At 42.1% G+C, this 107,671-nt stretch overlaps 2 protein-coding genes and 2 long non-coding RNA genes across 12 annotated transcripts; 2 read left to right on the top strand and 2 right to left on the bottom strand.

Annotated features, from left to right (window-relative positions):
• Window positions 1–30,247: 30,247 nt before the first annotated feature.
• Window positions 30,248–44,473, bottom strand: XRCC2 (X-ray repair cross complementing 2). Of its 7 annotated transcripts, none has more exons than XR_011148929.1 (5): window positions 44,392–44,454; window positions 42,080–42,229; window positions 39,967–40,048; window positions 30,987–34,409; window positions 30,248–30,464 (listed from the first exon to the last, which is right to left on the bottom strand). XR_011148929.1 is itself a non-coding variant. In XM_069006384.1 (5 exons), exons 1-5 carry the CDS (start codon window positions 44,428–44,430, stop codon window positions 30,457–30,459), a joined length of 372 nt encoding a protein of 123 aa, XP_068862485.1. In that variant the 5' UTR covers window positions 44,431–44,454; the 3' UTR covers window positions 30,248–30,456. The 7 variants fall into 7 exon arrangements, 5 of the variants coding, with proteins under 5 accessions (XP_068862485.1, XP_068862484.1, XP_068862481.1 ...); XR_011148930.1 differs by having other exon boundaries at window positions 30,912–34,409; XM_069006384.1 differs by having other exon boundaries at window positions 30,987–31,079.
• Window positions 44,474–50,203: 5,730 nt separating this feature from the next.
• Window positions 50,204–58,354, top strand: LOC138106203 (uncharacterized). 2 transcript variants are annotated; one of them, XR_011148933.1, is made up of 3 exons: window positions 50,204–51,046; window positions 57,243–57,312; window positions 57,867–58,354. It is a non-coding gene; the product is annotated as an uncharacterized lncRNA (long non-coding RNA). The 2 variants fall into 2 exon arrangements; XR_011148932.1 differs by lacking the exon at window positions 50,204–51,046 and adding an exon at window positions 56,721–56,833.
• LOC138106202 (uncharacterized) lies at window positions 51,626–56,656 on the bottom strand. The gene is made up of 2 exons (XR_011148931.1): window positions 56,430–56,656; window positions 51,626–55,951 (listed from the first exon to the last, which is right to left on the bottom strand). It is a non-coding gene; the product is annotated as an uncharacterized lncRNA (long non-coding RNA).
• An 8,609-nt stretch (window positions 58,355–66,963) lies between the features above and the next one.
• On the top strand, window positions 66,964–93,579 carry ACTR3B (actin related protein 3B). 2 transcript variants are annotated; one of them, XM_069006387.1, is made up of 12 exons: window positions 66,964–67,108; window positions 74,502–74,557; window positions 76,359–76,483; window positions 77,414–77,524; window positions 77,883–77,978; window positions 78,133–78,240; window positions 79,502–79,645; window positions 80,237–80,410; window positions 82,876–82,968; window positions 91,430–91,555; window positions 91,954–92,036; window positions 92,628–93,579. In XM_069006387.1, exons 1-12 carry the CDS (start codon window positions 67,065–67,067, stop codon window positions 92,812–92,814), a joined length of 1,347 nt encoding a protein of 448 aa, XP_068862488.1. In that variant the 5' UTR covers window positions 66,964–67,064; the 3' UTR covers window positions 92,815–93,579. The 2 variants fall into 2 exon arrangements, with proteins under 2 accessions (XP_068862488.1, XP_068862487.1); XM_069006386.1 differs by having other exon boundaries at window positions 91,954–92,037; window positions 92,625–92,801.
• The last annotated feature ends 14,092 nt before the right edge of the window (window positions 93,580–107,671 follow it).

Here is a 107,671-nt window from a genome sequence, read left to right on the forward strand (position 1 = left end):
AAGAAGGGCAGCGTTTGGCCTTTGGTTTTTGAAGTTAATTGCAAACAATTAATGGGGACATGTCACATACATGAGCTCCAGACAGAATTCAGTCCTTCACTTCTTTAATAACTAATTTTTTAAACCAATTAGCTACATACCCCTATGGAAACAATAGCTGAGCCTTCACAGCCAGGACTATAGTGAGATTCTAAATTACATATATAATAAAGGTTGTGCATGTGTTTTCTGGCTGAGAACCATGTTATAGTTCAGCCTCAAGCAAAAATTTTCTCCAAGCCATAGCCCCTCAACAAAAACACACTTTTTAATGAAAGTCCTGACACCACCTTAATTACAGTGCAGCAAACATTACCATCATAATCCCATTTCATCCTTAGGCAAGGACAGCATCCCTGGAGGCCTGGCTGCTAGTGACCAGTTTTACAGAAACAACCTTTTCCCTAGTGCATTTTTTAATTTAACCTGTGCTGTGCTGCTCGTGGGGAAGATGCATGTGGAGCTGCTCGTGCTCATCTCCCCACACTCCTTGCAGCCCTCCTGGCATTGCTGGAGGATCAGCCAGCACTGGCCCAGGTGGATCAAGCAGTACCCAGGGATGCCCAGCCTGCAGCCACCTCTTTGGCTTCCCCACACCTTTGCCTGTCTCCTGTGGGAGCCCAGCAGGAGCCAAAGTTCATGTGCAGCACCTTTGTACCACAGCAGTTTCACCCTGACACTTTCCAGCAGCCCCCAGGCTGCCTTTCTCGTTTATCCCAGTGCCCAGAGACAATCCCCTTTTTTTGCTGGCCACCACACTTGAGTAAAATCCTTGCTTTGGATCCAGTAGTGCAGGGGGGAAGGCTCTCCCAGTGGCAGCCCTAATCCAGGTGGCTGAGGACAGAGCTGTTTGGAAAGCAGAGCTGTGCTGTGCCCAGCAGTGATGCGTTCATATGAAGCAGCTGTCAGTGTCTCCAGGCTCTCACAGTGTTTGGGTGGGTAAGTAAAAAGTGATTAATTTCTCATTACCGTGTCAATTCAGCGCATAGATTTTGTGTGGGGACTGCAATAATTGACAGGACAAGTTTGCAAGGCTGCATGAAGCTGGGTTATTTTCCTACCAGAAATTCCTACCAGAATATATATGTACATGTATAAACACAAAGGTATACTTATGGTTCTTACATTTTTTTCTTCTGCCTTCTTAAGTCAAAGTAATAAATCTGTATGATCAAAAGAGTTAGAATAATCAATCTCTCCAAATTGATCTGAAAATCCTAGCTAAAGGCTAGAGGGAAATTAAACATAAGGTTTTTTGTTCTCTCTACAACATTGTCAAGTACAGTACAGTTTTCTATGATGGAACTCCTAGAATTCTTACGTACAGAGTAAAATTATGCAGCTGAGATACTGTCTCTAAAAACAAGCCAAAGCCCTGTGTCTGCTGGGAGGACGTTTCTGTTATCCTGTTCCCTTCTATTTAGGTTCTCATATGGTGTTAATCACCATGGTATCTTACAGCTTTGTAAAAATATAGTGCACCATATGTGATAAATCACTAATATTAAGAATGAAGATGCTGGATAAAAATACGTTTCCCAAATCTAAAGCAGAAGACATGCAGTAATGGACATACCCAGACAAGCAGCCTGAGTAAAAGGAGCATGAACACAAGAGATGGGGTCAGAATCATTCCTTAGGTGATAATATTTCATCCAGTCACTATTAATGAGTGTGAATGGCACACTCATTCCTTTCTTCCCCAACCTGTGCTACAGCTCACTAAAGCAGGGGGACTATGTCCAAGCCATCTTCTGTTCCCTCCTTTGCACTGCAGACCAGTGCCTGCCTTGTAGTGTTCAAGGGCATCAGTCAGAAGAAGATAATTTGCCAAAAACCACAAAGTAAGCTTGTGCATTTGTTGCTAATTAAGTGCACACATAATTACAATCCAAACAAAAAGCAAAATGAGGGACTGTACTTCCATTGGAAAGAATGCACTAGGAGTGGTCCTAAGTTACCCCCCAACTGGTAATCTCAGTTACATATTTTGTAATGTTTTTTTCATTTCCCACTTAGTTCCAGCCAGATCTGTTTTCTATTTATATTGTTAAGTGTCAACACATAAATAATTTTCTCTGTTGTATCCCTCACTACTACATTCTTTTTCTTGATAGAATAGCAGAAGCAATTATATTTATAAATGGAATGCCTGTTTTGCCTAAGTACCACATATAATTCCCTTCTGTAAGAGGGTTTTTATAATTCCTCTAAAAATGTCTTGGCAAGGATCAACCCACCAGTTGGTAGTGTGGATCCAGCCTTTAGGAACAGAACTCGGGATTCTGATCCCTTTGGCCAACAGGCAGGAGGGCACCACAGAAAAAAATGCTCTTGTTTGTTTGAGAGAATGATGCTATTGAATATGTGCAGTTATTAAGTACCCAGAAAGCAAATTCACTGAGAATTGCTTCCCACCTGTGGATTCCTCTGTTCAGCACAGAATTATTTTGGCAACTGAGGAATTCTTCATTGTGGATGGCTGTGGGAAGATATTAATCCTGTTCTTCAAGTAAGATGCATTCACTGATCTACTAGACCTGCTCCACCTCTACTGTTTCATATTGTGAGAGGAAATCAAAGGAATCCTGAGTGAAAGGATGAGTAATCTCAAGTCATTCTTTCTACCTTCTTTTTCAGCAGCTTTCTGCAGACAAGTTCAGGTGTCCCATGCTCAACAGGAGTAGAGCAGAAGGAAATGTGTTGTGAGTTCTGCATTAAGGGAAGTTCAGTTTTCTATCTCTGGGCACTCCTTAAGAAAACCTCAATCATAATCATAGTATGGGGATGGCAGATTCCAGCCATGGACAGTTCACAGCTGCTTCACTGGATGGAAGAGCAAAAGGCCTCCTGGAGCTGATCTGCAGTACAGGAGGAGAAAATCAGGATTTTCTTACTTTCTTGCTGTCTGTATGTGCATGGGTGTTCTTTCATTATAGTTTCTCTAATATTTGCTCTGATTAAAGGTTCTTCCAGGGCACCTACAAAGCAGTGAGCTGTCCTATTCCTACAGATGTGGCAAGCTTGAAGAATGTTGTATTGGAGCATTCAAATCCTGTGTCCTGTGTAGTTTGGGAGCTGAAAATATAGATGTCTGTGTGGGAGAGATGTGGGTGATGTAAGACAGGTCCTTGGCCTTGGTGTAAAGAGTGCCCAAACCTGTGGTGTCTCACAGAGCTTGAGGCACGACCCTGCAGTGTGGTCAGCATTTCCATGGGTACCTCAGCTGCTGGAGCTTCCGTTGCCGAGTTTTCCCTCTTGTATGATCAGCAGAACCAAACACATGCTGCCCCTGGAGCTCAGCCTCTCCCAGTCCGGTATATTCAACACTAATCAGCTTAAACAGAGGAGTTTCACTGCCACATCAGTGACTTGGCAGCCGGCACATTCGTGTCTCCATCCCTGCAGGAAGGGGTCCTGAGCTAGAAAGGCAGCGATGTCACGTCCTCAGCCACTGCAGCGACATCCAGGAGGGCCGTGAGCGCGAGTCCCTGGAGAGCTGGGGCTGCCGTGGCCTACTTTATGCCGATGCTTTGAGCACGCTGGATCCCGCGCCTCCAACAGCGTTGTTCCAGCAGTGTCAGCTACAGAATCCATCAAACTGGGAATGCTCCTGGGTGGTTAGCCCTGGCTCTGTTCCTGTCCTCTTGGTGAGTTTGATTTAGCTCCTTTACAGCTCTGACTCCATAAGCTGCAGCCTCTGAAGCACAGAGAAACCCAAGTCCATTTCCCACTCCCCTGTACATTTATTCAGAGGCCTCTCAGAAGTTTTAGACTGTAGTCTTTCCTTTTCCCTGTGTACCCCCTCTAAGGGTTCATGTTTATTTAAGATTTAACTTTATGAGCAGTTTTCTTTCTCTCAGTATACACAGTTCAGATCTGGTCTGTTCCCTCAGCTTTTGCATTCAGCTGGTTTGACTGATTAAACATCACTGATTTACTGGTATAATTTAGCTTGTCTGGAGGGAAGGAAGATTGATGTTGGCTGAAATAAAATTCTGAGATGCCTATAGAGAATAAAACTCCTAGAGTTTTGGATTGCTGTTTATTCAAAAAAGTGGACAGAACTCTGACTTTAGATTTTTCAGGAATGCCTCCATTATGTCAGAGCTCCTAATTCTTTGAGTCAAGTCATTGTGGTTAGCCAATCTTGTTTTCTGTCTCTGTGGTAAGATTTTACATCCAGAAGGCTAACCTCAATGCTCCCCCATGAAAGCAGACAGGGATGACAAAGCATTTCCTTCTTTGACCTCTGTAGTTGAGTTTGTAGAAAGATGAAATCTATTAAATCAGACCAAACACCAAATCACCTGCATGAAAATGAACGGGTCAAACCCTGTTCCTGTAGCAGTATGTGGAACAAAAATGTACTGAAACATGTTTTTAAAAGTAATTTCTCTTCTAAAACTGGGGTTTTTTCCAAATTCAGACTATGAGTTATAAAATTCTCTCATGCTTGTGAGTTAATGTGATTATGTATCATGTCAGAGTAAACTTGAGGTTATTAAAATTTTCAAATTGTGCATACTTGTCTTGAGTTTTCTGACTTTGTAATGTTTTTTGGGGGAATAATTGTAATATTCTGATTTCTTTATATACCTGCTGGGCTGGATCCCTTCTGCTGTGACAGAGGGGCTACAGACCCTCAGCACCTCCTCTCAGTCAACACAGGGGCTGTGTCTCTCTTTCCAATTAGCAACATAATCATCCATGAACTAAAGAACTCAGTCCCACCCATGAGTCTGAAGCTGGTCTAATGAGGGGAAGATATATAATATCAGCATTATGCCATATAAAAACCTCTGGCTTGAGACCATGAAATTCACTTGTGCACTCTGCTTGTACCCCTGGTGCTGTGCAAAGCAGCTGAAGCGAACTGGCCATTTGGAGCAGGCTTAGCTCCTACTTTAAATCCTAGGATTATCATGATGGAGCAGGAGTTTTCCCTGTGCTGGAGCTGCCTCCTAACTGGCCACTCTGCTGCCCTGCCACTTTCAGATCAGTGACAGATCAGACCAGTGACAGCAGGTCACAGGACCAAGGAACCTGCCACTGACAACCCTTTTCATGTGGTTGGAAGGACTGGTGACTGCACAATTCCCTCAAACTGGAGCATTTCAAACAATAAAAGCATGGTTTGGGAACTGCCTCTGATAGTGGAGGGACAGCTGACCACTTTGTCACTGCTGCCACTTTGGCTTCACTGAAGACTGACCTGAATTCTTGATCTGGCCAGTCTGTTGATCTATAATCATAGTGATCCGTTAATTACTTGGCTTAATTACAGCCAATTTATTATAATGAAAGGTTTAACTATACCTAGCTTTGTAAGTTTCCATGTTATTTTTCACTGAGGTAATTTTCAGGCATAAAAGATCCAGCATGCAATGACTTAAAACAACCCATTCCACAAAGATTGTGGAGTTTTACTGGCAAATACAATATTCTCTGTGCAGGCAGTAAATATCAGAGCCATGAGAAACATCCTGTATTCTTCACACACACACATCACAGGGGACTGGAATCCCTCTCAATGCTGTTTTACCCCTGCACTCATGACCTGGACTTCCATAATTCCTCTTTGCTGTGATATTAGCACCAGGTGTACCATCAGTACACCTACCTTTTCATGTAATCTCTGATAGACACATGCAGTTAGCAAATGGCATCAGGTATTAATGCAGAAGTGACCTTTTAATGTCATGCACAGATACACAAAGAAAGAACTGCCACTGAAAACTTCTGATTAAAGATAAAAGTAGACAGCCTGTAAAAACATTAAGATAAAAAGTAAATCCATTTGCCCTGAGTTTCCCCTGCTATCCTACCTCCTACTCTAAATTGATGTTGTCAGCACTCATGATTTTATCACAGGTCTTGTGATGTTTGATGTTTCACTTACACTCCAGCTACTACAGTTGTGTAATGAGGTTAGAAACTCAGCTTTCCTCTTTCTTTAATTTAAAGTAAGTTTCTAGTCCTAATGGTTAGAGTATAAAGCTTGCAAGTGTGACCCAGGTGCACCCTAACAGCTCAAAAACCAGAAAGCACAGTAAAAGAGCTCCACATTTATCATTTTACAGACGGGCTTGTGATTTTGAGGGTCAAACTGTAGTTCTTGAACATTTGGAGCTGGCAATAGCAGCTTGGAAAAAAAAGTGCTTGAACAAAGTCCCACACCATGTTGCATTTTCCAGGGAGGCATGGCAGTCATTATACCACAGCGATAATTCCCTTTTCAGACATGCACATTTTCCTATTTACTTTATGCACCATCTCAGGGCTCAGCCCCAGCCTGGCTGGTCTGGAGGGGATTGTCCTGGTGTGTAACCATTTGCTTGATGTTGGAGGGCTCGAACTGCTTGTTGTGCTGACACAGAGGAGAGGTTTTGCAGCACTCCTTAGTCCCCACAGACTGGCAGGTTTGTGCATAAAAACCTGTAAAACCAGGAATGTTCTGACTTCCAGTCTAGGAAGTTGATCTGCCTTTCGTTAGGCTCCATCAAGAAACCAGGAATACCCCACCCCTGCCAATCCAGCAACAAAGGGGCAAAGAACCAAACAAATGCAAATATGGAAATACAGTAACATTGAAAACAGCTGGCTTGACTAACACAGTGCCCGAAATGTGCCAAGTGCAGGTTTTGACGTACAGACCAAAAATACTCAGCTGTTGGTTTTGGAGAAACCAAGCTTCCAACAGCAACAACTCAGATTTGAAGGAGGCACCATATTTAAATGGAGTTCCAAATTATCAAAGACTTCACAGTATATCACTGAAAGTATGAATTTTACCTAGAACTGGAGGGATATCCAAAGCAATGATCGGAGTCTGAGTGTGGTGCAGGCACATTGGTCAAAACTCCTCTGCAGTCACAGACTGGTGGTGCCAAACTTCCTTCTGTGCTTGCCCTAAATGATGGTGTAATCCATTCTGGAGGTGACAGAATTACAAATAACAGTGACAAAATCTAATTGCAAAGAAAAGGTGGAAGTCCATGAGACTCAAATTCTACCTGAGTGTACAGAATACCAAGGAAGGTTTTATATTTCACAAATATAAAAGTGTGACAAACTGAAATTGAAGAATATTTTCAAAGAACTAAAGAAGCTCAACTGATCCTACACTGCCCCTGTTATTAATTTCGCCCCGGAATTCAGCAGTAATTTCCATGTGGTAATTTCCATGAGACTGACACTTTGCCTCTGAACTGCTTCCCCTGTAAAAAGCTGAAGAAACCATTATTGACTCTTGAGCCCTTTGCTGAGTGTTTCAGAGGGCACACACATTTCTGTGCATCACAAACCACATTGCTTAGGCCTATGGACTTACATTTTTTTATCTCTAAGTTAAAGCGCTGTGAAAAATCTCTTGTCTTCCAAGTGGTGTATTCTTCAGCTTTAGGGACTTCTAAATAACTTGGAAAAGGATATATAAAGCATCAGAAGGGCCTGTATCTTCCTTATATTAGTTTAGGTGAAAAGGAACTTTCTTTTTAGTGTTTTCCAGCTTCTTTCTAGCTCTATTATCTGTAATTACTTTCAAACATACCCAAATCAGCATCCCTGTACTGAAATGAACAGTCTCTTACTCTCACCTGTGCAGGCCTGTGGTACTGGGATAACAAAGTCAGATGTATTTTTGAAATCTAAAATGAGTAAGGTTTAAAAGATTTTCCCACCTGTATTGTCCCTGCTTCCATGGCACTCTGTGGCAGGACTCCTGCTGCTGTGGCAGGACAATTAAATGCTGGTTGTTGTTTTTTAAATAACAGGAAGTGTGTAAGTTCCTTGTGGTACCTGTGTAGATAAAGCTCTGTTCAAGCCATTGATTTTACTTTGAAACTCCACAACATATGAATTAAAATGCTGGTATTACTGTCCTCTGAGTCTGTCTCCTTTTCTGCCTCACTAAGCATTAATTATTGTGGTCTCGACAGTCTGTTCTGCCCTTTTTCTTCTCTTTCCTCCTCCCCATTCCCCCCTGTCACTCCCTGTGGCTGGGGAGTCTTCCCAGTAAACAATCCTGTCCATCTCCCAATAAAGGGCCATCAGCCAACACATTCTGGGCCTAAATTCATCTCATAAATATTGGTACAGGCTTGAATAAATGCAGTCCTTCAGTTAATGTACTAGATTTCAATGGAATTACATGGGGAATTAATTTTCCTCTGTAGTCTGAAAAACAATAAAATAGCAAAATGTTTAGAATCCATGGCTTGGCTTTCCAAACTGGATGAAGGATGGTTCTGCCCATTACTGAAGACAGTAGCAGACTCCTGATGGTCATGCCTTTTCTATACAAACACATCTTTTAGGCTGTACTGATACAAGGCCTGAAGGATCTCTAGGTGGCAGCTGCCCTGACATCAGCCTGTGGACCTGTCTGTGTAATGTCAGGTATTTCAGTACATGTCTGTAATTCCTGCTACATGTAACAGCACATATTTTGGGATGTTTCTGTCTTTGGATCATAACAAGACTTTTCATTTGTGTAGCACTTTACAAAGAGGTGCCAGCAGCAGCTCCAGGGGTCAATGTGACGAGGGCCAGCAGAATGTGAGCAGCTGGCCTGGTGTGTGCTGCCGTGTGTAGCACTTGTTCACTCCCTGTGCCTTGTGACTTGCTCTGTACCCAAGCAAAAAGCTGAATATCAGGATATTCCAGTACAACTGGATGGGAAGTCACACAAGTAAAGGACTCATGATGAACTTTTCAGCTAAAACTTCATACCTTTTTTTTTTATTCCATTTATTCATCTCCCATCTTTTCTGCCTGCATATTATACACTCCTCTGTTTCTTTACCATCTTTTCCCCTGTTGCTCTGTGCCTTTTTCTTCCCAGATGAAACATCTCTTTTTTTTCCATTGACTGCCCTTTGTAGGTTCTCTCCATATAGCCCATAATTTCTCTCCCTCACCTCCCCCACTCATCCCAACATCTTGGGCAGGAGTGATTGAAGGCATGGAGTCTGAAAGAGCAAACCAGTCTCTAGAGAGAGAAACACTGCAGATCATTATCTTTCTCACTCTGTTAATGGAGAAACAGAAAATATGTGAAGTCAGCTGATAACATAATAAATGTGTAGATGAAAGTCCTTTTGCTGCAAGAAATATCATAAATATAAGGTACCTACAAGTATTTTATCTGAGCCAAGTCCTCCTTGACTCTCAGTATTCCCATTCCAGGTCCATGTATAGCTGATGTCTGTAGGAACACACTGGAAATCCAGATCTCTGCATTAATTAAATGAGTGGGGTTTTAGCATGGAAGGTGCAGGAAAACATTTTTTCTCTCTTCCAGTGTGGTCAGCACACAAATTCCAGTAGTTTTCATGGTTATTGACACCATGATAAAACTCATCTGGCCAAGAGCCTTTTGCTGGCTCTTCATGGATTAGTTAGGTCAGTTCTCACAGTGAAAAGTGTTTGAACTGTAGCTTTACCATTTCAAATCATTTTCTAACTGCTCTCTGAAAATAGAAGAAAAATAAGAATACAATAGTTGAGATCTCTTATAAAATCTTCCTAGAGGAGTCCAAGGATACTCACCATTGGTCTCAATGGAGCTTTCACACATCCTTGAAAGGAATTCATTAAGCTGGAAAAGCTGGCTAGAAACCAGTCTTCCTATAATGTCTTCCATAATTTGCTCCAAGGGACACATTTACAGTCACTCAGCCTTTTTTATAGATCTTGTGCAAGATGAAGGGCTGGGTCACAATTGCAAGACTTTAATGAATAGATGTTTGTTACATGCCACAACCCAAATAATTTTTCAAGCATCTCAGCACTGTGCAGTCTTTTCAGTCTGGACTTCCCCAAGGATATGGGATAGGATGATATCTGCAGCCTCTGCAATCACAGGGAGATAGTGACTGGTTTTGTTCCTTCTTCCACACTGACCCATTGAGGTGCAGAGAAAAAACATTAAGCAACTGCAATTTCTACCCTTGATTTTGTTTCCCAAAGATTTAAAGATTTCAGCTATTTCTCTCCAGGCTTATATGGAAACAGATTACAATAGAAAGGCTCCTCCAATTCACAAAATTTCACTGAAATTTTTAATAGGTATCAGTCATGGCCAGATGTCAGGATAACATTCTGCTTTTCAAAGAGTCCTGAGGTCTTCTTCATGAACTCTGTTTAATTTTATGAGAATTGTCTGTCATTTCCATTCCACCAAATCCTGTCGGTTTTGGGTGTGAAGCTCATCAGAGTTTTAGAATAGGGTGACCTTTGGTTACCAAATACAAATTTAGTCAGAAACTTCTAATCTGAAGGAAGCACAAATTAAGAACTAGCTCCCTTCCTAATTCTCCTTATCTTTCTGGTAAGAAAACTGGGCACATGGAGACCGGACTTCATTGCTGGACATTTTCCACCTGGCCACAAACACTGGAAGTCATGTCTTAGCATGGTAAACCAAGTAGGTGTTGCACAAAGAAACACTGAATGCGTTTGTATATTGCACCAGAACCAGCCTTGAGTCACCATATTGATATACAAAGGATCACATAGTAAACTTTTTATTAACAGCCAGGAATTTCTTTTGAAAATTATTCTTTTTTTGACATGCCTACATATGGGCTGAAGGATGCTGGTACTGTTCTCCTTCTATCAAAATAGGATAGAATGTGTGACTGTGTTCTAGAAAAGTGTTACCTTTTTTAACAGATTTATAATTTTTTAATGTCAGACCACCACAGAGCTTTCAAGCAATAGCTGCTGGCCAAAACTACATTAGGAAAGTGCACGTTATGCTTCATTTCCCTCAAAGAAGGGGAGGTAAATGTAGGCAATCTGGACTGGGAGGGCCAGAGCAGAGGTAAGGACCCTGGCTCCTACTGGGATCTTCCTGGGGCTGCTGCTGGATCGACCCGTGGCAGCTTCAAAGAAAGGTAACAGAACCTTTCCTGGAATTAAAAATCCCTTGCTTTCATGCATGTATCCATATCTAAGAAAAAAATTGTGTTACTGGAGAGCAGTAGCTGTGCCTCAGCTTTCCAGGGCAGCTGTTGGGCTCTGTGCAGACAGACAGAGGCTTCTTCTGCCCCAGCCTCTCAGCAGGAGTGTTGGCTTGGGCACTGAGCCACACTCACACAGCCCTGTGGCTCCTGCACAGGGGCTGGCACGAGGCCGCTTGGCTCGGAGTAGGGGCAGGGTGAGCTCACATCTGTCTGCACCTGTCTGTGCTGACAGAGTTAAAAATGGGGGTGGAAAAAGAAACAGGAGCAAACCTAAGAGGAGCACCTCTGAATTCACCTTGCACTGGCAGCCGGAGTGCTCGAAGTTGGGGGTCCTGGGGTGCAGCCACACATGGCCAGAGCTGCTGGGCTGGATCCTGCCTCTGGAAGAGAAACAGGGAGAGGCTCTGGAGCCTGCTGCTTCCACACTGCCTGCAGGAACTCAGCAGGAACAACAGCTCTTGCAGAGTTACTGCAGGCAGCCCATACACCCATTTCTTCCCAAAATGTCAATACAAAAGTAACAATACAAAATACCAAAGGAGGGGTATTGTATTCTGCTGAATCCCAGCTACTCTGAGAAATGGGAAACACAGTGGGATTTTTGCCTCCTGAAAGGGAGATGGAGACAATATTTGTGTGTGAGGGAAACAATATTTGTGGTGAATTAGCAATGCTGACAGACATACCTGGTACACAGGGCTGGTGGAGGCTGATTTTTCCATCTGCAGGGGAAAGCAGTGCACTGTAAAGCTCAGTGGCATTTTGAAGTACTTGTAAAATCTGTGCAGCATAACCTGAAACTGTTATTAACCAGTTAGTCACAGTGCTGCTAATTGCAAGTCACCTTAGACCAGGGAAGCTGGGTTAAGGAACTGAGCTCAGGAAAAACGACCACTTACTTTAGGCCCCCATTAGTCATTGCTGAAATTAGGAGACTTGACTCCAGCAGGATGAGCCAGGTCACCTTGGTTAGATATTTGGGCTTCACATGCAGAGAGTGAGTCAAAAAGCCAGTCTGCTTTGCTAGGGGAGGGAGGTGTTGGGGGGATGCAGACAGTGCTAAATGCTGTGTTTGCCTTCACTCCCCTCCCTTCCCCTCCCTGAAGGCCCAGTCCTAACCTCAGGACTGCCCTGAATCCCTCTGGGACCTTGTCCCTGGAGGAACTTCTGTTGGGCACTAAACTGACCTGGGCCTACTCTTTAAGAAACAGCCAGTGGCACTGGGCTGAGCAGAGCCTGCAGTGTCCTTTTCCTGCTTCCTGTGGGGTGCACAAACTGCTGTGAAAAAGATGGGCAGAGATTTCACCTCATCACTGTGTTTCTGTTAGCATTTGTCAGTGTTTTCTGAAAGTGCCCTTCCAGTGATCTTTCAAGGTCTTTGTAGGATCTGGCCTAAATCTGGGTTGCAGGAGGGTTTAGGTGGGAGACTGACAAGGGCCCCTCAGGGATCAGGCAATGATGGTGGTTAGGCAGTGTTCTCTTTGGCACTTCTGGAAATAAGGTGTCTAAATTCTGTTCAAATCCCAAGGTTAAGGAGCAGGGATAAACTCTGACTATCCTTCTAAAAAAGCACTCAGTACATGAATTGCTCCTCCTGCCCCCAGACAGCCACATTGTTTGGGTCGGTGGCAGAAAGAAGTTGGGTCAGGTGTTTCTTTTGTGCTCAGTGAAATGATATCTGTGAGCGCAAGGAGCTGGAAGGGATATCTGAGGTCACCAAGTTCAGCCCTTCACTACTGCAGACAAACATGATGTAATCCCTTTCATTACATGGGCAAACTTCCATTCTAAAAGTAGTTTTGCTTGTTTTCCTTTTTTTCTCCACTTGCTTTGCTCTCCTGTCTTCCTGCAGTGAAGTTATGCCCAACCTTACTTTTAGTTTTTGAGCTTGTGTTTACTCCCAGCTAGTTTTCCTATTATACTCTTATATCTAGCCCTTGTCTCCACATTTTTAGTATTTATGGTGAGTGGAAATGGAAGATGATGAAATCCCTAAGACGAGAGTTCAGTATCTCTATTTGTGCTTATTAACTATTCAGCCCACTAGTGCTTGATTAGACAATTTTGAGATACAGGCAAATGATAATTACATTGGTCACAATACATTTAACTGAACATCTGAAGTATCCATTAAAAAGAAAACCCTTCTAGAACAAGAACTTTTATTTTATTAAACTATTTAGAATTTAGTCATATGGCTCTTGAAGATACTTATACCTGAATTATAAAGTAGTTTATTTCACTTAGTGTCACTCTACATTTTACCAGTTGGAAGATCTGCAAAGTGTTTCACAAGGCAGAGATAAGTCCCCTGGAACCTTCCAAATCCTGGGCTCCTTTGCTCTCCCTTTGTCTGAGCACATTCCAGCTACCAGCAATGTCCCAGTCAGCCAGAGCTCCCACCAGCAATCTGGCATCTCTTTGCTCTTCATCTCTGTCACATCGGACTTGGGAGATGGTTTGAAGCCAGTTTTGTAATGGAGGTAGAACAGAAAAGCATAGGCCTGGGAGCAAAATGATGAGGGTAGAAAAATGTTCTCTAAGTGTGTGCAGGTGACTGTGGTTAAAAGGAAGTGTGAACATTTGCTGGCTTGCCTAGCACAACAGAACGTTGCAAGCCACCTTCCCCTGTGATACATTCGAGGCAATTTTATTTTGCTTTTCTTTCCAAGTAAAAATTTAAACTTGTTTTCTAATCAATTTAACACATTGGTCCCTGGGACATTCTGTTCAATGCCTGTAGGGCTGCTTCTTCTTCCCATCCATGCTCAAAGCTTGGCTCTCCCCATCAGCTACAAAATAAAAGAACTTTGATGGGTCTAATCAGCACTACATACATTGATTCACAATAACACAGGACCAGTTGGAATTTGTATCCTTGCACTACCAGCATGTACTGATTCACAGTCACATGAAGCCAATTTGAATTTATATACATGCATCAGCAGCACTGCATGTGTTGGCTCACAAATATAGAAGCAATTTGCAAACACATACATAACCCCAAGTGGCACATGGCCATTTGGATGTCTTGACTCCATTTGGATATCTCAACTACATTTGGATGTCTCAACTTGTAGTTTTTACAGAGTGGTCTCCTCTTTAGCCCAATTCCTTGAGTGGTTACACAGATACACACAGACTTGAGTGCACTGACTGCCTCTGTAAGACGTTCTTCCCCTCTCTGAGGTTTGGCTGCCAGCGCTCCAGGACAGCTCAGATGTGCTGTGGCTGCAACCTGGGAGCAGGCTGCTGGGAAAAGGGTGTGGGAGGAGCTGGGAGAAGTCCCATTGACAGCTGACCCCTTCTCTCCGGAACTGCTCATGCTCCAGCTCCTACCCTGGGTCCATGCCTGAGTGATGCTGCAGCTACATCTGAGCCTGGCCATGTCCCTCACTGATCCTCATCTTGCTGGATTTTGGAGCAGCCTCATTCCACATCCATGGTGCTCCCTGACCCCATGCACAGGGTGGTTCATGTACCTGAAGCCCAGAAAAGTGTTCCCCTTGCCTGTTTTGGGGCAGGGAAGGCACATGCACATCTCCCTCGCATTCAGGATGAGCAGTACTGGGCCTTGTTTCTGAGCAGGCACCTGAGTTCTGTGGTCATGTATCTTTCTATAAATAATCACTTCATCACTCGCAGCTTCTTTTCATCACCTCCTTTCCCTCAGACCGATGACTGTTTTGGGATGGAGAGCTTTTTTCCTCTCTAGCTGGACCGAGGCCATTCAATGGAGTGAGCAGCAGGAGGTACTGAATGAGAGATACTGTTAGCACTGTTTCCACATGCCCAAAGACTGATCTTTATGCAGCTGAGACTACAAGGGATATCCCTTAAAATAAAGGCCAGCTTATTACCCATCTTCTCCAACTCCTGTGGAACTAAATATCCTGAAGTTGAGAGAAGCTGCTGCACAAAGCGTCTTTATAGCTCTCAGTGTGCCTTCTTTGCTGGCTCCAGCTGCCCCTACACTCTGTTTTTCCTCAGTCTTTTCTTCAATATTTTTTCCAGTTGACTTAGTTATTACAGTACATGGACCAGACTGAGGAAAATACACTGAAGGTCGGAGCTGGCAGAGCAGGGAGAGCTGCGAGGGAAGTGCTTTTGCCATCCCATGACATCATCCGTGCGTTAATTGGTCGCATTCCCGCGGATGGGAGGCACTGGCCAGTGTCCTTGGGCTCACTTCCGTGATACAGAACAGAGACAGTGCCTGTCTCCTGCCAGCCTCTTTCATTGCCAGCCTTCTGGCAAAGCTTAGGACATTTATAAAAACAGTACAGTACTTTATTTAGCCTCTAGTGAGAAAAAGTCACTTCACAGCTCCAGTTTAGGCACAAGGCACTAACAAGCAGATTAAAAAAAAATATCCCTTTACATAAAAACATTTCAAATGAATACATGAAAGTTGATTTGTATTCCAGATGACCTCGCAAACCAGGAGATTGAGCTGTGCCTTTTATCTCCAGAGAAATGGGTTCAAATCCTGATTAGCCCATAGAGGAAATTCCATTTAATGGTGTAATTTTGGTGGGCTGAAAAGCTGTTCTCTGCCTAGAACCACCATCTATTATGGCGTGATTGGCAGTCTGTGTTCAAGACAGAACAAGAACTTCACCTCATCTCTACTCCTATTACTTCAGCCTGCCATGAGCTTGCAGTACCCAACCCTCAGCTCCCACAGAGCCTGAGAAAAGAGGGGATTTGTGGCATGAACAGAGTCCCCACAGCTATGCCCGGGCAGGGCAGAGCCTGCCTGCGGCTACTGGGGGCCATGGTGGGCCCAGGAGAATGGAGAGGTGGCACAAGGGAGCCTGAGAAAACAAGGAAGCTGTTGGAGGGAAGTTTCAATGGAAGGAGATGGAGAGTAGGCGAGGAGAGGAAAAAAAAGGAATGAGGATGGACAGGGAAAGAATGCATGGATAAGCAAAGGGTGGGATGAAGGTATGCCCCAAGCTGAAGGCAATAAAGCAGAATGGGTGTAACTCTGTCTAAACAGCAGAAGGAAAAGTTAACTGTGGGAGGGAGTCCCACAGGGTCATGATGTAACCAAATGTTCTCACTATGGCTGGTGGTCCTGGTATAGAAATGCCCTTGGACCTCACAGGATTGTTGTTTTCCCAAGTCTTCATTCTTCAGAGCACAAAACACTATTTTGCAGGGGAGCAGAAAATCTGCAAGATGGATCAGCAGCCAGCTCAGGCCTCCATCATATCTTTGCAAAGAAAAGATTAAGCAAAGAAAGGCTCATCTCCAGTCTAATCAGTGCAGTATTTCCACTTGGTCTGGATGTATTTCTCCTGGCAGTGGGAAAAGCCCATATGGGGTCCTGCCAGCTGTTCTCTGCAGGCAGAGCAAGTGGAGGAAAGCAACAGGAATTTTCACCGTGACACTGGTGAGCTTTATGACCCTGTTCAGTGACGGGCTGTGAGCAGACACAAAACTTGGTCCCTCTGAGGTGGTGCAGGAGTGGATGAGGGCAAGAAGGTGATGGCTATGAAGGTATTGCTGCCACACCAGGACAGCTTTTCAGCCAGACCTCACTGTTCTCTCTGTCCTTTTCTTAACCACCTCGGGCATGAGAACAAGGGATGTGCTTACAGGAGAACTGTTTGGGGTGGTCTTACTCAGGACAACAAAATCTGACTTTAGAAGGGCATTGATAATGAGGGAAAATGTTACAAAGTCAGCCTGATGATGAAGGGCAAGCTACAGCACTCTGGGAGGACAAATACAAGAAGAGGATTTATCAGCTGGGCAGCAGCATCAGGAGGGACTGAGGGTGCAGAGGGGACAAAAGGCTGAGAGTAAGGACAATATCAGGTTTCCTTTCCTGGCTGCAATTCCTCTGGCTGTGAAAGCTGCTGTCCATTACCCTGTTGCTCATCATGTCCTCCCACCTCAGGTTTCAGCTTCTTCGTACCTGTCTATCCTCAGCCTCACCTGGGCCTGTTGAATCAGTGATCAGGAAAGCCCTGATATTTGAATTACTGCCTCTAACCTGGAGCGTTCACCCAGATTGTGTTTGGGGCGATCCCCTGGCAGTTACGCTGCTGACCTGGGAGGGGGAGAGCCTGCAGCTGAGGGGTGGTGATAAGCAGCTGGAGTGGGTGAAAAGAAATAAACTTTTCACCCAGCTCAGCTGCAGGCAGAACAGGATGTGTGACTGCAACCTAAGACATAGGAGATAATTATTCTACTCCACTTGGCACCAGTGAGGCCTCAGCTGGAATAAGTGTCCAGTTTTGGGTACTGCGCTGTAAAGAAAAATGTAGACAAACTGGAGAGAGTCCAGGAGAGAGACATTAGAAATATCAGAGGCATAGAAGGAACAACCTAGGAGGAAATGTTGAAAGGATTGTTTGTTTAGTCTGGGAACAGCAGAGTCTAAAGAAGAGCTGTGATAAAAATCTTGCAATATGTTAAAGTTTATTGTAAGGAGGATGGTGATAAATCTTTCCCCATGCTCACTGCGGGATAGGGAAAGAAGGAACCAGCTTTATTTGCAGCTAATAAAATTTAGGTTTGACACTAGGAAAAACTTTCTAGATAAGAGGGTGATGCAGTAAAGCCAGGCAGGGAGTGGATAGGTCTTGTTAAAATTCACAAGGGTGTTTTATTTTAATAATGAGCATTGAAAGAATAAAGATGTTTCTTCTGGGCTAACGCCTGGGACTGGGTTTCCACACGTTGAGAGTCCAACCATGTGGATGCACTTGCAAGGAACAGCTCTTGGCCTGCAAGCTCCAGAGCAGACACTCTCCTTCATGAGCAGCGTGTACAAACCCCAGCAGCTTGTGACTGATCTCTTTTTCTACATATTCCTGCAATTCAAATAAGCCATTGTGGAATACAAAGATCTGTATAAAATTTTAAAAATGCAGGAATAACCTTTCTCTTATGATTCCATTTCTGGCCCCACTGTATTTTTTCCCTGCAGGTTCATATGCTACATCTCTAATCCTTTGTAGATTTGGTGTGTGTGCACAGCCAGAGATATATACCCGATTGCTGTTAATCCTTTGAGTGTTTTCACATTATACAGCATATGTCCAGGGAAAGTTCTGTCATGTGCTTTAATGATACTCCCCGATCCTCCAGCGACACTCCTGGAAACAGAAAATCACACCATCCTGTTTCCATCCCAGGGAGTTCTCAGGCTGTGAATTGGGTTTTCTTCCACATCGCAGAAGCAAAGAACTTCTGAATATTTTCAGAAGTTCAGTCTGATGTGTTTGCAAACCTAGAAGAGAAATGGAAGGTTGGTCTAGAGGCTAGATATGGAGGAAGGAAGTCAGTACACAAAGGGCCCACACTGGGTCTTTGGACTTGCCTATGACCTCATAGGGGTCAAAATCTGTGGCTGGAGCTGGTCAGAATGTTTTCTTGAGGCTTACGATAGATGTGTCTTTTTGTCATGAAGTAAACTCTACCAGAGAATAAATATATTTGCTACTTTGTAGGTGGTGAGGCACTGGAACAGGTTGCCCAAAGAAGTTGTTGATGCCCCATTCCTGGAACTGTTCATGGCCAGGCTGGATGGAACTTGGAGCACCTGGAAGATGTCCCTGCCCATGACAGGGGAGTTGGAATGAGGTGATCTTTCAGGACCCTCCCAATCCAAGCCTTTCTATGATTCTGTGATTCTAATATTAATTGGTTTGGATTTTAAGTGTAACTTCAGGAATGAGTGCTTTGGATTTTCTGCTGCAGGGTTTTACTTTAGTTGCAAAATCTGTCAGATCTGTTTTACTTTAAATTCCCAGTATATGTGCTTAACCTTCATTGCACCTTGAGGTAATTTATCTGTAAATTAACACTAATCAAGAAACCTGAAGTCATGTGGGATGCTTCTAATATTTTGAAGATAAGTAATATTAAGCCTAAATCACATTTAAAGAGGATATTAATTGAAGTAGTAGAGCAGGACAAATCAGTAAAACAGAACAGTCAAACTGGGTTAAAGTTGCTTTGCTTTCTACAAAAGCAGAAAGCACACATGGGGTATTAATTACCATATTAATTAATATTTTTTACAGTTCTTTGCAGAATATAGGTGTCTACAGCATCTGTTGTGCAGAACCAAGAAATGGTCAGTCTTGTCTATTAAAATAAACTGAGAAGGGAAGCCATATGTCAGGAACCTCCTCTGCTGGGGGCTTGCTGGGTCACAGGAGAACTCCTGGAGATGATTTGAGCCCACAGCTCCATGGGGAGGCTTCCAGCCGCTAACTCTTGGCAGTTTTGCAGGGGATTAGGATAACTGTGCTCCCAGGTCTTCCTGTTAGATCTCCAGCAACATGAAAGGTTTACTGGGATAGAAAGAGAAGACAGGAAAGGGTTGGAGGGAGGAGAGGGAGGACTCATCATCCTTGATGTAGATACTGAACAACTGGACTTCAAAGACTCTGTTAGTCACCCCAGGCTCCACGTACAGTCAGTGGAGAGGAAAAGGAACTCAAGAAAGATATTTGTCTCAAGACAGGAAATGCCTGTTTCCCTGCTGCCTATATGTACAAGTAGGTACCTGGATACTGGTGAAGTTAGCTGAGGTGACCTTGCATGGCCTATTGGGTATGGCAGTCTCCTGGGAGGAGAGATCCTGAGCTCTGGCCTCTGCTTCAAGTACTTCTGATGGAGTTTGTGCAGATTACAGGTCACATGGACACAAGCATTAGTGAATGCAGAGTGTCCCTTCTTCCTCCAGCTGAGGAAAGTGCATTATCCCAGCAGGTGAGTGCATTATCCCAGGGGGTGAGTGCATTATCCCAGAGGCTGAGGTACTGCTGAGGAAAGTAGGAGATGCATGTTTGAATGTCCTTTTACAGGAGAAGGAACTTGGTCCACATGCTGCTTCCTGGGGAGTCCTTGGACCATTAAGCAACTGAAAGTGGGAACCACTTCCTGTAAGGCTGCAGCAGCTGCCATTACCTTCTGGGAGGAGGAAGACCTGCCAGGAGGTCTTGACATGACCCAGCAGCCCGGACAGACTGGTTGCTTCAGGGGGTTTAGACTGAAGAGCAATTTCAGAGCCCCAATGGACTTGGAAGTGAGCTGGGTGCTGAACTTTCAGGCTTGTCAGGCCTCAGGCTCTACCGAGAGAGGAGCACGAGACATCACAGTTAAAAAGATTGGTTCTTCACTGTCCACACCTGACATCTGGGCAGAGCAAACCTGACATCTCTCACAAGGGTATCAAACCCAGCTCCTCTTGGCTTCCCCTGGGTTTCTGGCAGCCCTTGGATGATCCATGGTGGATCACAGGGATCGGGCACTGGCTAAAGGGCTCTGGGTGACAGCTGCTCTAGGGCACTACTGTTTTTCCCAAGCCTTGCAGCACACCCCAGTAAAAGCCTTGCAGGCAGAAGGCTGTGCTGCAGACCAGTGGGAGGGAGAGCAGGAGGAGGAACGACACAACACATTACAGCCAAGGAAAAGGATTCTGCATCAGGGATTATGTAACTTTTGACATGTCCTACATATCACGATCCAGTACCAGGGAGCTCACACTGTGCCCTGCCACGTTAGCAGGGCTCACTTTAGACAGTTACTGTTAAATGACATTCCTGTCCTTTTGGAGCTTCTCCAGTTTCATGTCTACCACGTCCTTCTGGGGCAGCTCCTCAGATCCTGCGTGCTGCGTGGCACCAGGCTGGAGCTGCACACTGCATGTGCCCATGCCCAGGCAGTGCCAGGGGAAGCTGTTACCTTGTACTTCAGCTCCCTGCAGGAGGGAGGCTTATGGACGAGCCCTTCGCCCCACTGCAGGCCAGCACCCATTAGGATGTGGTTTGCATTTAACTGCACCTCAGGAATAGGAATCCTCATTTGGGAAGTAAAATCCTTTGGCACTGTTACCAGACCAAACCCATCCCTGCTGGCTTTATGGCCCCTGATGGCTTTTCCACATTTCACATGGGACTGAGCTCTCAAATGCATTTTACAAACTTGACCAACTCCCTCCAATATCTGCTGGGGTTCATTTTCCCACTGATATTTTGCTTATTCCAAATGAACTCCACACCTTTATCTTTTTTTTCCTCATTTTTTTTTTCTTTCAGCAGAGAAGTGGGCAAGTGAAAGTGCATCACATGTACAGTCTGGGAAGAGCAGAGAGGCAGCCAGGCAGCCATTGCAGGGGTTTGGCACCTTGCTCAGGAATGAGCACATGCAGGTAGAATGTTACTCCGCTGCTCCTGCTGAGCGCTCTGCAGTTCAGTCTCTGCTGAATCCCAAAGTCGAGCAAAAAGCAGCTGGTTAAGGTGGAATTTGAAAATCAGTCATAAGATAAACAGGTTGCAACATTAAGCACTCTCCAAGGGAAAAGCAGTGTGCAGCATATGTTCTTACTTTGGAAGATATTTAAAAAAAAAAAAAAAACAACTTTAATGGACTCTTCACTGGCTTATGGTAGTGGAGCTGTTAATTAATTAAATAACTATATGTGAATGGCATCCATTGGGAAAGAGCCTCACAGCTTCCAGATGCCAGTTATTGGCCCCATTACGGGCCTAAAACTATTACAGTAAATCATTACATGCTCCAAGATGAACTGGCACACTATTGCTGTGAGGAAGGATGGAGCTATTCTCACTTGTGCCATTTTGTGCCAGTTTTTATCTAGTGAGATTAATTAGTACTTTTAGAAGTGCAAGTCAGAGCTATAAAATATTAAAGGATATTCCATCAATGGAGTGGAGACCTGCTTAAGAAAGGCTTTTAAAACTTCTGGATGTTCATGGGTAGATAGGAGTTGGAAGAGATAATGAACAACATCTGATTTAGATTTTTTTTTTAAGAAAGGTCAGATTTATAGCTAGTGGGACTGCATGAAGCCTCCTTTATGTACTATGGGAATACTCAGAGGAGGACATTAAAGTTTATCACTGAAGTTCAGGTGCCAGGTAAGCAAACAGTTTCTCAGGCCAAAACCAATCATTTAAGGCAGTTATTCCAAAAAGAAAATAAACCAGAAAGTATTAAATAACCTTTTAGCCTGGATCCCCTGCTGGGAGGGGAACATTTTCTGACATTGGATGGCAGCCTAGAATCTATGATCTGGCCTAGAAATGGCTTTTTTTTTCTTCTTTTTTAATTATTAAGCTATAAATTTTCACCCCAAATGACCACTATGGACCTTTCTGTCTTTTTTAGGCTGGGAGAGGGAAAACCACTCAGTCACCTACATCATCGCTTGCCCAGACAGAGCATCCTTTGAAAATCCTCTTGCCTGCTCTGTCTGTTCTGAAGCCCAAAAGCTGAGTACTGAAGAGGCACTTCAGGGACTGTTTATACAGTTTACCCAATAATTAGTTCTTAGAGACATTAATTCATGGATAGACACTTCCTCTGAGAAATTATTCCACAGCTGAAATTCCTCCCACAGCTGGACGAGGCAGGCTGAGCACATGGGGCTGGAGATTTTGCAGTCCCTCAGCCAGAGCTGGGGAGGAGCAGTGCCGAGGGATCTCCTGCTGACACTGTCCTCTTGCTCCAAGCCCTGCTCTGAACCATGTGCGAAATCTCTCGCCTGAGCCTGAGTTCAAGCAGGGTTCAAGTGGGGCCAGAGGGACCAAGAGGGCTACAAGGAGCCACCTTTGCTGGTGCTGGTAACCAGCCCTCCCACGCAGCCCTGCTGGGGCAGACTGAGAGATGCCATCACTGATAGGCCTCTGCTGCTTAACACAACAACCTGTTTGTCCAGAAGGACAGACAGGATCTCCCCCGGCTCAGTGGGAAAGCGTCCCACACTGTTCTGGAACAAAAAGCCTCCACACTCTCCCAGGACATGGATGAGGGGTGGCCATAGGGCTGTGGGGAAATGCAGCTCTGCTGCTCAGCCACATCACATCCAGGTCAGCCTGGCTTGGAGGACAACATTCCTTCCCTACACCATGGTGTATAGGGCACAGGGTAAACCACGTGTCCAATAGCTCTTCAGCAAGGGTAGAAAAATCAGGTGTTGATTGCTTGGGGGAGAATCACAAGAGAATGGGTATCTCAGGAAAACCAACCTCATCTCACTGCTTCACCTAAAGCAAAGGTTAAGGCCACATTCAAACAAATCCTACAGGGAAGTGGGACTTACTGTATGAGAAAAGCATGAGTGAGGGTTTGCTGACTAACTCCTAGTTAAATGAAACAAATTGATTTATTATATGAGCATGACAAATTGAGACACCGATCTTCCAAGTCAGGCTGTGTGAGCAGCTCCCCGTGTCCACGTGGCTCTGATACAGCCCAGTAAGGCTGACAGCTGGGAGGTGTAGTTGCCAAACTGGGAATATTGCTGGCTCGATCGCAGAAGGTTGGAAAGTTTGTGGTTATACTTTTCTGACGCGCCTGAGATTTGGGTAGGAGCCACGGGAGCTACGGCTCCTCTGCTGAGGCACAAGGACAGGCAGCTGCTTTGTCAGCCTTCCCCAGCGCGTGTGCTGGTAAGAAAGCACAGCCTTTTCTGTTTTTAAATGAAAACAAATTGCTTTCAGGACCTTGGATCTGAAGAGGGGAGTGTCATCATGTGTCCAACACAAACAAAAAACTGAGCTGAGCCAAGACCAGCCCAGTGCTTGTCTCCCATTCTCTGGCTGTAAACACAAGAGACTCCTCTTGGCTTGTGTGAGAGTGGGAGGGAATGCAATCACAAAGCAAAAAATGTTGTTTCTACTTGATAGTTTAACGTCATGTAGGCAGGAGTTGTGCTTTTCTACTGAGCACACTATTCTACTCCATGGAGTCTTTGAATGGCCTGTCCTTGTAGTAGAGGAAAATAAACTGAGAGAGGAAAAATACAGCTACTTTTTTTCTGCAACACAGATACACTTTGTTGGATTTTTTCCTGAGTGCAACATATGTCCCAAAAATACCAGTGTGGTCTTAACGTCATGAACACCATGACTGATGTATTTGGTGGGAAAGGGCTCCAAGTCACTGGGGCATGGAGAGTACAGGGGGATGGGGACAGAAGATGCTTAGATTGTGGATTTTGATCCAGAACAAGGTGGAAGTGAGTGCCAGTCATCACAGGCTGGGAACAGGACTGTGCTGTGAGCCTGTGGATACCTCTACAGGCTTCAGAATCACAAAATGAGACAACAGCCACTGTCAGCATGGCCTGATGTCCTTCTCCAGCCACCACCACCTGGCTCTGCCTCTGCATGTGCTTTCCTACACCACAGTATTTTTTTCATGTCCCATGTTCTGAGTAATTTGGGAAAGAAGTAGGAAAAAGGAAGAGAGCCATATATAATGATTGTAGAGTTAATGGTGGATTTCAAGTTCCTAGGTGGAGGAATAAAGGATTAGTGTTGAAGTCTGGTTCAGTTATGTATGTTCTGGCAGACACAGCTGGAGGAAACCTTGAGGTGTAGATGAAAAGTCCATTTTCACTTTGTAAAGATGTATGCACACCCTTAACTTTAAAGGTATAAATTTTCCCGTTGACTTCCCTGGAACTATTCATGCATTAAACATATGCATGAGCCTTTCTAGAAATAGGGAATATAAATGAGCCTACCAAAATAGTTAGCCAGAAATACTTTCTGTACAATGGAATAGAAAAATTTACAAGAGGTGTGAACATAGGAGCTCTTAGGAACAGATAAATGTAGGCCACACTGTTAAAGGACAGAGCATCATTGCTTGTGTACGAGGGTGTTTCCAGCTACCTATAGAGCAGACTGGAGTGCAGTTTGCATTCGTAACGTTAATTAAGCAATTTACTGGAATTTAGCATGTGGCAGATTGGCAGGAGGCAAGTTTAACTTGGGTTGTGTGGCTGAGATCCTTTCACTGCGTTGACAACCTCAAGTCCTGCCAACAGAGAAGCACACTCAGTGCATTTCTGCTGGTGGCTTCTGTGCGAAGTCCAACTTAAACAATTCCATTGGGGCCTGACAAAGGGAATGGATAAAAATGAAAAGGACCTACATTACTTGAGCAGTCTGTTGTGGGCAAGATATCCTGAGTCTGTTCATAAGTAATGAATTTTCATTCAAGGAGTAGCTTCCCTGGGCTAGCAAGAATTCTGTTAGCTATTAGCCTGTAATTATTTTTTTAATATTCACACGGGAAATGTTTCTATTTTTAATGTCTGTAGCTGTTTCTTCACATTGTTTTTCTTGATAGGTTTATTGTCTAGGTTATGCTGTAGTCATCAGCATTTAAATCTATAGGTTGTTCTGGAGTTACCATGGCCTCTTTGGGAATGTCAGCTACACAAACTTCCAGCAAATAAGCAATATTGAGACTTGAACTTGTGGTTGGAGAACAACATGAACCCGGCCTATGGCACTATCAAAACCACTTGTTTGGCAAAGCTGCCCTATACCCAAAGCCTTTTAGACCTGTGTTTGTTAAACCACCTTAAAACAGACCTTTAAATTTTGTTGTTTTATGGCAGAAGCCTGGGCAAGTCACATCCTCAACCATCTTCTATGTTTCCTTTGATGAATTAAAAATGAATACTTGAACAAGACCATCAACTAGAAGTCTGCAAAAAAGCAATTCCTTATTCAGGAGTACTTAAGGCTTTTATGCAGTTTCACAGGATTGGGGGAGTTTGGGTCTTTGTATCAAGACTACACTCTGACCTCTCTTTTCTTCTGTATTCAAAACCTAATGTCACCCTGCCTAGGATTATCTGGATTTGCTTTTGCATATCAAGACCAATGAACTGGTTAGAAGGAAAGCTGTGGGGAAACAAGGCAAATCCAAAATGAGATGAGGCTCCAGTCTCTATTCCAGTTTCCACTTGTATTTATTCTGGTTTCCAGCAGGCTTCTTTTGGCTAAGACAGATTTACTGCTTGAGCTTTGGCACAGTGTTTCAGACAGGGAGGAGATCTGGGGCAGGAGACCACAGTGTAAGAAAATGTACCTCCCATTCAGTTTTCATCAGACAAAAGGATTTCTCCATTGCCTTTGAATGTCCTCTTTCGCGCCATGATGGCTTTGCAAGATGAAATGCCTTCTGTTCTGTGTGTTGCTGTTGTTCACAAGAATTCTGGAGGCAGCTAAATACATGTTTTTGTCTGTGTATGAATTAATATTTTAGTGTTAGTACATCCTAACCCATAATTATACTGAATTGTTTTTGGAGAGTCTGAAAGCCTACCTGCTTCCCAAAAATAATGGTTTTGGCTTCATATAAATGACAGGACAACAGTGACATTGAAATCATCCAGAGCAGAGAGTAGCCAGGACCAATTTTACATACTGGGAATTCAGCAGGTTTTGAACTTTTGCACTGGTATTTGATAATTTCTTATCCTAACAGAAAACACTTTTTTGTGTGTCACCTTTATTTTCCTAGGAGCTAAACCTTGCTCTTGGAGAAAACAGGTTGTAAGATCAAAAGATCTGGAAAACCAGCCTTGTTATTCTGTGTCTGCATTTTTATTATTTTCAGGCTCTAATTCAGCTGTGCTGTACATGTAAAAGTGCAAATTCAGAAGGAATAGTTCAAAGTTTGACTTTTGGCTTTCAGATCCTGCAGAATTTTCTTCATATCCAGTGAATTCATTTAAACACCTGTCTGCAATCCTGCCTGCTCTGTGTTCTAGCACTCCCTCCTACTTTTCCTATTGTCTGTGGTATCTTTGATCAATCCATGAGTGGAACAACACTGTTAAGGGATGCACAGCCCAAACTGGAGTATAGTTTTAGTTCAAAAAATAAACCCAGAGAATGTCCTTTTCTTACCTTTGGGGTAGAATACCACACATACTCTGTCTTACCAGAAAAGGAAGTTTTGGGAAATTTTGTTTCCTAGAAGAGTTATTAGAAGCAGGAATAAAACCCAAACCAACATGAAAAGAAAAGCATGTTTTGTAATCTTGACACTCTATTAAGCTGCTCTTTCTTGTTAATATTTGGTTCATAGCCAGCACTGCCATGAGGGTTGGGTAAAGTGTCACTGAGACTGCTGGATGCAACCTCTGTCCTTCATTCAGAGCAGGAAAATGACTTGAGCTTCTTTACAAAACAGAAGTGACTACAACACAAAACACAGGCACAAGATCCCACCAGAGCAGAGCCATGAGCAGAACTATGGAATTTGATCAGAATGCGAGAAAGGGTTTCCTTTAGTGGTGTCTGTACTCCGTGACAGTGATTGGGAGTCACTGGCACCACATGCAGGCATTGTGCTGCTCTAGAGAGGAGCAGAGCCGGCTCTCCCTGTGCCAGGAAGGATGCCAGGAGCAGTGCCCTGGTCCAGGAGCCATGCTGGACCTCCCATGCCTCCAGGTGATTCTCCTTTGGGCTGTGCTGTGGTGCTCAGTCACAGGGGTGAGTTACTGACACTGGTGTGAGCTGATCTGCAACCAGCAAAGACCTGAGAATGTCAGGAATTCCCCTTTCCATCACTGAGAAAGGCTGATTTGCTACTGTGGCATGGTGAAAATCGGGCATATTAGGATTGCCCTTCTGAGTCCAGGGGGTCTCACTGACTCCTCTGCTGTGGTGGGAGATGGAATCTTTCCTGAGCATCCAGCAGCCAGCAGGGGATCATGGATACTCTCTGGCAAGCACCAGGCAGCTGAGGCCTGCCTGCCTCCAACTAGCACTGACTGCTCCTTGATTTAACCACACCTGCGGGAGTGAAGGAAAGAGCTCAGCCAGTTGTTAGGATATGGACTTATGGAATCCCACAGGACATTTCCACAAAATTGACAACTGTGCTAGTAAGTACTTTTTTGTGTCTGCTCAAGGGACTGAAATGTCTAAGATATTATCTGCAGCAGGGACTTCAGGCTTAATAGGCTCAGAGTGCTTGTGCAGGCCATACAATCAATGGGAAGGGGCATGTAGTGGCAGCCTGCAAGATTTGTTGTGAACAGGATTGCAGAATAATCATATTTGGAATGCTTCCATGGATTTTAAAGATGGTGAGTGAGCCCTTTCCTTTAACTACATGAGCTATTCAAATTCCTGGCTCCACTGGCTTCTGTAACTTCACTGCCTATGCAACTGGTCTATAGCATTTGCTTAGGGGATTCATAATTTTTTTTTAAAGCATCATTTTTTTCTGATGGGTGAAAATACAAGCACCTTATAAAATAAATCACAAAATGTGATTTATTGTCAGAAAAGTGCCACTGATGCATATGGTAATTGAAATGCAAGCAGTGGCAGTAGTATCACTGCAGAGCCACTAAGTTTAGGCATTAAAATAGTGGATAAGGGAAAGTTCAGCCATGACCTTCTAAGTGAATGCTCCTCATCAAGGGCAAGACTGCTCAGCAGGGTGGAGACACGGTGGCCTGCCATCAGCTTCCTGCTTCCCAGAAGGGGTTGAACTGTGTCCCATTTCCAGCTAGAAGGAGCTGTGACAGGAGCTTCCAGTGGCAGTATGAGCTGTTCCACCAGGGCATGTTGACAGGAATTTGGAGGAACGAAACAGCAGCTCTGGTGGTGTCTCCTCTCCAGCCAGGTTTTCCTCTTCAAGGAAGAAACTTCTTTCTCCTGAAACCCCCCTGACGTTTTTAGAGTGTGCTGTTTCCAGCTAAGACATTCTTTGCTACTATGGGCATTTTTCTACAGGCTCTGGAGAGAAATGGAGCCCTTTGCCTGCCAACTTTTGATGACCAAATGGCTCTTCTGTTTCCCATACTTTAGCAAAGCCTTGAGGAATTTCCCAAACAGCCTCCCCTCTTCTCAACCCCTTCCCCTCTCACTTCCCTCCTTATAGATAGTGGGATCGAGACAGAATTGTCAGTGATGGGAGTCTGAGATGTGCCTCAGAGACAGCACTGCCCACCACAGCATGGTCTTCTCTATCAGCAGTGTGAGAGTGTGCAGATATTCTTAAGTCAAAATTCCTGTTCATCCCATCACAGGAGATGGAGAGAGTCTGTTCCTTGACCTTTGCCAAGCCACCTTTGAGGCCTTGACTTCTGTCTGCCACTGCAGGAACCTCACAGCCTTGTCTGGCCTCTTTTTGGAGCAATGGCGTAAAATCTCGTCTCTCTTATACTCAAACCCCAAGATTTCTTCTCTTTCCTATCTCCCCCACGGCTAGGAGGTCTTTAGCACAGGCCCAGTGAGATGTATGAGAAAGAAGCCTGGCAAAAGGTTTAAATTAACTCTAGTGGTTGTGCCAGCTCCTGCAGAATGAGTGCCAAGATCCAAACATGGCTGTTCACCAGCATTTGGCAAGGCGGTGACATCTTGTCACCGCTATCCTGGGGCGCTGAGGCCCACACAGGTACAACGACCAGCTGGCTGGGGCAGGATGCAAAGCAGGGTGGGAAAGCACAGGGAAGAGTGCCAGGCTTTTCCAAAAGGAAGTCACAGCCCTGTTTCTTCAAAATCATCTACTCTAATGCGAATTTACTCCTGACTGCCAGCAGAATCAAGCCTCCACAGCTATTTACCAGCTACACTGACGTGTCACACAGGTTCAAGCTTCCCTATCTGGGTAGCCCAGTCTGTGCTGGTAATAAAGAGTGTACATAAACTCTCAGCAAAGGAGAAAACGACTCACTTTCAGTGAAGATTGGTCCTGCCACAGAAAGCTGCAAGAGTGCTTTGGAGCTAAGTGCTGACTGTTGGGAAGGTGCCTAGAGCTGGAGGGAAAAAACCCCCAACATAAAAGAAGAAGTCTGTTTTTACATTTAATTCCTCCTGGGTCCAGAAAAGCAGGGCTTTATATTCTCATTATAAATAAGCTATAAAGCATTTATACAGTGGAATCCATATGGCCAGGTGGGAACTACCTGCAGGTCATCTCTAGTCAACCTTCTCTTTGAAAGCGTTACCATACTAGACACATCAGCGAACAGTTCATGGGCCCTTTTGTTGCATTCCACGTTATTCATAGCCCAGTGCCACTCTGCTGTCTTCTCTCACACAGAGGGATGGCCAGACCTTTGATTTCAGAGACTGCTGCAGGGCATCAGTTCTCCATCCAGATCATGCACATCCATTGTACTGATGCTCCTTTCCCTGTCTGAAAATTTTTTCCATTGCCAAAATCTTCCAAGTCCTTCCAGTGTTTCCCCCTTTCTGAAACACATGGCTCCTGTGTTACTCTGTAATTGTTGGACACCTTGCACTTGTCTGCAGCTTTTATACAGGTGAGAATTCACTGCAACTTCCTACACCAGCTGGAGTTTGGTGCTGTGGCCCAGCTTTCTCCTGAGATGGGTGGTAAGTTTGGCCTTGGTGATGGCAAAATGACATTGCCCATTGCCCCAGTGTGGTATCTGCATATCAAAAGTACAGTTGAATAAAGAGGTTCAAGAGACATTTTATTAGAGCAGCCACAGAAAAGTAAAAAGTCATGTTCCTCTTCAGACACAGTCCAAACCTGCCGTACAGCTGCCGTCAAAGTGGTTATTTCTTCTTCCTTTGTCCATTACTCTCCAGCAAAAATACAACTGCAGGTATATGTTTCCACAAGAGAACATTTATCTTCTGCCATTTCCAAACTCCAGGGAAAATTAAGTTTCTGAGATTAGTTATAGAAGAAAAAGGAAACTTGAATTTTATGTGCAAGTACAAAGTTTTTAAACCAAGCAAACTCTTATTTGTATTTTATTTGCTCTATACAAAGTCTAGGAATACAAAGAACTTTTAACTGAATATAAAACTCAACATTTTCTTTCCATGTGTCCATAGAAATATTAGTTTAGTTGAAAATAAATATAAAACCTGCAAAATACCTTAATTTGGTTTTGCTAAGAAGCTCTCTCATTATGAAAAGGATGGAGGAAAGGGTGAACTAGTTCCTCTTTACTTCAAGCTTGCTGCTTTAATTCCATGTTGCATATGAAGCAACAAACAAAAATTCTAAGGAATGTAAAAAGTTCCTGTGCCTACAAAAGCCTTAATAATACCACCCTGAGCTGAAGAACAATGGCACTGACATGAAAGGATTTTCATTTATAAGAAATACCTGTCTAAATCAGAGTTCAGGAATACAAGCATTCCATGCTCTTCTGCAGGGCTGATTTAGCACAGATGTACTAACCCGAAATGTGCTTCCTGCCCGGGAGACTGAGCTGCAGCAGCTCAGGGCACCCCAGGTGAGACACTGGGCTGGAGACGGGGCGGTACCTCAGGTCTAGGTGAAAGAGGAGAATCTGCATTAAACAGAGTATTCCAGGTACAATGCCACATTTCATACGCTGTTCCTGGCTCACAAGGATCAATTGCAGTCTCCACTAACTACGATCGGTACAAAATTTTGCAAAAATTCTCCACTGAAGAAATGGCAAACCCCATTTTTAACTCACAGAGCATTACAAACAAAATTGCTGCTTCCCAGGTTCTTTATCAGTGCATCTTTCTGAGACTTGTATCCTAAAGGTTCATTTTTCCAAATGGCATAATTTTGGCAGAGGATGAGGTCAGTGCACTCCCAGATTATGCACTGCCTATCCCTCCTGCAGTATTACAGAGATATGCAGATGCTCAGCACTTCAGAAATCCAGGCTTGCTATACAGCTAAAACAAATGTGCAGAGCATGAATATTACAATTACCAGAGAATTAAAAAAATCTGTCTGCATTCAAAGTAAAAATAAAACTGGGAAATTTCAAAATTTCCTGAGGTGCTCTTTTTGATCAACCAGAACTTTGGCTTCATTTTAGTTTAGGCATTTCTGTAATAGTACAATGCAAAATACAAAATACATTGTGAATAATATAAAAGCTTTTTTTCCAGACGGGAATGCCAGAACATAGCCATTGTTTTTTTCTCTCAAGCATATTCTTTAGCAAGTATGATTTTATGAAGAAGTTAATCATCAGTGGAGATGTAGTCTCCAAATGGAAAGCGGGGCTGGTTTCTTTTTTTTTCTAGTAGAAATAACATAGTCCTAGAATTTTCAGATTTTAAAGTGCTCTAGTTCTACTTGAATTTTCCCATTATTTTTTACAAAAAAATCAATAATGCCCTTTATGATTATTTGTAGTGGAAATGTCTACTCATGGTAAACCATCTAACTTGGGTCCGCTAGGCTGAATGGTTGTTGTATGTTTTTTCATGGATTTGTGTACTTATGCAGGTTTTCAAATAAAATACATATTGGTGCTGATGCATTAAAAAGCACAAATGAAATTACATTCTATAAAATCATCAGCTCTGGGGAGATGTCGAAAAGGCAAAGTTCACTCATGTATCAAAGAACTGATGGCATGAAGAAGCAATCAGATGGAAGGTTTAAAATGAGAAGGGGAAAAAAGGAAGTTTTCCCGTAGAAAGAATAATTAAACTGAACTTATGGTGAACAGACACGGTGGAACCCAAGAGGGTAACAGAACTATACACAGCTGTGATTCCAGACATACATTCAGCTTGAAAAAGCTGCTTCAGAAGTCAGGAAATTCAAAGGTGTCTCACAACAGTGGTTTTTAGGCATCTTCCTCAAAAAGATACTGAGCTAGATACTTCTTCTTAATATGCATTTTTGTTAATAATCTCTTCAATCTAAACTATAAAACGTGCTGTGCAACATGACTGAACAAACATCACTGTGAGAAATATTTTCCCCTTGTTTGAGTAATTTGAATTTGTAAGCTAATGTAAGTTTTTGTATTAAATAATGTACTGCGTGCAATTTTCTTTCTTGTAAAGCACTTTGAAGCTTTCAAAGGGCACTTCTGGGTTCATAAATAATGTGGTGTTCTTTGCCAGAACTGTAGGGCATTTCTCATAAGTTCTGAATCTTCTTTGCCAGAATTGCAACATGTGCATGCCAAATCCTGCACACAAATGTTCTACATGTGGCAAATACATATTGGTAAAGACCAGAGGCATGGCATTCCTTGATTTCTTAGAGAGAGTGGGGAAGGGAAAGAAGTGGGAAGGAATAATGAGGGACAGCAGAGAAAAAAAAGTCTGTGCATCATTAAAAAAAAACGCCTAACAACAAAAAAAACCCAACCTCCACTCCCAAAACATCCCCTAATTTGCACTTGATTATTTTCAAAAACTAAACTGTTTGCTGCATGCAGCACAAACTCACACATATCCTGAACTGGCTCTTTACTTTTCCTTCAGTTATCAAAATCAGGCCTGTATTTCTTTAAAAGATGGAAGATTCTTCAATGCCAGCTGTTTGTAAGGGTCAGAACACCTGCAATCCCTGCTCCTCTGAGCACTTGCTAATGTAAATGGAGAGGTTGAGAGCTTGGAGAAGCAGCACAGTCAGGATCACCACTATTTAATAGGCTGTGAAAATGAATTCTCTTCTTCAGGCAAAATCGTGACTGCATTTCTTATGCCCAAGGCTACAGGGAATAAACCAAGGCCAATGTTTATAAGGAGTGAACTCTGGCCTTTTTGCAACCTCTGCCACAGACAAGCAGACTCCTACTTCTGGAGTGTGGAAGAGGAGGAGTGTAAAGCAGCAAGACTCAGAAATTCCAACAGGCACTTGGCCACATCGGTTAGATTGCTGAAGGATACCATAAGTTTAATGTGTCTTTGGTTACCATTTTCTTGATTAGGCACAAACAAGTAATGTCAACATTCCTCTATAGTTTGGACTGAACTGCTGAAGTAATTCAAAACTTTTACCATTCCCCACCCTTCAATGAATTTTAAGAAAATGGTGACAGCAATTATTAATCACCCAGCAACAACCAGCTAGTTGAAAAGTTACTAAAAGCTACTTAGACCTAATCAGGCCTTAAGCACCAGGATTTGCTAACTGTTTACCAAATAAACTGATGTTAAAACTGAACTCCACATTCTGCAACACTAAATGAACGTTTTACTATCTGGCTTCTTTTGAGGTGGCAAGAAACTACAGTAAAACCTTTGCTGTTGCCAGAATTACACTGCTTAGAGAAAAATATCCTGTGGGTTACCATTTGCTGCCATGATTTACAGAGATATGGTCTGTAGTCTGTATCAGTTTCATGTGGAATTTTTAAAGGTAAAAAGCTTTCTGCAGAGCTTGCAGATTTCTGCATTAGTGTCTGTGTTGTTGCAAAGAGGATCAAGTGGTGCTGTGTCACAAGCTTTTCAAGGAAGTTAGCACATTTCTTCAGGTTCATCTCCTGCAAGGTAAGACTCTCCCCTCCGTTGCTTCTGTCTATCCAATAAAAAGCTGATAAACTGTCTAAGAGCAAAACACAGAGCGAGGGGTGAGCGCAGAACAGGTTTTCTAGAGAGTAGAGAGTGAGGAGTAACTGAGTGCTACTATTGCAGCTCACAAGGAAAAGCCTTCCCAGGCATTGCTTTATCGTTTCTTCTGTCCCTTGTGCCAGTCTGTTCTCAAGAACAGTGACCAGCCGGAGCATATCGAAATGGTAATCTGTGTCAACAAACATGACTTCTACTTCCAGTCCTCCTTCTGCTTTGGGAATGACGCAGCGAGCTATTAGGTGATAAAGCATTTCTGTTTTTCCTGTCCCTTCTGGGCCATGGAATTCAATAACATCTCCTGTTCAAAAACAAAGCAGCATGTTGTCAGGTAAGAGCATTTACAGCCCAGTGTCAGTTTTCAGTGTTTTCTGAACCAACACTCACTATTCCATAAACTGAAAAATGCATTTTAGAGAGTTTGATATTAAAAAAAAACCATTTAAATCCTGGTTAGCATCTACCAAGAGGTATTTCAATTTTCAAGAAAGGCCTCTAAAGTGAAGTTAATCAGCTGTGACCAAAAGTAGAAAACCTCTGCCAGCAGCATCTAGGAGACTTCTATCAATAAAAGGTTGACAACTGGATTTCATCTGTATCACTACAGGCAGATGAAGGCAGAAGAGGAAGCTGCTCCACAAAAGTGGCTAAGAAACCATCTACATTATGCACACACAATTAAGAAATAAAATTAGAGGACAAAACAAAAAAAATCTGACATATTAGAGGTCATGTCACATAGATGTCACATGCTGCATGTCACAAGATTCCTAGAGGAGTCTGTGACTGGTGAAGAGAACACCACTAAGTTTATTTAGCACTTTTATTCTACTGTGGTGATAATGTGAAACTGCCTCTTTTGATAAGGGAGACTCAGGGATTCCTTCAACTCCAGGCAATGCCTCTGTCTGAAGCAAAGGATCTCGTTTCATAAAAGGATTCAGCCTAATTACCTCATCCATGTGGGTCATAAAATACATATCATAAAAATTTAAAATGTTAATTAAAAACAGCACTACGCTTCATTAGGAAACCAGTTTTTTTGTTGAATGTGAATGCAAGATACTCTAAAGCCTTATCCAAAGTCTTCTGATTTCTTGTATCAGAGCAAGACTCTAAAAAAAGTTGATTTATAAGCTGCTCTTTATACATTTCTAATTTGGGGAACTGGATTATTTATTTATGACATTTTGGATTTCAGGCAGAAGGGTAAATACACACAGTAAGGACAATCACACAACTGTAATTGTAGGAAGGTAAGAGATTTCCACGGCCTTGGCAAGTGCAAATGGCGTTACAGCTTTCCATAGGGGGATGCGAGAGTAGAGAATTAACTGCAACTTTCCTTAAACATGTTCGTGCCTGCCTGAGTTAACGGGGTTTTTCAAGTCACTGCTCAACTTTCAGAGGATGTCCTCATTCACAGGTGCCTATAATGTCAAGCTTGGGATTGCGGGGAGGAGGATGGTAGGGAAGAAACCAAGCTCTTCTCCTTTTGCAAGTGTTAAAAGCAATTTACACCTGATGTGACAAGTCTGTCCATTTCAGTGACACCCAGAAATACTATTTCTATGAATTTCTGATACTTGGAAATTTATTAAAAAGCTTGATTGCCTCCCAAGCCCTTACTAAGCTGTTCTGAATGCCCCCCTCACTTCTGAGAGGAAAGATGACTACATTTCCTGGGACATAAGTTTTTATTTTCTCTTCCTGTCCAGAGGTCGCAGTGTCCAACTCTGACACTTGCAGCCAGTGGCTCTGCTGTCACACAGCCTGTGCCAGAGACATAACCACACCCTGGCAGGGTGAGATACCAGCTTGGAAGAACTCCTCCTAAATGTGCTGGGTAGGTCATTCCCTCATATTTTGTCTCTTGAAACATTTTAGAACAATTGCGTAAGGCAGCTCTTGTTAAGGAACAAAGTGTATCTTTTGTCACTGGCTGTGGCACAAAACTTCTGCCACCCTGACTGGCATTTCTGAATCCAGACCAGTAATTGAGTGGGCCCAACAGGCAATACAGACTGCTTCACCTGCCTTTACAGCAAAATATGACCTGTTTGATTCAAAAATTATTCTGGGAAATAAATGCTTCACTTTTACCATTTGAAGATGTTCTAGCAGGGTATCTGTGTGCTGGAGAATAACACTGGATGAGGTTTTTTTATTGGCAGAACTAATAAAACTTCTTAAAGTAAAAATTCTAAGTTGAATGACAAAAATCATTCTCAGAGGTTTTTGTGGTGGTGGTTTATGGATGTTAACAGTAAGACAGCCAAGCACCCCTCAGAGTTTGTTCAACACTGCTGAAAGAGATACACAGCTGCCTTGTAGTTTGACCAAGACACTTGAGTTACTCTGAAAACATTAACAGCTTGGACTGCAAGAAAACCTCAAGAGAGCTGGGGATTTCTGTGCCTTCCTGATTATCCAAGAGGCTGCCCACAAGAAGAACGGGTGCAAAACAGGAGCCATTTATAGCAACATCTATAAATGTAGGGTTTCATTGAATTAGCAACCAGGCTGTTACAGTAAGATAAGAGGGGAAATTCATTTCTGTGGATCAGAGAGAACAAACCATGACACAGCAAAGGAGGAAGGGAGGCCAGCAACGTTTTCAAGAAGCCTCTGACACCCTGACAATAGGTCACAGAAGAAACTGAGTGATCAGGACTAGCATCATCCATTAATGTCAAAACAACTTTGAAAGGAGGATTAGTAAAAAGATACTGTCACAGGATGAGAACAGCCTCAGAGGGACAGACATTTTAACATAGGAGAAAGTTAATGGGAATTTTTTCTATTAGAATTAGTGTTGGCAGATGTTAAACATATCACTAGATGAATGTTCCATTAGCTTGGCAAAACAGGCAGAAGACAAACTAATTGGGTTAATAAAGACTTAAGTTTGTGAAGATTTAACAGATGGAGATGGATGAGCAGAGTGATTTCACATGAAATTGAGCACTGGTGAATTCAAGAAGTAGGTTTTAAGGAGTCCCCCAACACATTGCCTGGCTCAGGGCAGCTTGAATTGGCCCATTATGGACAGACTAAAGAGAACAATAGTCCTGCTATGAATGCTAAACTAAATGATGCTGCAGAAATGTAAATATTTATGTAAGATTAACATATTTTTAACTGCAACATTGTGCTCAGTCCTGGTCACCAATTTGGTGTTATCTTTTGAAAGAGAAGAACTTTATTTTCGTCTGTAATCAATCCACCAGCAAATGCTGGTTAAACTATTTTCTGACACTGCAGATACAAACAAGCTGTTGGAATACTCAGCAATAACTTTGTGTGTTTCACATTGTAGGCTACCTTGAAGTTCCTGGGCTGGTCATTTTGCGCAGAAGCTGTCACTAATATTTATACCATTTATAAGTGAAGTTGAAAGGCCTAATATTTATTCCAAGTTAATGCTGGGTGTCATGCTATTGCTGAACATCAGAGCCTTGCACTGACACCCACACCTTCATGCCAGTGGCACAGGGGAAATATGACTGGCAATAGTGGAAGGTTATTTAATGCTTGTGTCACTTTTGCTCCATTCCAGAAGAGCTTAAATGGTATGTAATTAATGTACTTATGTGTTCTTAAATATGCAAGTCCATCATAATTAGAAGCAGTGGTTAGACTATCACATTAATACCTATATTACCTCTCCCTATTTTACAGTACCCTGACACGCAAGTCATGAACACTTAACTAAAATGTAACCTTTGGATAGTTTATTGAAACTTCATGTATTTGTTGGGTTTAAATACCATCAGAAAAAAAGAATAATTTAGGTCTTTGCATTGCTTTAATCACAGCATTTTAGATGAAGCACTGTTCAGTATGGACTTCATGGGCAACATATTACAGAATTCCACAGTGACACACTAAAAGTCAAGTTCATGACAAAGGGAGAGGTAGGCCTTCAACAGGGATTTCAGACTGAATAATGAGAACACACAACAAAATAACACACGGGCTCACATGAATACTGTGGTATTAAAAGACAAAGCAAAAATGTAATAAAAGGTGAAGTCCATTTATATATTTACAGCTAAAGAGCTGTGCTAAAATGTTAGGCAGCTTCATTAATGTCAGCCAAAAAGCATGACCAATATGGGTAATAATTGATACCATTTGTTGAAAGCAGAAGAAAAATACACGGGCTTCAAAAGCTCAATGATCTGTTGGCACTCTTTGGCACCAGTGATGAATTTTACAAGGTTTTCAGCCATCTTAGAACTGAGGTTCTGGAACACTCTTTGGACAGACATGAACAACCTATAAAGCTTTAAGAGCAAAGGAGATAATTTGACATAAAATTATGTAATGCTATGGACTGCAGCAAGGGCAGTTAGTGATCCCCAAGAAAACTTCTTAAAGTCTGTTTGACCAGCACATAACCAGTTTAGTCTCAAACATTTGTTTCTTGTGCGTAAAGTTGACTAAAAAATACCAAACATCCAGACTAAAAGATCAGCATTTTATATTTATGTTTTGAAAAAAATACAGTAATATCTCATCTTCTGAAAGATTAAGAATTTGAGAGCCCTGTGAAGCATACACCAATTTCACTCCTGGCCCTTAATTCTTCTTGTGAGTAACGCAGCCATTCAGAATTGAGAGTACTTAAATATTCCTCTATGCTCTGCTTGCACTGGCTTTAGCAGTATTTCTCCACCCTTTATCTTTGTTGTGTCACATTGGAAACTTCCAGGGCAGGAATCATGTACTGCTAAAGCCCACATGCATTCTCGAGTGCTGCAAAACAATACACAAAGAGTCTCACAGTGACTGCATTTGTAGACTAAGCATCATCTCTCATCCAATTATCCTGATTCTTTTTATTGCTTTTTATGCTATTTCTTCTGAACCTTCCGTATTTGTGGGGATTAAAAGTGTAGATAAGCGTGCTGCTAACCACTGAAGCCCTATCCTTGCCCTATGAAATCCACTCACTCATACATAAATTCCACAACAGCAGTACCTCACCAGTTGATCCTTACAGTTTGCCACTCATATGCCTATTTTCATATACATTTTTAGTCTTCTGTAATCAGAGTTCTCTCTTCCATTGTGAAATAATGAAATTTCACACAATCTGGAAAATTAGTCTGACTTCCTGAATAGTGTGTTAATTTCTGTTTAGTTCAGTAATTTCTTTCATTAAAATATCCAGCCTTGATCTTAAAATTTCTTGGTGTCATTGGGAGGTTACCTGATTGCTCCAATCTTAAATTCAGGTTCAATCACTGAAGGTCTCTATGAGCCATGTTGATCCTGACATTGTGAACTCATTCAACTAATTAGTACCTATTTCCATAATGGAATTGTTTATGAAGTTCTATCTAAGTATAATTAGGATTTTTCAGGCCAAGACCGATTACTTGGCTTTATTGAAAAATACTGTTTGCTCGTGCCCCTTACCCTAACTTACCCAGACAACTCCATATCACTGAACTCTTTGCTATTTACTGAACCTCACGTTCTTTGCAAATTTCTGCAGTTATGACTTTGTGGTGGTTGTCTAGACCACTGATTAAAAAAAAACAAACAAAGAGGTTTAATGACAGACTCTAGAACAAATTGCTGTAGAACTATTAGACACTGACCAACGTGCTTGGTATTTACTCACACCTGTGTTTTGATATGCATAAAGTAGATTTTAAGGCCTATTAAACAATGTTTGGAATGGTCACTTCGTATTATTCCATTTTATCTAGTTTGCATAGCTACATCAACAATTAAAACTCTGATCTAGGACAAAATAATTTACTTGTATACGTATCTCTGTTACATTGCTCTGAGAATACTTTTACATGGACATTTTTCGATTAGTGGGATAAAGACATTTTTACCATGGACAGGAGATCCTTCCTCAGCAAACAGATAAGGTTCAAGATTCTTCAGAGAACTTCTGCCCTCAAGTCGTGCAAGCAGCTTTTAAAGAAAAGATAAAGAGCCATGCTGTTAACTGAAAATAATGGACCTTGGGAAACAAATTTAAAGGATTCTAAAAACTGACAGTTTTCCATGACAGTCCTATCAAGAGATTAGCCTGATTTTAAAGATGTTTTCATAAATACATATGGAAATGTATAGTCTGTACTACAGCAACAGAAGGTTCTAGCCTTAAAAACAATGAGCACACAGATTCAGTGGCAATGAGGACTGGATATATGAGGAAAAGTAAAGCTTAAAAAGCAAAGGCTGCTCATGTACATTACTGAGAGGAACTGCCTCCGGTACACAGCAGTGCTGCCCATTCCAAAGAAAAAAGGGAAAGAACATCATTTGTAACAACCATCACCTCCAAAAAAAATACTGGCTGAGATGTGAAACCTTACCCATCATCAATCCCTCGAGTCAGCCTCTCTGAGCATTTATAAGTAAAACCATGTGCATTTCACCTGAAAAGTTACACAGGACTCCTCTGGGCTACAATCCTACTATATCATAGTTACTCGTTCAAACAGAGTATGGATTAAGGATGTTCAAAAGTCATTAGTCACCAGTGGCTCTGCAAGAACCTTTCTAAAGCAAGCTTGAATTTGTTAAGCAAGTTCTCCAAAGCCCCTTGTAAACTAAGTCCATTGTACAACTAATTAGTTCAAAGATCACAGACAGTTTCTTAAATTGAGAGGTATTTGCATAGCAAGTAGAGAGGTATTCACAAAACCTGTGTTATTAGTAGTTCTGGCACACTGTGTAAAGCAAGAATGAACATTTTCCCCGGTACTAGAGCTGTTATTCCCTACATGTATTAGCACACATGGGAAAGGACATTATTGGGATGCTCAGTGTCACCAGAGCACGTACCCTGGTGCCAAATACTACCTTCTCCAAGGCACCCAGCTGTCATTTAAAGATCTGAACAAAACAAATCCTGTTCAGTTTTATCCCATCCTCAAGACCAAATGAGCAGTGAGCACACACCTTCAAACAACTGCTGCCTTCTCTTGCTTTCCTCCTTGCTACATCCATGAGCAACATTTGCTCTGAATTGTCTTAAAAGTTCTTTGAACAGTTGTGTGTGTGTGTGTTTGCCTTAAACAGTAAAATAAGTGGTCACAATGGGAATCTAAGTGTGACATTACCATTGACATTTTAAGAGTCCCTTCCATTAACAAAATGTCAGTGTGTTTGCCTTGGCCTCTTCACACGTATCCAGGAGAGTTTTCTGACTTGTCCTCTGAAGGGCCAGAGTAACACTTGAATTGACTTTGCTCTGGATCAGCAGATCCTCCCGTTACACTTCACACATTTGTGCAGCACAGAAAACACAGAGTGAACTCTTGGAAACCAGCAGGGTTTCATGATCTGGACAAAGCAAAAATCCAGATGGACATATGTACACAAGAATACAGGAACGTAACTTGGGGCACATAAACCAGCAGCTCTCAACTACCAAGAGGGCCTTGGCACACCCTACATGTGCAGCTCTTCTGTGCAAGCAGCTGCCAGGGCCTGGCCCTGGCCCCCAGCAAGGGGAGGGACCACAAATCTCTCACCTCTTCGTTGGCAGTGGAAGTTGAGAGAAAGAGGAAAACCACCACAGGCTGCTGCTTTCTGATGCTCTTCACTTCTTAGCAGAGGAAGCACCACTGTGGCACTCAGGGATAACAGGGGCTCAATGACGGGTGCTGCTGGGGCCAGCAGTCACAGCTATTGCTGGCCTAAACACATTTCTGCAGCCTCCTGCTTCTAAATTAACTTGTACATTAATAAATACATCCTCTGCAGTTAGTTTTTTGTGGAAACCATGAGCTGCTGTCTCCTCTTAGACTATCAACTCTTTAAGTTTACTGTGAGAGCTTTGGAAACACACAGTAGATTGATTGCTATCGTTTAAATATGAATCTGCAGTTATTTAAATGACAAGTTTATATATTAATTTTAAATAACTACAGGTGCTTTCTCTGAGCACTGCTCATGTAGGTAATTTATGGTAATTTGCTGATGATAGCGCACCTGTGTTTTTATCAAGCTTGTATTTACTTCCGAGTTCTGAAGCAGAATCTCCAAAGGCACTTGCCTCATTAGTGCCATGCTGGGAGCCACGGGGTTCCTGGCAGAAACAGCCAACAATTTTCCTTCAACTCTCACAAAGGTTTGTCCACACTGCAGCAGAAGTGATGGAATCAAAGATGAGATGAGACACTACACAGGCATCCCTCCCCTCTGCCCACATTACAGACAGGGACAACATGGGCTGTTCCAAATGGAGCAAGAGCCACCTTGGCTCTGTTCCAGGGGAGGCATTTCCATTTTGCCTTCTCACACGTTCTTCTGGAAAATGAGAGGGGGAGAAATCTACAGCATGTGAAGGGAAATCTGAAAGGTGAATGTCAGGTGTCCCAAGCTTTGTCACAGACAATGTACAGAATACAGCAGTACAGCACCACTGGAGAGAACCTTGGAGTGGGAAGAGGTTTGGAAAAAACCCTAAGTCCATTTCAAATCCCGTATTACAGACTTCAGATTCTATAATTGAACTGTAGGTGCTCATTTCTTCCTCCATAAGGCTCTCGTTATCTTCTTTTACAGAAAACACCACCTTTTAGCAACCTGCTAGTTGTAGGTCCTCATTCTTAGGTGTTCTTTGAAAATGTAATTATGCCAGCAAGAAACTGCACAGATGTGCAGTTACACGTAGAGAACAAGCTGTACAGCGAAAGTTCAGCAGCAGCTGGGTTAAATGTCATTAATTGCAATGCTGATGGGACTCAAATATTTTAACTATGCCTTTTATAATTTATCATCCTTTTTATAAACAAATACGCATATGGACAGTTCCACTGACTAATGCAAGATGTGCTCATACTCTGTTGGGTTCAAGAGAGCTGGGCATCAGTGGAAGCACACATGTAGGTCTTGTCAGGAATGAGAGATTACTTCATTAAAATGTTAAAGAAATTCAAATTAAATACTCCAGTTCTGTTAGAGGCTGTGAGCTAACCTACAGGCTATTTACATATACAAACCTATCTCAAGTACTAGACAAAATTTAATTTTCAACCACTATAACCGCTCTGACTGAACTTTTGTAAATTTTGGGCATGAAGACATATGCAAGCTATTTGTCATCACTTTTATTGTGATATAAGCTGTTTTGCAAGAAGTTCTAATCTGTTGTATTAATTACATTCAATAATAAAAGTACAACACTGTGGTCTCAGTGTAACTCAGTAAAATCTGACTTTATGCATGAAGCTATTTGAGGAAGTATTGTTTTAAATTAAGTGTTTTCTGTTTCAGGCGCTTTTACAATTTTTTTTCCAGACACTGTATTCATTCATTGACCTCTCTTAACCCATTGGTTGTCAACTCCTCCCTTGTTCCAGGTTGGATATCCATCCACTGCAAGCAGTTGATGCCATGTGCATTCCCTGTTGGCACTACTCATGTGGACAAATAAATGCATTTACCCCTTGGACACACAGTACATCTCATGCCCTTAATTCATGTCTATTTGCTGATAGTGGACATCTGGTACTAATTTTTTTTAAGTGCCAAAAGGGCTTAAAAGCTCAAGTCCCCCTAAAAGCCACGCAGAGCTTTAACAACAAATAAATTTTATCACACATATCTGTTTTATGTGAACTATTCAGCATATTCTCGTACAGTTCCACACAACCTCCACGCAATTAAGTTGCTGATTGCAAGTGGAAGTTTCTAACAAATAAACCACCCAGAAGGGACAAAAACCCTAATAAAACAACACAACAAAACTCGGAAACTCAAACCTCTTTTCTCCTAAAGAGGAGGAAAGCAATTCCACATTACGTACTGTTTATTTACAGAATCGCAAAGTCAGAAGAGACCTCTAAGATGATAATAGTCCGAACCTTTAAATCAAACCTTCCTCACAAGTATTTTCCTTTAGGCATCCCCTCCAACACTTGGGAAGGGAGCGCGAAGGAAGTATTTATAAAACAATTACCGAGACAAATCAAGCAAGCTCCCCCCGTGCTGCAAGAAGCGCCCAGGGCAGGAGCCCACCCGCATCCCGACAGGGACCCACGGGCCCCTGATGCCTCCGGGATCCGCAGGAAACCCACGGAGAAAGCCTCCGCGGCGTTTCGGGGGGGTGGAACTCCCTCCGTCCCTCCCACACCGCCCCTTCAGGAGGCCCCGAGGGGGCTCTCCCGCGCCCGCCCCGTGGCGGTGACGGAGGGAGGCTCGGCGCGCCTCTTCCCCCGCGACTGCGGCCTCGCCCAGCTCTCCCCGCCCGTGTTGCCGGGCCGGGGGCTGAGGGGAGCAGGGCGGGGGCCGCGCCTCACCTGCGTGCCCGACTCCGCCCCGCCGAACGCGTCACCCATGGCGGCCCTCGCGGCTCCGCGCCCGCCGCCGCCGCCCCGCAGCGCCCCCGCTCGGCCGCGCCCTCTGCGCCTGCGCGGCTCGGCCCCCCGGGAGCGCGGGGTGGAGCCTGCGGGCTGCGGGGTCCCGGGTTCGAGTCCCGCCTCGGGCTTGAGTCGCTTGGACACCGCCGGGAGAATCACAGAGTCAAATAGGTTGGAAAAGACCTGTGAGTAATCGAGTACAACTTATGACCGAACACTACCGTGTCAACCAGACCATGGCTCTGAGTGACTTGTACCGTCCTTCCTTAAACTCCTCCAGGGACGGTAACTCCACCACCTCCCTGGGCTGCCGGTTCCAATGTCTAATTACTCTTTCTGAGAATAAATTCTTCCTGATGTCCCACCTAAACCTCCCCTGGCACAGCTTACAACCATGTCCTCTCATCCTGTCCCAATTTACCTGAGAAGAGGCTGACCCTCACCTGGAGGCGGCTGTTCGTTTATTTATTTTTAAGGACCTGTCTTTCTATACTTGTGTGTGTGTTTTTTCTGCTCCTGCTGGAAAGGGGCGGGTGGCTGGGCTGGTGTGACTCAGGGGATGGTCCTCTGTGACACTGGGGTAGCTGTGACTCAAGGGAAGCTCGTTCACGTGGCTGCAATTAAACTCTTGACGCCTGCAAAATTGCTCTTTGCCAAAGCCAGCTATCAATTATGACTTAAATTAAAAAGGGTCTAGAGTATTTATAATAAGTCTCTGGAATGAACTGGGCTTGTATGGTGTGTGATGCTCTGGGGCAGGAGCTGATGGCCAGTGGCTTGGTCACATCAGCAGCCGTATGCCCATGGCTGGTAGCAGGACCTGCTCCTCCCGGACCACGGCCCGTCCACTGCAGTTGTGCAACCGGGGCAGGCAAGGGGGATGGGCACAGGGAGAACACGGGAGAACCTGTTTGTGTTTTCCATAGGCTAAATGCAAAACCAGCAGGATAAGAAGAGCAGCTCCCAGTATCTGCATATCAAAGAGCAGTAATGATATCATCCCTTTGGGTCTAGTGAGGTTATCAGTGATACTGCACGTCCTTACAGTTAGGAGGAGAAACTGGTGGTGAAACAGTTCTCTGTTTCTTCAAAGAAATCATGTTTGTCTATATAAGAGTTTCTACTAGCATGTACCACAGTAGAAAATCTAGCCTCAGATGCAAGGCATCAGCTTTGTTTACTCTTTCAACCCTCTTTCAGCCCAAAATACGCAGCTCCAATACAAAACACATTGTCATTGCCACTTGACTAACTCAGGTGCTAGATGGATGTCACCAGCTAGATTTAACTCAATTCAAGTCTCTAGTTTCAGTGTCCAGTCTTAATTCTGCTCATTAAAGTACAGAAGGGAGATGGTCACTTTGCACAGCCTAAGTAGTCTTTTTCTTTTTCTGTGTACGGATACACATGCCAAATTATCAGGAGCATGGAAGGTGGTTCTCTAGTGAGAAGGTCTTGGATGACTGTAGGGAGGGCACAAAAATGCAAGTATAATACTTTTGGTTTCATTGTATTGAAGGAAGTTTCTGCCTTGCATTTTGGAGGAAGTCAACATAAGGGACAGACAACTTTAAGAGCTGCGTGTCTGACTATTCTTACAGTACCTCAGTGGTCTGGGCCACGTTCCCTGGAAGAGTTTAAAAGCTTTGTTAATTGGTAGTGATTGCCCTTGAAGCTGACTGAGGAGTGACCTAGCCCAAGAGCAGAGTGGACTCGCTGTGACAACAAAGACTCTACACACTGCATCAACCACATGATTTTTTTTCTTATAATTACAGGTTCTGTGTTGCTCTTCTCCTCTAATTAAAGATGTTGCACTAATTTTTAAAAAGTGATTGCTCTTGAATTTAGAGCCATAAAATATACAACACAGATAAATGCCAGTTGACTGAAGCCCACTCCTACCTCATCACTTACCACTGTGCGTGTCCCAGTAGGGTTCTGTGGGAGCTCTTCTACTGCTCAGCTGAACACAGCTTCGGCATTACAATCTAATGCAAAATGAAGTATCACAGTTCAATGGAGATGAAGCAACAAAGATTCAAGAGAGAGAGGGTAAAATCATAGAATTCATCTGAGCAGCAAAAAAAAAAAAAGGATATTAAGGACATTTAATTGCTTGAAATAGTACATAATCATTAGAAATGTGTAAATCAAATACACTGGTCACCGTGATAGGCAGACTGCACATCAGCAGTCAGCATTGCTGGCATCTTACCACATTTTGTAATATTTTATCAAAGCTGTCTGTGTAGTTCTCATAGTTCTTTTGTTTGTTTGTTTGTTTGTTTGTTTTTCTCCCTGGACAGTAAACCTCTTCGTTGACCTTGCTCCTTTAAAGAAAGACAGTAACATAGGTAAGGAGAGAAATTCTTTAGCATTGGTATCAGCAGAGCAAGGATTTTAATTGCACCCTCTATTTTTTGGGCTTCTGGTAGGCTTATTTATTTATTTATATGTATTTATTTATTTATGATTCATTATTTAATATTTTTCTGTAGCATTTCTGAGTGATAGTGGGCGATCCAGGAGTACAGATCCCACCCACCCCTTACTCTTCCTTCTTAAACAGCAGAATCCTCCTTAAAGCACTACAGCTCTAAGTAGCTCGCAGTATGCAGGGTCTCCATGCCCCAGCACACCTGTTTCTACAGGCAGAAAATTAGTCTTCCTTTGTTTGGCATGAGGGGAGCCTGAGGGGGCCCCTGGAGCCACAGCACTGCTCATGTAGCAATTCAGCAGCAAGAACAAGGACTTTCCTAATAGCAGAAAGATCAGACTCTAGGGGTGAGCATCTCAGCCTTTATGAAATGTGTCTTCTGGAGAAAATTCCTCTTTCCTAATCTTGATTTTGAACATCTCCCACACTGGGATGCTGTATTTTCCACTGCATGTGTTTAAGACCTGCATTGTTGTGAGAAAAAATGACAGTGCAAGAGAGGAAGATATTTAAAGTGGAGTTGCAGAGAAAAATTACTTTTTATTGTATTTTTAAAAATTATTTGTTTATTCATACATTCACTATGGTTGATTTCAGCCAACATAAGGAAACTGGGATGGGTTCTGGGGAAGGAAGGACTAGCCCAGGTGCCCCGGGGCTGTAGAGAACTGAATCTACTGTATATATAAACATCTAATTTGTTTTTAAGATGCAAAGTCCTACATTTAAATTGCCAGTTGGTCTACAGTAGTTTCAAGAATTAGATTATTAGACTTTAGATGCCAGTCTAAAGAACTAACACCCTATCCTGGGACAAGGCCTGAGGTAAGAGCTTAAACAAAAGAGGAAAAGCATGAAGAAAACCAATACGTTGGCAAGAAAGCTAGATTGTGTGAAGATGTTTGCAAAGAAATCACATCAAGCTTTTATATTTAATTAAGTAATAGCTAACTTAGAAACTGGAATGTAAATGCTTCCTTGTTTGAGCGGGTTTGTTTTTCCAGCCACAGAGATTTTGCTAGAACATAAGCTTCATCATTTTCAGTGTATTGTCACTTAACGTTCCCTCACAAGATTTGTGTGGGTGCCATTCCAGCACAAACCAGCTCCAAACAGATCATCTAGCTTGAAAACAGTTTGTTCATATAGTTGAACTAAACTTTTTCAGTAAAGTCAATTGTTGTTTCCCTAATTAATGTCCAGATTCTTAAATACCTTCATTCCAAAGGTGACAAATTGGCTCTCCCAAAAGTCATTACACTGAAGAATCACTCCCAGAAATAAAAGAGAAAGGTTTCTAGTGGAGTCTTATCTCCTCCTTTGTGTAGTAATGCTCAAACTCCAAAAGGTTTACCAACTAAAGACCACCTCAAAATTGAAAGCAGACCTAAAAAGGATTAATAATAATAACAGTAGTAGTGGTAGTAAGAATTAAGACTTAAAGTATGTGTTGAGTCTCCATGTAGTGAAGGCTGTCGGATTAGCTGCGACCTCTCTGTTGTGTGACTCCTCCCGTTTCACGGAGCTGATTTCAGCCTTGCTGTTCCAAGTTTCTCTCAATGAGTGAAGTGATCTGTCACTGGGTTTTATTAGATTTTTTTTCTTTTATTTTTTAGAGCAGATGGCTGATTCTTTTTACCTGGAGAGCTGCCACTTTCTTTAGATGCATTTTGGGCTTTATGGTAGTCTAATTTATCTGTTTATTTGAGAAAAAAGTAACCTAAATTGAAAATGTGTTATAATTTCACTGACCTCAGAAAAGCTGATAGATTTGCTGCATAGATTTCCTGAATTTTGTTGAAAAAATAAAAGCAACCCCACAAAGAGAAAATAATTTAATACATTGGTAGTTGGACTCCTAGCCATGAAAAAGCAAGTCCAGGTCTTTATTAGTTCTGGCATCTGTGATCATAGAATCATAACATGGTTTGGGTTGGAAGGGACCTTAAAGCTCATCCAGTTCCAGTCCCCTTGCAGTGAACCTTCCAGTAGACCAGGTTGCTCAGAGCACCATCCAACCTTGCCTGGAACAGTTTCATAGCCAGTTGCTGGATATTCTGCTTTACATTTCAGCTTGCAGATGTACATCAGAAACAAACTTGCTCTGTGTAGCCATTCACCTGTATTTATGTCTAGATTTCTTACTTGGCTTTCATCAGCTTGTATTCCTGAGCTGGAATTACTTCTTGTCTGTTTGTACCATGTTGTCCTTCTCCTGGAGCGGCTTCTGTCCTGCCTGAATATTTATGCTCTGGCTCACTGCAGAGTTGCCAGATACCCCTTGCTTGGACTGGGTTTGTACTGGTGACTTGGCCAGGGGTATTTTCTTCCTTGTCTATGGGCGCAGTTTCAGGTTAGCAATAAGTAAGTAAGGCTTACAGAGAAGAACACGTGATTTGTAATGACACTTTCATAGCCTGCAGTGACTACAGATGAAGTTTCTCTTTGAGTGCTTGAGCTCTGACCTTCAGCCCATGGAGGGAGAGGTCTTGTGTGTGACCTTGTGAACCTCCCTCTCTGCCTGTACCCCACTGATGGGAATAAAGCAAATTTTGCCTCAGTCAAATGTGCTTGTGAAAATGTTCTCTGCCTTCTACAGTACAGTTCAATGAAGAATGAATGATCTTTCTGCTCCTGTGGGTCACCATTTGCTTGGGTGTTGATGCCTGTACAAGCCCCAAGTTTTACAAAGAATCCAAGCAGGCACTATGACCCTGCTGAATAATTCATACAAATCCTAGACCTGCAATAGGAGTGAATCAGTGTCTTAATTAATTAGCTATTTATGCTCCCCCAGGCACACTGCTAAAAGGTGCATCCTTTAGTGGGGTAGTTGGCACTGAGTTCAAGATGACTGGTATTCCTTGGCAAAAACAAACCACAATTTGGCTGTGTGGTACAGAGAACTAATGGTACATTTGAAGTGTGCATTTCTAACCAAGAAGAATAACTGTATAATCCAGGCCATTCCTTTTTTTTTTCTTTTTTTTTTTTTTAACTGACTAGGGAATCCCCATTTTACCCTTTTTACACAAATTTAGCATTAAAGTTTCTGTTTTCTGTAATCCCCATGGACCTCCTGTCAGCATGGAATATACATCTATTTCTTTTCTTTTTGATCTTAACACTTGTAAGTAATAAATAATTGATTGCCCAAGGAATTCTGGGAATATATTCAGCCTTAAATTGAGCACTAAACTATTTGCAAATGTGCTTAGGCACTAGCCCAAAAGATACATCAAAAGAATGTCAATGGATATTGGGAAGTGAAGTGCCATCATATGTTGGAATTAGGAAGCATAAAATGTAAGTAGAGAGATAACACTGTCAGATCTGCTGCCAGTAGTAATAGAAAAAGGTATGTTTTTATAGAAGGCTATAAACTGTTTTTCAAGCTAAACCAGACTTTTACCTCACTCCAGACCGTATTCAGGGAATGCCTTGTTTTTGACTGTTGTCTTAAAACTGGGACTTGACAGTGCACTCCTCCCAGAGATACCTAAAGCTGAGCCTGAACAGCCTGTGAGATCCATCTGTCAGAAAGACCTGGGGTACATTTACTGCAGTGACTGCCCATCTTTGGCACTGCAGACAGGTTTTCTGTGGCAGTCTGATTTCACCATGGCTCCAAGCCCCCATATAAGCTTGCTCAGTAAAGCTGACCAAGTCTGTGCTGCTGTGAGTAAACTGTTTGTAGGGTCATGAGCTAACCTGACTACACCTGCACTGCTGTGCTTGCAGCAGAGTCATCAATGGTAAATTGTTCTTGACCAGCCTGGTTGCTTTTTATGGTGAAACGACTGGCTAAAAAGAAGAGAGGATGGATGTAATACATTATCTCTTCAGTAAGGCTTCTATACCATCCTTACCTGGAAGATGACAAAGTATAGCTCGGATGAACAGACTGTTACATCAGTTGAAAACTGCCTGGCTCATCAGGTTTGAAGAACAGTTATCAAAAGCCCAAAAATCAGTAGTTGGGTACCCCAGAATTGGTGGTGTTCAATATTTTCATTATGATCAATGAGAATGCAAATTTGAAAAACCTGTGTGTGATGCTAAACTAAGGGAAATGATTAGCGCCCTGAACAACAGAGCTTCAGTCCAGAGGGATCTTGAAACACCTGTGGATTGGGCCTTAAGGCATTCAGTAAGGTGAGTGAAGCCTGGTACCTGGAGCAGAATAACCTCATGTAGCAACACAAACTGGAAACTTACTGTGAAATGTGAAAACTTAGAGAAAATTTGAGGGCAAGGGCCACAGTTTTCATCGTGGGAGATTGAAACTGGACATTAGCAGAATTTCTTCAGTAGGAGGACAGTACAGCACTGAAATACATTTTTACATTTTGGAAGAATTGTGAAATCTTGGTCCTTGAAGGTTTTCAAGACTCAGCCAAATAAATCCATGGCTGATTTGATTTATAGTTGGTGACAGTCAGGCTTTGAGTGGGAGGTTGGTTCAAATGGCCTTCAGCAGCTTATTCCTGTTTCTCTGATTCTGCAATCCTCATTTCCACACAGCAGCTAGAGGAGTCTCAAGTGAGTTTGCCTGTGACCTGTCTGGGTCTGTAGGGTTTTCCTTGCTTAGAAGTTTCTTGGAAGTTCCAGTCTGTGCAAACTGGACATCTGTGACCATGGATATGGATCAAAGATGGCTTTGCAATGGCTTTGTCAGAGACCTTTCTGTCTCCTGGTACTGCAGAAAGCTGCATTATCCACAATGGATGTTACATCAGCCTGGGAGAGTCTCTTGTGTAAGGCCACTTGCAGTAACTGCTGTGAAGTTGCACATGTGGAGAGTTGCAGAGAACATGCTGCACCCTGGCATGCTTGTGGCTCTTTTGTCATGAGGATGGAAGATGGTCATGAGAGCAACAGAGGATTGGGTTCTGGGATTGAACGATCTGTAGCTCTCCTATCAGACAGTAAAGTCTGGGAGAAAACAGTTGTTGTGGACTCTCTTGGCTGAATAAAAACGAGTGGGATAGATTTCTCATCTTCAAAAACTTCAGGTAGAAGTGTGTTGGAAGTTGTTGAGACATCCTAGGTTAACAATTTCAGTGTGAAAACTGCCCCAAAACATTTTTTCGTATCTTAACATTAAATACACTAAGATATTTGAATGAAAGGAGGCCATAGTTAAAATGAAGGATTTAAAACATTTTCTTGTTGGCTCAGCTCATTGTTGAATTAGAGTACAAGACTTTGCTCTTTGGGTTTTGAAATACTGAAACTCCCCTAGGATGGGAAACCTCTTCCTACTGTTTGTTAAAGAAAATAGCCATCTAACATTCTGTTAGGTTAGATGGCTTTTCATGGCCTGGGAACATCATCCTGTGTTGTTTGCTTTCCTACATTCAATGTGTCCAGACACTACTGCAAAAATTCACTTTGGGATAAGTAGCATTTCTCTAATTTTTAAATGTATTCACTTTGCTTGTGTTCATACCTATTTCAATGCTCGATTTTGTGCACATACCCTCACAGTGACTTGCTGATAGGAATGTTCACAGAAGGAGCAAATTTGTAATGCAGCATTCAAGTATATCTGCAGAAAATTAATTCTAAATAAATATATATAAAAATATATAAACCACATTTTTTGCATCAACTGTATGTTCTGTGTACTCACGTAAGCAGTGATGGCCTGAATCTTCTGATGATGCATGTTTATAACAAACTTGCTGAGGGATAGGTTACAAAAAGACTTCCCCTTACAGAAACATTTTAAAAAAAAGTTAGAACTGAGATTTGGTAATGGTAGTCTCTGGGGGAAAAGTATGTGATAACATCCTTTCTCTGCAAATGGGGCTTTCTGACATACTTTCTCAGCTTATGTAGATCACGAAAACATGTTCACTTCTTTCACTGCCATAATCTGTGATAATCAGTGCAGCAATGAACAGTGTTCTATAGAAACATTAAGCACTTCACTAAACCACACCTGAGTAATTTAATATTTTCAGTGTGCAGGCTAAGGCTGCAATTGCCTGCCTGCTTTAAAACAACATAAATTCAAGCTGCTCCTGGAAAATGTGAACCCCCTCTGGGCTTCACATTCTTGCTGCCTCCTTTGGGCTGTGCTGGTGGTTGTGCACTGAACCAGTTCAGCCCTGCGACCCTGGTGGGACCTGATGGAGGTGAGAGGAAGGAGGGGACCCCGGTTTTGGTGCTCAGTTCCCTGGCGCAGAGATGGCATCATGAAACCAGAAGTGAGAGAGGCCAGGACATGTCTCTGTATTTAAGTTGGCAAAAAGTGACTACTTTGCAGGGAGACCTCAAAGCACTGTTAAATCTGAGAGATTAATTTATCCTTTGTGAGATTTAGTCTCAAAAACAAAGCCTGAAATTCTGAAGCATGAAATGAAGTGTCCAGAAGAAAACACCCTGTTGCCAGACCACCTGGAGGTGGTCCAAAATGGTTTTTGTGCCTGACCCAACACAGGGCAATTTCTACCCTTTCATTTGTGAGGGAATTGCAATAGATCTGTAGGCTAAAACAATTTCTGGATAAATCCTCTGATGGCAGCAGAATTTCAACAAGAGTGATTTCACACATAGCAACTGCAGCAACAAGTGTGTTACAGTGCTTCCCTCAAAGACCTGCATGCAACCACTTGCTTGGATTGATTAAACAGATGGTCAGTAACAAAGGAGATGTCTAGGACAACTTGGAAAGTTGGGAAGCAGTAGCAGATTTGTGGGAGCTGCACAGCCCATGACTATAGATTTCTGAGAACCTCACCATGTCCAACAGGTATTTCAGAAGTGAACTGAAATATTAAAAATTCCTACAAGGATCCTATGCAATAAGAGCAGGGTTTCTGACACCCCACAGCCATCAACAAAGGTTCTGGATTTATAGAGACTGATCTGTGTCTATGTTAACTGGAAAACCTGCTTCTCAGGATGCAGTTGTAGGAGGAAAATGGGGCATAGAAACATCTGCAAAATATGGGCATCACTTATGTGGAATCACTGGTCTGACTAGTACTGAGGATGCTGAGAGCAAAGGACTAGGAAAGAATGGGGCTGGCTTGCAAGAGCAGGGAGATAGGGGCTGATGTGTTTAGGACTCTGAGATTAACACCACAGCTTCTAATTGAACATGATAGCCCCTAACATTGCTGGGTTTTTTCCTGAAATGAAGGATAACAAGGATTATTTAGAGAGTAACAGAGTTATGGGGGCCCAGAAAAGCTCTTCTTACCCCATAATCTGGAGGCTTCAGCAGACTGTTATGTTTGCCTGCCCTTCTAAAGAGAACCTAATAGTTCCTTCAAAAATAAAATAAAATAAAATAGCCAGAATCTTTCTCTCTGTTCCCTTTTCCCTCTGTCCCCTTTTCCCTCCCTTTGCCATCGGCAAAGCCCCAACAGGCCAAAGCCTTCACTAAAGTAATCCCCAACCCCACAAATTAATGTAAAAAGTAGCACGGAGATAAAAAAATAAAGGCATAATTTGGGTGATTTTATCCATTATTACAACTGCATGAGCAAGTGTTCTCCATGCTATCAAGAAATTGCTTGCCTCTGAGAATTAAATAAAGCTGCCTCAGGAGCAGTGAAAGGGAACACAGGTCAGTTTGCCTCCCTTGGAAGCAACTCTGCTCATGCTTTAACACAGACATAAATGAAGGACCTGGAGAATGAACAGGAAACAGTGCTGATAAGTTTGAGCAATTGTGGAAGTATCTTTTGGAGATAGAATTCAAACTTTATCTGCATCTTCAATATTGCACTCTTTCTCTTGGGATCCTGTCTTGGAAAAAAAATCCCACTTCACATCCAAGGGAATTAGCAAAAAAAAATATTTAAATCATTAATTACAAGTATCTCTGCTTACATATGACCATGTATTGACCTCTGTATGGCTAGATGACCCGTGTCACTGCTTTCTTTTTTCATTTTATCACCTTTTCTTTTCAATCCCTTTTGTCCTTATGGCGTGTTGTCTCGCTCTGCTTTGCCTGTGGGATATTTCAGTCCAGGTAGCAGCCATGTGTTCCCCTCCTCACTGGCAGCTCTTTGCCTTGTGTCCTTTCCCACCACCCACTCATTCCTCAGTGGCAGCAGTGACTTGGCACAGAAAACGATGCTTGGAGCATTACCAGAGCACTGTCTTTGCAGGGGCAGCCAGGTGTTGATCACGGCAGGAGAAATAAATGCCCATTTTCTTTTTCTCACCCACTCCCTTTCAGTTAAGCAGGAGGTGAACCAGGCCCAGCCGGTGCTGCAATGCCTGCTGACGTTCTCCAGCTGTGCATTCCTCATCTGCCTCTGTTCTTTATTTCCCCCCCACCTCCGTTTTGAAGGATGAAAGTAATGACAATGTGGGATTCTAAATATAACCGAGCCGCTTGCAGGTTCTGTGATTGCGCTGTGGGCTGTGTGAAATCTGAGGCAACAGAACGCCTGCTTACAGTGTTGCTTTAGGTGAGAATCTGTTTAGTGCCCTAAGACAAAGCTGGAGACATACAAAAGCCCAAAGGCCAACACACTGAGGGAGATGTTGGCAGTGGCTGCCTGAATCCCTCTTTCTGTTACAGGTAATGTCCCCACTGGAAAATGATGCATTCAGTGGCAGATCTTCATTACAGCAAATTAGGTATTTTCCAGTACATGAACATTGATCAAATGAAGCATTTCAGGGAGCACATCCATCCTCCCAAGGGCACCCCAGGAGTACTTGATCCCAGTGAGGGAGTTATTTTTTTAGGCTGCAGGCCTCAGAGCTGAAGAAGTCCCTTCTGCTCCCTCACCTCCTCCTACTTCCAGCCACTTCTTCCCACTCTCTTACTCCTCCTTCTGCTACTCTGGCACAAGCATTTGGGCATGTGGTGAAGTGCAAAGGGAGAGCTAATCTGACTTAAAAAAACTCTGGCTGAAAAATAAGAGGTGGGGGTCTAGCTAGCTCAGCTCCCTGCTCTAATTTATTTGCAGCAACCTAGGAGGTACAAGGAGGAACAATGTAGGAGCAGGGACTCCTTTAGCAGACAAAGCTGCTCAAAATAATGCTGATCAGGATTTCCTTTTTGTGATGACTTCTTCCTGCCACCTGCAAGGAGACAAGACAGCCCTGTAGCAGTCTGCTTGATGAGGATGGGGAGGAAATAACCTGCTCACAAGCGCTAGGTTCCAAACTGGGCATCAAAGGGGAATTTAGAAGAAACTGTTAAGTGACAGTCAAGATCTGTATTCTAGTTTGATATACAGTTCAGTTTAAAATAAAAGTTTTTAGCTAGTGAAGCTCTTCATGGTCTGAACCTCACTACCTCCAAACAGAGGAACTACCACTTAGTTCAAAGCACTGGTAAGAGAAACCACTGGACCATTAGAGAATCCTCTACTGAAACAGAAATGTATCCTTGGTTTATATCGAGGAGGTTTTCATTTGTACTCCAAAACTTAATGGTTTATGTAGTTTGTAAAATATCTTTCTATGCATTTTTCTTGTGACGTTAAATGTTATCACTGTGTACAGAGATATATTTATATATATCTTCTTACCTCCTTTGTTTTTCAGTCTTACTCACCTCTTGTCCTCTGGAGATAACAGGAGGGTGCAGAGAGTGTTTTCAGTGAGTCAGTTTGAAAGTGACTCTGGGGATCTGAGGTTGCACAAAGTGCTTTTGAAAACATGACCAAGTAGCTTCAGGCATTAGGTTAAAATGAAATAATGCTTCAAAACTAAGTCCTGGCCATCTGGCAGTGATTCCAAGTGAAGAGAGATAGCTCCAAGGCCATGTCAGTATGCTGGAGGCAATACCTTTCCTTTTGTTTGTAATCAGTCTATGGGATGATGAAGCCTGTGGGCTGAGGGAGAAGCTCCTGGGATAGCTAATGAGATGAAGATGTGTCTGAGACCAGGTGCCTGACTTGGGACTGCCTGGGGGGTATCCTTGTCTCTTGCAGATCAAGAATACTGAGCTCTAGGAAGGTAGGTAATGATAGGTGAAATCTTAAATGGAAAAATACAAGCAGTCTCTGAGTGGGAACCAGATTCCTGCCTTCTGGAGGTGTTCATAATTAAGGAGTCAGATTGATGCTTACTTTCTCACTGGCCCATTGAATGTTGTCCTCTTTGCAGTTCAGTGAGCCAGCTGTCATAGGAGACACATGGGAGTGGGACTGAGCATTTTGTATTCTGATGGCTGGAAGATCTTACCAGAGAAGTGGGAGCTGTGGGAAAGAGGAGTCTGGGTCTTTAACACCCTAGGGGTGTGCTGCAGAGACTGAGTTATCATCAAAAGGCTACCACTGTCATCTCCACCTGTGTTCTGCAGTGAACTCCTGTGTAAGGCTCACTTGGATATATTAAGATCATGTTTTATTTTACTTTTTTCCAGGGAGCTTTGCAGAAAGCAAAATTAGGCAGCCTTTAGGGGCTCAGTATGTTTCTTCTTTTTCAGACCTCAGGTAAGGTTTATTCCAAAGTGATGACAAAATTTGATAGTGATGTATATACATACATACATACATGTATATGTATACAATAAGTTCCTCTGGGAGTCATTTGGTACTGCAATAACTGGTCAGAATCACTATTTTGAGTTTCCCAAACTGTCTGAGTTGCTGGTAATGTAAATGGGGAGAATCTGACCTTCTGGCTCTTAAATCAGCAGGCTTTGTTGTTGAAACTGAATTGTAATAGAGAAGTCAATATAGAATAAGCTCTTGTACTTAGCTTTTTTCAAATTCCAGCAGGAATGCTGGTGTCAGGGGTGTGGTGCACAGAGATGACCCATGCCATTGTCATTAGAAAATAAGTAAGGGTTCACAAAGTGATTGTGCAGTGGCTGTGTCCCTGCAGTGTGCCCAGCAGACTGTGACTGCTGGATAATCTTTATTGCCTCATTCCGTGGAACACTCAGCTCTGAATTACATTAGAATCTCATATTTCATCTACAAAGCTGTGAAGCAGATGCATTTTTCAAACACTATGAACATTTTTCTTTCCTATTTTTTTTCAGGCCAATTCCATACCTTTCCTGAGGGAGACAGAGTGCCTGGCTAAGTGGAAAAGTAATAGTGCATCTGTAATAAATAGATAAGATAAAAACTTGCTCTGTTGTAAAGGGTGCAGCTGCTTGACTGCATCTGCTTATTTTGTCAGTGTGTGATTCCCACTTTCCTCTTGTCAGGCTTTGAGATTATTAGTACTGAATCTTCATCTCACTGCTTGCATCTGCTGATAGTCTTTCTTACTTTGAACCTCATGGTGTGATAGCCTGAGCTGCTGTAATGACAGCTGACTTGATGCAAAAAAACCCCCCACAAACAACAAAACAAAACTAGCTGAGGAAAGGCATGGCACCCACACAAGTCCCAGAGAAGTCCTGTACTTCTTCCTTAGCTGCTCTAAAGAGTTGCTACAAGCCTTTCTCAGAGTGGGAGTATAGGCAAGAGGAAAACTGATATGCAAGGATTTACAGCATAGTGGCTGTGCATGTCTGCCTCAGCTGGGGGTCTGCTTGTAGTATGGGTAAGTACATTTAATTTAACTTTGATCTGTTTTGCTTGGGCAACAAGCAGGGTGAAGAGATCAATGGAAGCGCCACCCACTCGGTTAATCACCCCCAGCCCACTCCATGCAGCTGTGCCATCACTGCTGCCCGTAGCTGAGATACAAAGATTAGGAATGGTTTGCATGTGTTTACTGGTGCTGCAATGGTATTGTTATTTCCAGTTGCAGAACAGACCTGTTGCACTGTGGTGTATGTGAAGGAGTTGTGTGAAACCAGGTGTCCACAGACTTGAAGGGCTTTGTTTTCGCAAACGCTGATGCCATGATACAGGAAACTCAGAACATGGGGGTCGCCTCTGTATGGCAGTAGTATCAAAACATTTTGTTATTCATTAGCAAAATTCTGTACTTTGTGGAAAAAGTCTAGTTTATCTGCTAGTTGATAAATATTTCAGTGCCCCAAAACAAGTGGAGCTGGATGCAGGGAGGTATGAGTGGAGACACAGGAGCTGGGGGAAAGAAGTGGCAAAACATATTTGAGAAAATTATCTTTATCCATATAGTAGAAGATGAAAATACTGCTTTGGGAAGATGGGTTTCCCTTGATACATTATGTAGAGAAATAAGTTTTGAAAGTGACTGAGCTTATGTAAGCTTAAAATACTGAGGCTGGCATAAACCTTTACGGTGCTTGAGGTAGAGAAGGAAAAAAAGGTGTGAATCAATGGACAACAACCACAAGTCTCAGCACTTGGCAGTGGGTGACAGCTGCTGGATGTTGGACCTGTGAAGTTAAGAGTCAAAACTATACCCCACACTCAGCATTTTTACTGCTGATTGGATGAATACTCACAGTGAGTTAAGTCCAACTAGAGATTTTGGGGAATTTTAATATGCAAATGCCCAATTAAGATGTATTTCCTCGAGTTAGAAGTAAGGTCTACCTCCAGTTTTTGTGAATATTTTTGTGGGAAGGCCTTGGAGAATGAAGCAGCCTGTTCCACTGTTGGTAGAAAGAATATCCCAGGATTTTCATGCTACTGAAGAGAATTAGCCCCTGGCCTCTGTGGAAGGCTGGGTTTCCACCTCCAAGTACTGTATGCCAGTACCAGCCTCAAAACCCTTCTGGTGTGTGACTTGTTGCAACCTGAAAAATTCACAAGTTTTTCCTCAAAAGCTTTTTTAAAAATAGTTCTGCTGCTTAGGAAAGTTAAACACAGACTCAGAGAGATATTTGGTCTAAATAGCAGGGGTTTAGGAGATGAGGAATGGCATGTTGCTTTTAATGGTGCTTCAGACCAGCTAGTGCCCTACTCCTGCAGCAAGGCTTGGTCAGACCCTGCTTCGTGCCTCTAGGGTTGATCCTGTCACATGCAGTTTGTATGTCTGTGATTTTTTGACAGCTGTATTCAGCTACAATAAATGTTTTCTTAAAGCCTGATTAGATCAAAATGATGTTTGTGTTGTGTGTGACAGTGCTGCGGTGACGTGGAGAACCAAAGACTTCATCATAAAGAGGCTTCACTGCATCTCTGGTTTGGCTGATTAATAAATGCATTTAGTAACTGGAAAAATATGTTGCTGCTTTGTTGATGTGTTGACTCATTTGATGTATTTTAAAAGAAAACAGACAACAAACTGCTTGTCCAAACGAGTCTACTGACATGTCTGTGGAGGTAGGCTGGGCTGGAGGATGTCGAGATCATCTCATCAGATTATTGTGATCTCTTGTTTGCTTCATGGTCATGAAGAAATCACTTCTCTATTTCCACCAGGTCTTCTGGGCCTCAGAGGAGGTTTCATATGGCATCATTGTGACAAACACATCTACGCTTTATGAACAGCACGTCATGGGAAACTTACCAAACCACGAAACTTGAGCAGGCTTAATATTGATAAAAACTACATTGCATAAAAGTTATCTGAATGGTATTTTAATGACTCAGCCAGTAATAGGAGAAAATATTCCATTCAGTGCACAAGAGACAAAGTGTGCAGCTGTCAATCTAGAGTAATAGAGGCTTAGTTCAGTTTGCAGGAGATTTTATTTAAGGATGGAGCCATTGGACAGGAGGTTCAGCACACACATATGGGTGACGCACTTCTCAGAGCGGGGGTGGTTCTCTATCGTGTGGAGCTGGGTTATTGTTTGTATCCTGGGGTACCCCTGCAGGAACTTAAATCTCTCTGTCTTGGTGGTTTTTATTTGGGTGGCTGTACATGCTCCAACAGTGACAGATTTGTTGCTGTGTTCTGTGCCTTTATGCTGGGTTTCTGTAGCTATTTCAGGCAAAATAAGCAAAGAGTCCTTTAGACAGTGGCACCTGGGAAGTTGCCTCTGCCATGTTAATTTGTTAATTTGTTAATTTGTTGTTGTCTAATAATAGAGCTGTTCTGATACTGCAATCTCTCCGTGAGGGTGATACCGGCCTTTCCCTGTAAGAATCTCTGATTTTCTTTATACAACTCCTGGAAATCTTTCAGGCCTCTACCCTTGACTCAATTTTGGTTGAAATTGCCCAGTGAGTTCACTGGAGGAAGGGAAGAAACTATCAGATAATATAATTTTTTTTCCTAAGAATACCAAACTGAAAACCCAGTGGAGGAATTTGAAAGCGAACACTACAGTTAATATAAAAACTTGACAAATACAGCTGACTCTGTGCTATTCCCATGTTCAATATGGGCAGACTTCTTTTTTCTTCCTTAAATTTACAATTCATTAGTGTATTGCTGGGATTGTTAACCAAGATAGGATGAATGGAGTAGTTCAGACCTTCCCTGTGTACTGGCTAGACCTTCTGTTGTTTGCCAGAATTCTTCAGAAGCACAGGTGTAAAATCCCCTGATGTAAAAACATGGCTTTTGGTGTATTCTTTTTAAAATTAGAGGTGCAATTTTTTGCAAATTTCATGGTGCAGCATCACAAAGTATATGGAGTATATGGAGTTTATGGAACAAAATTGGGTGTTCTGTTTTAAAACCATGTGACACAGTTATGTCATTACACATACATGCACACATCAATATGCAGACTTAGACTGTACATCAATAATCAGATTTTGAGGTAGACAGGCATGTTAACATAGGTGAAACTGATCATGAGTTTACTGCAAGTCTCCTGGTTTTGCTCACATTTGAGGAACTGCTGCCTTAATTAATTATGAATGTTCTATATCATAATATTTCTCTTGAATATGAGAACTATCAAAATATAAGTGTATTATTTACATAGGTGTCAGAGTTGCTGCAGCTGATATTCACAGCTAGCCCAAGTCATGCTGGACTGGCTTCAAATTACTTCCTTGAAAAGTGCAAAAGGGCAATTTCTCAGCTGGGGTAAGATGAAGTTGTGAGAATTCAATTTTAAAGGCAAAGAATCAGAGTGGTTTAAAATAAGCTTTTCGTAGCCTCTACCTCAAAGGCACTTTCTAAGGCATTCAGCTACCATGGTGATGAATGTGGTATAAATAGAAAATACATTAGATAGAATCCAAGACATTTCTGAGTAGATCTAAATTAACAGTGGCCATTCAGGAAAGAGGGGTAGGAAGTCACTGTGCAAAATTTAAGAAAATACACACCAATAGTAAATCTAGAGTGGCTTATAGGAAGAGGAAGGTAGGAAGTAGTTGATTATATCATGGCTGGTAATACAATATCAACAGGAGTATTGGATTCTGATTCTGTTCAACCCTAGCACAGGAAAAGCAGACACAGAAGATGTTTTAGAAACCTGAGAAGCACTGAAAGACTTTTACCTGGGAGACAACAACTTCTTCTGAACAGGCGGGTGCCAGAAATGGCAATGTTCCCCCATGAATCTATGAAGCACACAAGGGATCCCACAACAGTGGGAAACACAACTAGGAAAGACACTCAGAAATAAGATACTTATTCTGCAAAATACATCTCTGTCCCCTGTCAACCAAACTCTCTTTAACTTGTCTTGTATCACAAGACCCTGATATAATTTAAAGACAGCAAGTACTTTTTTAGGCTGTTTGCATAAGAAGCTTGTAGGTTTTTTGCCACAGTATATTAAGGTCTGTTTGGCAGGAGTTAAAGGCCTCGATTTGCAGACTTATTTAAAGGACATAAAACTTCAGGGAGATGGATGGTTCTGTTGTTTTCAGTGGGAGTACTCAAGTGCTTTAAATTGCAGGGGGACTGAAGTACCCTGCTGAAGAATGGTTCTAGAAATAGCTGTGCACAGGTATAAATATGCAATAAGCTAATGCGTGGTCTACAGATATATCTTTGTATGAATAGTTTGCACTGTGTTGCTGCTCTTTTTGGAGGGCTTTGCAGCCAAGGGGAAGGTTTAGCTTCTCCATCCATTTACTTTCTCGTGATTGAGTTAACACTCTATGATTGCTGGTGAGTGAACACCATTACTGGGTGACCTTTCCCAAGTGATTGTAGGATGACAACTGCGTAACAGCTGCTCTTAAACCAGCCTCAAGTTTACGATGATCAAGGGGTTAAAGACCTGTCTTTTGTGCTGCTACTTGCTGAGCTTCTGAAGTGAGTCTTTTTTATGTTGTCATCGCTTCTGATAGTTAGAAAACAAGGTGGGAATTCAGTCATGTATTTGTGACTGAGATGTCAGCACTGGTTTTGGCTGGTCAGATGAACAAAATCAGAGGGGATAGTTTATCTAACTCAAAAGTAATTCACTGAATATGAGATGATAGCAGTTCTCCACACCAAAAATCAAAGTTTAAAGAAAAGAGTGCTGACCAGCCTTGTATCTAAAAATTGAAATTTTAGATTTGAAAGTAATTAAAAACAACCCCAAAACATAGCTGAAATTATTTTGGATGAAGCCCGATAGCTGGACAGCACAGAAACTTCAGGGGACACGCGATAATGCTCCCTCATCCTCAAGTTACATGATTCAAGATATTGGTGACCTCTCTGTGAGGAGGCAGAAGTGCAGGAGAATGTTCTCAGGGCCTCTATGAAAATGTCCACTAAATAAGAAGAAGATGATGTATATCCTGACTACTATCCCTTTAACTAGAATTTACGTTGAACATGTGGCCTGCGGGTAGGTTGTTTGGGCAATGTGAAGACCCACAGTGCCAGCAGCACAGTCCTTTAGCAGATCTTAGGTGTTATCAGTACCACTGAGACAGCTGAGTGCTTTTACAGATCAGCTCAGCAAGGATGAAAAGCTGACTGAAGCTGATCTCAAGCAGGGGAGAGGTTATGTAAACAAAGAAAACCTTTTTTGTAGTCTTATTTCTTTGAGGGTATGCAAACACAACTGGTTAACCTGCTAATTCATTTAGTGATGGCCCTGGACTCTGAGCTGTCACTAAGCTTGTGTATCTTGTGTTTTGTTTAAGAACCCCTGTCTCCTCCTGGCAGATTACAGATGTAACCAAAGCTGGGTTTCCATTACCCCTTCTCTGAAACAGCAACATGATATAGCTGGGTATGGCACTAATACCTTTGGAGATGCACAACCTAGAACACAACGTGCAGTTCATCTTAACAGAAAGCATCACAAGCACTCTCTTCTCGCATACTGGCTTCTCATAGCTAAGTGCAGATGTGCATTTTCAAAGTTATCTGAGTTTCTTGGAAGCTGCTCTGTTAGTGCTGAATAAATTCTCATGGGAGTAAACGGTTATCAAAGCTACACCACCTTCTACTCTCTTAGATTACTTTCTTTGTTGTAAACATAAGTAACATCAACACCCCTAAAATAAAAAGTAAACCCCCAACCCTCTCCTGCCTACACAGTTCTGCCTTTGAGCCTGAAATGAAAGAGTGGCAGATATTCAGCCACATCACTTAACACATTCCTGGAAGGCATTTGGATGCTGTGGTGAAAAAGGGGTGTAAACAAACCAACATAAAACAACAAAGCTTAAATTATGTAACTCGTGGCAGGCTCTACAGACATCCAAACTGAGATCTCCTTGGGTGTCCATTTCCCTTCCAGAACAATTTAAACTCAGCAACTGGGGTGACCTATCTGGTGTTGAAAGCAGAAGGAGATAATGATGCCTGTATGCTTAAAGCATGAAATGATAATTACAAGGGCTGTGTTCTGAGAGAGAGGCCAGGGTATCCTCCAAATGCCACACTGGTGATGGTTTTGGAAGAGTTTATCATTCCCTATATCTTAGATCAGGTGTTTCCTTCTTCCTTTTCTACCTGAGAAACTAGTTATTGTTATTACCATTTAAATAATCGTAACATACTGGATTTCTAATATAGCACCAGGATGAACGAATGTTTTCACATTTCTCATTGCTCTAAGACCATCAGCTGATGTATGTCATCATAGTTTCATGGCACAATTTCTGTTCCAGGTACTCCATGGACTTATCTCTGTTATTTATACTACAGACAGATGTCTTCTGGAAGAGTTTAAGATGTTACCGTGTCTTACTTCCCCCCTCACTTCTGCTACCAAAGCAACTTGTTTGAGTGCTCCCTAACCCACTTCAGGCACAATCAACACAGTTAGTGTATGGCTCCTATTTAAATTGTTTGAACTCAGCTGATTCTGCTTTAAGTGGGTTAGGGAGCACTCAAACGGCTGGGAGAGCTACCCAGGTAGTAATCAATGCCCAAGGGACTCTATAAACAGCTTGAAAAGAGAATGGCAGGGCACAAATGTTTCAAAGCTCTGCACCTGTTTGCAAATTGAATGTCTACAGAGAGCTTGTAAGCTGCACGTGAGCTATTGCAATACCCGTTTCCAGATGAGGTGTTCTCTCTCCTCAGCTGTAACAGCTACCAACTTCTTAAAAAAATAAAATGAAATGAAAGTTGAGAATTATAAGAAAGTTTATGGTGATGTGCCCATATAGCATATGAGCAGATATTCTCTGAGCCCAGTGCAGCATATTGTGCAACAGCATGGGAGAGGGGAAATTTTGGCCAGCAAAGTCAAAGCATATTCTTTCTTTTATCTGTTGGATGCTAAAGCAGTGCCTTTCATGTGCCATTTGATTTCACCGGCCAGACAAGGAGGGGCAGACAATTTCCACTGCGCTCCAATCCCCAGCTCTGGAGGTACTTATTAGAGTCTGAACATTCGCTGTTTCAACCCACTGATAAGGGAGCCCATCCAACAAGCAAATTGGGCTGCCTTCCATCATGCTCTGTATCTTCCAAAATCTCCAAAGGGAACAGAGCGAACAAATATGTTGAGCGAGTGTGCTCAGTTTGTGGCAAACGGCAGAACAACCCCCCCAGGACATATGCACAGTCTATAGCCATTGCACCAATGCCGGGGATGAGGACCAGCGGAGGCATCTCATTAATTTTCTTCCACAGGCCTTCAGTCAGCACAGAGCTGGGGGCGGGGGATAGGAAACTGCCCCCTCATGGGAAACAAGCTTGCTCTGTAGTTCATGCTGGGGCCAAGGTATCTGGAGGAGCTATTTCTGGCATCTCCATGCACTCACAGTGTGACCAGGGCTGAGTCACACATCATTATCCCGTATGCAAATTAGATGTCAACAACTTTGCAGGTGATGTTTGTTGCAGCCTATTTTTTTTGTTTGAAGTGCTCAAGTGTACTAGTACATGGTATTCTGGGCTGACCTGGAGGATCTGTGGGCTGTAGCGCAGCCACCTGCACCCAAAGAAATAGCGTTTTGTGTTTTTACAAGTGATTGGTTCCACGTTGGTGTTTTTTCCTGGGGCAAACCCCACCTTCACTGAGACGTGAACCAAGGCAGGTCTTGCTCTGATGGGCAGCAGCATCCGCAGCATTTGCTAGGGGATGGCAAACCCCTTCTTCCCCCTACAACATGCACTGTAGCCTTTGCCATCATATACGGCTTGGAAGAATCACAGAATATTCTGAGTTGGAAGGGACCCACAACAATCATCAAGTTCAACTCCTGGACCTGTACAGGACATCCCCAAGAGTCACACCATGTGCCCAAGAGCTTCGTCCAAATGCCTTTTGAACTCTGTCAGGCTGGTGCTGTGCACGTTCCTGGCGGCCCTGTTCCAGTGCCCAGCCACCCTTTGGGTGAAGAACCTCTGCCTAATAAACAACCTAAATTTTCTAGTATCTAAGCTAAGAAGCTTTTAAGCTGATGAAATCCATCATGTCAGGCCGTGTAGCAGGGGCCCTGGGTGATGTGGGTGAAGGAGCGTTCTCAGAAGCAGGAGGGCAAGTGCGGGACCTGTGCACGTCAGTGGTGTGGAATAAGGAGTGAAATGCGCTGGCTTTGGCTGGGGTTTTCTTCACAGTGTCTAGTGACTGGTTGGGATTTGTGCTGGGCACAGGGCTCATAATATAGAGATGTTAATTTTGGGGAACGGGAGTTCAGTTTGGAATGGGCAGCCCAGGCAGGTGGTGGAGTCACCATGCCTGGAAGTATTTAAGGAAAGACTGGATGTAGTCTGGTCGTGCCGAGTCGTAGGCTGGACTCGAGGACGTCCAAGCTCTTTTCCAACCTAACTGACTCAGCGGTTCCGAATTCATCACCCAGCCCCAAGCACGGCTCTCTGCCACAGACACAGCCCCGCACCGACCTCTCGCTCGCTCCGCACCCGCGGGAGGGCCCTGACCCGACATGGCGGCCCGGGCGCGGGCGGCGGCGCAGGCGCGGGGGGCGGCGCTGGCGGCGGCCGCTGCGGGCCCGCCCGCATGGAGCCCGTGCCGGGGGAGCCGGCGGCCGCCCGGATGGTGGCGTAGGGCCCGCACTGCCGGCCCCGCAGCATGGCGAGCTGCCTGCCGCCCTGCGTGATCGACGGCGGCACCGGGTGAGTGCGGGCAGGGGGGACCGGCTGCCGGTGCCCGTGCTGGGGACGGGGGGGTGTCTCCGCGCCCCGCTGCCGGCGAGCGCTCCTCGTACGGGGCCGCGCTCCTCTCGTGTGTCCCGGTGCCATCTCGGCTTGCCGAGGGCTTCCCTCCCCTCCGGCCTTCACCGGGCTGATGCCCATCCCTCTCGACCTCCTTCTCCCCCCCTTGCCCTTCCATCCCGCCGGAGCGCGGAGCGGGGCAGCCCTGCCGTGTCCCCGCCGTGTGTGTTTCTGTGTGCCTTTTTCGCCTCTCGGGACCCGTTTTTGTTTGTGTCCCCTGGCTTTGAAGTATTGCATGATGCAAGTGCTAAAATTGGGGACGGCTGGTTTCAGACGGGGAGGGGAGCCAGGAGCCCGCACTGAGAGCGGTCCGGAGACAATACCTGGAAAGGTTGGCGGAGATGCCCGAGCAGGGCGCAGTGCTGTCGGTGCGGTGCTGTGCGTGAGCACAGAGCCCAGCGAGCACAGCTCTCCTGCCTCCGGGCCCCTCGCAAGCGCGGGCTCCTGGCTCCTCTCCCCGTTTGAAACCAGCCGTCCCCAATTTTAGCGTTTTCAGCTGAGGTGGGAGCGGGCTGTCTTACTCCAGTGATGCGCTTGGTCACTGGCTCATCCCTTCACCTTTCTCGGATCAGTGTGAGATTTATCCCATACTTAACCAAACCACGAGTTTTGTAACTCAAGTCTTGGAGGGCAGGAGTGACTCTGAATTGCAGAGGCTGTGTTTGGGAGGCGTTCCAGGAGCGGGTCTGTCCTACCTCTCTCTGCTAGAGAAGACCCATTCAGCACCCAGTCCTGCTGTGCCTTAGTGGGGGAGGTGTCAGAGGGAGCTGTAATGAAGGTAGTACTGAATCTGTGGTGTGCTTTTGCTAATTAATACCTTTCCTTTGGCCCAACAGTTACAGACAGCTCTGAGGAGAAGAAGTGAAGCACCGGTCCATGAGTAACTATTCATGCAGTAGCTTTACTTGTCAGACTTGGTGGCACTGATTGCATTAATTTAGCCTTTCCTCTGCAGGGAATTTGCAGCACTATTTTAATTTCTTTCATACTTGGAAAGTTGTCTTTAAAATCTCCTGAACTAAACAATCTTTAAAAAACCAAACCCCAAACTAATCTAGCCAAATCAAGAAACCCCAATCCTAGATAACCACAGGAAGCACTTTCCGATATTGTGGTGCCACATTGCCTTCTCCTGAAAAAGTGTGTCACATTTTGAAGTATGTCTACATTAAACTGTAACAAAAGTGTTAGAAGTTTTTGCCTGTTTCTGCTTATACTTTAGCGTACCAGAAACCAGCTCTGTTTCCTCAGTGGGGAATACTGGAGTTCACAGCTGGAGACTTTGGAAGTAGAATAGAGACCAGGTTCTACCTTATGTATAATTCTGCTTGTTCTTTAGATACTTCTTGGTATTTTCTCAGGTTTCTTCTGAAGATATTTTAAGTATTTGTTCTCCACAGGTCTGTTGATATTACAGGACTGCTACTTGGTAGTTCTGGAGAGAAATGGGAGGTCTAGGTGGAGCCTTTAAAAAGGGTACAGTATAAACTATAAAATCCAGAAAATTCATTAAATGCCACGTCTGCCTTTTGCAGAAGACCCCTTTGGCTTTCAGTTTGTGGAGTAATTCCAGTGTTACACTAGCAGTAGATATTGCTGGCCAACAGTTACACAAAATAAATAAGGATAGGAAATTGCTTGTTGTGTCCTTTCAAAGAAATAACAACTGAAGTAGAATTTCTAAAATCTGTTTAGTGCTTGCATGGGTAGAGCTAATGGGGTTTGTGGGAGGGGGGAGCATGCATATTGTTTTGTTTCAGGAAGGGTTTGGATAGTCCCCAAATCATGCACGTTTGTTTTTCAATGCTTCCAAGTGACCTTAATTCATAGGAGACAGCATGATGTCTCTGCTGGTGGGACTTGTGCTTGACTTTGCTGTAGGGCACTCAAACATGGAAGACTTTTCAGCAAAGTGCCTACTGAATGTGAAATAAGTTATCTTGGAGAATTCAGGATGAAATGAGTCTGAACAAAAGCAGCCAGAAGAAGTAGCTTGACTCATTGATGCGCAGTCTCTGGAATTTTCCTCTGTGTGGGCTGAAAACCTTCTTATTGTTGGAATGGATCTACTTTGGGTTACAAGCTTCAAACAGTTCATTCAAATTATTCATGAAAGGGCTTTCAGATGAAAAACTTGAGAGAGCATAGCAGAAAGCAAAAGGCATGTGCAGATGTGCACTGTGGGACATTGTGTATATAAAACACACTTTTCTACTTAAATCTCTGCTACTGCATGAGGTGTTCTGTCCAGCCACTAATTCATCTTTTTTTCATGTTAGGGATTTTAAGAAGTTTGTTAAAAGAATGGTTTTGTTGTTGTTTTGTATATAAGGAAGCTGGCTTAATTTACTGTTATTTGCAACCACAGGCCTCAGTCCTATAAAATGCCAGAATTCCTCCAAAAAAGTAAGAACAGATGTATAGAAAATGGGTACAGACCTTCAGTGAGAAACATACTGCTTCAGGACAGGATAACATTCCTTTAGTCTATTGGATAGATGACTCAAATTTCCTTTGCCATAAACTGTTCACTCTTCATTCACAAATCTTGCAGAAAGAGTTAATAATTTGCTATAATCTTTTCCATTAGTATTTGCAAATGACTTGTCGTAGTGCAGTTTTGATGCACTACATCTTGATTTTCTCTGCATGAGGTTCTCCTCGTGATCGGTTTCCACATTGCTGTCACTCCTTTTGTGGAGAAGGGCATGCTATTTTTAGTTTCTTAGGACTACCAGGTCTTTCTGTGTTGCTGTTTTAAGTAGCTTTAAACTTCATAACTAGTTTTATTAATTGGCATTTAGCTGTTGGACATCAGAACAGTAGTAGGTGGGTGAGCAAAACGAAGATATCTTAAAATACCTCTCTTCAATGTATTTGCAGACACTGAGGAGTGCTTCTGGTTTGGGTGTATTTTAATGAAGCCATTCCTTTTTAATAAAGGAAAAGTACTTTGGCAAAGTCTTACAGATGAGTTTAGAGGTAAATACTTGATTTCTGGGAGAAGTGAGCTGGACTGGGTCTTAAAACTTGAAGGTTAAGGTGTTTTTTGATGATGTTGCTATTAAAAATAGCTGGAGCCCCAGAACATGCTGTTTCCCCTTTCTTAGTATATTTCTGATGCCTGATGAGTTGCTTTAGCCAAGTATTACCTCTCCTGTTCACATGTGGGACATGTGAACAGGCATTATTGTAATTGCTGTTCTGGGTCTAACAAGCTTGAGTTAATTAACTGTTGTTTATAATCACAGGCTTCAGTCCTGTAAAGTGCTAGACTTCCTCAAGAAACCCAATGGCTCTGCTGTATTCTTTATTCTTACAGTGGCTGCTGGTGCTCTCGGGTAAATTGTGCAGACATAATAGATACTTTTTCTGTTTGATATTTCTATTTGATATTTTCATCCCTTCTTCATTCTCATCCCTTGATTTCAAAAGTGCTTCTCCAAACCTTCATGAAGAACTTGTGTTGCAAGTTCCTCAGACATATTTGTAGTAATGATAATAGAGTCTGCTATGGCAGCCTGGCATCACAGGTGTTCTGGCAGCAGTAGTCTGGTTATTCAGCCTCTTAGCTGTAAGGGAAAGTGTTCTATTTACAGAGGCTATTTGTTTGTTAACAGGACTTTCTCAAAGCATTCTGCTATTTTTAATCACATCATATCTGTCTTTTCAGAGGGGTTTTTTTTGTGTGAATGTAACACATTGTTTTAAAGATGTGGACCAAAAAAACAATAGAGAGTGATGAAATACTAAAATAGGTGCATTTGGGCTTTGGTCTTTTGCATACTTGTACAGAGAAAAATTGGATATCTTGTGTTTTCAGATGGATAAAGCAACTGCCTGAGTTCGTGATTGGTTCTCATGCTTTGGGAGGAATTTTCCAAAACATGTCTCTTCTCTCTAAAGTGGTTAAGGGTGCAGCATCTGCTTCTAAGTGCAGTCCATTTGTAAATCTTTGGAGTTACTTCTTGGTGTAAGGTTTCCATCTTTCTGTCTTGGTGGGACCTCAGAAGAGAACAGGGTTAGGATGACCAATCTTCACGCAAAAGCTGGTGAAACTGGCTTGTGTACAAATTCATCATCCTGGCAAAACAGTATGGAAGAGACCACACTATTTTTAGAAATTGCTTGTTTCAGTAATGTGTAATTTCCAGAGATTTAAAAAAAATGAGTAGTCCTCCAAATCTCCTTGCATGAAATAGCCTTAGTCTATTGGATCAGTTTTCTGCTAATTTTTAGTGCAGTATCCTATATTTTGGCCAGTTTCCAGTAGGTTCCTATCTCACTGGCAACAAATTGCTGCTTTTAATGAAATTAAGTTGGAATACTGATTATCTACACATTCCGCTACAGCTGTCTCTGTAATTTACAGATCACAAGATGTTGCATTACCATTAGTCTGCTAGGCTGTAACCCAGGAGAAAGAAAACTGTGTTTTAGATGCTTAAATATTCATTGGCGAAGGGACTGGAGACCAGGTAGCCTCTGTAACTGTTTAAGTCCAGAGCCTTTCTGGTCAGTGAATATTTAAATATCATGTAGGAAAGGGAGTATTTTCTGTAAGAGGTCCTGGAAGTGGGTCACCCAAACACTTTAATGTACCCTTGAGAGGTGGAATGAGTTTGGGTCCTGCTGGGCAAAACAGAAATCTGGGACCAAGTCTGCCGTGTCCTGAGGCTCCTGGATAGCAAAGAGCAGCACAACTGCATAATCTATCTTCCTTCTCTTTCTCAGTGGTCTTGGGAGAAATTTGAATTTTCCTTCCATTTGGTTTTATCAAAACACCTGAAATGTGACTACTTGTTCCAATATGTCTCTTGTTTGATCCTAAATAGATTTTTTTTTTTTTAGCAGGTTTTGTTTCACTGCTTCTTTGCTTCAGCATTGAACTGAGAATTTAGTTATTCTCATAGTTTTAGTCTTTCATGGATTAATGGCACGCAAAAGAAATCTTTCCATATGTTACCTTCTGTGAGATGAGCTCTTTGAAGAGAATTTTTTTTATTATACTGAGAAATAAACTTACCCTGTAGTTTTTTCACTGGGTGAATTAACCCAGCTTAAAAATGAATCTGTAAAATATTGAGCTGTAGGGGTTTGGTAACTTTACAAGTTACTCTAGTAGGGAGATTTGATCCATTCTTGAGAGGGAAGGTAAAGCTCTTTCAGACTGGTAGCCCAAAATGACTTTTACAGAGTGTTTCTTTTTTTAATACTGTGAGTGGGTGTGAGTTTAGCATGTGTGTTGAGGGGGAAAAGATGGCAAACTGAACTCACCTCTTGGCCAGACTTTAGTTTAAGAAATGAGTTCTGGTTAGACTGCAGGAACCTTTTAATTTATCCACGTACGCAGATATATAAAAATTGCATTAAAAAGTATATATATGTATTTGCATGCATGGGTATGTATACATTGTCTTTGCTTTTTTTCACTGAGGCTTGAAGGGCTCTTTTTATGAGGTTTCTGCCTAATTGTCATTTCTAAGTCTTGAAACTAGGTCTTTTAAACCAAAAAAGGTTTTCCTTGGTTCTTATTATGTTTTGTAGTCAAGATTAATTTCAGAGGGAGAAATAAGAGGAAGTGTCCTGTACTGGTCTTAAATCCCAGTGGAACTCGTGTTGTTGCTTGTTAGGTCTTAACAATGTTCCCTATGTAGGCCTCTTTCTAAAATGTGAAGAATCTATGCAATAATAATAATCAAAAGAATTTTTACTAGTAATGGCCTTCTTTACAATCAATCTAATTTAACATTCTGATTATGTTTTTCTGAGAGCCAAAGCAAGTGTGCATAAACACTTTGGATTAGACTGAAAGCATATGTCTATAATGATGATTAAAAACCCAACAAACCCTTGCCTCCAAAACACAGTCCTTGTCTTTTTAGCCTTGGGGGAAATGGCTTTTTAACTATTGTTTGAAGTCTATTGAAGCTATAGCTTTGAAGAGATGTTGAAAGTATAAATATTTAAGTTCCAAGGTCATTGATAATTCAATTTAGATTTCATTCCTTTATCTAAGAAAACTGGGATTCTTACTGAGTATTTTTATACCAAATACTCTGTAAAGAGGAACCTACTTTTCAAGCTGCTAATGAAGATGCAAACTCTCTGCTTTGGCCATGGCATAATATTGTTTGCAAATACTGAGAGTAGGATGCAGACAAAGACTTTAAATTCAGTTTAGGACCTAGAGTAGGATTGATCTCATTTAAGAGTGTCATGGCTTTAGGTTTTTTGTGTAAAAGTGATGTGAACAATGCTGATTCCCTCAAATCATGCTGCTGTTGTACTTCTGTTTCAAGCTAATGGCAATATTCAAGAATGACATCAGTCTCGGCAAGCATTCAATCAATTTAGTTGGGTTGGGTTTTTTTACACTGTTTCTGAAGTGGGTTTTGTTGTTGTTGTGGGGTTTTTTCTTTTTTTTTTTTCTTTTTTTTTTTCCCTAGGAGAGAGAGCTGTTTTTCACAGTCTGGGATTTTAATTGTTTCTAGTTGCTAAAGACCTGGAGTAGCTTGCAGCCTCTAACACCGTGTAGAAATTTTTAGGTTTTATGTGGAAACTCCTTTACGTTTTTTCTTCCCCCTTCATTTTTGCTCTTGATCCTTTACTTGTTAAAATAGATATTATATGTATATTGAAAGAAATGATCAATGCTTTGTACCATCTGCTGTCTATTTCTAATGCATTTCATCAGTGCAGGCTTGCTTTGGTGTAGTATTTGTCTTTTATCACACACTATACCTGTGACGAGGTGAGTGGTTTGTTCAAGGCCTGAAAAGGAATTGTATCACGATTGTAACACGGGTTCTCAGCTGTGGTTTGTACTTGTGACACGGTACTATTTTTTTTTTTTCCTGTATTTGAGGATATTAAACAAATATGTAAAGTCTTAAGGCCCTCTTTGGTCATGGTAACTGAAGAGTAAAATCTGCACGGTCCTGTTTTTACCAAAGGGTGGAATGTGACCTGCTTATCCTTTGTCATAGGTGGTCAACAAGATGGAAGAAGTAAGAGTTGAGTTTTCAGGTTTGATAGTTCAAAATAACACTAGCAAAATTTGTAAGCTGAAGTTGTCTGAAAAATAAATTAACACCTAAAATATTTACCACTTCTGAGTTTTCTTCTCAGCAGGATGATACTTGAAAGCACAACCCAGAAAATGTGGACATGGCATGTGATACATGTTTCATCTTCACTTTAAGAAGTGGAGAGAATTGAAAGTATTTTTTTTCTTCATGTTTTTGCATCTAAGTGCATCTAATGACCTTGTGATCATTTCTTTTTCCCCTAGGTATACGAAGCTTGGCTATGCAGGAAATACAGAACCTCAGTTTATTATCCCATCATGTGAGTTGATTTTTCTGTCCCTCCAAATTGTAATATACACTGCTGTCACTGAGCACTTCCAGGATTAAATGACGTGCTTCCAGCTCCCAGCTCAGCTGTCGTAGTCCCTTGTCCATCTGGGAAGTGATATTCATCGTGTTAGCATCTTTGGCTAGAGTGTAGCTAAACAGAGCTCCTTGTTTGCAGTTAGCTTGGACTGTTGCTCATTAAACCAGCTCTTGGTTGCTATGACAAAGATGAAGAGAACTCCAGTCCAATTTCCTTTTTATCTCCATTATTTTTCTGCCCAGACTCTTGAGTAGACAGAATGCAATTTACCTCCTGTCTACCTGACACCATGGTTACAGCCTGGATAATCTGGGGAAGGCTTCCAATCAAATTAAGTACTGAAGTGCAGGTGGTGTCTGCCTTATTTACATTGTCTGGGACTGTAGACAGTGTAATATTCAAAAAAGTTGTTCCTATTAGAAAATGTTCCTTTTGAGTGTGTATTTACCAATTAAAATGTTCTTGAACATTTACCATGCTTTTGTTGAACAGATTTACTCTTTAATTTTTTGTGTGTGTTAAACTTGTTTAAAATGTTACACTTTTCTGGTGTTCTTGATTTTAATTGACATCTTAATAGTTTCTCTGAAATGGTATATATATTTAGAAATAGTAGCACTGACTATGTATTTACATCTATAATGGCATCTGTTACATCCATTTATGTTAAACACTGCTTTTTACTTTTTGTAAACTTTGCCAATTAACTACTTATTAATGCATCTAGACTACCTTGTAGCTACTCATGGTAGAAAGCATAAAGATAAGGAAATTATAAAGGTAATTGGTGGCTGAAGAAGTGGACACGTGTTCTTCACCAGCTGTAGCTGCAGTACAGTCTCACTATTTTAAGTATTGTAAAATTTCAAACCTAAACCACTGGAAAAGATTTAAATGTCTTATGTTAAAGAAGTGGGATAGCAGGGATTTCTTGTGAATTTTCTATAAATCCTGTTTTATACAACTGTAAACCTGTTGGGGTGTAGATGTTTTTCCAAAAGAATCGTTTGCCTGTGAGTCATTTTTTGGTGCTAGTAGTATTTGTGGATGATGCATGCCTACTCTGCATTTTCTGCTGTATGTTATTTAGATCCTGATTATGACATATTAAAAAAAACCCTATATAAATAAGGTTACGTTTTAGCAGTACTTCATTCCATTTTTATTTTTAGCTTGCCCCAGATTTGATTTTTGCTGTCTCATCTTCTTGCCTACAGCAGCCATCATCTAATAATTTTAGTGGTAGTTGCAGGCTGCTAATGGGAAGCATAAGTGTCTCCAAAGATTTCTCTGTAGCACTGCAAATTGATCTCTCCCCTCCCTCTTTCCGTTTTCTCACCAACCAGGATAATGACTCCAATACTTATTTTTGAATACACAGTTTATTTTCTTCTTCTCCTGTGCTCTTCCCCTTTATTCTAGAGTTAAAACTCCGTAAATTGTGTTGCTTACTGGAATGCTGCACTTTTACGGGTTTAGTGACTGCTGTAGTCTGTAACAGAATGCATTTTCAGTATTTTCTGTGAATTATTATCTGCATTAATGAGGGATGGGTGACCAGAATCCTTCAGGATAGAGTAAGAATGAACTCGGCTATATTGACTTGTCAGTAGATCCCTTACATGATTTGTACTTTTTATATCCCAATTTTTATTTCTGGAAAAGAATCCCTAAGTAAAAAATATTCATCACTTGGTATTTAGCTGTTTAATTTTTTTTGTTGTTTTTATTTGTTTTTTGGGTTTATTTTAAGGTATTGCAATCCGAGAGTCAGCCAAAGTGGGGGACCAGGCTCAGAGGAGAGTAATGAAAGGTGTTGATGATCTGGACTTTTTCATAGGAGATGAAGCCATAGATAAACCTACCTATGCTACGAAGGTGAGCATTCAGGAGGCTTAGACAGCTTTTCCCAAGTCTCACATTTTTATGATAAAATGTTCTAGGACTTTTGGATAGACCTTCAAAACACATTTGCTTTTTTTATAAAGTATTTTTATTGCTTTTTAAAAACTGCATGATTTGGTTCATGGCTTTACCCTTTTTTAGATATCTGTTTTACTAGTGCTGCCTTGTGTGGTTGGTGTTTGTGTAAATATTCATTGATACAGTGCAGCTGTTCAGTTTTCAAAATTCTGAGCTATTAAAATAGTCATATACACTGAATATTTAAATTCTTGCTAAAAGTGTACCCTTTTAACATACGAACTGGGAAATGTGTTGGATACTTTTGCTTCAGGGAATGTCACAATTGTTTTGTGAAGGGCTGTCTTCAGTGCTGCTTTTCTGTGAATCATATTTTCCATACCCTAGTAAAGGACTTCCTGTACTTACAAAGCGTTACTGGCTTATGAACTATGTGGAAAAAATAATATTTTATACATCCTTCTGTGTTACTTAAATGTCAGCTGTGTTCTCAACATGGAACTAAAGGTAAACATCATCCCTGCCAGAAATTTTTGTTGAAAAATGTATAGCCTATATGGTCTTTATTTCTTTTTATAATATGGAAAGGCATATTGAAGCCAAGTACAATTCTCAACTTTATAAATGATAAAATTTATACAAGAAGACCTTAAAACACAGTTCTGCAACAGACTTAAAGGAATAGAGTCTGGATTCTGGCTGCTAGTCCTGCAAGGTAGAATTTGGCTTGGAAGTATGTGAGAGCAGGAGCTACCTTTGAATTGTGCCTCTAAATTAAAGTCAGGATGGAGGGTTTGATAAGATACATGTGAGATGAGGTGTTGAACTGTTCCTGGGTTTATTTGTCCTTGCATGATCCAGTGTTGACAAGTTTTCCTGTTGCAGTGGCCTATCCGACATGGTATTGTTGAAGACTGGGATCTCATGGAGAGGTTCATGGAGCAGGTCATTTTTAAGTACCTTCGAGCTGAGCCTGAGGATCACTATTTTTTAATGGTGAGTTAATGAGATCTGGTAAGGAAAGTTTTTAAGAGGAAAACCAAATGCCATTCCAAGCACAAGTAGCTCTGCTGGAGGATTTTTCTCTGTATGTCTTATTTCAGCTGTGAGAGGGTTTGGGGTGGGAGGAGAAAACTAATCTTTAAAGCTGCATTATAACTACATTCTGTTAATTTTGTGATGCAGGCTACTGCAGGTCAGCTACTGCTTTTGAAAAGCTTCAAACACTGTCTAAATTCTGTTTGAAATTTTCTATTTTGAGTGCACTGAGGACTTTAAAAGTTTGATTACCATACCAAGCTAATCAAGGCAGGATGCTATTGAGGTGCTTTTCCAAAACTCTTTGTTTTTGCAGACAGAGCCTCCACTGAACACACCAGAAAACAGAGAATATCTTGCAGAAATCATGTTTGAATCATTTAATATCCCAGGACTTTACATTGCTGTGCAGGTGAACAAAGTGAATGTGTTCTTCTAAAGTACAATATAACTGCAGTGTCTTGGCCTTTTGTAGGCATGTGTCTAAAATGTTTGAAACAGTATTTTTTGAGAGTGTAAATTAGCACACTCTGCCTGCATCTAAATATAAACTCTGTGTGCTGTAGGCAGTGTTGGCCTTAGCTGCCTCCTGGACGTCACGGCAGGTCGGGGAGCGGACTCTGACTGGAATTGTCATCGATAGTGGTGATGGAGTGACCCACGTCATCCCCGTGGTAAGTAGCAGGATGCACTTTGAAATCAGCAGTGGTTTGTACAAGGACGTGGTTTATGACAGATTGAAATAAGAGGTGTCAAATGAAACCTTATTTTGCAATTTTTCGTGGTGTTTGGGACTTTTTTCCTTGAAAGCATATGTATTTCATTATGTGGACTTTATTATATAATAATTTAGCTTGCAGACTACAGGAAGGTCACAGTAAGGAACCATCAAACCATATTTTAAAAGGTTATTTCTGTGTAAAACCCTACTTTCCGTTACTGTGATGCCTGAATTCTCTTTAATATCAATAATTATCATGGGTTTGTGTCTCCTGCATGCCACCAGTGTCTGACAAGAAATGTCCTAAGTTTTTTTACATCCTGCATTTTGGTTGTTTAATATATCTGGTAATGTGTGCTTTTCATATGATTTATTGTATATTGTTGTTTCCACTCTGCTTGTGTGGAAACAACTATAAACTTGTATAAATACCTGTTCAGGTACATGGTTGATCTCATCAGTTTAATTATGTGAGGATGTTAAAAATATAGAGCTATCTGTGCATACTGACATCTGTTGATGTAGTTTTGTGTGGTTTTGAACCATACAGTGTCCTTGAATGATCAGGTACTTTGGAAATGAAAATTTGATTCCCTTTAACTTCATCTTGCATTGGTGTTAGTTTGGTCTTCTCAGTATTTTTATCGCATGGGCAGTGCTGTGAACAAACAGCATTTACTGTGTGAAACTCTGAAAAGTGTAAAAAAAGGAAGGGGTGAAATAATGTGGCTCAGTAATACCAGTGTTTTCAGTAAATGCATCCTAAAAAAAAAAATTCAGCAAGTAGTTTTTTAATTGTTGTTCTGCTTATTGTTAGATACTACTTAATTTATTTTTTCATGTCTGAGAAACTTAATAAATTTTATACGTTTTTCTATCCATTTTTCACTCTCAAAGAGAACACAGGTAGTCTGTTTATTATGTTTGCTTTTCTGATGATGCCTTAAAGGAATCATCTTATCTGACTAATCTGTACAAGACCGTTTATCGCTTGTGTATCTATTAGATAGTCCTTACCTGTTTCTATGTGGTAATCAAGGTCTTTAAATAAAAATGATACCCACTTTGCAGGGGGGTGCACATTTTTAGAGTGATTTTACAGTTTCAAGATTTTAGTTTTAATAGAAAATCAGAGTATTATAAAAATGAATGTTAGTTATTGATACACAGTAAGTTTTCCCCTTAAATATGTTTTTTCCTCTCCTCCTACATAGGCAGAAGGCTATGTAATTGGAAGTTGCATCAAACATATTCCTATTGCAGGTAGAGATATTACTTACTTTATTCAACAGCTTCTAAGGGAAAGGGAGGTAGGAATTCCTCCTGAACAATCTCTGGAGACAGCAAAAGCCATAAAGGTACACCCTCCTTTATCTCTTAATACATATATAAATAAATCTCCGTGAGCTGATTTTTTTGGCTCTAGCAAGTTGCCAGTGGCTCTCTTAAAAAAGCAAATGTAGGCAGTGTATTATAATTACACCAGCTTCTGGTGGTTTATCCAATCAAGTGTGGGGGTAAGAGGAAGAAAATATTCATGCTAGACTGTTTGGAGTATGTTCTGCAGATTAAATCAGCATTTAAGCTTAGGAGTTGTTTAAAATTTGCTTTGTAATAGAATTTTAAAAAAGTAGAGCGATTGTGTGGGTCTGATCTTTCAGTGAAAGCTTGCCCTTGAACTTCTTTATTGTCCCAGACCTGCTGTTGGTGATGTTTTCATTTTGGGAGAGGCAAATGTAGCTGAGTCAGTGTGTGCAGCCCTTTGGAAGCAAATGGGGCTCGTGCTTTGTCTTGTGGGGTTGAGGCTTCAGTAGTCATGTTGGTGAGAAAGTCCCTCGGAGTTCCATCTGTAAAAATGCTCACACTTTCCCTTTTTGATTGTGTTGCACTTTAATTCACCAGTGTACTAATTATTTCAGCTCTTTTTAATCCGTGGTGTTTCTTAACAGGAGAAATACTGTTACATTTGCCCCGACATAGTGAAGGAATTTGCCAAGTACGACGGAGACTCTCGCAAGTGGATCAAACAGTACACGGGCATCAACGCCATCAACAAAACCAAGTTTGTTATCGATGTCGGTTACGAGAGGTTCCTCGGACCCGAAATCTTCTTTCATCCCGAGGTAAGAACAGGGAATAGCTGTGCTAAATTGTGCCATTCCCGGTGCCTGGGCGCCATCCCGTGGCAGTGAGGGGCCAGTGAGTCTCCTGAACAAGGTGCGCTCACAGGTGACTTCAGCACAGCAGAGAAGTGTTTTTCTGATGTCCAGGCTGACGTTTAAAACATCTCGTTCTGTTCCTTTAAAGGCAATCTGAACTTCAGAAGAAGTTGTTTGAATTCACAGTTTTTATGTAGTATTTTCCTCTTTCTTTCAGTGTCAGTTTAAACAAGTCTTCCTTTACACTTGGCTGCCAATCTCTTTGGGCACTACTCAGCATTGCGTTGATGATATTTTAAATATTGGATGCAGACTTTTGATGCTGAATCAGTTTATAATGCATGGATGATAAATTTATTCTTGAAGGAAGTCCATTGAAATCTCTGTTGGTGTGGTCATAAGTAGGATGTACAATTTTGGGAAAGATTACTGTACCTCATCTGTCTGATTTTTGGTAGTTCAGTTTGAGTGAGTTTCAGGATATTGTGGAGAGGAAGGAGTCAAGTTTTAATACAGTCCATTCCTGCACACTTGGTTGAACTGATGCAGGCACTCATAGTCTGTAATACTGTTAAAAACTTTTATTAAAATCTACATTAACACTGGTGAGGTTTCCCTTTTCCTACCCTCCTCCTATTTAAGAATATTAAAAAACTTCTCTCTGTCACCTTTTGTCTAAATTCCTGCTTTAATCTTCTGTGGTCAGTTTGTAGCCATCTGATCTCCTGCCAATATTTAATCTCTGGGTTAAATAGTTTTTCTTCCCTGCTGTTTACCCATGTGATTTAACAGAGAAGCATTGAATCCCATGTCAGACATCATTTTAAGAGCTCCTCTTTCCATAGTCTCTGTAAAGACTGTTGGGAACAGGATGAAGGACCAATTTCCATGTTTTTCATGTCTTGATAGTTTCTTTACTCTGTATTTAAAAAAACACCTGAACCTGAACTGACTTCCTAGACAAGAAAAACATAGTAGATGATGTGTACAGCATCCAAAGAGAATTTCTTGTTGTGTTTCATTAACTCCTCACTTGAAAGGGTATCAGCTTAGCTAAGTAAAAGCTGCCTTCAGTAAAGCTGTCTTGTAATGTTTTCCTATTTTCAGTTTACAGAATTTGTTCTGAAGTCTTTAATACTCCTGAAGTTAGGTCTTGGGGTTTGTGGTTATCCAGATTATTTCTCTGCTTTTAAAATTAGATATTTTATTTGCCCTTCTCCAACCATATTGTATTGGCTAGCAGACTGCAATTTTACATTCAGTTCTCTTGCTCCTGTTCTGGGATGATGTTATACCCTGCCTCTCATTTCTACTTATTTCTTTTTCCCTGCTGTTCTATCAATATCTTTGTGGAGAGCTCAGGAATTTTCAGGCTGTAGTTCATTCAGATGAAAACTCTGTGTGCAGCAGCACGGCTGCTTGCTTCTCTTTTGGTTTATGTGGCTTCATGTTTTGGCTTCTTGCATGATTAATTCTTACTGTGGAGGTTAGCTTGAATTCCTGGGGAGTGCCCCCATCATCCTTAGGGCTCCTGAGCTCCAAGCCAACTTCCTTTGCTAGTTTTCTCTCAGTTCAATGTATACTTGTTATGTTTGACTGTTGTTACTTGTTCATCCAGGTAGATACCTCATCTTGCTTTGAATGTAAATCCCATGTACTTCTACCCCTTTGGAAAAGCTTATAATATATCTAAAATAATATATTATTATATACTGGTAATTCATTTAATTTTTCAGAGTTTAACCTCTGAAAGGAAAAAACGTGGGCTATTATCAGTTCTTTTCTTTAAAGCTTATGTTAAGTTTTAAGTGGAAAAATGCCACTAAAATGTTTTCTAGCATTAGCACCTTTTGACTCTTCAGTATTTATAAACGCAGAAATTCACATTAGCACTGTATTAATGTTTGCATTGGCATTGGTGGGGGCTTTCACTCAAAACCGTAGACTATTTATACTTTTTTAAACATTAGATACTTCCTGGGCTTGGGGAAAAAATCTAACTTTTTGGTGGGAATTTTAACTGGAGTATTTTAGAAGCATTAATTTTTTTTTTTACAGGGAAACATTCTGATTTGTACACTGATATTTTTTATCTCACTTGAAAGGAAAGGCAGGACCACAGTGCGCAGTATGTTTAATATTACAGGAGAGCTCAAACTCATGTCACAGGCAATAAAAGGCCCATAGTGCATAAATTGTAAACAGTGAATTTCTGACCAAGGAAGAGAATCTGAGTTTCTCAGCAGAAAAAGAAATTCTCATTTCCCTTGTAGAGAAGTGTTTGTTTTAATGTAGAATAAGTGGTGAGCAAGACTTGAAATTCCCACTTGTCCCCTATTATAAAATCTCTCCACAGTCTTATGTCTGCCTTTTTTTCCCCCTCTGTTCTTTGGATGAAAAATCTAATGCCTGTTCTGTTTTCATTTTAGTTTGCTAACCCTGATTTCATGGAATCCATTTCGGATGTAGTTGATGAAGTTATACAGAACTGTCCCATTGATGTCCGGCGTCCATTATATAAGGTATGGCCTTTCTCTGGAAAATTCATGTTATTTATTTAAAGACTAAATACCAGCATCATGATCAGAGGCATATACATGGATACCACATCGTCCACGATGAGAAATGTGAATTTTGTATAGAAATTAAACGAAGTGCCACTTCTGAATGCCACTAAATATTTGCTGGTTTTTAGTTTTTGAAAGAAAATTATCTGTAAAGGCTTGATACATACATAAGTATTGTCCCTGAGGAACTGAGGCACAGGGATGTTATTTGTATCTGACATTTGTAATGTGAATTCTTGTGCATTGAGGACTTTATGTTTTGCCCATTTTAAGGGTTATACTGTGGTCTTACCCCTCTCACTCCCTTCCTTCCCCTGCTTTATTAAGTACTGATTTCAAATTTTTTTTTTTCATAGTCTTGTCTTTTACCTTCCCATTGTCTGCAGTTTTAGTCGGTGTTGAATCACTTATAATGTACATGAAAACTGAAAATATTTCAGGAGACAACAGTTAGGCCAGCTTAAACCTGCCTAGGCTGTAGTCCAGAGTACTTGCAGTTCCTGATTTTTAAGGAGTGAAAAGTAAGGTACTGACATGCATAGTCCATGTCAAGCTCTGTATTGGCAGCACATCCCATGGTTCCCAATCTCCTGCTTGAGCAGGAGCAGTACCATTTTTGAAGTAACAGCATAAAGCAATAGCACACAGAGATTTGCCTGCTCATGTAAAAGGTGGTAGTGTTCCTCACCTGTTAGAATGAGCATTAACTTCCACCTAAGTCATGTCTCAGGGTAATTTGTAACTATTAAAATTTTGCAGTCTGTTCTCTTTGCCTGGTAAACACTCTCTGTAATCTAGAACAAGATGTAGCACTCCAGAGCAGATCTGTGGAGCAGGATAAAAGGGATAGTTAAACTACTTAACAGGCTCACTGGTGACTTCTGCAGTAGATGCTTTCAGTGGCTTCAAGCTTAGGTAGCAGAAGGCTTTAGAAGCCCCTTAGTGTGTGGTTGTGCTTAGGGTCTGCTTTTTACCTGAAAGACCAAAGCCTCCTCACAGCAACAGCTTCTTTGCTTGATAGGGTAGGGCTTGGTACTGACTTAGACAGTGGTGTTTAAAATTTGAGGTTGTTATTTTTGCCTCATCATAATCAGCAGAAAAATGACTTTCCCTTGGCTTGGCACTGATTGAGACTTTGTTTTTCCTTTTTCTGTTTATCATTATACTTGGTTAATTAAAATAATGTTTCACAATTACCTGTTGAATGTACTGAGAGATATCAGTAGCTATTAGTGGTGATAGTTGCTATCTTCTTTAAGCAAGGTCGTTTCAAAGGGAGAAGCATCTCTTGCTCTCATTGTTTAAAACAGTGTATGGATGCAGAAATATTCCACTCGTACTTTCTCTCTGCAGTTTATCAGTTTCAGCACTTGCCCATGGTGCTGAGTGGTGGCCAGCCAAGGCCCTGTGCTTTGGAGCTGAGTTTCCATCAAATGTATTTGGATTCTTCCTTAGTGTTCCTGCAGAAAATACCCAAGTGCCTAATACCCTTCTTGCAGACTGTGTGGTATGCAGCCTTTGAATCATTGTTCCACAACCCATCTTTTGATGTCCTATAGTATTTCTGAGTTTTATTGGCAATATCTCTGTTTCCTCATCTCATCAGCATCTCTCTCACAAGGCCAGTTATCTTACCTTATGTTTGGACCAGCAGAACCTAGGTAAGACTTCTTTAGCCAGATCTGTGACAACCCACTCTTAAGGGGAGGAAAGCATCTAAGATTCATAAATGCTCATTGGTCAAAAGGAATGACAAAAGTCAGAGGCTCTGAAAGTTTTATTAATAAATTACACACTTGGCATGGAAATTGGTCTGTTAGTTTCTGACCTACTATATAAGCACACAGCAGTAGGTTTTGGGTAAATGGGTTGATGCCTTGAGAGGCCTCCTAGAAACAGAGACTAGACAGGAGTAAGGGAATAAGGTAGTTATTTATTTGAAAGGCCTTCAAAGGTACCCCTGAGGGCCAGAGGCCATTGCCAAGATGGACCCTGAGATGGATGACAGGTCACGAGTTCTTCATACTTTTATAGGTTTGGTTCATTTGCATATCAGGGTTAATTCTCCAATTAAAGCTTCAGTTTAATTATGTAATTTCCCTCAGTTTGCCCACCTTTAGAGGCTCTTTGGTTTATACTTTTTGGGCCTAGGATGGTCAGGGTGTCCCTGAAGAGTAGGCCTGGAGAGGCTTTGTTATGTCTACCTAGCATGAGAGAGCAGAAATTAACAGGCTACAAGAAACTTCAGAGTTACACACTAAGCTGTACAGAATTTGAAAAATATAAAAGTTAAAACCTAAGGCATTGGGGTAGAGTGAAAAGGAAAAGAGGAATTAGAGAAAGAAAAAGGGAGCACCAGTCCTGGTTTCAGCGTCAATCCAGCTGCATCAGTCTGGCCAATGACATGTCCAGGGTCTTGGGGGCACCCCCAAGGCTTGGGGTGCAGGGTACCTTTTTATGGACAGGTTCCTCTGCCCCAAATACAGGTTTCTTGCTTTCCATGTAAATTAGCTACTGTCTTGGGGTGGCCTTATGATGTGTATCCCATATCGCTGCCTATGCCCAGAAATTAATTTTTGTGCCTTTCTATGCCTCCAAACTGAGCCTGAGAGGGGGAAGGAAAAACTGAGCAAAACTTTCTCAAAGCAGTTTGCAGCTTGTTCAAGGTCACACCCAGATAGCAATTTGTTTCCCAGCTGCGGCAGGGGAGGGAGGAAGCACTTTGTTTTGCTGTGCCCAGGACAGTTTTTTTGGCCAGTGGTTCAGCTGCTTTGTTCTCTGGAGAGAGACTGAGAGTTGAATTTTTCCTTCCCTGGAATTTCAGATTTTCTCCCTTTTCTACTGGACTGCTTGATTGCTTTAACATCAGAGCACATCAGGAGGACTTTCCACCGGGCACAGAGGGCCTGGCCCTGGGCCAAGCCCCAGCTCCAAGGAGACCAAAGGGAGGACTCGAACACTTTCCCAGGTTTTTTCCTCCACAGTGACAGATTTTATTATTTAGCATTATTTTCCTTTCCTGTGTGTTTGGTAAATAAATAGCTTTATCTCCTTCACTTTCCTTCGAGGAAAATTTATTTTTTCCCGAACCTGGTGGGGGAGGGGTGGTTGTGCCTTCTCTCAGAGGATATATTTCTAAATTTGGCCAAACGGGAACAGTTACCATGTGCAGTCTTTTCTTTCAAGCCTTTCTGAAAATGGGTTGGAGGGCTTTAGGGCCCTTTGGTGGTAGTAATCCCACCCTATAGTCCATGCCCACTTCCTCCCTCTCATTCCTTGTACTGCTTTGTGGTTCTTTCTCATGGACAAATGCCCTATATCTGCCTTGCCCCTCTTCTCCAGCCAAATCCTTTTCTTCCTCACAGTGTGTTAATACCATTAGTCCCTGGTTGTTACCAGCAGTTCTTGTCTGTTATTACCAGCAGACCTTGGTTGGCTGCACAGCCATCTTATTATTGGTGTTTGAGACATACACAGGAGCCCCTTACTTTCTGGGAAGTGGGATCTCAAAAGAATCTCAGTTTCTACTGCTGTTCACAGGATCAGTAGAGAGTGGACTTTAATTATGGTAGTTTTCCATCCTGGCCACAATTTGAGTTGGTAAGTTTCTTTGAAAGTTCAATAACAGAAATATTATTTCGCTTGAGTTGTTATTCAGGCAAGGAAAGTAAGTTTGCAAGGCTGTTTGTTAAAAAGCAGGTTCTCACTAAATACCTGGCAACAGACAGTGTTTCTCTTAAGCTCAAGAAGGGCTTAGTCCAGGTGCAGTTTGTCAGGGCTGAGGCCTAATGAGCTTTCTCAGATCCCAGTGGGGGCTGGGGTGGGGGGGAGGTGCACCCCCAAAAATCCATCCCACAGCTGAAGTCAACTTCTGTGTGGTTCCACAAGATCCCATAACCTGTGGCCATTCAATGCCAAGCATGTTTAAGTATTCATGATTCAGATCATGCTGAATCAAATGACAACATCCTTGACCTTAACCTTTCAAGCCAACTTCTCATGTTGAAAACACTGCATGAGGTGGGGACTGTAGGATGCTGGCCAGTGTGGTGTTACATTGTTGATGAATTATGCAGGTTTTCCATGGAAATGCAGGTGCACGGAGAGAGGATTTTGGCAATATTGGCTCTTTTCCTTAGAGAAGGTGACTTCTTAGCTGGGTGTGCAGCTGTTGTGGATTCTTTCAAAATGAGAACTTAGTGAAATAGTTGAGCCCATTGGTGCAATTAAGACTTGGACTGCACTTGTGTCAGTGTTCACTCAGCAAGTTAAACTGCCCAAGTCAGAAGAGCCCATCCTCAAAGACTGGAGAGGTCCAGGGTGCAGGAGGTTAACCGGGTGGTAAAAACCCCCTGTGGTCTCTTCTGACTTCAGTTGCTGATAAATAGGAACACTTGGTGTGAGAGCAGCTCCAGCTGCACACAGTGTGGTGGGTAGATGGCACTGTTTGACTGGCTTTGCTGATCTGTGCTCCAGCACCACAGAAATTCTCTGTTGCTGACCCAGAGCAGAGTGGGGAGGCTCTGGGGGTTTGGGAAGGGTGGAGAGGCTGCCAGTCCATGGGATCTGCTGGCACCATGACAGGACATGGGAAAGGAATGGCATTCCTGCTGCATTCCTGTGGTGGTCAAGTGGAAGCCCCAAGTGCTTAACTCTGTCAGTGCAGCACAGGAATACTGAGGAGAAGCCCTGCTTATTCCTATCACAGCTGTAAATAAATTTATAAGATTACTCCTCCTAGTTGGTTTAACAATGGCTCAGTGCATCTGCAGGGTTTTCTGGTTTCTTTTGAAATTGAGGCGTATTTCTGCAGAATGGCACAACCATAAGTCATGCTGAAATCTCTTGCTATTACTTGAAATGTGAAATGAACGTTAAAAATCATGATTTTAAGGAAAAAGAAATGGTTTCTTTATCATTAGAAGTAAATATATTTGAAAAGTAGTGTTTCTAACAATAAATTCACTTCTTTGTATTATATTTGTTGTTTGGTATGAACAGTATTTATTCTTACACTTTCCATACCATGTTGGCAAATAGTGCCCTGTTTTAACCAAATTAACAGAAACATGCAGGTTAATTGATTCACTTGCTAAGGAAGTGCTTGGCTTCAGCTTGCGAACCTTCCTGGTTTTGCCCATAATGATTTTTATTAACAGTCATATATTGATCTCATTACATGTGTCTGGTGGTCTGGTTGTGTCATGTTAACTTTAATTCAGGCTGTCAGTTGGAAAGAAGGGAAAATGGGATGTGTTGTTCTTACTTGCCAGAAAAGCAGGGGATGCTTTTCAGCTTGGTGCTGCAAAGTCTGATGTGTCCAGCTGAGAGTGTGCTCACACCACGGTGCCGTGTGAAGATGCACAAACCAATTCAGCACCTTGTGTTTGGTAGTGCTGAGTTCTTCAGGAGCTAGTTTCACTCTTTGGGATTTTTATGTGAGCTTGATTTAGTCAGAGATTTCTGTTGCACGAGCTGGGTTGCTTTGTTGGGTAATTTCATGTTTCTGCAGTGTTACATTGTACAGGCATAATACCAGAAATGGTACGAGGAGAAACTCAGTACCACAGAGTTCGCAAGAGAAGCAAAAGGTGCAGATGAGAAGGGGGAAATTTCTTGCCACCCGTCTGAGATGATCTTAGAGGTCTTTTCCACCCTTAATGATTCTGTGATTGGCATCCACTCTCCTGGTCTACTTCCAGAAACAGGCCACTTTCATTTATTTGCTTGTTGCAGTTAACTTTTTCAGGTGTGTGGAAGGGCTTCATCCCTCTCTATTAAGGGAACACATTATTTCAAAACAACTTAAATGTGCAGCCAGTTAGCTATAAAAGTGAAAACCAGCTGGAGGTTCTTTCCATCAGTAGGTATGATAATTGGTGTTAGCTGAGAAACATGGGGGCTGCTCGGAGCTGTTAAACCAGCTGAAGTGTGTTTGAGCAGAGTAAGATCAGGAGAAGTCTTCTTTAAAGGAATCAGCTGGAAACAGATACTTAAAGCCTAACTTCTTTGATGTCTTTTTCTGGGACGTCAGAAGATTCCCTGACAGGCTGAAAACGCAAACATTTTCTAGTAAGCTTTCTCCACAGTCATATTTAGCATGCTTCATTTTTATGTTTTTGTTAAGCAGTTACTCAGATTCATTCTAGAGAATACATTTGAGAGGTGAGGTGGGTGGTGCTCCCTTGGTTGTTTTTTGGGGTTTGTTTTTGGGTTTTTTTAATGTGCCCATCTTTTCTCACTGTTACTGTGTCCTTTGTAAGTAGTGGGTGTGGTGTTTGAGGGGTGTGGAATGAATGTGGATTCTGCTTTCATTGTAAGTGTGGAGTACCTGGCTTCTGACCTTGCAGAAGTCTGACTTGCTGAGTTTAGAACTTATGAAAGGCTGTACGTCAAAAGTCTTGTACTAAAGAGTTAGCATGGATTTGGTCTGGCACTGACAAGAAGTCCAGGGAGCAGGGGGAACTGTAACTGTATAATTAACCATCTTCTAAAGGTAGTTGGTGTTGCCTAGTTACTTATATCCAGAATTTTGCTTAGCCTGGCTGGTCCAGATATGTGATAATGAGGTGACTCATCTGTTCAACGTTTGTACCTTGGTGCTTCTGTTCTCCTTGGGCAGTGTTATTGTTGAACTGATTCCAGTGTGTAGAAGTACTTGAATAATCATAATTTGAAGAAGATGTAACTTCTTATCCTCTAACCCTGGAATGGTAACTGAGTGGAAGGATCCTCCCAATGATACTGCCAACTCTGTACTTGTATGAATTGGTCTTGCATGTATTCGAAAAATTATTCCTGGGATTATTTTGGAATCTATTTTTAGTGGTAGCATTGTCCACTTTATGGAGTATGCTTGAAGTTTAATTTGCTTTGAATAGAATTACTGCTTTCACATTCTTTGCCAGCTTCATTATCTCCAGGCAATATTTTCTGATGGCATCTTTTTAATTGCTATTTCATCACTCAGGTTGGTTGTTGTCTTTTTTGCCCATTAGCAATTTCCTTTTCCCAAGTGGAGTGCATGACCACTTTGATACAGGGGAAGAGATGTTCTTATGTATGGGGCGAGTAGGGGGAATCCTCCCTCCTGCTTTAACTTTAGGACCAGCTGTGATTTCTGGCTCCTTTCCTTTTCTCTGTCCTCTTTTCCTTTTGGAAATGTTTCAGTAATGTTATGGGGACTTGTGCTTTTTTCTTTAAAGCACACCTGCCTTTTTATGCATTCTTTTATACTGTAGATAATCTGAAGCTGTGAAGAAATGAGTTTTTTCTACTGTAATGGTTTTTATGATGTGCAGGGATTTTTTTTTCTCATGAATAAACAAACAGCTTTCTTCTCCCTTTACAAGTTGCAAACAAGATTTCCCTGGTTATCTGTTGCTTAAAATCCAAGTACTTCTGCACCCTGCAAATGTGAACACTTATGCATGTCTTTGGCTCTTCAGATCCATGTGCAGGCTGAAAACAGTGGGTCAGGGATTCTTTCTTTATGTGCACAGTCTTGGTCTGCAATATCAATAAATGTTACTGAGAGATAATCCTTAGACCTGTGTGTGATGAATTCCTGATCCAAGTTCCATGTAGACATGTGTCAGAGGCATGTGAGTGGTTTTAGAAAGTGCTAATTGGCACTTGGGGTTGTAGTTGCAGCACTGTGCAGAGGCACATGTGCAATTTTGTTGTATGGAGTTCTTTTTTCTGATCATGAGTTGCGTTTTTGGAGTGTTAACTTCTAGGGATCCTGTCCGATGTTAGGCTTTAGGGGTCCTGTTCTGAATCCCCTGCCTTTGAAATGGCTTCTGCATTAGTCTGTGATGCTGCAACGTTATCAGAATTAGGGATGGGAAGTCCTAAAATGACTGTTTAGAATCCAAGTACAAGTCCAGTTAAGAAGTGTTTGATTCTGCTTGAAAAACTAAGTAGTACCAGACAAGCAAGGGAAGAGGCATCATACCTTCCTCTGTGCTGCAGTTCTCTGTGAAGGTGTAGTGTCTTTTTGAAGAACTCTGGAAATTTAAAAAAAAAAAAAAAGATTTCCAGATAATTTTGTAGCTATGTAATATGATGAGACTTGAGCCTTTTTATTGTCAGGGCTAAAACTGCATGCTGTGAACATTCCCAGAGAAACTTCTTGAAGTAGTGTCTTACTTCTGCTGCTCTGCACTTGTAGGGTAATAGTTCATGGTTCTAATGGAATCCTCTTTTGTAATAACCCATTCTACATAAATGTATTTAAAGGAGAAAAGTAGGGGAGCCATGAACCTCCTATGAATTGGGGGATGCTTAAGGTGTTCTGCCCTCCTTGTCAGCTTCCCAATGATGCTGAGATCCAAATAGTCACCTCTGCAGTGTTGGCTGATGGGAAACTTGGTTGAAGACGGATTTACAGAATGTGTCTTTAATTTCTGCACAGAATGTGGTCCTCTCAGGAGGGTCCACAATGTTCAGGGATTTTGGACGACGACTGCAAAGGGATTTGAAGAGAGTTGTGGATGCAAGATTGCGGCTTAGTGAGGAACTCAGCGGTGGTCGGATAAAGGTAAGCGAGCGTTACAAGTGCATTAATTACGTGACTAGTGACAGAAACTTAAGTTCAAAGTTTTCACCTCACTAGTGAAGAGACATTGTAAAGTCAGTAGGGTATGTTTATGTGTTGTTAAATGCACTGGTAGCCTTGCAGTGTATGACATCTCTTTATAGGAATCTTAAAATTACTCTAAGCAGTTCTGGTTTTCCATCTAGGAGATGTGTGAGCAGTAGGCAAGAGGGATTTGTGTCCTTCATCACAGTTACCATGAAGAGTTCTATGACTTGGTCTCCTAGGGGGAACATACCTGAGTAATAAGTGTGGTAGTGATGTGAATGGAGGGTTGAAGGTGTATGGTTCTGACCATGTTAAGTTTGAAAAACCAGCTAAATATGAACTTTTTTCCTTAGCCCAAACCAGTGGAAGTTCAAGTGATAACACATCACATGCAGCGTTATGCAGTTTGGTTTGGAGGTTCCATGCTGGCTTCAACAGTAAGTCTTTATCAGAGTTGTTCTTAATTTTTACTGCATTTTGAGTTCTGGGTGTATTTGATCTGACTACTAAGTTTTAAACTTTTTCATTGTGACAGCCTAAACTATGTCACATTCTGGAATCCTTACCTAAGTTTTATCTCAGTAAAATTTGGACAGGACAAATGGGAGCTTGAGTAAGGATATCATGAGTTGACATAATTCGGAAGTATTTTTTTATATGATAGTTGCAATATAGTGCCTTTATTCCTGAAGTCAGCACTAGAGATCAGTTAGGACTTCAGGAATATAAAATCCAAATCAATGGTCTTAAATGCAAGACAGAAGCAAATACAGGAAAATGGGAGCAATTGCTGTCTGCCAAGTGGGAGTTCTTACTGCTGTGTTTACAAGCAGTCTTATGACCAGACAAACTTCTCTTGATTAGTTGTATTCATATCCTAATTTCTCATTTTATTATATTTTAAAATGTAATACTGTGTCATAAAGCTGCAATCTACAGAAATGCTAAGATGTTACATATTTGTTGGTTTTTTTTCTAATTATGTTCTTATGCTTTTGGGGGGATTTGTTTTATATTTTTATAGCCGGAGTTTTTCCAAGTGTGTCACACCAAGAAGGACTATGAAGAGTATGGCCCTAGTATTTGTCGTCATAATCCCGTTTTTGGAGTCATGTCATAATGCTCACCCAATGGTGATCTCAGTAAGATCTCTGATAGATACTGTGCTGTTGAAGAAACTCATGCAGTGCAGAGGAAAGCAGCAGATACTGTAAATACTGAAGCAAGATGTGGTTAACTCTGAGGCATTTGGATCACCATGGTGCACTAAAGCACAGCTTACAGCCCCAAGTCATTTCAGTATGAGCCATTTCTCTGCTGACTACTCAGAGCCTTTCCTTCTTTCTTCCTAAATGTGAGGTAATTGAAAATAGGTAAGTCTCGGTTTAGGGGGTTGTGCAAATACTACTGAAACTGAATCAAGAAGAATAAGGCAGTGTTTTACTGCTTGTGGAAGGATTTAAACCTTTCCCACTTGTGCCCTGAGTTTGCAATCAAACCTTTAGCAATGGAGCACTAAATACCACATTGCCTTTAGGAGAGTTGGAATGGATACGGGTACCTACCCAAATGGAATAGATGGCAGGATTGGGACAGTACTTTGTAAATGTAGGTTTTCATACCATTTTGTATTTTATGATATTGCTAGGGTGAATTGATGCCTAGTTCTAAGCACGAACAGCTATCAATGTCATGGAGTGGTGTTATGCATTTCCAGGTGTGAGGCATGTATTGGAGTTGTGCCCCCCAATATTTTTGGGGGGAAAATAATAAGCCATTTATGATAGGAACTGATCTGTTCATGTTTGGATGATACAAAGTGATTTACAGTATTGTACGAAATTTATTATAGACACTGTTACTTTGTTTTGAATTTTCTGAAACTGTTTTTTAGGAGATAATGTTTTGTTTTGCTGTTGGTGAGTGGTGGATGACACATGGGCCTTGCACCAGTGAAATAAAAGCTGTTAACATCTTTATTAATGTTTGTGGTTGTCCTGATTTACTCCCCCACTTCATCTCATGAGGTTGGTTTGGCATTTATATGTCAGTGTCTGTGGGATCACATACACTGAATGTGAAGGGACCTCTGGAGATTTCTGGTCCAGACTCTTGTTTAGTGCAGGGCTCACTTCAAAATCACCTCTGTTTGCTCAGGGCCAGTCAAGTTTCTGTGCATGGAGATTCCTGAACACCTGGGCAACCTGTTCCAGGGCTTGTTATGGGTGCATGTTTTTGTGTTATGGGCACAGTTTTTGTTCTATGGCTTAAATCTTAACAGAATAGGAAATCCTGCTTGCTCTGTCCTTGCTGATGTTTATCCTACCTGTGTCAGCAGAGGTTTTGTACAGTTTGTGTAGCCCAGTAAGAATTTTGTAAGACAAATCAATTTGATTTTAGCTGGCATGGAGGGATTGAGACCAACCAATTATTTGTTCAGCATAAGTTAGAAATTAAACAAAATGGGACTGCAGGACTCAAGCCTGCTTATGAATGCTTTTGAACTTAAAGCTCAGCACTCAGGGGAAAAGCATTGAAGCATAATTTGCTGAATCCTCTCACTAAGAAAGAAACGGATATTCTATTACAATGTGTACTGTTGCAGCTTGTTCCAGTGGTACATCAGCTTGTCTGTGTTTAAAATCTACATTTCGAGTTTGTCACTGCACTGCTGCCTACTTAGGATTTTGGCCTGTACAGCAGAATCCAGAGCCAAGAGCAAAATGTGGCTGGAGTCGGGCTTTAGAGGAAGATTTCACACATTTGGTGCATTGAGAAAGTGGTTGCTGAGGCACCAGCACACTCACGTGGTGCTACAAAATAGGGAATGCAGGGCAAGTAGCATGGGATGTTACAAATGGCTTGCAAACAGCTCTAGCCAGGCATTAAGGTATCTTGAAGTTTGCAGGAGGTGGGTAATTTTTTGCTAAAAACTTCTGACATAAGGCATGGGCATCTATTTCATTTGGGAGGAAAAAAAGGGCTTTTAGAAAATGAGCAAGACTTGCATTGAAAACAAATGGGGAAATGGGCTCATGTTTGCTCTTCATTAAAAATATAGATAGTAAGAATGTTTAGGATGTTTGAATGATCTGAATATGAATTTCCCTATTTAAGTTTTTCAAAGCCTGAACTGCTTGCCACACTACAGACCATGTTGAGTCTAAAGCAGTCATTGTGCTGAAAAAAATCCAAGGTGAGATTTGTCAGGGGACCAGTGCAAATGTGAGTTATCAGCCCCCCCTTCCGTCTTTATGCTGTTGGGATAATTTAAGGGCAAGTAAGTTTGCCTTTTCAGTTGCATTTTATGGATTTCTTGCACATAGTTAGTGAAAAGCCACAATGACACTGAAAATGATCCCCTTGTATTTTGGGTGCTGACGTAAGGAAGAAGCACGTGGTTTGGCTTTGAATCCTTTTGGACAGAGGAAGGAATTGAACTCAAGACTTGTAAACAAGGGCCAGCAGGTACCTAGTCCACTTCCAGGCACTTATACACCAACAGTTCCTAGTGGGCTTCTGCACAGCATGATTTCATAAGGAGTGCTCTCTCTCTAAACATAATACATTCCTGGAACCTGGTGAGGGTAAAGGTTTGCTGCTCTTACAGCTGTTGTTGGAGGGGTTGTGATCCTTTTTTGTCCCTGGTGATTACAAGACACTTCTGTGAGATGATTGGAAGTGTTAACCTTGCAGGCAGCTTCACCCCACCACTGCTTTCCTGAGCACAATGATCTGTTAGTGCTTCACCATGCTTGGTGGAACTGCAAGTTCATGAATAGCACAGTGAACCTGGAACTTAAATTGATCTTGAGCTTTGCTGCTGCTTTCTAAATCAGTCTTGTGAAGTTGGTTCCTCTGGTTTGCTTGTTTGCTTTGGGTTTGTTTGGGTTTTTTAAATTGGCTTGTAGAATGCCTTGAATATCTATTTAAAAGCTCTTCAAAGATCTAGATCAACAGCATGGCTTCAGTGGAGGCAGTGCATGGAGGCAGAGCACAGGTAAGCTAAACTGCAGGCAGTTCAGTCTGATCTGCATAGCTGTAACTGGGGCTTTTGGCTGTGTTGAAGGTTTATGGTACTGTGTGCCCATTAGAAAAAGGGATTACCTTGCCCCCCCCTCAGCCAGTTAGCAGATGATGTGTTCTATTTTTGATTAACTTTGGCTTGATTTGAGTCAGTGCTCTAGAACTGGAAGGTATTGTTTCTTGCTAACAATCTTCTGAGCCTTTCCCTTTTTTTCAGCAGTATTTAAAAACACTTGAAGCTTTTATGAACCTGAAGAGCATTGTGCATATGTTCAGTGTGGTACTTTCAATTAACTGCAATTAGTGAAGTCTTGACGTGTACTGGAGTACTGATCTTTCTGTAAATAATTCATTCTTTATGATCCCTGGGTTCTCTCTCATCTGGAAAAATTGCTGTTTTGCCAAACAAGTGTTAGAGACGGAACAAGCAAAAACCTTATTAAAAACCACCAGGGATACTGAGCAGAGATATGCAGCCTCCAGCCTAATGGAAAGTGTGTTGCATGATATTAAGAAGTGCTGTGTGGTGCTGTCAGATAGTTACAGAGATGAAAGCTCAGGTAAAACTGTGAAATAGCCATTTAGCCCACTTTCATCCACTGGTCCCTAGCAAGAGCAGTTTTGCAAAAGGTAAAGAAAAACACTAAGTAGCAAAGGGGAGTGTCTGTATAACTTTCTAGCTTCTTAGGTATCTTTTCTGCAAGCTAACATAACATGATGGAAGAAAGAATCAAAAGGATATGTATTCATGTCTTGCTTTTGTCATCACTTTTGTTCTTCCTGTTTCACCTCTTAAGATTCCTCTGTCAATATCCAGGGCCTGATCCAAAGGCAGTGGAAAAGATTTCTCATTGGCATTATTGATCCTGTAATACTCTATATTCTTTTCCATTTATTATAGCCACTTGCTATATCAGTCTTGCCCATGCTGCATCACTTCAGGCAGGTCACTTAATTTTTGTGTGCTTTTTCCTAACCTTTTCCTAGGGACTGCCTCTTAGACACTACCTTAGCACCCAGTGTGTTGACTCTGACTTAAGTGACAAATCTTTAGGTGCAGATATCTGACATGGTCACTTTGGCTTCAAAGAGTAGCATAATTACATTCTGAGGACAAGTCATCTCATGCTAGCATATATACATCTATAAGAAGTTGGTTTACTCATCCTTTGTCAGTGCTTTTTCCATTCAGTTAATTAATAAAACTCTATGATGTGATGCACAGATGTTACATCTAGTTCTTAAAGGCTTAAAGTTGGGGGGTGGGGTGGAAATCCCAGCCTGATTTTGGTCTCTGGGCACTGTGGGTTGAACACACTGAAGCAGTGTGGCTGAGGGGAGCTGAGGAGGGGCTGCTGCAGTTCCCTGCACTACACCCAAGAAAAACGCTGAAGGATGCTGCTCTGCTGCTTTGGCTTCCAAACAACCTGATGCTTTTTACCTTGATGTTGTTTAAATGAACAATCTCTGTGGTTCTGTTTGTGTGTTCACAGCTTGGGTCTTGCTGTGCCAACCTGTAACATGTTAGTTACTCTTCCTGCCTGTTTTGATGAAAGATTGAGTAACTCCTGTGAGCTGCAGCTTTCTCTGGTGCAAGGTAAGAGCGAGCTGCCACAGCTGTTTCATGTGCCTGGGGACACACAGAGCTGCCATGGTGTGATCTCACAGCACAGAACTCTGAGCAGCCTTCTCAGCTGTACCAGCACATTGTTCAAAAAGGAAGTTTTGTCCACTCTAAGCAGTGGTGGTTGAGTGACATAAGTGGCAATTTATGACAGATTTTTTTCAATACTTCTGACTTGTGCATCCAGTCAGGTGCTCTTGAACACCAACCTCTGATGCAATAAATACACAGTGAGAGTAGAAATCCTGGTGTTTTCAGGTTGTATATTCTGATGTTTATTAATTAATTAATCCTTGTTTAACAGCCTGCATTCCTGGCTCTGCTGTTGCTTTTGCTGTGGGTCTTGCATGAGTTTTTAGCACATTTGCTCATGTAGTTGTGTGGTATGTCTGTAATGCATTAGATGATATTGCCAATTAAAGGATTACAGCCAGGATCTAATTATGGCCCTGTGGAATAAAGTTTTCAAATTATTCTGCTGCAGTCTCTAATTACACTGTGTGTGCCCTGATGCCAAGGATTAATAGGGGGATTACAGACTGTTTCCTGTAACATGCAGTTCATGGATATGCTGTTCACAACTCACTGGCTTTAAGGAGCTGGTAACCTCTCATGGGGAATGTTATTAAAGGATACAGTCCAGTAGAATGTTTTGTGTTATGTTATGCTTGTTTCCTTCCCTCACCCTAAGTTCGCCATGCAGGGACTGGTCAGAGTAGCTCAGATCTTGAGTAGACAATGCTGAAATTGAAGTATTAAGGAAGTGAAAGCAGACCAGCTTCAGTAGCCAACCTTGCACTGTTAAACTCGTTCCTCTTTTGCACTCCTCCTTCACACCTCAGCAAAAAGCTGTGGATTCTCCATTGGTGTGAAATGGAGGTGGGAGCTTTCATGATGTATTGTTAGATATTATACAAGTAGTAGGATATAAACAATTTATTTCTGCATATCTGAAAATTATTTACTCCAAGAACCTCTGCAATCAACGCTTCCCTGAAGATCTGCAGGTGTTTAGTTGTAATGAAGATAAACCAATGCTGATGTTATTTGAAATGGATGAGAATTGTAGCTAAGGATTGTCTCTTTGGAGTAGCAGAAGAGTGCTGAGCTGTTAGTTGGAAAGCTTAGGCTACTTTCTGCCAAATTACGACAGGTAACCTAAATGCCATTTTGTTACAGTGGGGATTCTGTAACATGATGTATCAAACAAGGAGTCCTGTGGAAAAGAAATATCTATGGGCTGATTCTTGCTAGATGTTTCAGAGATGTTTTATTTCTCCAGCTGCATGGCCGGGGCTCTGCCGAGGAACTGCTACAGTCACAGGACCCGAGGGTCCTTGCCGGACAGGGGAACACAAAACAACCAGTGGGGAATGAGGCTGACCAGGGGCAGGGAAACCTCGTGCCTCCCCCCCAGGGCCCCTCTCCCAGGACCACATGGCAGGGTGGGAAGGGACCCTGACATTTCACCCGTTTATTTTTAACAAAAAGAGATTTAAAACTTAACATTTAAAACAACTGGATAAACGTAACAAGAACAGTTTTAAAACAAAATAAGCCACCCTTCTGAGTCTTTAAATCTCCAAACAGATTGTCTGGAACATCTTAAGGCAGACAGGATTCTCCGAGCATGCTTTGTGGGGAAACTGAGGCAGGAGAGGGTTTAATTTCTCCCCCCCACTTTTCATCTCCCACTTGGCATTGGAAAGGGATTTTTGGGGAAACAATTGGCAAAGGTATGGTTTTGTGAGGGAAACCATGAGTGGAAAAACGGATTGGGAATACACCGGGGGTAATCGGGTATATGGTAAAAGGGAAAGGTGGGATTAGGAAAGGGAGACTGTAGGGGGGGCTTATAATGGAGATATTGTCTAACAGGACTATGGTTTTTAGCATATATACTGCCTTTTACAGGAACACCATCAGGCCCAGTGACCTGCGACGCTTGTAACCCTTTTCTACCTTGTATGATTTTGAATTCCACCACCTCTCTATCTCCCAAGCTTGGGATGCATTTTTCAGGGTTATTCTTTTTAATAGCAGTTCTATGCACGAATATGTCTTGCTGGTTGTCACATCTCGTTATAAAACCATAATTTTGTTTCACATTATACCACTTTACTATTCCTAAAACCTTAGCTACGGTGATCTTTCCCTTTTTCCGAGTGGCTGCTGTTTTCTGTCTCGCTGCATTCTTGCTTTCACTTTCAGTCGCTCCTGTGTTGGAATTGTTGGGGCTGCTCGTGCCTGCGCTCTCTTCCCGGGGTCGCATTTGGGGCTGCGCGGGCCGGGCCGCACCGCTCCATTCTCTGTGCGTTGCTGCTTCTGCTCTCAGCTGTGCTGCCACTGTCTGGGGCCGGTGCCCACGTCTCGGCCGGGCCCCTGAGCGATGCCCCCCCCGTGCCCTGCTCCAGCGCGCGTTTTGGCTGGGCACGGCTCCGCTCCGCCGCCGCCAGCCGCCGCCCGCGCTCCGCCCCTCTCGTTCGGGCGCTCACGGGGCTCGCTCCACCACGCGCTGCGCGGGGCCGGGCGGGCACCGCGGGGTTGCGCCGCTCCTGCCTCGCTCCGCCGCCAACACTGCGGCTCGTGTTGCTCCACCCTCCACGAGGGAACTGCCTCGCTGCTGCTCGCAGAGCGCTCGTTGCACGTGGCCTGGGTCGCACGGTCCCTGAGCCAGGCTTCCCTTCACCAGGACACAGGTGGCATTGCTCAACAGTCTCGGTAATTAAATAATATTCACGAAAATATTCTCCCATCGGCATATATTTTGACTCAAAATTTAACTGTGTCCAAACGGTGTTCCAAAAGTCTTTGGTAAGAATTAAATCCCAAGCAACATAGAAAAAGTTCTTAAACAACCATGCCAGGAAGTGTTTCAGTTCCTTTTGAGCTTGAATTAAGCTAGAATTTACAAATCATTGTTCAATCATCTTTTCAAGTCTAAGATAAATGTCCGTATGTGGCTCTGAGAGCCAAGAGTCTTTCCATGGTTCCTCCATAGTTTAGATATGGAATAGCAAAACAAAAACAAGAAGAGGAATCCAAAGTTTCTAGGGTTTACTCACACACATCAGTCGCTTGGGATCGGGGATGGTTCTGCTCTCAATTCACCACCATTTGTTACAGTGGGGATTCTGTAACACGATGTATCAAACGAGGCAGTGGAAAAGAAATATCTATGGACGGATTCTTGCTAGATGTTTCAGAGAGATGTTTATTTCCCCAGCCGCATGGCCGGGGCTCTGCTGAGGAACTGTTACAGTCACAGGACCCGAGGGTCCTTGCCGGGCAGGGGAACACAAAACAACCAGTGGGGATTGAGGCTGACCAGGGGCAGGGGAACCCCGTGCCTCCCCCCCAGGGCCCCTCTCCCAGGGCTACATGGCAGGGGGAAGGGACCCTGACACCATTTAACTTTGTGGACTTGGATGACTCTTCTGAAGGGTACTATCAAACCTTAGATTAATTTTGAAATGCATCATCTTGTTTCCCGTGTCAGTTCTGAGTGGTTGAAGCAATGCTTGTAAATTGAACATGCTCAAAGCCCTTCTTTGGCACTCAGACCCACTTGCATGAAGCAGCCTGTTCTTACTCAACTCCCCTGACTGTGCCAATGAAGTGACCACGTATGGGCTGGTCTCTGAACTGTGTTAATTCCTGAGCTGTGCTCTGCCATTACTTGGCTTACTGACAGTTGGCCATGGCCAAAATGATGCTGTGGATCTTGATTACAATTTAACAGCTGAGCTGATGGCACTCAGCACCTCGGAATGTTCTTGGCACTGTTTAATTTACCAGCATAAATCAAACCTGTGTCTTTTGAGTAGCAGAGTGATACTAAATATTTCAAACAGGATGTTTTATTTTCTTAAGACCCCAGATCTTTGTCATGCTGGTTTTTACATGAATCTGATCTATGTTTTAGGAGAGTGTTTTTACCATAGTTGATGAAGAAATGTGGACTGTCAGATAACAATGATGAATAAAAACTCTCCAGTTTGTTTTAATAAAAACTATTTTTTAAGACATTGTTCCTAATGTCAGAATAAGATCTAAGTGTGTAAGTTGAACATATGTAACAATACTGGTCAGCTTGCACTCCTAACTGCTTTTGCACTTTTTCATGGTTAACAGGATTTTTTCCTTCGTCTTTTCATGTCACTGCTTTGCATGAGTTACCATCATGTAACCTCAGTAAAGCTCTCATTACAGAGATGTATCTAATCTCTGAGAATCTTTCCTCCTGATGGGAACATTTGAGAAAGGAAAAACCACCTTTCCCGACTTTCACATTTCTCCGGATGGCTTTACGGAACTATCAGTCGAACAATTTGTTCTGGAGTATTGCCACAAATAAGGCCTGGCAGCTGGAGCCAGCCTGCTGTGTGCATGGCATGAACATTAAAGCTCTTCTGTCTTTCTCTTCAAGCAGAAACTGCTTTAAAACTGTAGTAAAAACTCTCCTTTGTCTTTTTGTGTCTGTGTGGTATTTTCCCTGTTTCCTCTGCCACAGTATTGTTCTGTCTTGGTCCTAAGAAGTTGGCATGGATGATTCAATTAAATTATTAAATTAACAAAAAAGATTGGTGTGACAAAATGGTACCTTTCAGTGGAAAGGGGAAGACTTTTTGGGTAACTCTGCTAGAATAGTTTCTTTGCGTAGTCATTTTTGAGAACAAGGAATACAATTCTCATTATTTGGCAAGATGCAGTCTTTTGAACCTACGCCTTCTAAAATGGGTCCAACTTAATGAAATAGTAAAGCAGAGTTAAATAATGCTGATAGATGCAGTTGTCATTGTGGTTTGCAAAGCAGCAGAAGAGCAGTGAAAAATAAATTGCTAATATCAGCAGATGACAAGTTTAGTGGTGTCATTCTTTTCAAAGCCAAGCATTGCTTTCTTTTTCACAGGTTAGGCTGTACACTTGTAATGAAAGCCAAAGAAAGCAAATCTTTCACAGAATAGTAATTTAAATCCATTCAGTGAGTTAGAGACCCTGGGTTATAAGTGCTCCAAAGTCTTAATAACTGAAGGTAACAGAGAAATTAATTCCCCTTTCCTTTGCTGGTGGTGAATGTAACTGGGCAACAGCTCGGTCCAGCCATCAGTTGCTAAGAAATAAACACCTGAAACATTAAACGAAGTAAGCTGCAGCACAGCCAACTCAGTTCTTTCTGAAGGGAAGGTCTGCTTGTTCCAATCATGATTTGTGCCACAGGCTTTTATAGCAGCACTGCAAAAATCTTATAAAAATTGTATTAAAGATCAGCCACCCTTAAACATATTAGGCTTCCAGCTGTGAGCAGATTTGTCCCAGAAGCCCAATGAGTTTTGTGTGAGGTTCCTGATTTTATCTTTCTTTAATTATGTCTATTATAATAATAAAGCTATTTCTTGCTCCTGGATGTTTACAGAGCAACAAGCAACTTGGGGCTAAATGCATGTTAGGGTCCTGGCTGTAGCACTTAGTGATTCATGAGGCATTGTGTCTTCAGAGACAAAAAGAAAACTCTGCTCCAGAGAGCACACTTTAATTGCTCAGATAGGTACATTAAACTTTTACACTTGAATAATAAATTATGTGGAAGAGGAGCTGCCTCTTTGCAGCCACTTTTTACCTTCTCCAGCCACCACCAGAAATCATCAGCTGGCAAATCAGCAGCTCCCTGAGACCATTCAGGTACCTTCTGACCATGTCCTGAGGGTTGGTGCTCCTTGTTCAGGATTGCTCCCCCATCAGAGGGATGGTTCTGTAGCTTCTAAAGGTAGCTGTCACTTGAACCAGACACCTGAAATTAAGCACTAATATTTTTGTTGTTGTTGGTTGGTTGGGTTTTTTGTGTTAGGTTTGGGTTTTTTGTTTGTTTTGCTTTGTTTTTGTTTTTTGTTTAAAGGAAGGATTCATGATGGGCTACTCGGCATTTTCTCAGCCAGAGCAGGGTTAGTTCAAAAACCGGTTTTGATAAAGCACTTTTTCATGTCAGGCATTGGGTTTTTTCTGAGGAAAATAAAGTGTTTCAGTCCCCAAACAGAAATTGTTCTTTTCCAAATGATGCTAATAGGCGTATTACACATCATAGGACAGTTAAGCTACACTTTTGCTATGATTGGCTTTGGTTGGGATTTTTCTTTCCTTTTGTACTAATGGCAAGTGCTTTCAGGATTTCTACAGTTTGTTTGTTTGTTTGTTTGTTTTTTAAATAAGTTTTCATTTCATTTAAATCCTCCTGAAAGTTTGGTCAAAGTGCTCTTTTGGTTTTGTGAGCTCCAGTAAATCTAATGTTTTGACTAATGCTGTGTACTGCCAGAGATGCATTTGGCACTCTCCCAGGCCTCCATGGCAGTAATTAACAACAGATACTAATTTTCTTCAATCCAGATGATTTCTGATACCATCATGGGAATGGTGAGTGCTGACTAGGAAGGCAAACGTATGGCAGCCTGGCACAACTGCTCAACACGAGCATCTCTTGCTCTTAGAGCTCTCTGGTTTTTGGTCTTGTTGACCATTCTGTCAGGTTTTTCAGCTCTGTGAATGGCAGCAGAGTGGAGCTAGATGTGAGCAAATCCTTCTGGAAGGGGGGAAGGGTATCATGAACAATTTACTTTACAATTTTTCCTCCTGAAGATGTCAGCTCTTCTGTGAGGAGGGTATTCCTCATGTTTGATATTCCTGAATCCTTAGTGGGTATTCAGGTAACTCACTGTTGTGTGCTGAGAAAACAGGGTTATAATGCTGAGATGACATCCTGGTTTTTTAGGACAGAATTAATTTCTTCCACTTTATGATTCTCAGATACCTGAACCTGAGCTCATCAGTTTTGGCTCCTTTTGTAATCCTAGGAGGGAAGTGTGTGCTGCTGAGTGTAATTCACACAGGTCTGAAATAGGTCAGGGAATGACTCCATGGCTCTGCCTGTTTCTTTCCATGCAGTGAGATCAAGACATGCAGCTGAAACTGGGTGAGAAGAGTTTTCTTCAATTCAAATCTGTGTCACAAGCTTGGGTTTAAATTTTCTGGTGGTATATCCAGTCTCTGACAAGGACAGACATTTGCTAACCTTTCTTCAGAAACAGCAGGCTTTTTCTGAGTCCTGAGAGGATCAAGTTAGGACTAAAATCTCGGAAGGAGTGAGTTTACTACTAGAAGCAGGGAAAGAACCTGCATTTCCTAATGAAATTTCTGGTAATGTTTTCATGCTGCCCTGAATTTTGAGTCGATTCAGACATCCATTTACCAGTTACCAGCTGGTAGTAGCACTAAATTGAGTGTAACCATCATGATCAAATAAACTGTGAGTGTTTATTCTTTCCATGCATCCTTTCTTCATTATTCAGTAGTACTTTGTGATGCTGTATTTTAGCTGCCCCGATGTAATTTGTGTGAGTGTGAATATTACATTTTTTCAAAGGCATGGGGTTGATGTGCAGTGTCAGAGCTGAAAAGGTTCATTTCACATTGTTGTTGTTTCTGTGACAGTACTGCTTATGTTTAAAGATCTTCTTTTGATGTCTTTGAAATCATTTTACTCCTGGACTGTAGCTATTCTTGGGTCCTTCCATATTTGTGTTTCATGAATCTGTTTTTAATGTTATTTGCTTTTTATCTTCACTGAGCTGTCAGCATCTCTTCCTTCTAACAAACAGGACTGCAATGACTTGCTGTATTGTGATTTATCAAGTGCTGGGGACATCAAACAAGGCATTTATTATAGCTTTGGAGTTCAATAATAGTTCAGATTTGGGGCTTCATCCTCCTTATCTTAAAGGCAACTGTTAGTTCATCAGTGACTGTAATTCCTGTTTCTGGGTCTGCATTTCTTGCCACTCAAAGAACAAACTCTTAAATAGCTTTATGAATTCATTTCATATCATTTAGTGCTTTAACCTTTTCCAAACCATGAATTAGAGCTTCTAAGAAGAAGCAGACAGATGATGAGGAGAGCAATATGTTAAACTGTGAGCACACAGAAAGAAGATTGGGACTAAATCCTGAGCACTCCTTGCAGGGAAGGAGGGCAGCCAGTGGAGCCAGTTCCATCCGTATTGGTTTGCTAAATGGATGTTAAGATGGGAGGTGCCAGAGGAACACTGTTACCTTGAACCTGATAATTTGTTTTTATGATAATCTTGATGAGAATTACAAGACCTGGGACAGCCACACCATGGCTTTGCTGCATGCAGCTTTTTAAACAGCTGGCCTGCTCTTTTGGACATCTCTGGTTACCAGTGGGATTGATGAGGAATGTGACAAGTACTGGCAGGGCTTTGAATGACAATACCCAGCTTGGTGGTCCTTGTCTTCTCCTTCCACAAAGGTGATGTGTTGCTAAAGGTGTTGGTAAAAAAGCTGTACCATGGTTCCTGTGGTGTCGGCTAAATTCCCTGTGTGATCTGTTTGCTGTTGGTGCAGCAGGAGGAGAAGTTAAGAACTTGGAAGACACAACCATTACTTTCATATAAATTTTAGACATATAAAGAGTGCCAAATCCATTGGCCAACAGTTCAAAAAAATCCCTTTTAGCCAGTCTGAAGCATCACTGTGATCAGTCTAGCACTTGCTGTTCAGAACATGTGGGCAAGTCCAACTTGGTGGTGTTTTCATTGGTGCTGTAAAACCAAATGTGGTGCTTCTGTTCCCTGCTCTCAGCTGCTGTGTGATGGCTGTTATTATACAGTTGCCATCTATCATTCCAGCCATTCAGCTGCACAGTATCCAGCTATTTGTCTTGCACACTGCAAATTATTGTCAAGTGTCCCATTGTTTCAGCCAGGTTTGCTCCTCTGCAGCGAACAACCGCAATTGCCTTTGACATCAAACCCTGTGTGTCAACTGCCTTCAAATTTTGAGGTGCACCCCAAGGCCCTCATCACAAGGATGTGATTCCTGGTGAAGGTAAGTTAACCCAGGAAGAATGACTCTAAAGAAGCAAAAGGCAACTGCTGTTACCTACAATTATTTGTACCGCTCTACCGGCTCTTCCAGCCACATCATGAATTTTAAGGTTAAAAAGGGCAGGCTCATAGCAGAGAAAAAATTCTGTGTCACAGGAATGACACCCTCCACTTACATGTGGATTTTCTTTTTTTGCAAATCAAGACCTGTGCAAGGTGACTAAATTTTGATGGCCTCTTTGCAGGTGGAGAAGCAAAAGCAGAGGGCAGTAAATGACTTGTAGGAAGTACAAAGGGTCAGTGCTGGTGGTAAAGCATCAAAGGTTCCTCTCCAATCCCAGACCAGAGCATTTTCCCTGCTCGCACTCAGGGCTGTCAATATTCTCTTGCTCTGGGCTGCCATTTTCCTAGCACGTTACTCTGCGGAGAGCCTTCTAATTAAATTGTTTACAGGTGGGTAATTTGCTGGACTCTCCACACTTGTCTTTCTGCTGCATTGATTGGGAGTGCTGGGCACATCACAGGGCCTTTAGGTTCTTTGCAGGAAAATTTTCTCTGTGAACGCACCAGGGAAAGTGCAGCAGCTCAGTCTGTGCTCCCTCTTCCTGAATCACTGACAGAAGTAACAGGAGCAGCTCAACTGTTGGTCCTTTTGAACTACAGTGTTGCTTCTCAGGACAACACCATCTTCTAGATCTGGAAATCCATCATATGGATTTCCCATGTGCTGTGATGGTTTCATTTGAATGTGTACAGTGGCTATGGGATGTCAGTGGTTGAAGGAGACCAATATTTCACAAGTGAATGCTCCTGAATAATGTTCATTTATTTGTTTATTTGTTGGCAGCTTTAGAGCAAAGTTTGTGAGACACCAGTCTGCACACAGGGGCAAATGTCTCTTACCTCCTTGGCTGGGAAGGATCTTGACAACAGATGTTCTGGCAGCAGGGCCTGGCATGTTTGGGAAGGAGTCACCTATGGAAAGCATGCACTGGGGAGAAGGCAGCAGCCAGGATCAAGCAATGTGTTTTCTCCAACCTAAAACCAGAAAAGCAACAACAGTGGCTGAGAACAGGATCTCCTGCCCCTCACTGGTTCTGGGGAAGGTGTTTCAGTTTATCCTCTTGCTTGGGAGCACAGTGCAATTCTGTTAGTCAAGCTGTTATGATAGTCAGGTGTAACTAAGAGCTTTCTTAGGGAGCGAAAACCAGTGTTAATTCACTCCAAATAGCTGCATTAGGCTGGATTGTGTTGAATTTGAGCATAAAGGGTTGTGGGGCACAGAGGGATGGGAAGGAGGGTTGTACTGACATTTAATCTAAAGCCCATGGGCACCTGATGCTGTTTTGGTTGCATGCATTTGCTCCACGGGTCCGTGTGCCTGCTGGGTCCAATTCTGTGCCCATCTTCTTTTGGAGATTGCTAGGTTTATCATAGCACTACCTTGTGTCCTGCTGATTACTGCAGTACTTCTGGTGATCCTCAGCAAGAACCTGAGCTGCTGTGCAGGTTCATAATGTGGGA

This window comes from Aphelocoma coerulescens, chromosome 2 (genome assembly GCF_041296385.1).
Source record: "Aphelocoma coerulescens isolate FSJ_1873_10779 chromosome 2, UR_Acoe_1.0, whole genome shotgun sequence".
NCBI lineage: Eukaryota > Metazoa > Chordata > Aves > Passeriformes > Corvidae > Aphelocoma > Aphelocoma coerulescens.

Bases quoted from the DNA above. Each gene is read 5' to 3' on its own strand.
- XRCC2 (XM_069006380.1), bottom strand. From the start codon at position 44,430: ATGGGTGACGCGTTCGGCGGGGCGGAGTCGGGCACGCAG. The intron at 42,230-44,391 runs GTGAGGCGCGGC...CTTCTGCTGCAG, and splicing joins GGGCGGAGTCGGGCACGCAG to TGTGGACAAACCTTTGTGAG. The intron at 34,410-39,966 runs GTAAAAATGTCT...GTTTTTGAACAG, and splicing joins GGAAGGATCTCCTGTCCATG to GAGATGTTATTGAATTCCAT.
- ACTR3B (XM_069006387.1), top strand. From the start codon at position 67,065: ATGGCGAGCTGCCTGCCGCCCTGCGTGATCGACGGCGGCACCGG. The intron at 74,558-76,358 runs GTGAGTTGATTT...GTTTATTTTAAG, and splicing joins TCAGTTTATTATCCCATCAT to GTATTGCAATCCGAGAGTCA. The intron at 82,969-91,429 runs GTATGGCCTTTC...ATTTCTGCACAG, and splicing joins TCCGGCGTCCATTATATAAG to AATGTGGTCCTCTCAGGAGG.